The 115,032-nt window shown below is 52.8% G+C and overlaps 4 protein-coding genes across 6 annotated transcripts; 2 read left to right on the top strand and 2 right to left on the bottom strand.

Annotated features, from left to right (window-relative positions):
• The first annotated feature begins 6,918 nt into the window (after positions 1-6,918).
• LOC135891642 (growth/differentiation factor 11) lies at positions 6,919-16,867 on the top strand. The gene is made up of 2 exons (XM_065419252.1): positions 6,919-6,939; positions 16,487-16,867. Exons 1-2 carry the CDS (start codon positions 6,919-6,921, stop codon positions 16,865-16,867), a joined length of 402 nt encoding a protein of 133 aa, XP_065275324.1.
• Positions 16,868-35,849: 18,982 nt separating this feature from the next.
• SARNP (SAP domain containing ribonucleoprotein) lies at positions 35,850-93,168 on the bottom strand. Of its 2 annotated transcripts, XM_065419311.1 has the most exons (11): positions 93,089-93,168; positions 91,404-91,503; positions 90,742-90,788; positions 86,669-86,736; positions 83,217-83,268; positions 79,590-79,663; positions 78,536-78,564; positions 77,877-77,902; positions 76,384-76,452; positions 45,622-45,711; positions 35,850-38,344 (listed from the first exon to the last, which is right to left on the bottom strand). In XM_065419311.1, exons 1-11 carry the CDS (start codon positions 93,122-93,124, stop codon positions 38,303-38,305), a joined length of 633 nt encoding a protein of 210 aa, XP_065275383.1. In that variant the 5' UTR covers positions 93,125-93,168; the 3' UTR covers positions 35,850-38,302. The 2 variants fall into 2 exon arrangements, with proteins under 2 accessions (XP_065275383.1, XP_065275384.1); XM_065419312.1 differs by lacking the exon at positions 76,384-76,452.
• Positions 93,169-93,388: 220 nt separating this feature from the next.
• ORMDL2 (ORMDL sphingolipid biosynthesis regulator 2) lies at positions 93,389-96,640 on the top strand. Of its 2 annotated transcripts, none has more exons than XM_065419468.1 (4): positions 93,389-93,457; positions 94,601-94,775; positions 95,299-95,450; positions 96,134-96,640. In XM_065419468.1, exons 2-4 carry the CDS (start codon positions 94,602-94,604, stop codon positions 96,267-96,269), a joined length of 462 nt encoding a protein of 153 aa, XP_065275540.1. In that variant the 5' UTR covers positions 93,389-93,457; position 94,601; the 3' UTR covers positions 96,270-96,640. The 2 variants fall into 2 exon arrangements, with proteins under 2 accessions (XP_065275540.1, XP_065275541.1); XM_065419469.1 differs by lacking the exon at positions 93,389-93,457 and adding an exon at positions 93,671-93,720.
• Positions 96,641-100,989: 4,349 nt separating this feature from the next.
• On the bottom strand, positions 100,990-107,463 carry DNAJC14 (DnaJ heat shock protein family (Hsp40) member C14). The gene is made up of 6 exons (XM_065419589.1): positions 105,814-107,463; positions 104,391-104,497; positions 103,117-103,236; positions 102,601-102,761; positions 102,146-102,248; positions 100,990-101,331 (listed from the first exon to the last, which is right to left on the bottom strand). The coding sequence occupies exons 1-6, from the start codon at positions 107,461-107,463 to the stop codon at positions 101,097-101,099; spliced, it is 2,376 nt and encodes a 791-aa protein (XP_065275661.1). The 3' UTR covers positions 100,990-101,096.
• Between the last annotated feature and the right edge of the window lie 7,569 nt (positions 107,464-115,032).

Raw genomic sequence — 115,032 nt, 5'->3', positions numbered from 1 at the left:
CAGGGCTGGGCTATGGGGGCTGCGGTCGGGAGTGAGGGGCACTGGCAGAGCTGGGGGGAGCCCAGGGCTGGGCTATGGGGGCTGCGGGTCGGGAGTGAGGGGCACTGGCAGAGCTGGGGGGAACCCAGGGCTGGGCTATGGGGGCTGCGGGTCGGGAGTGAGGGGCACTGGCAGAGCTGGGGGGAACCCAGGGCTGGGCTATGGGGGCTGCGGGTCGGGAGTGAGGGGCACTGGCAGAGCTGGGGGGAGCCCAGGGCTGGGCTAGCAGGGGCCGCGGGTCGGGAGTGAGGGGCACGGGCAGCGCTGGGGGGAGCCCAGGGCTGGGCTAGCAGGGGCTGCGGGTCGGGAGTGAGGGGCACGGGCAGCGCTGGGGGGAACCCAGGGCTGGGCTATGGGGGCTGCGGGTCGGGAGTGAGGGGCACGGGCAGCGCTGGGGGGAGCCCAGGGCTGGGCTATGGGGGCTGCGGGTCGGGAGTGAGGGGCACGGGCAGCGCTGGGGGGAACCCAGGGCTGGGCTATGCGGGCTGCGGGTCGGGAGTGAGGGGCACCGGCAGAGCTGGGGGGGAACCCAGGGCTGGGCTATGGGGGCTGCGGGTCAGGAGTGAGGGGCACTGGCAGAGCTGGGGGAGGGGAACCCAGGGCTGGGCTATGGGGGCTGCGGGTCGGGAGTGAGGGGCACCGGCAGAGCTGGGGGAGGGGAACCCAGGGCTGGGCTATGGGGGCTGCGGGTCGGGGAGTGAGGGGCACCGGCAGAGCTGTGGGGGAGTCCAGGGCTGGGCTATGGGGGCTGCGGGTCGGGAGTGAGGGGCACGGGCAGCGCTGGGGGGAACCCAGGGCTGGGCTATGGGGGCTGCGGGTCGGGAGTGAGGGGCACGGGCAGCGCTGGGGGGAGCCCAGGGCTGGGCTATGGGGGCTGCGGGTCGGGAGTGAGGGGCACGGGCAGCGCTGGGGGGAACCCAGGGCTGGGCTATGCGGGCTGCGGGTCGGGAGTGAGGGGCACCGGCAGAGCTGGGGGGAACCCAGGGCTGGGCTATGGGGGCTGCGGGTCAGGAGTGAGGGGCACTGGCAGAGCTGGGGGAGGGGAACCCAGGGCTGGGCTATGGGGGCTGCGGGTCGGGAGTGAGGGGCACCGGCAGAGCTGGGGGAGGGGAACCCAGGGCTGGGCTATGGGGGCTGCGGGTCGGGAGTGAGGGGCACCGGCAGAGCTGTGGGGGAGTCCAGGGCTGGGCTATGGGGGCTGCGGGTCGGGAGTGAGGGGCACTGGCAGCGCTGGGGGGAACCCAGGACTGGGCTATGGGGCTGCGGGTCGGGAGTGAGGGGCACCGGCAGCGCTGGGGGGAACCCAGGGCTGGGCTATGGGGGCTGCGGGTCGGGCATGAGGGGCACGGGCAGCACTGGGGGAACCCAGGGCTGGGCTATGGGGGCTGCGGGTCGGGAGTGAGGGGCACTGGCAGAGTTGGGGGGGAGCACAGGATTGGGCTAGCAGGGGCTGCGGGTCGGGAGTGAGGGGCACCGGCAGCGCTGGGGGGAGCCCAGGGCTGGGCTATGGGGGCTGCGGGTCGGGAGTGAGGGGCACGGGCAGCACTGGGGGGAACCCAGGCTGGGAGAGCAGAGGCTGCGGGTCGGGAGTGAGGGGCACGGGCAGCACTGGGGGGAACCCAGGGCTGGGCTAGCAGGGGCTGCGGGTCGGGAGTGAGGGGCACGGGCAGCACTGGGGGGAACCCAGGGCTGGGCTATGGGGGCTGCGGGTCGGGAGTGAGGGGCACGGGCAGCGCTGGGGGGAACCCAGGGTTGGGCTATGGGGGCTGCGGGTCGGGAGTGAGGGGCACTGGCAGCGCTGGGGAGAACCCAGGGCTGGGCTATGGGGGCTGCGGGTCGGGAGTGAGGGGCACTGGCAGCACTGGGGGGAGCCCAGGGCTGGGCTATGGGGGCTGCGGGTCGGGAGTGAGGGGCACGGGCAGCACTGGGGGGAACCCAGGGCTGGGCTATGGGGGCTGCGGGTCGGGCATGAGGGGCACGGGCAGCCCTGGGGGGAACCCAGGGCTGGGAGAGCAGGGGCTGCGGGTCAGGAGTGAGGGGCACTGGCAGCGCTGGGGGGAACCCAGGGCTGGGCTATGGGGGCTGCGGGTCGGGAGTGAGGGGCACGGGCAGCGCTGGGGGGAACCCAGGGCTGGGACAGCAGCGGCTGCGGGTCGGGAGTGAGGGGCACTGGCAGAGCTGGGGGGAACCCAGGGCTGGGCTATGGGGGCTGCGGGTCGGGAGTGAGGGGCACTGGCAGCGCTGGGGGGAGCCCAGGGCTGGGCTATGGGGGCTGCGGGTCGGGAGTGAGGGGCACCGGCAGCACTGGGGGGAGCCCAGGGCTGGGACAGCAGGGGCTGCGGGTCGGGAGTGAGGGGCACTGGCAGAGCTGGGGGGAACCCAGGGCTGGGCTATGGGGGCTGCGGGTCGGGAGTGAGGGGCACTGGCAGCGCTGGGGGGAGCCCAGGGCTGGGCTATGGGGGCTGCGGGTCGGGAGTGAGGGGCACGGGCAGCACTGGGGGGAACCCAGGGCTGGGACAGCAGGGGCTGCGGGTCGGGAGTGAGGGGCACGGGCAGCACTGGGGGGAACCCAGGGCTGGGACAGCAGGGGCTGCGGGTCGGGAGTGAGGGGCACTGGCAGCGCTGGGGAGAACCAAGGGCTGGGCTAGCAGGGGCTGCGGGTCGGGAGTGAGGGGCACCGGCAGCACTGGGGGGAGCCCAGGGCTGGGCTATGGGGCTGCGGGTCGGGAGTGAGGGGCACGGGCAGCACTGGGGGGAACCCAGGGCTGGGCTATGGGGGCTGCGGGTCGGGCATGAGGGGCACGGGCAGCACTGGGGGGAACCCAGGGCTGGGCTATGGGGGCTGCGGGTCGGGAGTGAGGGGCACTGGCAGAGTTGGGGGGAACCCAGGGCTGGGCTATGGGGGCTGCGGGTCGGGAGTGAGGGGCACGGGCAGCACTGGGGGGAACCCAGGGCTGGGCTATGGGGGCTGCGGGTCGGGAGTGAGGGGCACGGGCAGCACTGGGGGGAGCCCAAGGCTGGGCTATGGGGGCTGCGGGTCGGGAGTGAGGGGCACGGGCAGCGCTGGGGGAGCCCAAGGCTGGGCTATGGGGGCTGCGGGTCGGGAGTGAGGGGCACGGGCAGCACTGGGGGGAACCCAGGGCTGGGCTATGGGGGCTGCGGGTCGGGAGTGAGGGGCACTGGCAGCGCTGGGGGGAGCCCAGGGCTGGGAGAGCAGGGGCTGCGGGTCGGGAGTGAGGGGCACTGGCAGAGCTGGGGGGAACCCAGGGCTGGGCTATGGGGGCTGCGGGTCGGGAGTGAGGGGCACTGGCAGCGCTGGGGGGAGCCCAGGGCTGGGCTATGGGGGCTGCGGGTCGGGAGTGAGGGGCACTGGCAGCGCTGGGGGGAACCCAGGGCTGGGCTATGGGGGCTGCGGGTCGGGAGTGAGGGGCACTGGCAGAGCTGGGGGGAACCCAGGGCTGGGCTATGGGGGCTGCGGGTCGGGAGTGAGGGGCACTGGCAGCGCTGGGGGGAACCCAGGACTGGGAGAGCAGAGGCTGCGGGTCAGGAGTGAGGGGCACGGGCAGCGCTGGGGGGAGCCCAGGGCTGGGCTATGGGGGCTGCGGGTCGGGAGTGAGGGGCACGGGCAGCACTGGGGGGAACCCAGGGCTGGGAGAGCAGGGGCTGCGGGTCGGGAGTGAGGGGCACTGGCAGCGCTGGGGGGGAGCCCAAGGCTGGGCTATGGGGGCTGCGGGTCGGGAGTGAGGGGCACGGGCAGCACTGGGGGGAACCCAGGGCTGGGAGAGCAGGGGCTGCGGGTCGGGAGTGAGGGGCACTGGCAGCGCTGGGGGGAGCCCAAGGCTGGGCTATGGGGGCTGCGGGTCGGGAGTGAGGGGCACGGGCAGCACTGGGGGGAGCCCAAGGCTGGGCTATGGGGGCTGCGGGTCGGGAGTGAGGGGCACTGGCAGCGCTGGGGGGAGCCCAGGGCTGGGAGAGCAGGGGCTGCGGGTCGGGAGTGAGGGGCACTGGCAGAGCTGGGGGGAACCCAGGGCTGGGCTATGGGGGCTGCGGGTCGGGATGTGAGGGGCACTGGCAGCGCTGGGGGGAGCCCAGGGCTGGGCTATGGGGGCTGCGGGTCGGGAGTGAGGGGCACGGGCAGCGCTGGGGGGAACCCAGGGCTGGGAGAGCAGGGGCCTGCGGGTCGGGAGTGAGGGGCACTGGCAGAGCTGGGGGGAACCCAGGGCTGGGCTATGGGGGCTGCGGTTCGGGAGTGAGGGGCACGGGCAGCGCTGGGGGGAGCCAAGGCTGGGCTATGGGGGGCTGCGGGTCGGGAGTGAGGGGCACGGGCAGCACTGGGGGGAGCCCAGGGCTGGGACAGCAGGTGCTGCGGGTCGGGAGTGAGGGGCACTGGCAGCGCTGGGGGGAACCCAGGACTGGGAGAGCAGGGGGCTGCGGGTCGGGAGTGAGGGGCACGGGCAGCGCTGGGGGGAACCCAGGGCTGGGCTATGGGGGCTGCGGGTCGGGAGTGAGGGGCACGGGCAGCGCTGGGGGGAACCCAGGACTGGGAGAGCAGGGGGCTGCGGGTCGGGAGTGAGGGGCACGGGCAGCGCTGGGGGGAGCCCAGGGCTGGGCTAGCAGGGGGCTGCGGGTCGGGAGTGAGGGGCACAGGCAGAGCTGGGGGGAGCCCAGGGCTGGGGTAGCAGGGGCTGCGGGTCGGGAGTGAGGGGCACGGGCAGCGCTGGGGGAAACCCAGGGCTGGGCTATGGGGGCTGCGGGTCGGGAGTGAGGGGCACTGGCAGAGCTGGGGGGAGCCCAGGGCTGGGCTATGGGGGCTGCGGGTCGGGAGTGAGGGGCACTGGCAGAGCTGGGGGGAACCCAGGGCTGGGCTATGGGGGCTGCGGGTCGGGAGTGAGGGGCACTGGCAGAGCTGGGGGGAACCCAGGGCTGGGCTATGGGGGCTGCGGGTCGGGAGTGAGGGGCACTGGCAGAGCTGGGGGGAGCCCAGGGCTGGGCTAGCAGGGGCCGCGGGTCGGGAGTGAGGGGCACGGGCAGCGCTGGGGGGAGCCCAGGGCTGGGCTAGCAGGGGCTGCGGGTCGGGAGTGAGGGGCACGGGCAGCGCTGGGGGGAACCCAGGGCTGGGCTATGGGGGCTGCGGGTCGGGAGTGAGGGGCACGGGCAGCGCTGGGGGGAGCCCAGGGCTGGGCTATGGGGGCTGCGGGTCGGGAGTGAGGGGCACGGGCAGCGCTGGGGGGAACCCAGGGCTGGGCTATGCGGGCTGCGGGTCGGGAGTGAGGGGCACCGGCAGAGCTGGGGGGAACCCAGGGCTGGGCTATGGGGGCTGCGGGTCAGGAGTGAGGGGCACTGGCAGAGCTGGGGGAGGGGAACCCAGGGCTGGGCTATGGGGGCTGCGGGTCGGGAGTGAGGGGCACCGGCAGAGCTGGGGGAGGGGAACCCAGGGCTGGGCTATGGGGGCTGCGGGTCGGGAGTGAGGGGCACCGGCAGAGCTGTGGGGGAGTCCAGGGCTGGGCTATGGGGGCTGCGGGTCGGGAGTGAGGGGCACGGGCAGCGCTGGGGGGAACCCAGGGCTGGGCTATGGGGGCTGCGGGTCGGGAGTGAGGGGCACGGGCAGCGCTGGGGGGAGCCCAGGGCTGGGCTATGGGGGCTGCGGGTCGGGAGTGAGGGGCACGGGCAGCGCTGGGGGGAACCCAGGGCTGGGCTATGCGGGCTGCGGGTCGGGAGTGAGGGGCACCGGCAGAGCTGGGGGGAACCCAGGGCTGGGCTATGGGGGCTGCGGGTCAGGAGTGAGGGGCACTGGCAGAGCTGGGGGAGGGGAACCCAGGGCTGGGCTATGGGGGCTGCGGGTCGGGAGTGAGGGGCACCGGCAGAGCTGGGGGAGGGGAACCCAGGGCTGGGCTATGGGGGCTGCGGGTCGGGAGTGAGGGGCACCGGCAGAGCTGTGGGGGAGTCCAGGGCTGGGCTATGGGGGCTGCGGGTCGGGAGTGAGGGGCACTGGCAGCGCTGGGGGGAACCCAGGACTGGGCTATGGGGGCTGCGGGTCGGGAGTGAGGGGCACCGGCAGCGCTGGGGGGAACCCAGGACTGGGCTATGGGGGCTGCGGGTCGGGAGTGAGGGGCACCGGCAGCGCTGGGGGGAACCCAGGGCTGGGCTAGCAGGGGCTGCGGGTCGGGAGTGAGGGGCACCGGCAGCGCTGGGGGGAACCCAGGGCTGGGCTATGGGGGCTGCGGGTCGGGAGTGAGGGGCACTGGCAGCGCTGGGGGAAGCTCAGGGCTGGGCTATGGGGGCTGTTGGTCGGGAGTGAGGGGCACTGGCAGCGCTGGGGGTGGGGAGCCCAGGGCTGGGCTATGGGGGCTGTGGGTCAGGAGTGAGGGGCACGGGCAGCACTGGGGGGAACCCAGGGCTGGGCTATGGGGGCTGCGGGTCGGGAGTGAGGGGCACGGGCAGCGCTGGGGGTGGGGAGCCCAGGGCTGGGCTATGGGGGCTGTGGGTCGGGAGTGAGGGGCACTGGCAGCGCTGGGGGTGGGGAGCCCAGGGCTGGGCTATGGGGGCTGTGGGTCGGGAGTGAGGGGCACTGGCAGCGCTGGGGGGAGCCCAGGGCTGGGCTATGGGGGCTGTGGGTCGGGAGTGAGGGGCACGGGCAGCACTGGGGGGAACCCAGGGCTGGGCTATGGGGGCTGTGAGTCCCAGAATGGCTGAAGCCTGATGGCTCTAGGGAGGCACACACCCGTTCCCCTCTGGGTTCACCACGCTCTCCCTGTGAAGGGGGATTTCTGAGCCCTGGGGAGCCAGGCTGACGTGGAGGGTGTGGCCTGTCCCCTTCTGATTCCCAGCCGCCCCAGAGCCTCTTTCCTCGCCGTCGAGCTCCCCAGCAGCAGGCATGGAATGGAGGCCACCGTGCTGCAGGTCAATCGATGGCTGCTGCTGGGGATGCTTCTTCCCATCAGTTTCACCTGCCAGCCTCAGTCTCTGCCTGTTCCTGGGCAGAAGGGAGAGGGGTTGTCGCCTTCTGCCCAGACCCACGGCCGCCTTCCCGTGGGAGATGCATCAGGTCACCTCAGACGATAGAGTCATAGACGATCAGGGTGGGAAGGGACCTCGGGGGTATCTAGTCCAACCCCCTGCTCAAAGCAGGACCAACCCCAACTAAATCATCCCAGCCAGGGCTTTGTCAAGCCGGGCCTTAAACACCTCTAAGGAAGGAGATTCCACCACCTCCCTAGGGAACCCATTCCAGCGCTTCACCACCTCCTAGTGACATAGTGTTTCCGAATATCCAGCCTAGACCTCCCCCACTGCAACTTGTTCTGTCATCTGCCACCATCTGTCTGTGCCCCCAGTGAGGAGATGGCTGGCTCCTGCCCGAGCCCGGCCTGTCTCTGAGTCCTTGGGCCAGTCGTAGCCGATGGGTCAGCCCCCTTTCCTAGTCTTCTAGTTGTCCTGCTGGCAGGGTTTATGGCTCCCCGGATTCAAATCATGCTGGAGCCCAATGCAGGGCCAGGCTGAACACTGGGGAGGAGGGAGGGACCCACTCAGCCTAGTGACACAGCGCTCAGCCCAGACCACGGCCTGCATTGCCTGGCACCCAGCTACAGGGTGAACCTCCCCCCCCCCATCAGGGGCCGGCAGAGGGCAGAGGAGGCTGGATTAGTAGATGAAATCAATGGATTAGCTAGAGATGGCTGGCTGGGTGGAGAGGTAGCTAGGGAAGGGTGATGGATACAGAAGGGTGGCTAGGTGGATGGAGGCTAGGGATGGCTGGGTGGACAGGTAGCTAGGGAAGGGTGATGGATACAGAAGGGTGGCTAGATGGATGGAGGCTAGGGAAGAGTGATGGATACAGAAGGGTGGCTAGGTGGATGGAGGCTAGGGATGGCTGGGTGGAGAGGTAGCTAGGGAAGAGTGATGGATACAGAAGGGTGGCTAGGTGGATGGAGGCTAGGGATGGCTGGGTGGAGAGGTAGCTAGGGAAGGGTGATGGATACAGAAGGGTGGCTAGGTGGATGGAGGCTAGGGATGGCTGGGTGGAGAGGTAGCTAGGGAAGAGTGATGGATACAGAAGGGTGGCTAGGTGGATGGAGGCTAGGGATGGCTGGGTGGAGAGGTAGCTAGGGAAGGGTGATGGATACAGAAGGGTGGCTAGGTGGATGGAGGCTAGGGATGGCTGGGTGGAGAGGTAGCTAGGGAAGGATGATGGATACAGAAGGGTGGCTAGGTGGATGGAGGCTAGGGATGGCTGGGTGGAGAGGTAGCTAGGGAAGGATGATGGATACAGAAGGGTGGCTAGGTGGATGGAGGCTAGGGATGGCTGGGTGGAGAGGTAGCTAGGGAAGGGTGATGGATACAGAAGGGTGGCTAGGTGGATGGAGGCTAGGGAAGAGTGATGGATACAGAAGGGTGGCTAGGTGGATGGAGGCTAGGGATGGCTGGGTGGAGAGGTAGCTAGGGAAGGATGATGGATACAGAAGGGTGGCTAGGTGGATGGAGGCTAGGGATGGCTGGGTGGAGAGGTAGCTAGGGAAGGGTGATGGATACAGAAGGGTGGCTAGGTGGATGGAGGCTAGGGAAGGCTGGGTGGACAGGTAGCTAGGGAAGGGTGATGGATACAGAAGGGTGGCTAGGTGGATGGAGGCTAGGGAAGGGTGATGGATACAGAAGGGTGGCTAGGTGGATGGAGGCTAGGGATGGCTGGGTGGAGAGGTAGCTAGGGAAGGGTGATGGATACAGAAGGGTGGCTAGGTGGATGGAGGCTAGGGATGGCTGGGTGGAGAGGTAGCTAGGGAAGGGTGATGGATACAGAAGGGTGGCTAGGTGGATGGAGGCTAGGGATGGCTGGGTGGACAGGTGGCTAGGGAAGGATGATGGATACAGAAGGGTGGCTAGGTGGATGGAGGCTAGGGATGGCTGGGTGGACAGGTAGCTAGGGAAGGATGATGGATACAGAAGGGTGGCTAGGTGGATGGAGGCTAGGGATGGCTGGGTGGAGAGGTAGCTAGGGAAGGATGATGGATACAGAAGGGTGGCTAGGTGGATGGAGGCTAGGGATGGCTGGGTGGAGAGGTAGCTAGGGAAGGGTGATGGATACAGAAGGGTGGCTAGGTGGATGGAGGCTAGGGAAGGCTGGGTGGACAGGTAGCTAGGGAAGGGTGATGGATACAGAAGGGTGGTTAGGTGGATGGAGGCTAGGGAAGGGTGATGGATACAGAAGGGTGGCTAGGTGGATGGAGGCTAGGGATGGCTGGGTGGAGAGGTAGCTAGGGAAGAGTGATGGATACAGAAGGGTGGCTAGGTGGATGGAGGCTAGGGATGGCTGGGTGGACAGGTAGCTAGGGAAGGGTGATGGATACAGAAGGGTGGCTAGGTGGATGGAGGCTAGGGAAGGCTGGGTGGAGAGGTAGCTAGGGAAGGATGATGGATACAGAAGGGTGGCTAGGTGGATGGAGGCTAGGGAAGAGTGATGGATACAGAAGGGTGGCTAGGTGGATGGAGGCTAGGGATGGCTGGGTGGAGAGGTAGCTAGGGAAGAGTGATGGATACAGAAGGGTGGCTAGGTGGATGGAGGCTAGGGAAGGCTGGGTGGACAGGTAGCTAGGGAAGGATGATGGATACAGAAGGGTGGCTAGGTGGATGGAGGCTAGGGAAGGCTGGGTGGACAGGTAGCTAGGGAAGGGTGATGGATACAGAAGGGTGGCTAGGTGGATGGAGGCTAGGGATGGCTGGGTGGAGAGGTAGCTAGGGAAGGGTGATGGATACAGAAGGGTGGCTAGGTGGATGGAGGCTAGGGAAGGCTGGGTGGAGAGGTAGCTAGGGAAGGGTGATGGATACAGAAGGGTGGCTAGGTGGATGGAGGCTAGGGATGGCTGGGTGGACAGGTAGCTAGGGAAGGATGATGGATACAGAAGGGTGGCTAGGTGGATGGAGGCTAGGGATGGCTGGGTGGAGAGGTAGCTAGGGAAGGGTGATGGATACAGAAGGGTGGCTAGGTGGATGGAGGCTAGGGAAGGCTGGGTGGAGAGGTAGCTAGGGAAGGGTGATGGATACAGAAGGGTGGCTAGGTGGATGGAGGCTAGGGATGGCTGGGTGGAGAGGTAGCTAGGGAAGAGTGATGGATACAGAAGGGTGGCTAGGTGGATGGAGGCTAGGGATGGCTGGGTGGACAGGTAGCTAGGGAAGGATGATGGATACAGAAGGGTGGCTAGGTGGATGGAGGCTAGGGAAGGCTGGGTGGACAGGTAGCTAGGGAAGGATGATGGATACAGAAGGGTGGCTAGGTGGATGGAGGCTAGGGATGGCTGGGTGGAGAGGTAGCTAGGGAAGGATGATGGATACAGAAGGGTGGCTGGGTGGAGAGGTAGCTAGGGAAGGATGATGGATACAGAAGGGTGGCTGGGTGGAGAGGTAGCTAGGGAAGGGTGATGGATACAGAAGGGTGGCTAGGTGGATGGAGGCTAGGGATGGCTGGGTGGACAGGTAGCTAGGGAAGGATGATGGATACAGAAGGGTGGCTAGGTGGATGGAGGCTAGGGATGGCTGGGTGGAGAGGTAGCTAGGGAAGGGTGATGGATACAGAAGGGTGGCTAGGTGGATAGAGGCTAGGGATGGCTGGGTGGAGAGGTAGCTAGGGAAGGGTGATGGATACAGAAGGGTGGCTAGGTGGATAGAGGCTAGGGATGGCTGGGTGGACAGGTAGCTAGGGAAGGATGATGGATACAGAAGGGTGGCTGGGTGGAGAGGTAGCTAGGGAAGGATGATGGATACAGAAGGGTGGCTAGGTGGATGGAGGCTAGGGATGGCTGGGTGGACAGGTAGCTAGGGAAGGATGATGGATACAGAAGGGTGGCTGGGTGGAGAGGTAGCTAGGGAAGGATGATGGATACAGAAGGGTGGCTAGGTGGATGGAGGCTAGGGATGGCTGGGTGGACAGGTAGCTAGGGAAGGGTGATGGATACAGAAGGGTGGCTAGGTGGATGGAGGCTAGGGATGGCTGGGTGGAGAGGTAGCTAGGGAAGGGTGATGGATACAGAAGGGTGGCTAGGTGGATGGAGGCTAGGGATGGCTGGGTGGAGAGGTAGCTAGGGAAGGGTGATGGATACAGAAGGGTGGCTAGGTGGATGGAGGCTAGGGATGGCTGGGTGGAGAGGTAGCTAGGGAAGGGTGATGGATACAGAAGGGTGGCTAGGTGGATGGAGGCTAGGGAAGAGTGATGGATACAGAAGGGTGGCTAGGTGGATGGAGGCTAGGGAAGGCTGGGTGGACAGGTAGCTAGGGAAGAGTGATGGATACAGAAGGGTGGCTAGGTGGATGGAGGCTAGGGAAGAGTGATGGATACAGAAGGGTGGCTAGGTGGATGGAGGCTAGGGAAGAGTGATGGATACAGAAGGGTGGCTAGGTGGATGGAGGCTAGGGATGGCTGGGTGGAGAGGTAGCTAGGGAAGGGTGATGGATACAGAAGGGTGGCTAGGTGGATGGAGGCTAGGGATGGCTGGGTGGACAGGTAGCTAGGGAAGGGTGATGGATACAGAAGGGTGGCTAGGTGGATGGAGGCTAGGGATGGCTGGGTGGAGAGGTAGCTAGGGAAGGGTGATGGATACAGAAGGGTGGCTAGGTGGATGGAGGCTAGGGATGGCTGGGTGGAGAGGTAGCTAGGGAAGGGTGATGGATACAGAAGGGTGGCTAGGTGGATGGAGGCTAGGGATGGCTGGGTGGAGAGGTAGCTAGGGAAGGGTGATGGATACAGAAGGGTGGCTAGGTGGATGGAGGCCAGGGAAGAGTGATGGATACAGAAGGGTGGCTAGGTGGATGGAGGCTAGGGAAGAGTGATGGATACAGAAGGGTGGCTAGGTGGATGGAGGCTAGGGAAGAGTGATGGATACAGAAGGGTGGCTAGGTGGATGGAGGCTAGGGAAGGGTGATGGATACAGAAGGGTGGCTAGGTGGATGGAGGCTAGGGATGGCTGGGTGGAGAGGTAGCTAGGGAAGAGTGATGGATACAGAAGGGTGGCTAGGTGGATGGAGGCTAGGGAAGGGTGATGGATACAGAAGGGTGGCTAGGTGGATGGAGGCTAGGGAAGGGTGATGGATACAGAAGGGTGGCTAGGTGGATGGAGGCTAGGGAAGGATGATGGATACAGAAGGGTGGCTAGGTGGATGGAGGCTAGGGATGGCTGGGTGGACAGGTAGCTAGGGAAGGGTGATGGATACAGAAGGGTGGCTAGGTGGATGGAGGCTAGGGAAGGGTGATGGATACAGAAGGGTGGCTAGGTGAATGGAGGCTAGGGAAGAGTGATGGATACAGAAGGGTGGCTAGGTGGATGGAGGCTAGGGATGGCTGGGTGGAGAGGTAGCTAGGGAAGGGTGATGGATACAGAAGGGTGGCTAGGTGGATGGAGGCTAGGGATGGCTGGGTGGACAGGTAGCTAGGGAAGGGTGATGGATACAGAAGGGTGGCTAGGTGGATGGAGGCTAGGGATGGCTGGGTGGAGAGGTAGCTAGGGAAGGGTGATGGATACAGAAGGGTGGCTAGGTGGATGGAGGCTAGGGATGGCTGGGTGGACAGGTAGCTAGGGAAGGGTGATGGATACAGAAGGGTGGCTAGGTGGATGGAGGCTAGGGAAGAGTGATGGATACAGAAGGGTGGCTGGGTGGATGGAGGCTAGGGAAGGGTGATGGATACAGAAGGGTGGCTAGGTGGATGGAGGCTTAGGGATGGCTGGGTGGAGAGGTAGCTAGGGAAGGGTGATGGATACAGAAGGGTGGCTAGGTGGATGGAGGCTAGGGAAGGATGATGGATACAGAAGGGTGGCTAGGTGGATGGAGGCTAGGGAAGAGTGATGGATACAGAAGGGTGGCTAGGTGGATGGAGGCTAGGGATGGCTGGGTGGAGAGGTAGCTAGGGAAGAGTGATGGATACAGAAGGGTGGCTAGGTGGATGGAGGCTAGGGATGGCTGGGTGGAGAGGTAGCTAGGGAAGGATGATGGATACAGAAGGGTGGCTAGGTGGATGGAGGCTAGGGAAGAGTGATGGATACAGAAGGGTGGCTAGGTGGATGGAGGCTAGGGAAGGCTGGGTGGACAGGTAGCTAGGGAAGGGTGATGGATACAGAAGGGTGGCTAGGTGGATGGAGGCTAGGGATGGCTGGGTGGAGAGGTAGCTAGGGAAGGATGATGGATACAGAAGGGTGGCTAGGTGGATGGAGGCTAGGGATGGCTGGGTGGACAGGTAGCTAGGGAAGGGTGATGGATACAGAAGGGTGGCTAGGTGGATGGAGGCTAGGGATGGCTGGGTGGAGAGGTAGCTAGGGAAGGATGATGGATACAGAAGGGTGGCTAGGTGGATGGAGGCTAGGGATGGCTGGGTGGACAGGTAGCTAGGGAAGGGTGATGGATACAGAAGGGTGGCTAGGTGGATGGAGGCTAGGGATGGCTGGGTGGAGAGGTAGCTAGGGAAGGATGATGGATACAGAAGGGTGGCTAGGTGGATGGAGGCTAGGGATGGCTGGGTGGACAGGTAGCTAGGGAAGGGTGATGGATACAGAAGGGTGGCTAGGTGGATGGAGGCTAGGGAAGGGTGATGGATACAGAAGGGTGGCTAGGTGGATGGAGGCTAGGGATGGCTGGGTGGAGAGGTAGCTAGGGAAGGGTGATGGATACAGAAGGGTGGCTAGGTGGATGGAGGCTAGGGAAGGCTGGGTGGACAGGTAGCTAGGGAAGGATGATGGATACAGAAGGCTGGCTAGGTGGATGGAGGCTAGGGATGGCTGGGTGGACAGGTAGCTAGGGAAGGGTGATGGATACAGAAGGGTGGCTAGGTGGATGGAGGCTAGGGATGGCTGGGTGGAGAGGTAGCTAGGGAAGGGTGATGGATACAGAAGGGTGGCTGGGTGGATGGAGGCTAGGGAAGGGTGATGGATACAGAAGGGTGGCTAGGTGGATGGAGGCTAGGGAAGGATGATGGATACAGAAGGGTGGCTAGGTGGATGGAGGCTAGGGAAGGGTGATGGATACAGAAGGGTGGCTAGGTGGATGGAGGCTAGGGAAGGCTGGGTGGACAGGTAGCTAGGGAAGGATGATGGATACAGAAGGGTGGCTAGGTGGATGGAGGCTAGGGAAGGATGATGGATACAGAAGGGTGGCTAGGTGGATGGAGGCTAGGGAAGAGTGATGGATACAGAAGGGTGGCTAGGTGGATGGAGGCTAGGGAAGGCTGGGTGGACAGGTAGCTAGGGAAGGATGATGGATACAGAAGGGTGGCTAGGTGGATGGAGGCTAGGGAAGGATGATGGATACAGAAGGGTGGCTAGGTGGATGGAGGCTAGGGAAGGCTGGGTGGACAGGTAGCTAGGGAAGGATGATGGATACAGAAGGGTGGCTAGGTGGATGGAGGCTAGGGAAGGCTGGGTGGACAGGTAGCTAGGGAAGGGTGATGGATACAGAAGGGTGGCTAGGTGGATGGAGGCTAGGGATGGCTGGGTGGAGAGGTAGCTAGGGAAGGATGATGGATACAGAAGGGTGGCTAGGTGGATGGAGGCTAGGGAAGAGTGATGGATACAGAAGGGTGGCTAGGTGGATGGAGGCTAGGGAAGGCTGGGTGGACAGGTAGCTAGGGAAGGGTGATGGATACAGAAGGGTGGCTAGGTGGATGGAGGCTAGGGATGGCTGGGTGGAGAGGTAGCTAGGGAAGGATGATGGATACAGAAGGGTGGCTAGGTGGATGGAGGCTAGGGATGGCTGGGTGGACAGGTAGCTAGGGAAGGGTGATGGATACAGAAGGGTGGCTAGGTGGATGGAGGCTAGGGATGGCTGGGTGGAGAGGTAGCTAGGGAAGGATGATGGATACAGAAGGGTGGCTAGGTGGATGGAGGCTAGGGATGGCTGGGTGGACAGGTAGCTAGGGAAGGGTGATGGATACAGAAGGGTGGCTAGGTGGATGGAGGCTAGGGATGGCTGGGTGGAGAGGTAGCTAGGGAAGGATGATGGATACAGAAGGGTGGCTAGGTGGATGGAGGCTAGGGATGGCTGGGTGGACAGGTAGCTAGGGAAGGGTGATGGATACAGAAGGGTGGCTAGGTGGATGGAGGCTAGGGATGGCTGGGTGGAGAGGTAGCTAGGGAAGGGTGATGGATACAGAAGGGTGGCTGGGTGGATGGAGGCTAGGGAAGGGTGATGGATACAGAAGGGTGGCTAGGTGGATGGAGGCTAGGGAAGGATGATGGATACAGAAGGGTGGCTAGGTGGATGGAGGCTAGGGAAGGGTGATGGATACAGAAGGGTGGCTAGGTGGATGGAGGCTAGGGAAGGCTGGGTGGACAGGTAGCTAGGGAAGGATGATGGATACAGAAGGGTCGCTAGGTGGATGGAGGCTAGGGAAGGATGATGGATACAGAAGGGTGGCTAGGTGGATGGAGGCTAGGGAAGAGTGATGGATACAGAAGGGTGGCTAGGTGGATGGAGGCTAGGGAAGGCTGGGTGGACAGGTAGCTAGGGAAGGATGATGGATACAGAAGGGTGGCTAGGTGGATGGAGGCTAGGGAAGGATGATGGATACAGAAGGGTGGCTAGGTGGATGGAGGCTAGGGAAGGCTGGGTGGACAGGTAGCTAGGGAAGGATGATGGATACAGAAGGGTGGCTAGGTGGATGGAGGCTAGGGAAGGCTGGGTGGACAGGTAGCTAGGGAATGGTGATGGATACAGAAGGGTGGCTGGGTGGATGGAGGCTAGGGAAGGGTGATGGATACAGAAGGGTGGCTAGGTGGATGGAGGCTAGGGATGGCTGGGTGGAGAGGTAGCTAGGGAAGGGTGATGGATACAGAAGGGTGGCTAGGTGGATGGAGGCTAGGGATGGCTGGGTGGAGAGGTAGCTAGGGAAGGGTGATGGATACAGAAGGGTGGCTAGGTGGATGGAGGCTAGGGAAGGATGATGGATACAGAAGGGTGGCTAGGTGGATGGAGGCTAGGGAAGAGTGATGGATACAGAAGGGTGGCTAGGTGGATGGAGGCTAGGGATGGCTGGGTGGACAGGTAGCTAGGGAAGGGTGATGGATACAGAAGGGTGGCTAGGTGGATGGAGGCTAGGGAAGAGTGATGGATACAGAAGGGTGGCTAGGTGGATGGAGGCTAGGGAAGGATGATGGATACAGAAGGGTGGCTAGGTGGATGGAGGCTAGGGATGGCTGGGTGGACAGGTAGCTAGGGAAGGATGATGGATACAGAAGGGTGGCTAGGTGGATGGAGGCTAGGGATGGCTGGGTGGACAGGTAGCTAGGGAAGGATGATGGATACAGAAGGGTGGCTGGGTGGATGGAGGCTAGGGATGGCTGGGTGGACAGGTAGCTAGGGAAGGTTGGGGAGGTAGAGGGAGCTGATGGGATGGCTCCCTGCAGCATGCTCCTCCTCCCCAAACGCTGGCCCTAGCTGCCCCGGAGCCAAGGCTCAGGTGTCTGCTCTCTCCCCCCAGCATCCCTTCATGGAGCTCCGCGTGCTGGAGAACAACAAGCGCTCGCGGCGCAACCTGGGGCTGGACTGCGACGAGCACTCCACCGAGTCCCGCTGCTGCCGCTACCCGCTGACTGTTGACTTTGAGGCCTTCGGCTGGGACTGGATTATTGCCCCCAAGCGGTACAAAGCCAACTACTGCTCGGGCCAGTGCGAGTACATGTTCATGCAGAAGTACCCGCATACCCACCTGGTGCAACAGGCCAACCCCCGGGGCTCGGCCGGGCCCTGCTGCACCCCCACCAAGATGTCCCCCATCAACATGCTTTACTTCAATGACAAACAGCAGATTATCTACGGGAAGATCCCGGGCATGGTGGTTGACAGATGCGGCTGCTCTTAAAACCCAGCCGGTGCTCCCCCAGCCCCGCTCCCGTGCTCCCGGCCAACCAGCAAGCATCATCTTTGCTTCCCCCCCTTTTTTTATAGATATAAAAAGAACGAACATTAAAATTCTTTTGTGAATGTCGGGGGAGGGGGGAGAGACAGAACCCTCCCAAGAAAAACGAACCAAACCCAAACTCTCCCGCGCTTCGCCATGCACTGTGCAATAAGCAAGCATCCCCACATGGGGGGGGCAGCCGGGGTACCTGCAAAGGCATTATTCCCCGCCCCCTCACCCCCACCCGGTCATCAGCCTCAACCACCAGCTGCGGCTCAGTCAGAGAGGTGTCTCTTACCGGGCTTTGGTTCTTGGAGGACTAGCCGGTCCCTGGGCGGCCTGGGAGCGAAATGGTTAACGCTGAGACGGCAGGACAGCGACTCTTCAACCGTTTACAAGCAGTGGAAGCTTTCTATGTGTTTAAGTTAAAAACAAAAAATCAAAACAATTGTATGGAGTTGGAGTGCTCACAGAAACACACAGGATATTTTGTACGGAGTGAGAGAAGAACCGAAGAACAAAGCGGCCTGGTAAAAAGGAAAGATACCCTGGATCACTGGCCTTTTCTTCCCAGTGGTTTTGTTTCGGGGGGACGGGAGAGGGGATTTCAGCTGCCTGCCCTTTGAGAGAGAGAATTCCCCTGGCAGGGCTCCAAAGAATGGATCGCTTGGCTCCCCGGACCCAGCCAGTGCGTGCTGCGGAGAGCTAGGGGGGACATGGAGGGCTGGGGCTGCATTGCTGATGTTGGAAAGTCTGATCCTGCTGGCCCAGCACAGGTTAAACTGCCTGATCTGACCCCACCACCTGGCCCAGAGCAGGTGCCGGGAGCCCAGATTATGGTCAGGCTCCCTGATCTCATTGTTCCTTGGCAATCTGCTCCAGAGCAAACTCACCCCAACCCCCGACACCCCTGTGCATCCTAACCCCCCATTACCCCTGCATACCCCAACCCCCCCATCCCAGCACGCCTTGTGCACCCTGAATGCGCCCATCCTGGCATCCCAGCACCTCTTGAACTCCCCACCACCCCATCTCAGCCCGAATCTTTCCATCCTGGCACCCCATCCCACCCATCCCACCATCCCCTGCACACCCCAAACTCCCTGATCCCATTGTAGGGATGACAGGCTCCAGCTCCTGTCTGGGCCCAGCTTTGATGCTAATATGGTGGGGGGGGGACCCTGGGAGTTTTTGCCTGCGAGAGGACTGCAGGAGCAGGTGAAGGAGTCCAGCAAGTCCCCTGCAGCCCCACTCCCACAGGGGGCCGTGCATGCCACTCGTGCTAGAATGCTGGCCGCACAGGGGCCCGGCCTGGGAGGAGACGGCTTCCCACGGTAACTTATTTATTTATTAATTATTCTCCTTGCGAGAATTCACAATTCGCCTGGCTACTACACTAGAAAAGCATGTGGCCTCCCACCTCACCTGGACAGAGCCGTGTGAATGGCTGTGGTTTTTAATGCACTTACATAAACCCTTTTCTTGCTGTCTTCGGAATCACCAAATAACCCCCTGCCCCACGTTAGGTCTGAGATTCTGGCCTAAACCCCACAGCCCTCCAGGGGTAGCCTGCCTGGGTTAGCAACAGACTGAGAGCCCACTAGCATAGGCAGAGGAAAGCCAGACGATCTGCCCCAAGCAGGTGAGCGAGGGATGGGGAATCCTGGCTCCTGGAAGCTCCATTTGCATTCCCAGCCAGGTGGAGGCCAGAACAGGAGCAGTGTCTCTGACTGCGGAAGTCTCTTGAAGGGCACTTGTGTAGACAAAGCATTAGGAACAGACTGGAGGGAACAATCCGGCCCTGGCCGTATGGGCTGTGGACCAGGTGGGATCCAGTTGAGCTGTTTGGAGGGACTAGGCAGGATCTCTCAGGGCTTTTCCATCACTGAGATCTGTGAAGAGAGTCACAGGGACGAACATGGCTCCATGTGCTTCCCTGATGAACCCCAACGGGCCGTGGAGCGGAGGCGCTTCCCCCTGCTGTCCCAATGCCCTGGCGAGAGCGGTTTGCCGGGTTCGGCCCAGGCCCCAATCTCTGTGGTGGTCTCGGTCTCCAGAAGCCATGGGAGCCAGGCAGGCAGCAGTGCGCAGAGCAGGAGGATCAGGGCTCTGGACGGAGGGTGTGCGAGGAGGAAATGAGCCCGGTTGTGCAGTCACTGTGTGGATCCCGACTGGCTCCTGGAATAGGGGCGGTTATGGAGAGATTTTCTGCTAGCTGGCTCAGGTAATCAGCCTGCCAATGATTTGCCTCTCGGTTGCTGCTTTGCATTCAGCCCAGGGACCAGACATGGTTCCCCCGACTGGGGGCCCCTGTGTGAAGTGAGTCAGGGAGTCCTAGTGGAAGAACCATCATTGCAATCGGGATTCACCAGCCTATGTGTTGGCACCAGAGAGCTCCTGGAGACGGAGCATCTCTAAGGTTGGCTGAAGGGGTGGCATAGGGCAAGCTCCCCGGTCTGTGGGTTCAGCCGGCCTGGCACTTCCATGGGCATTACCTTCTTGGTCAAAAAGTGGATCACTATTCAGGAAAACAGGAAGCTTCATCCCGCTGACCTGAGCGGAGCCTGGGGTTTGTTACTGGTGTGAGGCAGGATGGACACATATGGGTCGAGTTTATCTCTAAAGGAGGAAAACTTGGCCAGAAACCCTGGCCGTGGAGAATTTTGCTGATGCAGCACATTTGCTTCCCACTCTGCCCTCGCTGTTTGGATTATTACTAAGAACATTTGCACAAAAACAGGATCCTTGTTTCTTAAGAGTTCACTGGCTCCTGCTGCTTGGGGCTGCCCCCACCCCCGCCCGTGCCATCGGGAGGATGCAAACAGAATCCGTGGGTCGCCATCTCCGAGCTGTCATGGGGCAGCGTCCCCGGCGCCGAGCCGGCGGACCGCGGGGGAGTTGGATGATGTTCCACTGCAGATGTCAGACCAAGTCCCTGATGCCTCGTGGTCATTAAAACCCCTGGAGCACAACACTTCCCACGCTGGCTCGGCTGAGACCTGGCTCCTCAGCCTGCTGCCAGCTACGGAACTGTGTGAAGCTAAAAATACCTCAGCCCTTTCGCCCCGTTCCTTTGCCATGGACGCATCAGCTGTAGTGGGCCCAGGGCGAGGCCGGGCCTGCGACTGGGGAGGGAGCTGTCGGTGAGATGCTCCCTGTGCGAGTGGGGCCCACTGGAGGAAAAGGCCGGAGAGTCCCCGCCCCTAGCACTTATCTTAAGAGTCTGGCGTCCTGGCCAAATTCCAACGGGGCCTCTCTAAGCTCCTCTTGGGGGTCAGCTGGAGCCAACGCCGCCTTGCTTTCCTCTCCCGAGATACCGGATGCAGGTACTAGGGCAGAAAGGCTGCCAGGTATTCCCGCCTTTCCCCCGTGGCTGGGGCCTCCCTGGTTCTAGGTATACACCCTACAAAGCACTTAGGGGTGGGTCGGGATGAAAGAGGCTCTGGGAATAGATCCCTTGGATCCTGCTATCTGCCACTGCTGGAGAGATCAGTTCTGCTCCAGCTGAGCTACTGACTCTAGGGGAGCAGGATGGGCCGACAATACTTAGCACTTGTCTCAGGCTTTTTGTCCGTGGATCTCAAAGCGCTTTACAAAGGGGATGGCCCCGCTCGCCAGAGGGAGAAGTGAGGCGCAGAGCGAGGACGTCACCGTCCCAGCGTCGCACAAAGAGCCAATGGCAGGGCCAGGCGCAGACCGCAGATCTCATGGCTGCCTCACTCCTTAGCACTTATAGACTGTAGCGCTTTACATTTTCAAAGCACTGTACATAGATTAACTAACTTCTTCAGCCCATGATCTGGTTCTAGCCAGGCTGTTAACCTAGGCAATGAAAGGGATCAGGCTGAGCTCCTGCTAGAGAAAGGAAGGAAACACCAACCCTTTGCCACTTTGCGGTACCTTCAGTATTCCATCCGCCTGACTCTCATCCTCCTTGCCCATTAGCCCCCCACTGCTGGAGCAGGCGGAGCTTTCTGGCACACACCAGCCAACTTAGGTCTGCAGTTTGCGCTCTTGGCAGGACAAGAAAGTGTTTTCCGTTCACTGCCAAGGGAGGCCTGGGCAGGGCAGGGTCGGAAAGGAGATCGGAATATTGTCTGGTTTCAAGGAGGGGTCACTAAAGCAACAGGATGCCATGAACTCTGAGGACGCAGAGATCCTGTTTTCATGCTGAAGTCCTGAGCGACAGAGAGCCAGATCTTAGTCTCGTTAGAAGAAGAACCTGTCCCTCCGATGTGGCTGTGATCTGAAGTGGCACCATCTGCCTTGGCCTCCCTGTCCCCTGTCTCGACTGTGACACCCACACAGCCCCAGCCCAGCTGTGAAGGAGTCTGCCTCGCGCATCACCACAGCCACAACTGCCAGCTTCCGACCGTGGAGCAGAGAGAGAGGAAGGACCCAGTGGGGCGACAGGATCATAGGGTCAGCGAGTGGGCGGGGAGCCCCACACAGTACCTGGGTGGCTGCAGCGCTGTTCTCGTGAAGAGGCAGCGCTGGAATCGACACCTGCAAAGAACCTTCTGAGCCCCGGAGGCAGCAGCCGACCGAACCAGGAGCAGACGGGCCAATTCTCATGGTCCCTGCAGCCCACTGCTGCTTTATTGTGCCTGGGAATCATTTTCCCATCTGGCATCTGAAGCAGGGACAAGGAAACAGCCCCTGCTCCTCTGTCAAATCTGCTGCTGGGGACCTTCTAGTCTCTTCACACCTTAGCATGATGCTTCCCAGTCCAGGCATGGAGGGCAGCCCCAGTTTGGGGGTCCAAGAACACACCTCTTCCTCTTACCAACAGAGATACACTCTGCCCCTCTGGCTGGTGTCACTCTGGAAACGCAGGACTTGAGCAAAAAGGAACCGGAGCAGCTTTGTATCTAACCCCTCACCGTGATGCCTCAATCGGAAGGACCCAAGAGATATTACTACACCAGTGAGCATGTACTAAGGTATTCAGAATAGAACGGTCTGGGCTACATTGCTCTAGGAGTTAGCCCAGGTGACTGGGAGTCAAGGCACCTGGATTTCTTTCCTGCTGTTGTCCTTTTGGGGAGCTGCTTCCCCAGCTGTGCCTCAGTTCCCCCTGTGAAATGGGGCTCACCCCTGCCTCGCAGCCTGTGGGGAAATGGAGGTGTAAAAAGGGGAAGCGGCTGGCCCACTGTCACATGGGAAGTCAGGGACAGAGCCAGGAATTGCTGGCTCTGTGCTTCTCCCACAAGACCCTGCTCTAGGAACGCCCAAGTGCCATGAAGGCAGCATTTCAGGAGTGGTCATGCTCAAGGAAACAGCTCTAACAGTAACCTGGCAGGGCCCTGGTTTTATTCCCTCGCAATGATCCCGGTTCCTGTTTGCTCGTCTCATACGGGGAAGGTTCATTTTCTAGCCGCCACCGCCCGGGCTCTGGCTGCTTCCAGCATTGTCACTGAGAACGACGCTTCGGCGATCTGGAGTCGGTGGGTTATCCCGCTGCTGCTGCTCCCCTCACTCTCCTGGAGCTGGGCTGGCTCGCCAAGGGACAGCATTCAGCATCTAGGAGGCAAACCGCTCCCTTGCCAACATGCCTGGGGAACACTGCTTCCCAAGCCCAGCTGAGCTGTTCAGTACCTTTTCCCAGAACCCCTCTCTAAAGCGGCGCAGGTCAGCCTGGGATTGGACGATTGTTACATATTTGAATCCCCTCCAATTTTAAGATGGAGGTGTTCTTAGGTGACCTAAGCTATGGAACTGGGCCACATACTTGCCATCATGTGCCCCGTCGCCACGGGGGAGCAGAGGGAGGTAGCGTGAATGACGAGGCTATTTCTGACTAAGTTCAGTTTCCTGTTGGTGGCCTCACTCAGACATGGAGGGGGGAAATGTTAACCCAGAGATCAGAGATGGAAAAGACCAGTTAGATTTATGGGGGAAGGATTGTTCCCCACAGGACATTTCTAATGCTTCACCAAGGCTGTTTTGAAAGGCTTTGAACAATGGGCTATCCTAGCATAGCTCAGTTGTGTCTTGCTCACAGCAGCCAAGGGAGCTCTCGAGCAAGCTTCTAACTACAGCTGTGATCAGTCCTTCATGCTAACTACAGGCTCGGGAGGTGGGCTAGGAGAGAGAGAACATGACCAGGAACTTATTTGTGGCTACAGTAGCTGACAAGCCACCTAGATCGTCCCCATGAGAGATGAAGCCTAAAGAATCCTACACATCAGAGATGAAAAACAACCCTTAGGTCTCATCTATTCTGCCTCCTTCATTCCTTACAGCATATTTCCTAGTGCTTTCACCAGGCTGGTTTAAGTTCTCCCAGTCAATGGGAGACCCACCAGTGAGATGGTGGTGTTTGAATCAGGGAAGTTAGAAATGAGAACGGTGTAGTAGACCCTGCAGTCCATCTCCCTGCAAATACACAACCCCTTCCTAGATACACACATCTGCCAGGCAGGCCCCTTCTCTCCCTCTTAAACATGGAAGCTCTCACTGGCCGTTGGCTGGGGCATGGAGAAATTTGGGGAAATTTTTACAGCCAGGTGACACCAGAGATGAAAAGTCCTAACTCTGGCAATGGGGAACGTCACCCATGGCTGTTCTGTGTATTGTCCGGGGGAATCTGACTGGCTGAGGGCAGGCAGGTGTTGTTTCATGTGTGTTTGTACAGATCAGCCCTACGAGTATTTTATTATTATTTACTTTGTGTATGTTACTGTGCGTAATGTCTTAGCTTGTGTTTGTTTTTTTCAATGGGTATCTGAAGATGAAGAGAAGAGTTTACGAGGATGGCGGCTCAGGAAAGAAGCCATTGGTTGGGGTGGGGTTTTTTTTTTTTTAATCACGTGACCAAAAGGCCATTCATTGGTTGGGTTGTTTTTTCATTGTTGTTGTTGTTGTTTTAATCACATGACCAAACACAGCACTTGAACATCAAAAATAAATAAATAAAAATATTTTAAAAAGTAATAATAATAATAATAATAAAAAAAAATCAAAGAGTTCAGCGCTTTCCGCTCCAGTCCTGCACCTGTGACTCACTTGCCCTGGGCCTGAGCCAGCGATTCAGATGAGGTTCCACCATTACAGACGGGCACATGTGCTCCCATCACGAGGGACTCTTCTGGCAAGGATTGGCATTGGGTTTCCAGGCACTGGCCGCTGCACCAGGCAGGAACTTGTATTCCCAGGAAAGGGTTAGATTTGTTTCGTCAGCTGATTTCCAGGTCCAGAGGCTGCCACAGCAGGTGCCCATCAACAGGCTTCCTACAAGAATCCATGGAACATTTATTGACTTGACTGATGTATCCATCCACCCCCACTGGATAGTCTCATCCGGCTGCACTGCTCCCTCTCACTCAATCCATCTAGGAGGCGACAGGCAGCGCGAGCTGTGGGGCGCTCTGGAGGCTCAGAGGCAGTGGCAACAGGAGACTTGATTCTTCCCAAATTGCAGGAGCGAGGCAAAGCGTCTGACTCGAGAACGCTGAATGTTCACTGTAAAAATGTCTGTATTGAGAGACTTGGGCTAAGGTACCATTTGCACTATGGAAGGTTAAAGAAAATTTAAGAGACTAGTATGGGGTTTCCCTTTGTGACACACCAAGGGCTCGACAGGAGCTGCTTTTATGTCTGTGCTTTCTCTTCTTGTAATTGCTGTGCATAAGGATTAGTGCGTATGCGTCTTGATGTTTTTTCCTTGCTGCCAGAGGAGCTGGTTCCCTCTGCCCTGCTCTGTGTCCATGGAATCCCAGTGGTCAGAGGCGAGGCACTCGTGCCAGGATACTCGCCTGAATCCAGATGGCGGCTTGTAACTGCCTCACTGAGCTCCACTTGCAATGTGTGAAATTCCCCCGCTCTTGCATCTTCTACAGATCTTCTCTGACAAACTGGGACAATTCGGGGTTCCCCAGCACACAGTCCAGCCCTGCGATCCCCAGGTATCACTTGGGGCCAAGTAGAGGACTCTGCCCACGTGATAAGTGGCCCAGGAGCACGGGAAGAACCTGGGCTGCGCATTGGCGTCTCGCTGGAGAATAATCTGTGTTCCAGCCCATAAGAGACGGGCCCAGCTGCCCACTGCTTATGAAGAACTCCACAGCCCTTCCAGAAAGGGCAGGGAAGTAGTTGCTGTGTGTTAAGGAGCAACCTTGATTTTTTAAATAGTTTTACGAAGCCAGCGTGGGAAGGGAGCTGGGTCTAGTGGTTAAAGCTGGGAATCAGGATTCCTGACCTTGAGCAAAGGTTTGTGTTCCTCCTCAGTAGAACAAAGAGAATACCTACCTCAGAAGGGTTTTGTGAGGCTTCATTCCTGCGCGAGGCATTTTGAAATCCACAGGCGGCAGGCATTCTACAGCCACATACAACGCTGAGAACACGCATGTTGGGTGACGGGTTTTTTTGTATAACATATTTAAAAGGAAATGCCACCACTCCCTCACCTCCCAGATGGTCCAACAGAAATTAGTCTTAAACCAGAGAGCCCACTGCTCCAAGCAGCCACCTCTTCAGCTGCTGTTCAGTTGACTTTGAAGTTTAAAAAGCTTTAGTGTGTTTCACTTCTCCACCAAACAGACAGAAAAACGACCCTGCTGAGTGTCCCTGAGCTGAAGGCAACACTGGAACTACTCTCCAAGCTGAATCCACTGCTGGAGGTGGATTTAACAGCCTCTGGGAAAAACCAATATGGTTTCTTATATATCATGTGGTCCATGTTAAAACGTCCCTCTAGGAAACAAATTCCTTCCCCCCAGCAAACATTCCTGTTTAAAATTCTCACCAAGGGGGCAAATTTCACACAGACGCAATCAACTAAAGAACAACAAAAAACTCTGGTACATGAAAATGTAAGAAATAAAAAACCGGAGGAAGCTCACGTTTATGATGAGATGGGGCAGAACAGGAGGGATTTACAGCTTCTCTTTCATAAACCATTCTAGAAAAAGCTACAGGAAAGGGGGAAAAAATTAAATGACTTATTTCTCTTCCATGTTGTATAAACTAAGCTTTAGTCATTTGTATATATTATAACTGTTGCTTCTGTCCCAATTTCTTTCTTTCTTTCTTTCTTTTTTTAGACTTTTTTTGTACAATAAAAATTATATAGCCAAACAAAACAAAAAGGAAAAAAGGAAAAAAAATCTGCTGGCAAATGCATTTTCCTTTGGTGACTTTTCTTTGATGTCTTATGAGAGAGCCTAATGCAAGGACTAGAGCTCAGCAGTTCTGTTCCCCAGATTGCAACTAGTACATTTTAGAAACTCTCTGAGCTCGATTTATTTCCCATTTGGTTGATGGTATCTCTCTCGCTTGCTCTGCCTAGCCATAAACACCTGGGTTCCAGTGCCAGCTCTGGGAGGCAAGTTGGGTCTAGTGGATTAGAGGAGGGGGGCAGGGCCTAGGGATCAGGACTCCTGGGTTCCGTTCCCTGTATGACTTTGGGTCAGTCATTTCCCCTTTCTAAGTCTCAGTTTCCTTATCTGTCTTTACTCTCTGGGGGCGTTGGGGAGTTTAATTCCTGTTTGCAACATGCTTTGAGATCTTTACTTGGGAGGCTCGATACAGGCAAGTTATTCCTGGCTGGCGAAGGCCTGTGGGATTCTTTGGAACGAGACGTATTATAGACTATATGGGCCAGCGCATCGTAAATCATTCCTGATTTAGCAAAAAAGGAAACAGGCTTGTAAATATCCTGGGGGCAAGGCAAGGGCATCCAGCATCGCCTTGGCTCGAACAGGCACTTCAGCCATGGTCCAGTGACTTGGTGTGTGTGAGCTGATCCCCAGGGCTCTGTGGGGAACAGCCTACAGGATCGGGCCCTTGGCCTGCACCTCCCTCCATAGTGGGCTCTGGAAAGCTTCTGAGGTTTGCAGCTGAGTCTACTACACATCCTCAGAGCCTTCCAAACCCACATATGTTGGCGCATCCAATCCCTTCAGCTCTCCCCTGGCCATCTCCTCCCTCGAGAGCTTTTGGTTGGATTCAATGACCTGAGTTTTGACTGGCTCCGAAAATACGTTTCCTAATGTTTCTCCTTTTTTCCCCACACTCCCTGATGCTAACCATAAAACCAGTCCACCACGCGGGTGGAGGAGCTGCTGGGAGAAGAAGGGGCTACACTGGTATTGCTACGTGGGCAACACATTGCCCTCCGACTGACAGGAGTTAAACCAGTGCGACTTTCGCACGCGGACAAGCCCTTAGATGCTGTGCCTCAGTATCCCATCGGTACAACCGAGATGCCAGCACCGCCTCCCCTCACATGGGGGCAGATCAGTGCCACAGCCAGATGACCTCAGTAATACTGGACTCAGTTGGCTTTGCCCAGGATTACTCTCAGACCCGCCCAGCAGCAATCCAGCCCTGCACAGATGGCACCCACCCCTCAGGATGCCTGCAGAGTAGTCCAGGGGACGGACACCAGGCCGGGGTGGAATAGCAGGGCCCCGCGGGTTCTGGCCGCGCTGATTCTGCAGGGGGTAAATGGTGCCAGCAGTGGGCTTGGCACCTTGGTTAAACTGCTCTCTACATCGGCCCCCAGGGGTAGAGTTGCTGGCTCGGCTCTCATCGAACGTCGGCTCTCCCTGAGCACAGGCAAGGAAGGCGAGCCGTAGCTCCAGCAGCGCCCCCCAGCAGAGGGGCTCTCCAGAGATGGACAAGGGATATCCTTCCCCCTCCCCCAGGCCTGGCTAATGCAGACAAATGGGCAAGAGCTGGCATGAAGCCAACCATGCCCCCTGCACACACTGTGGGTTGTTAAGGGTCTTCCTTTGTACACCTTCCATGCCCCCCCCCCACCTAGTCCTCGCTGATACATCCCACACTTTGGGAACCCCTGTGCAAGGAGTGGAACCTGCATAGCCCCCCTCAGCCCACAGGCTCCAGCCACTGCCAGCTATGCCTGGTCTGTCGTGCAAAAAGCTCCAGCCCTTTTCTTTGGAAGCAGAGGGGGGCAGCGGAGAAACGGAGAGAAGAAAGCTCGCACAGCTTGGTCTGGGTGGGAGGCAGCACTCCGCCAGGGCAGAAAGGGTTAGAGCATCCTGGCCCTCCCCCAGGGCAGTTAAAGAATCCCACATGTTCTGAAGAGGCTGGTGATGTTTCGGGGGCTCCTGCTGGCTACTAACCCCAGGGGAAAAGCAGCTCCCCAAAACCACAAGGCAGAGCCTTTGGCCAACTGGGTCAGCAGGAACCGTCCGCTGCTCCCAGCCAAAGGGCGGCAGGTGGGCCTCTGCGTGAAATGAGTTTGGTGGGTCTCAGCCCAGCTCCTCCTGAAAACCACCATTCCCTCCTGGGCCACCTCAGCATAGGGGCCAAGGGCTGAGTGAGTCATGGAGCCTGAATGCCCCTCTCCTGCCCCAACCCCAGCCCCAGCGAAATAGGCAGGCTGGCAGGAGAGCATGTGACATTCACCCTGGCCCCAGGCTACAGCAATCAAAGGGCATCCAGGCCCACAGCTACCCAGCAGGCACCTTGCCTTGGCCGCACCTGTTTGGTGGTTCCCTGTCCCGTCTTTTAGCTAAAACTCACTGGCTGCCAGCTGCTCACTCACGCTTTCCTTGGGGCTGGAAGGAAAAAATGGGAGGACAGGCCCCAAATAGAAACCCCCTCCCAAGGGGCAGGGTTATGCTAATTCAGGCAGGCAGGGCTCTGGCCTTCCATGTGGGGCTCCGGGAGGGAGAGCAGCTTGTCTAACTTGGTTCTGGGCAGTCCCAGGTTGGTTAATGCAAGGGGTCTAACTTTTCCAAAGCCAGCAGTGATTCTAGGTACCCCATCTGAGGAAAGCTCAACAGGGCCCCATTGCCAGACAGTGCCTGGCACCCACCCAGTGAAAACTGAGCTCTTCGAAGAGGCCACAGGTTGGGCTCCCAGAATCACTTGTGAAAATGTAGGACACAGGGGATCTCCCTGCAGTAGGCAGCATGGTTCAGCGGACAGAACAGCAGGCTAAAAATCAGGAGACCCTGCATCAGGCCCCGGCTCTGCCATGTGACTGGGCAAGCCGGTCTCTTCAGGCCTCAGTCCCTGATACACACAGCCCTCTCGTACACCTAACATGGGGTGGTGCCGGGAGCTTTAATAACTGCTGGCCAACTGCTTCAGGATCTCCAGCTGAACAGGCGCTAGCCCAGGGCAATGGAGCCAAAGCAAAGCTGTCGACAAGAGGGACAGCGTGGTGGTTGGTGTGGCCAAAGCAGCTGCTCGTTGGCAAAGCCAAGTGACATTGATGGGCTGCAGTCACTGTAACGGTCCGAGTCAGGGCCTGAGCAGCGTTCTAGCCGTTGAACTCCGAGACCCACCGAGGCATGGGTCTAGGAAGGGTCCACACAGCATACCAGGCCTCATGCAGTATATAGAGCAATGCGGTTTGATACCTCTGCTAGGATGCCAAATGCCCTGGTGGATGACAAAGACATCCTCCCACCTACACACGGTGATCACGCCCCCACCCCCGGCTTCACACGGATGGCTGCTTCCTCCTCGTGCAGCTCAAACTTGTAAAGCTGAGATTTACAACTGGCCTGAAGTGCCAGAGGAAACCAGATCACGGCAGCTTTTATGGAGCCCTCATTAGGGGCTGGCAGGTATGCTGAGAATGTCACAGCTAATTACAGCTGTGAGTAGAGGGAGTGGGGGACCAAGGGGGCACACACACACACCCCGACATTAAACCAACCTGAGGCTGGCTGGGTCCTTGGCCTATAGACCAGTGAGCGCGTGTGCCACCAGGCTGGGGGAGGGCATGGAGCAGCAGAGGGATTTGCTAGCATCGCTGGTGGGACAAGGGGGAAGGACTCCGAAGGGGAACATTTGTGGGGCTGTGAGCAGCTTGGCTCAAGCCTGCGGTTGCCTGGTGTGAAACACATTGATGGGCTCAGTTGAGTTCTTTCTAGACAGGTGCATCCATACCACAAACCGTCCCCTAGCGCACTGCAGTTGGCACTAGCTGCCCCTCCTGTCCGGCCTCTGAAGATAAAACAAAGATTGAAGAGGAAGCAGAGACTGGGTGCTCCCAGCCTTGTCTGACAGCTACCAAGCTGGGGAGAAACATGAAACGCCCCCCTCGGGCTGTCACTCCAGCCTTCCCAGCAGCGCTACAGTCACGGCTGCAGTTGAGTTTTTGAAAGGTGCGAGCAGCTACTTTTCAGAGGTGCTGAGCCCGGCCAAGGTCTCGGGGAAGCCAGAGGGCAGGAGGGTGCCCAGGTCCCCAACAGACTCACCCCACTGCTGTACATTCTCAGACCAGTTGCTTTCAGAGGAAAATGGGAAAGTGAAAGGGGAATAGAGTTGTGTCTGGAGCATGAAGAGTCAGGAAAGTGACTTCCCACACCCCGGCGCTGCTCCCCCTCCCCCCCTGTACAGGGGTCTTGAGAGCCCTAGGTTCAGTTCCTGACTCTGCCACAGACTTCCTGGGTAACCTAGGCCAAATCACTTAGTTTGTGCCTCAGTTTCCCCACCTGTACAATGGGAATAACAGCCCTGTCCGGCCTCACAGAGGCATTGAGAATCAATGCATTAAAAGCTGAGAGGTACTCAGAGACACTGTGATGGGGGGTAGATAATCTCTGAGATACTCGTTAGCTGTGCAGCACCTGAGAGCCCCTGTAATGGACCATAACCCCATGGGACCACCTATACAGACACCTGGAAAAACAGCCAGACCCTGCCCTACCTGGTCCCCTATTACAGTAGCATCAGATCAGTACCTGAGCTAGATAAGTCTGGATTGCTCAAACACAAGGGCTCCAGCTGCAGGCTCTGTTGCATACCGGCAGGTAACTCCCCCCACTGTTATTAAAGGGTTTATAATATTACTGAACCCCCATCTCCAAGCTGCCACCTACTACACACCCGGAGGCAGACGGATGGTAGCAGCTGGAGCTCTAGCTGGAATCTAGATCTCTGGGTTCCACTCCTCCAGAGCGCCAGGGGGTGCATGGGGCTGGGCTAAGGGGTAGGGTAGGTCAGCCCACTTGTAACATTCCTGGTTGGGTTGGTTGGTTTGCTTCGAAGGACGATGTCAAAAGTTTAATGAGAGCTCGCTTTTGTTCTGGTCGCGTCTCCCCCAAGGCTGCTGGGAGCTGCGCCCCGCATCACCTGCTTTCCCCGGCCCTCAGCTGACCTAATTCAGAGACAGAGGGTGCAGGCACGCAGGGCAGACAAATTAGGACAGGGACAGAGCCAGTTACCTCCATCCTGGTGACCACCCACAGCCATGTCAGAGGGAGGGGGTGCAACCCCATGCCAGCCATGCCATAATCTGGCTCTCCTAACCTTCCCCCTCTGATGCCTAATAAGACTGTCCGCATGCAACATTCACAGTAATTATACCAGCAGGCAGGGAGCTTGGCTGGGATCCACCGATCCTGCTGACTCTGTAGCAGGAGACACCAGGGCTGCCTGTGAAGCAAGGACTGTAATGCCAGTGGCAGAGCGATCACGCTGGAGAGGTGGGCACAAGCCACTGCACCCCACCCCTGATAAAGCACACATGGGTCCCACAGTGCTGTACAGGGCAGCAGCCAGTCCACAGCTCAACAGATGGTTTGGGGCAATTGTCATCCAATGGGCCCAGCCTAAACGCAGCTGTGGGATGTCCCTTGGTTGTCCAAGGTCTCATAGGCACAGTCCACAGCCAGTAGACCCCACGGAACACAGGGTATCCGCCGTGGAAGGACAAAGGGCTGAGCTGACCCTGCTGGGGAGCAGTTCTAAGCCGATGGTTAGAGCCCTACACCACCTCCTCCTCAGGGACATCCCTGTCTTCTAAAGGTTAGAACAGAACCTGTCCTAACTGTTCATCCCCTATCGACCACGGCTTTATAAACCTCAGCCTACCATGCTGTAGGGCTAAGCTGCAGCTTCGCCCGTGGCGCTGGGACCAAAGCTCTGGAGAGCAGCCCAGGGAATCCATGCATAGGGGCACTGCCACCTGCCGCTGTATGTGCTTCTGAACCTTGCTTCACAGCTGGGAGAAGCTGTCCTTGATGGAGAAAGGCCAAGCAAAGCAGAGGGGCAGGTCACCCCGAGGCTGCCATGAGCAGGGCGGGAGCAGAATGGCACGCACACAACTGTGGAGAGAGAATAAAGGTCCTCACTCTATTCCCCGCTGAGTCTCTTCTTCCAAGGCACCTGGGATGAGATTGGGGGGGAAATCCCCCAGTTATTGAAAACATCTTCCCTTCTGAGACCCCTCGACAAGTCAATTACACTACACAGGAGCAACAGGGAACATCTAACATCTGACCCTCATCTCTGGGAGCTCCTGGCTCAGCAGAAGAGAAACAACAGGTTCTGTTGAGTCCCCCACTCCAGCCTTCTACCTGAGCGCAGGGACTGGGGGATTATCTGGCCTGTGCTATAAAGGAGGTCAGACTAGAGGACCATAGTGGTCCCACCTGGCCTTGTAATCTCTGAATTTATGACACGTCCATACAGCATCCAGTACACAGGGGCTCTGGCCTGGCTGAGGTCTGGGCACCAAGCTTCCAGTGCAGTAGTGCCAAGAGCAGATACAGTAGGACAGCAATGAGAAGTGTGATTGACAGCTGAGGGGCAAGGTGCCGGGGAGGAAGAGTTGATTGCAGGAGCTATCTGGGGAAGAGAGGACTGCCCAGCTCACTCACTTCTCTTCAGGCCTTTGCCAGACCATGTGCTTCCCAAAGCATGTCCTGACGGGTCATGACATGGCCAACCATGGCACACGCCCCTCCCTCCAGCTTCCAGCTTGAGTACATCTAGCAAACAGAGCTGCTGGGGGGAAGGAGTAACACACAGATGTGTACTTCAGAAAGGGGCAGGACTGAGGGAGCAACCATGGAGTTAGGTAATGTCCAGAGCCGTTCTTGCAAGGGAGGGGAGCTAGGATGCCTGAGTTCTGCTGCCAGCTCCGACACCAACTCCCTCTGGGTCAAGCCACTTCCGCTTTCGATGTGTTTCACAAAACCATCATGCAGCCCAAGTTTCCCCACAGACAGGGCCCAGAGGCCCCCTGAAATGTCTTGACACCAGCCACTCAAGAAATAGAGCTTGGAAGAGAAGCCAGGACTCCAGACTCACAGCCCCTGCCCCTATGCACTAGACATTACCGCTTCTGAAGATAGGATTAGAACCCAAGAGTCCTGACACCAAAGCCCCTGCTCTAAGCCTTGGTGTAGAGATACCAGGCTTCCTACTTTAACTACTCAGCAACATTCCTTCTGTCCTGAAAAATATTTGGGGTAGTGAAATTATATTCATTCTATAGAAAATCCATCCCTGGCCTTGGATTCTGGAGGCAATGTGGACTGGATCACCCAACAGGCCGCCCTGAGCTCCGATTTCTAGGGGAAAAGCACAGTTGATTCACGGCCCAAGCAAGCTGTGCAAATCAGAGTTTAACTAGTCCTGAACCCCTTGGATTAGCCAGAGACTCCAGGGATTGAGCCAATCGCAGCAGCAGCTCACCAAGTCCCAGTTGTTGCAAGATGGATATAGATATTTATTTTTTAAACAGTCCATTCAACTCCAAACGCAGGGAGGAGGGGAAGAGCGTGGTCAGAATTATAACTGTTAAGGTGCACAGAAGGGGCAGCACCTCAAGACACAGCAGTACAGAGCAGGATGGGCCCTTGCTGTGAAACTAACCAGCCCTTGAAGCAGTTGGGGGCAGGGGAAGAGGATAACCTGTAACCTAATCAATTTGAACATAACACAACTTCAAGCAAGGGGGTTTACCTACAGTCAGTTTCAAGGCGACTCCAGAAGAGATTTCAGTGCAGGCCTATAAGATATTTAAAACTGTGGGGAGGGGAAGGAAGGGACAGAAGAAATCTTAAAGTGTATTGCTCTGTATTAACCCCCTCCCCTCTCTCTCTCTGGCTCTGGTTTTGTTTCCTTATTTTTCTGAATTTAAACACAAGAAGTTTCCAACCCAGCCACAGACGACTCAGGGGCAGGAGGCCATTGGGGTGAAGGGGACAGCGCGAGCGGGAAGATGTGTTTGTGTTTCTTTGTGAAGGGGCACGCACACACACACACACACACACACACTGTGCCCATCTCTCTTCTCTCACCCCACCTCCTCCTTCCCTTCACATTGTGCGAGCCCAACCATTTCCCACCCCCACTCCTCCCGCCGCCCTGACCTATAGTCCCACTTGCGTTTTCAGCCCAAGCGTCTGCTCTGAAAAGTGACTTCATGCTGAATTTGGGCGCTGCGCGGCGTTACCAGCTCTCACGCTGCAAGCCCTGGCCCTCCTTTTCTTTCGCTCGCTTTCCCACACTTTCCCCCGCTCATTGTGTGCCCGCTGCTTTCTTTCTCCACCTATTCAGCCCAAATTAGTCACGAGCGGCTCCCAGCTCGGAGAGGAAAAATAAATTAGGTGGTGTTTTAAACCCAGTGTGATTAGAATGATTTCCCCCCCACCCCACGGAGGGGAAAGCCCAGCATTTAAAAGAAGCAGTGTCCTCTACAAAATAAACTCCCACCAAGCGGGAAAAAGCAGCAGAGGGGAGAGAGGGGGGAGGGGAGATCTCTACAGGCAGCGATGCCCTCTGTAGCACTGGCTGCTGGGGGCAGCTGCTGGACCAGGGCTGGGAATACAGAAAGTGCCTATATATAGGCAAAGGGAGAGAGTGATCGATAAAGGAGAAGCGAGGGAGTAGACCTGGGTTCGTTGCTATATTGCTCCCATGGCCAAAGGAAATTCATCCCGAACAAGGAGAGGGAGGTGAAATGGGGGAGCAAGAGACACTCAGGTAGTTTAGTTACTAGAGCACATGGAAGCGATCAATTTGAGGATGGGTGCAGGGGAGAGAATGCTGGGGGAGGGGAGGGGGGCAGAATATGCATTAGTGCCCCTAGAAAGTGAGGAATGATTTGGAATGGCAGAGAGAACGTGCAATGGAGGCACTGTCCATATCTGTAGTGATCCCATATGCCCAAGGGAAACTGAACAAGCTGTGCTCGTGTGGTTTCTAGAGGCAATAGGGGCTGGGTTCCAGGGGTCAGACAACGGGACGGCAAGACAGGATATCTTGCTTCTATTCCCAGCTCTGGGAAGAGAAAATATTGACTAGTTAGAACAGGAGACTGAAGTCAGGACTCTTGGGTTCTGTTTCTGGCTCAGAAAGGGGAGTGTAATCAAGTGGTCAGAGCACAAGCATGGAAATTGGAACTCCTGGGTTCTACGCCCAACTCTGCTGTACAACCTTAAGTGAGTCCCTTTACCGTACGTCAGCCTGTACAAAGGGGACTCCACTTACCTAACACCCAGGGGGATTAGGGATTTGAGTACCACCAGCAGCCCTCCCTGCAGTATTGTAAAACAGCTGATCATTTATACCACTCAGGTAGTATACGGAGAAGTACAGGAAGTGATCAGAAATAAAGAAGCCAAGGACACAAAAGGATATTTGCACTTGCCAAGCAGACCAAGGGCAATCCTAGAACTGAGAGCATCTGACTTCTTAGCACCAAATAATAAACAAAGGAGGCCTGGGCACTATATACACAGCACCCTGCATGTGCAAGATGCTTTACAGGACCTTTAAAAGCAGAGTCCCTACTCCAAAGGGCTTGCAAAGTTTAATGAGGTCAACAGGAAGCAAAGAGGAATTCTGTATCCAACAAACTATAGGGAAGAATTTAGGGAGGCAGAATGGGCTAAGAACTGGGGTTTGTCCGGGATGCCAGGGGTTAACAAAAAGCATCATGGGATCTTTCACGACTACAAGTGCTCAGGACCTCTGTGTTCATTTGAAGGCAAGGGGCACCGTACACCGTGGGAAGTCATTTAAACGAGGGCAGAATGGACCTAAATGATGTTTTCCTTGGGCCATGGGATTGACGTGCACGGGTGTAAACAACACCACACAATGCAGCGCCAGAGAGAGAGAGAGAGAGAGAGAATCAGACCTCAGCGATGTTTGGCTCTGTGCTAGCACTGCCCAACCCTGACACCACAGGAAAAGCACTGTTACATCACACACCAAATAGGCAGATACAGGTGTTGCCTTGAAGAAGCAGTTTTATTATGAAACCAAGAGTGAAATGCAGTGTTTGTCCTGGTACACTTCAAAACATTTCAAGCAAATAACCAGCAAAAAGCCATGAGCGGAATAGAAAATACATATTACAAAATCCGACATACGGAAAAAAAAACAGAATAAGGTTATTCCATTAAGTCTGGAAGGAGACAGGGGGCTTCGGTTCATTCTACCATTGACACCCCAAGCCACACACAATGCAACCTGGATCCTATAGTTGCGGGGCAAGCAAACCAACCTCCGATATTGCTTAGAATCACCTGGGGCATACAGCTGAGACATCAGCCTGCGTGCATCGGTGGTGCCGAGCACAAGCAATTTGAAGACCTCTACATTTAAAGAAAAATCTATTGCTTTTCAAGAGTCAGGCTGGCCCCTTTGCCCAGCCTACTGTACACATACAGCTGCTGTTCTCCACTGCGTGTGACCCGTGCAAACACATCTTTCCAGTAGAGGGTATGGTCAGGAGCAAGAATCCCTGGATGCAAATCTCTGAAGCACAGGCACATTTCAACCAAAATGGACATTTAAAAGCAAAGATCAATCAAGGGGAAATCTACCCAGCTGTTCTATTTTTCTGGGGACCTTGATATAAGTTTAAGGGTAAAAAAGTTACATAAGGTGTTAGACGCACAAGGAATACCTGTGTGTAAAAACCTATTAAGGAGACGAAGAAAGGCACCATACGTCTTCCCTCTCTACTGAATCACTGCTAACAACAGCTATTGGCCTCAGAGGCCTAGAGCAAAGCATGGGACAACAGCTCTCTGGTATTAGCTAACACTCTTGCTCCATCTACACAACTTAACATGGAGAACTGATTCCTACAGCTTCCTAAAAACAGAAGGTGCCGTTTGATAAGCTAACCAGACAAAAGGTGCATAATATTTGCAGCCATGCTGTGTTTCGCTCCTGTACTAAGCATGATGTTGCAGGGAAAATGGAGAAGTTAACGTGACAGGAGGGAAATTCGCTTCAGTCCCGATGCAGAACAGGTTCACTGCAACACCTTTTCAAACCACGTATTCCCAGGACAAGGTTGGTGCTGTCCCCCTTTGCAAGAGGTGAGGCAGGGAAGGCTGGTTTAAGACTGGGTGAGGTATTAACAAGTCTGACTGAGCTAGTCTGGATGTTAGATGAGGACAACACAAAATTCAACCTGGGAATAAAAACTGAGCAAAGGAATTTTTTTTGAAAGGCAAGAGAAATCTCTCACTAATCTTCCAGGAGATCTGACCATTTGTACTAAATGCCACAAGCCCCAGAACAGCCCTTAGAGGCCGGTGAAGTGGGTTTAATTTGTAAATGTTCTGGGATTCCTCTCTCCTTATTCCAAGGCTTTGGCCTTGATCTTCTGCCAATCACCAGCTGCTGCTCCAACCCATTCCCCACGAGACCACCCCCGGGGAGCAGAGGTAGCTGAGAAAGACCCTTTCACATACGGGGTGGTTTGTGAAGTTTAAAGCCTATCTGATACAAGAATTACTACGATGTTTTTTGGCCATCCCGTGCCATGTATTAGAAAGGCCCTGCCCTGGCCAGCGAGGCAGCAAACACGACGTCACAAGCTGGGAGGGGCAACCCAAGAAGAAGCAGATGATCCACAGCAGAACCTAAGTAGGGATGCAAGGTGCCCTTGAGCTGAAGAATGTTTTTAGCCAGGCTATTGGTGTGCGTGCCCTGATACTGCTGAACTTAAAGAGTGATTTCCTGGGGCTGAAGGAGGGAGAGGAGGGTTTCTTTGCCCAGGGCAGCCCAGAGAAATGGAGACAATAAAAATCAGCAACATTTAAATAAAAGGGCGGCTCCAGGAAGTTCCTGCTTTAAGTGGCATAACCTGTCTCTCAACCGAAGGGTGCAACTCCCTAAGACATAGCAGGGAGAGCAAACCTTTCTCCAACTTCATCCCCGAATGGCATTATCCTTTCCTCATCCTACATCTGATGATAATGGCCACTCCAGTTCTCCTTCCCCACTACCTAGGTTCAAACCTGCACCTTGTGTGGGCATTTACACCAGTCCACAATGGGTGTAAAACACTTCCAATTTGGATGTGGTGGCATTACACACCTGCTTTGCACTGCTGTAAATAACTACACAAGTGGCAGGGGAATGGCGAACTGGGCAATGGGATTTCACCCACCACAGATACAAGAAGAACATTTTTGCTCTTTGCTCTGTATATATATATTTTTTTTAAACTTCACAATTGAAAAAAATAAGCAGCACAACTGTACAGCTATCAGGGATTCTCTATTGGGTCCTGTGTGGGGAAGAGAGCCTACACTCCTTACTAGTGCTAGTGTGTGTGTGGCGGGGGAAGGCAAGGGGGGAGAGAGAGAGAGCGCGCACACACGTGAGCGTGCTCCCCGCCCAACAGGTAAAGCCTAAAATGGACAGACATCAGACAATCCCAAAGCGTTCTGCTCTTTTCCTCTTCTTTGCCTGCAAAAGGGATTGAAAGAAAAATCAAAACCAACATTCACAATTCAAACCCCACACACATTTGGATGAAGACTAAAAAAAACAAAAAAAAACCCACACCACACTTGATGGTATTAAATGACCCTAGTGCATGACTGACCCAGCCCTTGCCTGAATACGGGATCACAAGGTTAGTTCAAGAGTATTTGGTATCGATGCTTGGCAAGGCGCTAGAAGATTTTAGTCCAACAAACGGGGCTTGAAATCAAGTTGCAAAAGCATACAGTGCCCAAGATACAGTGCTGCTGAAGTCACTTCATCTCGCTGGCAACGTGCTACAAAAGGGAACAATGCCTACTTGAGAGGCCTGGAAACCCTTCCAGGCAATGGGGAGGTGGGAAATTTAAAAGGGCAAAGGGTTAACACTCTTCTATTCATGGAAAAGGTGAGAGGGACATACTAAACTGCATTAAATATTCTATTGCGTCTCTCAGATATGCCTTTAACTTGATACACGAGGGGCGTATAAATCTTAATTTTTAGCAGGATAAATAGCCAGGGGGCAACAGAAGCCCGAACCAAGAATCTCCAGGGGAAAGGTGCATTTGAGTGCACACAATACTAGTCAAAAGACCTTTTTGTTCCAGGCACAACCTATAAGTGACCTAGCGGAAAAACATGGAATCCTTCCCCCCCAGCCACCCCCTCTGCTCAGACTGAACAGGGGCCTGTTCTCCAGTGCTGCTTGCAGAAGGCTGGGAATGCCGTGCACCATTTCATTCCAGGGAAGCGTTTATCAAAAAGCTACAAAAACAAAACAGAAAAAGCCCCCAAATCCCACCTGAATTGCTGAGATCACTCTTCGGAGCCAAACAAAAAACCACTTCTTGTATGTCGAATCCAGAAGCCATCTGGTTAAGTAGCTTCTAAGACCCCAACAGCTCACCCTCCCGCAACCTTTGCCAATTGATTGTTAAAATTAAAATCCATATCCAGCACCCCTCTGTGGACAGTGATGGGGGCTCAGCTCTCACTGATTTATGCTAGAGTATTATTTATGCAGCACCAATAGTGTTCATGATACTCGACAACAGGAACGTAGGAACTGCCACAGGACCATCTAGCCTGGTCTCTGGTACCAGGTGCCGCACAGCAAGGCATAAACCCCCATAAATAAAATGGTGAGGCACTGTCTTGCAGAGCTTACAAATTAAAAATCAGACCAAAGAGCCAACAGCAGGACAGAGGTGTCAAATCAAAAGATGGAAGAGAGAAAAGCAAGGGGTGTGGTCAATTTCTTGATCCTTACTTGTTCCTTCCTTTTTATGTTGTGAAATTTACGATGAAAGGAGTGAAGCAGGTTTAAAGTTCAAGGGCTTCCTGGATAAAGGAAGTCATAAGGAGGGATGTGAATGGGAGGTAGTCTAGTAGGCCACTCAAGGCATAAAGGGAGCAGTGTGGAGGAAACTGGAGGAGAACGGTTGCTCCCAATTTTCTGCAGGCATCTGTATTAGGGCTTGTCTACACTACAAAATTAGGTCGGATTTATAGAAGCCGGATTTATAGAAGCCGGTTTTATGCAGCCGACTGTGTGTGTCCCCACATAAAATGCTCTAAGTGCATGAAGTCGGCGGACCGCGTCCACAGTACCGAGGCTAGCGTCGACTTCCGGCGCATTGCACTATGGGTACCTATGGGTACCTATCCCACAGTTCCCGGAGTCTCCGGCGCCCATTGGAATTATGGGTTGAGATCGCAATGCCCGAATGATGCAAAGCAGTGCCGCGGGGGGTTCTGGGTACATTGCGTCACGCACCTCCCCCGCCGTCACAGCAACGGCAGACAATAGATTCGCGCCTTTTTACCTGGGTTACCTGTGCAGACAACATACCACGCCAAGCATGGAGCCCGCTCAGCTCAGCTCACCGTCACCATATGTCTTCCGGGTGCCGGCAAACGTGTGACTGCATTGCTAAACAGCAGCAGCAGATTACTGCCTTTTGGCGGTAGACGGTGCAGCATGAGTAGTAGCCTTCATCGGCGCTCGGGATGCTGGTAGCTGTGGGGCTGGCAGCCGTAGGGCTGCATTGCACCAGCCCCTTGCCTTTTGGCAGTAGATAGTTTATTACGACTGGTAACCGTCCTGTCAGTATTGTCTGCTGAGCATCCAGAAGAGGCCGAGGGCAATCTGGGTGCTCAGCAGATCTGAAAGAAGAGCTTTCCTCAGGTCTGAAAGCAAGTAAATTTAGAGGTTGCCTGAAATGCTCATAGATTATTGTAGCCTGAGCGCCTTTACCGAGCCTTCTGGCTACTGTACAGCAGCAACCCCTTGCCTTTAACCGTCCTCGTTGGACAATGATGGTTACCAGTCGTAGTATACTATTTGCTGCCAAGTATTGTCTGCTAAGCACCCAGAAAAGGCCGAGGGCGATCTGGGTGCTGGCAGACATGTGGCTGGCACACGTGGGGCTACATTGCTACACAGCAGCAACCCCTTGCCTTTAACCGTCCTCGTTGGACAATGATGGTTACCAGTCGTAGTATACTATTTGCTGCCAAGTATTGGCTGCCAAGCACCCAGAAAATGCCGAGGGCTATCAGTCATGCTGCACTGTCGTCTTAAGATGTAAAAAATAGATTTGTGTTTTATTCATTTCCTTCCCCCCTCCCTCCGTCAAATCAACGGCCCGCTAAACCCAGGCTTAGGAGTTCAATCTCTGGGGGGGGGGGCATTCTGTGTGACAGTTGTTTGTATTTCTCCCTGATGCACAGCCACCTTTCTTGATTTTAATTCCCTGTACCTGTACGCCATGTCGTCAGTCGCCCGCCCCTCCCTCCCTCCCTCCCTCCCTCCCTTCTTCCCCTGGTCTTTAGATACTAGTTTCGCGCCTTTTTTCAGACCAGACGCCATAGCTAGCACTGGGATCATGGAGCCCGCTCAGATCACCGCGGCAATTATGAGCACTATGAACACCACGCGCATTGTCCTGGAGTATATGCAGAGCCTGGACATGCCAAAGCAAAACCAGGAGGACCAGCTGAGGAGGAGGAGGCGATTGCAGCGCGGCGACGATAGTGATGAGGAAATTGACATGGACCTCTCACAAGGCACAGGCCCCAGCAATGTGGAAATCATGGTGTTACTGGGGCAGGTTCATGCCATGGAACGCCGATTCTGGGCCCGGGAAACAAGCACAGACTGGTGGGACCGCATCGTGTTGCAGGTCTGGGACGATTCCCAGTGGCTGCGAAACTTTCGCATGCGTAAGGGCACTTTCATGGAACTTTGTGACTTGCTTTCCCCTGCCCTGAAGCGCCAGAATACCAAGATGAGAGCAGCCCTCACAGTTGAGAAGCGAGTGGCGATAGCCCTGTGGAAGCTTGCAACGCCAGACAGCTACCGGTCAGTCGGGAATCAATTTGGAGTGGGCAAATCTACTGTGGGGGCTGCTGTGATCCAAGTTGCCAGGGCAATGAGAGGCCTGGTGATATCAAGGGTAGTGACTCTGGGAAACGTGCAGGACATAGTGGATGGCTTTGCTGCAATGGGATTCCCAAACTGTGGTGGGGCGATAGACGGAACCCATATCCCTATCTTGGCACCGGCGCACCAAGCCACCGAGTACATAAACCGCAAGGGGTACTTTTCAATGCTGCTGCAAGCCCTGGTGGATCACAAGGGACGTTTCACCGACATCAACGTGGGCTGGCCGGGAAGGGTACATGATGCTCGCGTCTTCAGGCACTCTCTTCTGTTTCAAAAGCTGGAGGAAGGGACTTTCTTCCCGGACCAGAAAATAACCATTGGGGATGTTGAAATGCCTATCGTGATCCTTGGGGACCCAGCCTACCCCTTAATGCCATGGCTCATGAAGCCATACACAGGCAGCCTGGACAGGAGTCAGGACCTGTTCAACTACAGGCTGAGCAAGTGCCGAATGGTGGTGGAATGTGCATTTGGGCGTTTAAAAGCGCGCTGGCGCAGCTTACTGACTCGCTGTGACCTCAGCGAAAAGAATATCCCCATTGTTATTGCTACTTGCTGTGCGCTCCACAATATCTGTGAGAGTAAGGGGGAGACATTTATGGCGGGGTGGGAGGTAGAGGCAAATCGCCTGGCCGCTGATTACGCGCAGCCAGACACCAGGTCGGTTAGAGCAGCACAGCAGGGCGCGGTGCGCATCAGAGAGGCTTTGAAAACTAGTTTTGTGACTGGGCAGGATATGGTGTGAAACTTCTGTTTGTTTCTCCTTGATGAAATCGCAGCCCCCCCCCCCACGCACCCGGTTAACTCTACTACCCTGTAAACCAAGCACCCCAACCTCCCCTCCCCTCCCCTCTTCAAGCACCACTTGCAGAGGCAATAAAGTCATTGTTACTTCACATTCATGCATTCTTTATTAATTGAGCACACAACTAGGGGGATAATTGCAAAGGTAGCCCGGGATGGGTGGGGGAGGAGGGAAGGAAAAGGACACACTGCACTTTAAAACTTTAAAACTTATTGCTGTGGAAATCATCTAGGGTGGAGTGATTGGGTGGCCGGAGGCCCCCCCACCGTGTTCTTGGGCGTCTGGGTGAGGAGGCAATGGGACTTGGGGAGGAGGGCTGGTGGTTACAGAGGGGCTGTAGCGGCGGTCTCTGCTCCTGCTGTTGGTTACAGAGGGGCTGTAGCGGCGGTCTCTGCTCCTGCTGCCTTTCCTGCAGCTCAACCATACGCAGGAGCATATCACTTTGATGCTCCAGCAGCCGGAGCATCGACTCTTGCTTTCTGAGTACAAGCTGACGCCATTTCTCCTCTTCAGCCCGCGTTTCAGCACGCAACCTCTGCTCTTCAGCCCGCGACTTCTCCTCTTCAGCCCGCCACCTCTCCTCTCGCTCATATTGGGCTTTTTTAAAATCAGTCATTGACTGCCTCCACGCATTCTGCTGTGCTCTGTCAGCGTGGGAGGCAGTCTGTAGTTCAGTGAACATTTCGTCACGTGTCCTTCGCTTCCTTCTTCGAATATTCACTAGCCTCTGTGAAGGTGAAACATTTGCAGCTGGTGGAGGAGAAGGGAGAGTTGTTTAAAAAAGATACATTTTTTAGAACAATGGGTACACTCTTTCACGTTAGATTTTGCTGTTCACATCACACAGCACATGTGCTTTCGTTACAAGGTCGCATTTTTCCTCTTACATTGAGGGACTGCCGGTTTGGTGTGAGAGATCACTCACGCAGTGCCAGGCCACAGATTTCAGCTTGCAGGCAGCCATGGTAAGACACAGTCTTTGGGCTTTTTTAACCTTGTTAACAAGTGGGGATGGTTTAAAACAGTACTGCTCTCATTAACCATACCAAGCACCCGTTGGGTTGGCCATTTAAAATGGGTTTGCAATGTAAAAGGAGGGGCTGAGGTTTAAGGTTTAACATGCAGCACAAACCCAACTAACTCCCCTCCCCCACACACCCAATTCTCTGGGTTGGACACTTCACCCCTCCCCCCCACCGCGTGGTTAACAGCGGGGAATATTTCTGTTCAGCAGAGCAGGAAGGGGCACCTCTGAATGTCCCCTTAATAAAATCGCCCCATTTCAACCAGGTGACCGTGAATGATATCACTCTCCTGAGGATAACAAAGAGCGATAAGGAATGGATGTTGTCTGCATGCCAGCAAACACCGGGACCATACGCTGCCATGCTTTGTTATGCAATGATTCCAGACTACGTGCTACTGGCCTGGCGTGGTAAAGTGTCCTACCATGGCGGACGGGATAAGGCAGCCCTCCCCAGAAACCTTTTGCAAAGGCTTTGGGAGTACATGAAGGAGAGCTTTCTGGAGATGTCCCTGGAGGATTTCCGCTCCATCCCCATACACGTTAACAGACTTTTCCAGTAGCTGTACTGGCCGCGATTGCCAGGGCAAATTAATCATTAATCATTAAACACGCTTGTTTTTAAACCATGTGTAATATTTACAAAGGTACACTCACCAGAGGTCCCCTGTGTGCCCACAGGGTCTTGGGTGAGTTCGGGGGTTACTGGTTCCAGGTCCAGGGTGACAAACATATCCTGGCTGTTGGGGAAACTGGTTTCTCCGCTTCCTTGCTGCTGTGAGCTATCTATGATGTTCTCTCCATCCTCATCTTCCTCGTCCGCCGAACCCGATTCCCTGTCTCCAGAGAGGGACTGATAGCACACGCTTGGGCTACTGGTGGCTGCACCCCCTAGAATGGCATGCAGCTCCTCGTAGTAGCGGCATGTTTGCGGCTCAGCCCCGGACCTTCCGTTTGCGTCTCTGGCTTTGTGGTAGGCTTGCCTTAGCTCCTTAATTTTCACGCGGCACTGCTGTGCGTCCCTGTTATGGCCTCTGTCCTTCATGGCCTTGGAGATCTTTTCTAATGTTTTGCCATTTCTTTTACTGTTTCGGAGTTCGGCCAGCACTGCTTCATCTCCCCAGATGGCGATCAGATCCCGTACCTCCCGTTCGGTCCAGGCTGGAGCTCTTTTGCGATCCTGAGACTGGGACTGGGACTCCATCACGGTTACCTGTGCTGATGAGCTCTGCATGGTCACCTGTGCTCTCCACGCTGAGCAAACAGGAAATGAAATTCAAACGTTCGCGGGGCTTTTCCTGTCTACCTGGCCAGTGCATCTGAGATGAGAGTGCTGTCCAGAGCGGTCACAATGAAGCACTGTGGGATAGCTCCCGGAGGCCACTAATGTCGAATTCCGTCCTCACTACCCAATTCCGACCCCCATAAGGCCGATTTTATCGCTAATCCCCTCGTCGAGGTGGTGTAAAGAAACCGGTTTAAAGGGCCCTTTAAGTCGAAAGAAAGGGCTTCGTCGTGTAAACGTGTCCAGGCTTAAGTCGACTTAACGCAGCTAAAGTCGACCTAAACTCGTAGTGTAGACCAGGCCTTAGTTTGCAAGACTAAGAGCTGAGCCACATCAGCCAGTGCTGGCCAGATCTTGTAGTTTGGGCTGCTCCAAACCAGGCTGACAAGCTCCACTGGGGGGTTAGAATGCATGCAACCCAAAGAGGCAGATGCTCATCATCCACGTAAAGAAGAGAATTGATCTTTGCGGTATCATCATTGGGGTACCTGAAGGAAATGAATATAAGTACTTGCATGCGGACGAGTAGGATGAGATCCACTTGAGTAGCGAGATCTCATGTGTGCAAAGAGTTACAGTGCCATCTTCTGGGATATTCAACTCTCCTAACAAGTCAGCACGGAAAGTGTTCTCAGCTGCCCTCTCGCCCCCAAACTTCTTATCACGTGTCCCTCTGCTTGCAGGTTTAGCATTTTACCTCTGTGTCCTCTGTGGCTCCAGCCCCAGCCGAACTTGTTACAATGCCAAATCGCTCCTTCCTCTTCTTCAGCTTCTCATCATCTTCGCTCTGTGTGGAAAGAAGGTAGAAGATTTAGTTTGCCAGACAGGCGTAAAAGAATCATTTTAACAGTTGATAAGGTTCCTTTCCTTGCCCCCCAAATCTTCCTGCTTTTAGCTACACCACCAGCTGCTAGAAAAAAGAGAGTAGTTGCAAGATGATTTTGGGGTGCACATGAATTAGTGCACAGAACTGAACATACATGTTAGTAGGCATCATCATGCTGGCATGGTTAGGTGCCCCGTCCAGAAGGGATTTATTGAATAGATGCTAAAAAGAACCTCCGAGGAGCATTTATGATAAGTAGGTCCCCATGCAAAACCTGCTCTCCCTCCATGGTAATCAAGGAAAAGTGAAACCCATTTCTCTGGAGTACAGTGGTGAAATTCGTGGAGTTTGTGGGATTAATGGCTAAAGCTAAGTAACCTGTGACCTTGCACCTGCCTAACTTTGCAACGGCTCTATCCCCTCCACTTTAAATGTCTTTAACCTTTAACTGTCCACCTTAACAGGTCAAGTCAAAGAAGAGTCGACCACGATAGCTAGTGAGGCACGGTGCAGTGAGGTAGGGAGGAAAAGAGGAAGCCTTTATATTCCCAACGGAGTAAATGAAAGGCGCTGGATTGGCAGCCTTAGAAAGCGAGTCTCTGTTTAACCAAAGCAGTACACGTACCTGGGCAGTGGCAGTGTAAGCTTCCTGTCAGTGTGTCCCAATCATGACAGGGAGGGTCCCTTCCTAAGTTCTCCCTTAATGACCCCATTAAATCTTTGGCCTCGGTAATGGAACCCAAACTCATTTCACATAGGCCACTGAGCAGCAGACCAGGGTTGGATTTCAGTTAGGAACCTAGAGGTGAAAGCCTCTGTATCCCTATTACCAACCCAAGTGTAGGCCCAACATTGAGGATTTACAAGATCTCACATTAAAATCAAAATGTTTCCCTGATGAAATGCTCCAATGGAAATAGTTTTAAAAACTGCCCCGTAAAGTTTGCAACACGAAGAGAATTTGCAGAAAGTGAAGCTGGCTACTCCCTGCAGAATGATGGCATAAACACTCTTCAGCAGCTCTGGTGAAACTAGCAGCAAAAGGGAAGAACCCAATTCATTCTGATGAGCATCACCACCAACTAACACCAATCCACCTGCTGCATGTTTTTCCTCATTTGGAAATTAAGGAATGTGGTCGAACAACATGATAAAGAGGATGCACCCTCATAAGAACGCACGGATCGGGTCAGCCCAGTGGTCCATCTAGCCCAGTATCCGGTCTTCTGACAGTGGCCAGTGCCAGATGCTACAAAGGGAATCAACAGAACATGGCAATTCTGAGTGATCTATCCGGTCATCCAGTCCAGCTTCTCGCAGTTGGAGGTTTAGGGACACCCGGGGCATAAGGTTGTGTCCCTGCCCATCTTGGCTAATAGCCATTGATGAATCTATCCTCCATGATCTTCCTTCATTTTTTTTTTTAAACATAATTATACTTTTGGCATTCACAACATCCCCTGGCAACGAGTTCCACAGGCTGACTGTGCATTGTGTGAAGTAGTAGTTCAATTTGTTTGTTTTACAGCTGCTGCCTATTAATTTCACTGGGTGACCCTGGTTTGTGTGTTATGTGAAGGACTAAATAACACTTTATTCACTTTTTCCAAAGCATTCATGATGTTACGAACCTCTATCATCTCCCCCTCCATAGTCATCTCTTTTCCAAGCTGAACAGGCCCAGTTTTTTTAATCTTACACTTGATCCTGCAGTGAAACCATAATGCCATGTTTGCAACATCACATCTCTCTCTCTAGGAGCAGGCTAATGTCAGCCACAGGACTATGTGAATCATCCAACATAAACCAAGGGAACATTTTATACAACATAAGCGCCTGGGGAGTACATAGTTTCCCATGCCTGCCCCAGTGCAATAGGCCCTGAGCTTGAAGCGCTAGCTCCCCATTTGCCGTTAGAGACTTCATGGATCATGATGATGGTCTCAACTTTTATCAAGAGAACCCGCTGGCCCCTTCATAAGGGAGCGCTGATGTTACTGGAAAGTCTCACACAAGTTACCAAATAAGCTCTCTTTGTTGCTTCCAAGGAGGATTTTTATGGCCATATGGATTTATTTTATTATTATTATTTCCACCACTCAATTTCTTGCATTTTCTAATCCCCTATTTAGAGAGGTGCCCACTGGCCCGGAGGATGCTGCTATCTGTCAGCGGATCTTTTATAAGCCAAAGCAGAGTTTTTTCTGCAAGGCAGCATTCCAGTGCAATAGAACAATCCTAAAAATCCCTCCAAAGCTCAATCTAGACACAGTCTTAACATGGGCCCCAAGATCTTTGGTTCAGCCTCAAGAGGACATGTCAGTATATATCCTGTGTACATTTGCACAGTAGAGCAGGCAGATTAGCCAGCATAGATATTGGTTTTGCACATTTTAACTCCTACAGACTGATGTGACAAATAATCCATCCCACAAAGTACCCTAAACTCTCTCACTTACAACAGACCATGAGGCTCGGCTCTGTGGTTCTATTCTGTTAATGACGTTAATGTGAACTATGTACATGGGGTCACTAGGGATCTTTGAAAGGCACCTTCTGTTTGAAGCCTTCACAAAAAACAGACATCCCTTAAAACTGGGAATGTCCTAACTAGATTGTGGTTAATTCTCAGTTAAGGGTTTCTACACCCTTACCACTTACAAGCTTAAGGCTCTTTCCTGGGAATCGTTAGTAAGCAGAACTACCAATAAGTTGATGGCAGCCGCGGATGAAAGAGACCAGGGCTGTAATTTGCTGTAAAATTCTACAGCTGCTGCTTCTCCAGGATCTGCACAAGAGAGGTATCTCACAACCCTGTCAAGTGGTATTTTTCTAAACCATTAAATATGAAGGCACCTTTCCTTTGAATGATTTGCTGCAGTGCCCTTGGATTTGTTAGCCATGGTTCAATAAACCGCCCGGGTAGAATCGGGCTTGCTATCCAACGCTAGGGGCTCATTTCTGCAAGCATCAGAAAGGATGTCTCATGGAGCTCAACTCCATTCTTTTGCTGACATTCACTTTGCACACCAAACTGTTTTCACAGGGGATGCTTCAGATTAGGATATTTTACTTCACTCCCTGCTCCTTCAGCGAGAGCAGAGGGGCGGGCATGCATGCTCAGAGGAGTTCTTCTCTTGCTATGGACACAATACATTTGGCTACCGCTGGCAGGATGAGAGATCTGATTGACTAATGGTTTTCAGTCTAGCAAGAGGCAGTCTGATATACCACACAACTACCGCTATACTCATCATAGGGCTCTTGCCCCCCTTTTCTATTCCCTGCACTGGCCACCACTCCTCTCAAAAGCATTTCCATTTTGACATGACCATCTCAGCACTCACTCAGCTAGCTTCACAAATTCCATTTCAGTGATTTGCAGTCTGAATGGACGCAATTTTACTGACGTTTTGCAGAACCGTCACGTCCCTACATTTCTCGAGATTCTCCACAAAATCAGAGGCTTTTATCTCCACTGCCACTACCCACACAGATGCCTTGACTATCAGTAATAACCAAGGCCATCATTACCCTTTAAAAGCCTCAATGCATCCATTTTCAATGGATTTATTTCTAGCTTTGGCTATTTCAGTCCTCATTTAGCCAGTTTCGTCAACTCAGGCTGTCCAATTACCTTGCTACACTCCTATAATTTCTCCTCTGTCCCCTGTCACTAAGTATATTTCATGTCTTCCCCTCCAACACCATTTGTTACATTTCGTGACTGGGGAGAGCATGGTCTGACAGAAGCACTAAAAGGCATTCATTTGCAATCAGGTGAAGCCTGCAGAGCCATCCTTGTGATGACACAAATAAGAGATGAAACAAATCGAAACCATCACCAATACAGCGGGTGCCCGGAACTCCTCACTGGATGCACAACTTCCCACGTCCATTAGGCATCCTAAGTAAATGGGTATGAACTTCGTCATCATTTGCTTTACTAAAAAGGCACCCCATCAGAGCAAGAACCCAGGAGGCCCACTACCTACAGCTAATAGAAATCATATATTGCTAACAAGTAACTTCTAACCCGATTGCTCCATTTTAATAAACTGACGTGAGCCAGCCAAGCACAGGAAACAAACCGGACACTTAGAAAAAAAGATCCATTTAAATGCAAACTCGCAAACCAGACCTAATGACATCACCGGTGCTGTGGCCAATTTTCATGACAAAAGTGACACTTGACACCCCGTCAGCGAGCAGCTGGACAGCCTTCGTTATGTCAATACCTTACATAAATGACACCATAGCAACCGGCTCAGCATTATTAATTATGACATCTCCAAGTGTTGTGGCAACAGGGGCGACTGAAAAGTTTTAATTGAAAACTCAGCAATTTCTCATGAGTTTTGGCTCCATAGGCAGTCAAGGCCCAAACAGCGCATTCATTTCTTTCTGTGCACTTATGACACTTCACTGGAGTAATTATTGCTAAATACAACTGCTAACTTTTTCTTTTGTTCCAGGATCCCCTTAGCCCTTGAACACCCACAGATCTGCCATGTTTTTAGTCTTTAACTTCCCTTCCCAGAAAGCCTCTCGAGACCCTGACTATAAACAACAATCATTTAAAGGAAGCAGTGCAGTGTAGCAGCTCTGGCCTCCATCTGCCTGCTAGGGACTGGGTCTCTGTACTCACCATTACCACTACCTAGTTTCTTACATGATCCCCAGCGCGGGAGCATCACAGTGCCTCTCCGGGCATGGCTTGTTAGCACTCTGGGTTTGAAATGTCATTATTCCCATTTTACAGCTGGGGGACAGAGGGGTAGACAAATTAAGTGACCTTCCCAAGACACACAGAAAGTCTGTGGTAGAGCAGGGAACTGAACCCAGTTTTCCTGTGTCTCGATCCAGGAGGCCATCCTCTCTAAGGCTACGTCTACACTAGAAACTTCAAAGTGCTGCCGCGGGAGCGGCTTTGAAGTGCGAGCGTGGTCGCGCATGAGCGCTCTCTCCCGGCGCTCCTGGTAATCCACCTCCACGAGGGGAATAGCTCTGAGCGCTGGGAGCCTGTCCACACCAACGCTTTAAAGCGCTCAGACTTGCTGCGCTCAGGGGGTTGATTTTTCACCCCCCTGAACCAGCAAGTTAGAGCGCTATAAAACGTAAGTGTAGATAGACAAGCCCTTCGTGTGGGCATATCACCTCCTCCGTCCCTAGAAAGGCGGTTGTGAAGCTTAGAGTCTTTGGAACTACCAATGGTGGGCAGAATTATGTATCATTTGGGATCATGGGGGCTGCAAAAATCACTGTTTGGAGAAGTGTAATCTATATGCAAGCACTGATGCTGGTAGAGAAAATCCACTCCAATCTGCTCATTTAACCATGTACAACCATGCTCTTCGATTGCTACGGGTGACCAAAGTGTTGTTCGAACCCTGCTGGTGGGAGAATGGCCCAAATACAACTTCAGGAGAAACAGCAGCACTGTGTCTTTAAAAGGACACATGGGAGTGTCTCTTGGGGAACTGCACTGAGCTGCAGGTTTTTATTTATTTTTTCGGTAACCCCTCCACCCCCGATTGTGGCCCTGCAGGGAAAGAGTATAACAGTCTCACTAAATCAACACTGTTCTAATGATCTTGCTCACTTGACCCCCTAGCATGACAGTGTCAGATGCAAACACGCTTACAATAAACTTCACTCCATCTTTGGCTCCTCGCTGACAGGTTTTGATTCATGGGGTGCTGAAACCCATCTGAGGAAAATTACCTCTATCAAAACACTGCTATCTCTGCATTTATCAAGCCCTGGGGCCATGCTTGAGTGTACAAATGGGCACATGTGCATCTGCAGGAAAAGCTGACCTTTCCAGCAGCATCAGACAAATTTTAACCTTACTGTTACTAGGTTTGCTCCCTTTGCACTCACACTAGGAGAGATTTTTGGGGGGGGTGGGGGGAAGAGGGGGGCTTTCCGTGAAGGATTCGGCCTGAGAGTTAAAAACTTTTAAAGTGTAATGGGCATGGGGGAGTGTGCAGGATTTTAGACATGTGTAACTACACATTTCTACTGTGCTGTACCTAGCTGCAGCACTTTTGTTTCAATCTAGCCCTGTCCTGTCATTTTGAACGAAGTAAGTGGCTAACCTAGTCATCCCCAGGGCCACAAGCACACAGCTCACCTCAGTGCGATCGTCAATAATAATGTCACCACACCACACGGAGCTTCCTCAGGCTCTTTTCTAACCCATTCAAGATTTTGGCACTTTCCTTTATAAGTGGCAGCTTTCTACAGCCAGCAACTGAATGGTCAATGATTCTTCAAATCAGCCCTTAGGCCTGTAAGTTGTTCAACACTCTCCATGCCAAATGACTTCAATGGGAGTGGCTGGAGCTCAGCTGAGCTCCAGGCAGAATCAGGTCATTCATTTTGAAGGCGGGATTACTTCTATAGACGGAAGCACCTTGGGACAGGTGTCTCTTTTGGAACGTACCCACAGAGCATGCGGGCAGTGTCCAGTGAAAGGTTTTGATCAAACTGAAAGGACGACGACATTAACTGGACTGAGCTCTTCACCTGAAAAAGTGGTACTCGACAGTTGAACCAGAAGACTCTCGAGTGGTCACACCCCCAAACCAGCTTTAAAAGACCCTGTTTACTGCAGCCAGACAAATAGGCCAGGAGCAGCCTTTTCGTGAAGCAACACTGACACACAGTGGGGGCAGGTGGGCAAACCCAACATGTACATCCACTGAAGAGGTCCAACCAACACAGCTCCAGATTTTAAAAATGTCCGTGAGAATTAAATAATCCCAAGTTTATCTGGCCTTTATTTCATATCTAGTTTATTCCCAAAAGATAAATGGACCCTTTTAAAAATCAGATCATTCCCCTCGCCCCACAGGGTGGGCAGGTTGCCAGTTTCAGTGCTGGAAGGGTGAATGCCAAAATGCATTAAGTCTTGGTTTCCATGGTGCACGGAGCAGCTCTGGTACTAACCTCATCCCCGCAAGCAGAATTGGATTTTAACTTGGGAGGGGAGGGCGCAGCTGGTTACCTTTTTAAATGACACGCAAGAGCTCCCTGCAACAATGGCGGCACTCAGCTTTGCTCCAACAGGAGAAGCCCTGTTCTTTCTCCCATCTGAAGTGAGGCAGCTCCCAGCTGATCCCCGTCGTACAAGTGAAACCTCTTGGTGTCCTCTATGTTAGGGGCTGGGGGGGCCCAGATCAGCTGTAATGTCCCTAGTAATTACTAAGGCTATGGCTACATACAAGTGCTGCAACTACACCACTGCAGTAGACACACTTGCTACCGCAGTGGTCGGGGAGTTTCTGTCCCTGTGGTAAATCCACCCCCTCAAGAGGTGGCAGCTAGGTCAATGGAAGAATTCTTCCATCAAACTAGTTTTGTCGGGCTTCGGTCAGCTGAACGCCATCTTGGGGTGGAACTTTCCACCCCCTTGAGCAATGCAGCTAGGCTGACTTAAGTTTTAGGCGTAGACCAGTCCCAAGCTTTAGTGCTCAAATAGTGTTTCTCAACAGCCGTCCATGAGATCTGGTCCCTGGCACCAAAAGGGTTGAGAAACGCTGCTCTAACGAACAGCTCATTTCGACTGATGGGAGGACTCTGCACTGAGTCAATCACTGCAAACAAAGAAGGGGTGCTTCTGAAGGGACAGTAAGAGATGAGAACACGTACTAACACACATTTCTCCCCCTGGTTAGCCTTAGATACCCAGGAAGCCCAAGCAAGTGACATAGCAGCAGCTCCTAATCCTCAGTTGTTTAGATTTCATAGCAGTGGCCGGGGTGTAGGTGCTATGGAATGACACCTCGAGGCTACAGCGCAGGGCTCATTACAAATAATGAAGATAGACGGAAATGAATGGAGGACCAACCTCTCTCTTTAGTAGCAGCAGACAGGTGATGAGCATTGGGCTCGGGCTCAATACAGGAAACAGAAGTGGTAGGGAAGAGGCTACACTCTGAAGAACCTGCCAATACTCTAATCTCACCTTTGACAGCGGGCATCAGATCACAGATGATCAAAGTAGTGTGTAATCTTGGGGTCATGCTAGATTCACCACTAATCCTAGACCTTACAGACAAGAAACCATGGTACAATACCTCACACTGCTGAAAGCCAAGCCTCACAGTATTGTATGGGCAAAATGCCGTCTCCATAGATTAAGAGTCCCCTAGAGAAAAGGAGTCTGAATTTCCAGATCAACACTGGAGAGGAATTCTAATCACGAATGTAGAGATACAGACACAAACCTCCATAATCTCATCCTTGGAGCTTTCATTCTGAGAGAATGAAAGGGTGTGCATGCGCATGTATGTATAAAAATGGACCCTTCTGGTCATCTACTCTCCTGTATCTTGCTGCAGCATGACGGATGGCAGGATGAAAAGCAGAGCCCTGAGGCTTTCAGGCGATGGTAGATTAATGATGACATGGCCTTGACCTCCAAAAGGTAAAGGTTATGAAACACTCAAGGGTAACTGGGCTTCCAATTTCATACCCAGAGGGTGAATGACAGCAACTGATGGTTTTATTCTCAGAAACACTCCAATCCTGGGACGCACAGCTGTCACCCACCACCTTTTTGAAATTCATCTCAACGTATTTATACCTCCTGGCTCTTTTGCCTTGCAGACTCCATTCAAGAGCTTCCGAGTCCATTTGGAGTTGATAAACTAATGTACATCAGCAAATATTTAGCAGGGGCTGTGAAACAATTGGAAATCCCAGGGGTTTTATATAAGCATTCCTCATGTGGCTTACCTTTCAATTCGCATCCCCAGAATTGCTTTTCACAGAAATATCATTGTGCAAGACCTCAGCTTCATACTATATATACACACTGTAAACTATCTTAGAGGAACCACCAAGGAGCTGGTGGTTTTATAGACTCCACTTCCCCACCCCCATTCTGCTGCCCCCAAAAGACCTCCAAATGCCTGGTTGTTTTCAATCTGTCCCTTTCAACCCAAGTCAACACAGCACTTTAATCTCCAACCTCATGAAATGAAGGTAAATAAAATTTTGTAAGGTTCACCTCACTTCATGTCTTCATTCAACATTTGGAGCTAATTACAGGGAGACGTATGGCGAGATTGAGGCTCTCTCTTTCCAGTGGCTCAAAGTCTTGTTCAAAAGAGAGAGCATTCCCTCGGCCTAGCGTGGAATACGTTCACCTTTTCAACTCCATTTATACTAGATACCTACGAAAGGGTTATTCATGAAAGGCTTGTATCACGGCCTACTTATGAAAATACTCTGCTCTTTTGGATCACCTTTCCTCCCAGGCTCGGGGGGGGGGGGGGGAATTGTTTATAGACAGTAGTATAAGAGATGTACACTGAAGGGTCTCTCAGCACTTCACAAGCATTATTCAGTTGCATCCCACTGGGAAATGGGCATCATCCTCATTTTGCTAATGGTTCACTCAAGATTCCCCCAGCACCTCAGTGACAGAACACAGAAGTTCCAGCCCTAAGAACTGACCATCTGTGTTTCACTGATGCAACTTTAGCTGGCCTCTCGAAGTGTGGGGAGTTTACTGACCAAGCTCCTCTCTTGGAAGGTTCTCACACATTTTGCTGTCTTTAAGGACTAGGACTTTCACAGCATCAGCCTCTAGATCATGTAGGTCTGGAGTGATGCTTCATTTGCCAGCTAACATGGTCTATTAAAACATTTATAAACACTAGGGACAAATCAAAATGCATCTAAGCCAGTCGCTTTTAAGGGCAGCAACTCCTAGTACAGATTTCCGAATGCCAATACAACAAAGAGGCCAACTTGTTAAACTTATTGAGCCGGATTCTGATCTGACAGTGGTGTGAACTGAGAGCATCTCCATTCAAATCAGTGAAACGTAAATGCAGTACAGGCAAGATCAGTAGCAAGCCTCTATGCTGAGACAGCAACTTTGTAATTCACAGTAAGCAATTTTCTGCTATAATACATTAGTCGGGGGGGAAAAAGTGACTGTGGTGTTACCTTTAGCACCTCTCCCTTTCCCCACCTTCCTTCCAGTAAAAATCCAGGAAACAGATCAAGCAAGGGAAGGATGAAGGAATCTAGCTAACGTATTTTTTGGACGCTGGTTTTGGTAGAGGGCAAAAGTTACAACAGCTGGCAGTTCTGAGGTTTCTCTGTGTCAAGATACTGAGGCCTTAACAGTTAAAAGTTTATGCTCTCTCCAAATGGAATCAGCAGGGGAGGAAGACAAAAAAGTCACAGCCATGTGTTAAGAGTACACCTGCAACTCTCCCAGAAGTGGAATACTGAAGTTGAAAAGCATTCTTTGACCTAGACGTCAGAGGAAGAAAGACACACGTAAGGAATGCCACATGGCAGAGTGAAAAAGACACATCTCAGGTGCAGGGCAAGGCAAAGGGGTTAGGAAGCATCTTCACAGTCCCTTAAGAACAGCGTCCTAAACATCATCAAAGCATTTCAGCAGAGTTGTTTTTTAATTTACCAGCACAGACAGATTTTGACAAGCCCACAATGTACAGAATCTCTACCAATCTGTAGACACCAGAGGCTTTGCTTGACAAAAACATATTTAGGAGTTATGGTATTTATGGTAAACAAGAGGCCACCCCAAGTTAAAGCTACTTGGTGCAGGGAAAGTTTTCCCTTGAAGCGTCCAGCTGTTATTAAAAAGGAGCAATCGGGCGATTACTAAACACTATTTGAATTGCACATTAGCCCCAGATTTAAAAAAAAATAATCCATCCTATTCAAAACCAACAAGCGCAAAAACGGCAACACACCACAGCAATGTTAACCCTTCCTGTGCACTGAGACAGTTTACATCCACACACCTCTATTTATGGGAGGGCGAACTTTTTATTTGGGGAAGTGGATCATATTTCAACTGTATTTTATCAGCTGAGGCCAATATGACTCACCATTCTACCAACTAGCAATGTTAAAGTGGTGATAAATGTGGAATCAAACCACATTCCAAGGCACTGGAACTCCAGTGAATTTGAGGTGCAAGGAAAAACATCAGGGTGCATCCTTGCTCGTTGAAATGGACAGCACAGTCCCAGTGTGCTGAAAATGAGTGTGTAAAAGGGGACGTGTGGGATCCCCAGATTTATCCCCACTCCAGGATTTCAGATCAAACTGGCTCAGTTGACAAGTCAAATGAAGGTTCTTCTATCTGCAGGCCTCACACTTCCCCTGGGACCTGGAAATGCAACTGGGCTCTTTCCAACTGTGACCCCCAACGGTAAGTGATTTTGCAATCAGTACTGAGCTACAGATTTGGACAGAGGCCAAAGAGAATCCCCCTCACTCTCCCATAGCAGCATTGGGAGCTCATGCAGGGCTAAGCACCCCTAGATATCACAGTGACTGAATACGTCCATTCTATAGAATAGACAATACATGAAAATGTATCAATATCAAAGCGATTGGATCCAACTCAGTACATGGGGAGCAGAGATTGGGAGTAATCAGTGGCCATTAGACTTAAAGTCTATATATGGTCAAAATCTAAAAAGGCTATGGGAGAAAGAACAAATGGCAATACACAATACTACTTCAGAGTGTCACTTCATGACATAGATTCATTAGGACAGGCTTTGAACTAATCTATAAACCAGATTAAATGCAAGATTCCCAACACACACAAGCGAGAGCGTTAGCAATAGCTCTCAGAGTCGTTCATTCACCATTTTATACTCGGTTTCTCTTTTTGCAGAGTGGCAGAGACAAAGAATGGGTTGATTAACTCCCTTCCATGACCAACTTTGCTTGGCTGAATTCCCCTGTAGTCTGGTTAGCAGAGGCATTACTGGCGTTTAATTATTAAAGGTGAACGGAGAATTGAAAAATGTAGTTATTTGTATGACAGTACTGCTTAGTTCCCAACCAAGATCAGGGCCCCATTGTGCTGGGCACTGCCCAAACATGGAGCAAGAGACTGGCCTTGCATCAAAGAGCTAATAATCTTCAGAGATAAGACAGAGGGTGGGAGAAAGGAGTTCCAGTGTCCAGGGTACCAGCCTGGGACATGACGGAGACCAAGGCACTCAACTCCCTGCTCCGCCACCAATGACCCATTTCTCTGGGCCTCAATTTCATCTGTACAACGGTGCTAACAGCACTTCCCTACCTCACAGCGGTGCTGGAAGGGTAAATACAACAAAGATAAGGTGCTCCGATGCTACGGTAACGATGGCCGTAGATGTACATTAGGTGGATTATACTTTGCCGCTCAGGAAGAGGCAGGGATTAATCGACAGGCTCAAGGTAGCACAGGAAGTGTGTGGGAGAACTGGGAACTGAACCCAGATCTCCGGAGTCTTGGTCCAGAGCCAGAGCCACAAGACCGTCGCTCTGAACTCGGAAAGCAAGAATTTTATTATGCAAAGTTTATCCGTAGCCCTATTGAAAAGGCATGCAAGTACTGCAAATCTCGTCTATCATCAAGCAGACCGGATATCACCCATCGAATTAGTCCAGCTACTCTGGATGTTAGCTACTTCAAATGTCTTATCAAATACTCAGGAGCGTCTCTCTGGTCTGGAATAAGAAGGCAGTAGAAGTACACCCAGTAGAAAAGTAATATATATTTGTCCTTTTCTATTTGCTTCACGGCTTAAGGTTTCTGTGATGCCAACAAAAGCAGCCCCAAATTCAGGGAGATGGGCAGGTCAATGAAGGAGCAGACTTTTTGCAAATATTTTGTCAAGATCAAAATGTTGCTAGTTTTTAAATCTCCACATACATTTCTCAAGGATTTCAGATCACATGCAGAGAAAAATTTGCTGGCCAAACACATTTAAGACAGTTTAACCTCTAAACACTGTTCCTTCATTTCTGTTTGGATCTTAAGTGTTCCTTTTTCCAGAAGACATTGTACCTTTTTATTAGTGGGAATAGCCAGAGCAAGGAATAGATGTGTTAGGAATTTCCAAATTATTAGTAACAGAAGTCAGGTTAAATCCCAGACCTTAATGCAAATCACTTTTCCAACACCACCATCAAGCTCAGGAGTCTAAGCCCACCCACTCATACATTTAGTCCAAAAGACTTACTGCTTTTTGTTTTAAATAGAGTTAAAATACTCAGCAATATAAATCTACTATGTTTTGGCAAAAAACAGGTCAATCAGAATCCCCTTAAAGCTAAACTAATAATACATTTAAAAAACCATCTTATGCCTAGGGCAGTAGGGTTTTACACAGCCATTTCCTGTGGGACTCTCTTGTAGGAAAGCTGACATACATAAACAAAGGCATTACTCAGAGATGGGCCTGAACCTAAATCCAGATCCATCTGATGGCATTCTGATCTGGATCAATCCATTTTGCAGCTCTGAGCAAGCTCCAGTAATCACAGAACTTTTTAAATGCACTCTTATGATATCTCCTTGAATTGGGATGAGTTAGGAAAGCCTTTCCCCTTTATTAAATAACTAAATCAAAGCAGGCTTCCAATGAAGTGAGACTAAGCATTTTCCATAAGCTGAATTAGTTGGGATGATAATACTCTTAACAGCCTGATCCAAAGCCCCATGGGAGTCTTCCATTGATTTAATGTGTTTTGGATCAGTTACATTTAGCGAGGCTCCACAACGTTCTGCAAGACTGTGTTAAAAGGTAAACCCATCGAAGCAAAAGGGGTACTCCAATTCCAAATCGAATGCCATAGCAACTCACTGAAAGTGTATTCATTTGACTGCATGGTAGGTTTCCGAACTCACAGGACTCCCTCCGTAGTCAGTACTTTCAGAAAAATGTTGGAGAAGAAAAGTAATCCAACCAATGAGGGAAGGGAGTAAAATTACAGCAAGTAGCACTAGCAGAGATGTTTGACAGTTTGGTTAAGAGCAATGGAGAAAGCTTCTTAAATATCTTTATTTAAAAATTCAGAGGGTGGTAGTGCAAACAGAATTTTTATAGGCTTAAGACCTTTATTTAAGAAAGCCCTAGCAGTTCATGCTACTACCTCTCTCTCATTCACTCTTCATTTTATGTGGGTTGGGTTTTTTGGTTTAACTTTTGTCTTCCCTGGTGAGCAGGAGGGGTTAAAGAGAAACCTGACTTCGTTTCTCTCCCTCAAATTAGAATAGATCCTTGAAGGCTAAGAGCAAGAGCACAGTTTGCCATTCTCCCCCAGTCGCTCCTCCAAATTCCTGCAGCCAAGTGGTTCAACAGCCCCTGAATGGCACACATAATGACATCATTGATTGAACCATAATAGAAGGGAAAGGGGGAGTGGGGAAAAGATGTATTTGTGTTACAGACAAAAGATAAGTTCTGTTTCACAGCAGGGACAAACAAAGAACCAGATGACTGCACAGAGTGAGGTCACAGAGTCCCCCCCAGCATTGTCTTCCCTTTAAGCAACCCCTTCCCCACTCCCTAAAGGTTTGTTAGGGACGCAAATCCTTTTCAAATGGCACTGTGGATAAAGAAAAGATCAGGAGTCCTGCTGACCCCTCGCAGCTCCTCGTCATTTATTTTGAACATGACATCGTGTGTGTGTGTCAGCGTGTGCAAAGAGGTAACAGGAGGGGAAGAGACAAACACGAAGAAAGGAGTAACTGTAAACACTACATTACTACGAACATTAAAGCCGTTACAAAGGGGAAAGGCAAAGCAAAAGGACAACAAAATAATGGAACGTCCCCGTCGGAACCACTCAATTACCGTGTTTTTAGATTTCACCATTTCTTCCTCTCCCCTAGACTGGCAGCTGTTTGGGAAAGGAGCCTGCCACGAATCTGAAATTGGGAGCATACTCTGGGTATTGTGTTCATTAAGGGATGGCCAAACTGAAATATGCAAAACACCCTGAAGTCTGGAGGAGAGGAGTTGGTTCAGTCCATTTGAGAGAAGGCATTTGCATAGTTCAGATTCGGACTGAGAACACAGCAAAGGTTATGGACTGTTTCAATGCAGGGTTTCGGTTTGGCCTATGCCTAGCAGAAACACACCATGTGAAATTATTTAGAGTGCACTGTCTGGGGGTGGGGAGAGAGATGCAACCCTCCCCAAAAAGAGAACCACTCACAAGCCGGTAACCAAAACGAGGAGACAAACAGATGGTGTCACCAGTGTGACGAGAAACAAGACAGAGGGATTTTATAGTCCAGTGTCGAAAATCTGAAGAAGCGTGAGAAAGACACTGTAATATTATCAAGAGGGACTAAAAGATCTTCCATTAAAGAGGGAGGAAGAAAAATGCTCAAACTCAAGTAGGACAGTGGTTCTCCCCCCTCCCAATAGCACTCACTGGTCACATGGGCCTGGCTCTGCTGCCGCCTCCTCATTTCCAGCTTCTAAATTGTATCCAACAGCCACAAATACCCTCAGGTCTTTCCTGTTGCTATTGTTCTATATAAGCTGCTCAGTGCTGGAGTTGCCACAGGGATGTAACATGAATAGAAAAAGAGAAGTCCATGAGACCCTCTCTCTCAGGTCCATTTTACAGAAGAGTTTGAGAACCAGGAGAAAAGGAAAAACAACAAGAGTGGTATGGCACACAAGCTGCCAGCAACTCAGGCCTGGTCTACACTAGGCATTTATGTCGAATTTAGCGCCGTTACATCGAATTAACCCTGCACCCATCCACACCACGAAGCTATTTAGTTCGACATAGAGGTCTCTTAAATTCGACTTCTGTACTCCTCCCCAACGAGGGGAGTAGCGCTAAATTCGACATGGCCATGTCAAATTAGGCTAGGTGTGGATGGAAATCGACGCTAATAGCTCCGGGAGCTATCCCACAGTGCACCACTCTGTTGACGCTCTGGACAGCAGTCCGAGCTCGGATGCTCTGACCAGCCACACAGGAAAAGCCCCGGGAAAATTTGAATTCCTTTTCCTGTCTGGGCAGTTTGAATCTCATTTCCTGTTTGGACATCGTGGCGAGCTCAGCAGCACTGGCAACGATGCAGAGCTCTCCAGCAGAGATGGCCGTGCAATCTCAGAATAGAAAGAGGGCCCCAGCATGGACTGATCGGGAAGTCTTGGATCTCATCGCTGTGTGGGGCGATGAGTCCGTGCTTTCCGAGCTGCGCTCCAAAAGACTGAATGCAAAGATCTACGAGAAGATCTCTAAAGCCATGGCAGAGAGAGGATACAGCCGGGATGCAACGCAGTGCCACGTGAAAATCAAGGAGCTGAGACAAGGCTACCAGAAGACCAAAGTGGCAAACGGACGCTCCGGATCCCAGCCACAGACATCCCGTTTCTACGAGGCACTGCATTCCATCCTAGGTGCGGCCGCCACCACTACCCCACCACTGACCGTGGACTCTGAGGATGGGATATTGTCAACGGCCGGTTCCTCGGACATGTTAGCGGACGGGGAAGATGAGGAAGGAGATGAGGAGGACGAGGCAGTCGACAGCGCTTACAACGCTGATTTCCCCGACAGCCAGGATCTCTTCATCACCCTTACAGAGATCCCCTACCAACCGTCCCCAGCCGTTAACCCGGACACAGAATCAGGGGAAGGATCGTCCAGTAAGTGTTTTAAACATCTAAACATTTATTTTTAACAGAACAGGAATATTAACAACAACAACAACGGGTTTCTCATGATTAGTGTGCCCTAGGCGCTTAACGTTTCAGTCCTGGGCAGTGCAACTATTGAAAAAAAATCTAACAATGTCCGGTTTTGCATGATTGTTCTGCCCAAGCCGCTCTACTGTTTAGTCCCTGCCAGTGCAGCTACAGTAAAATGCGGTCTATATGTCCGGGGATAGAGCTGAAATCCTCAATGGACATCTCCATGAAGCTCTCCTGGAGGTAATTGGAAAGCCTTTGCATCAGGTTCCTGGGGAGAGCGGCCTTATTGGGTCCTCCGTAATAGCAGACATTTCCGCGCCAGGAGACAAGCAAGTACTCCGGGATCATTGCCCTGCAGAGCATGGCGGCATACGGCCCTGGTCTTTGCAGGCTTTCCCGAAGCATTCTTTGTTTTTCCGTGTCTGAGATCCTCATCAGGGTGATGTCGCTCATGGTGACCTACTTTGAATTAGGTAGGGGAATGTTAGTATTGGGACTGCTTGCCCGTTCCTTTACAGAACTGTAACCGGCGGTTTACAGCCACGCGGTGGAGGCGGGAGAGGGGCAGCATACAGGGATCTTTCCCTGGGACAGCCGCGAGGGGGTGGGACAGGGGCAGAGCTCATGCTTGCCGGATTGCTGGCAGCAGGGACTGGCATTGCTTTCAATGTGAAAGGAGGCCAGTGCTACTATTAAAGTTTTAAGCAGCCACAAGTCTACGGCTTACCATGTCGGCCTGCTACACAAATTCCGGTGTCTTGCCCCGCTTCTCTGATCTGCACTGCAAGACCCCAGGCACTGAATGTGAAGGCCGAAAATTCGACCTTGTCCTGAGTGCGCATGTGATAGGTGCTGTGCATGGTCTTCTTTACAGAGAAAGACTATGTTCTTTGTTCACAACTAAATTTATCTTTCTGAGGAATTCACTCCCTTTTTCCCATTCCCACAGCTGCGACTGTCTCCCAACCCAGCCTGGCATCACACTCCCAGAGGCTAGCGCAGATTAGGCGTAGGAAGAAGAGGACACGGGAGGACATGTTCTCGGAACTTATGGGCTGCTCCCGAGCCCAGGCAGCCCAGCAGACTCAGTGGAGGGAGAACTTGTCCCAAATGCACCATTCACACGTGGAACGGGAGGAGAGGTGGCGGCAGGAAGACCAGCAGGCGACTCAAACACTGCTTGGACTAATGAGGGAGCAAACGGACATGCTCCGGCGCCTTGTGGATGTTCTGCAGGACCGGAGGCAGGAGGACAGAGCCCCGCTGCAGTCTATCTGTAACCGCCCTCCCCCGCCACCAAGTCCCATACCCCCCCTCACCCAAAGTCCAAAGAAGGAGGGGCGGCAGAGTCCGTGAAAACTCTCACTCCACCCCTGCAGACTGCTCTACTACTAGAAGGCTCTCATTCCCCAAAATTTGACAAGTCCTTTCCTTCCTGCCTCACCCAAGCCCCCGTCCAAAGTTTCACCCCCCAGTTTCATGTGTAGTTGCTAATAAAAAATACGTTTCTGTTAATTACTGTTTCCATCATGTTCTTTAGAGGAGAGTCTGTCTGAAGTGGGGGAAGGGGGTTGGTGATTGGACAGAACAGTCACCTTTACCAGGGTACAGAGGCGGGGGCAGGTTCAGCAGCAGGGCACACACACATTGCAGTCACTAGTTACCCTGGTCATTCTGGGAGGTGGTTTTAGTGTTCTGTGGGGGGTGGGGGGTGCTCTGTGACTTTGTGGCGGGGGAGGGCAGTTACAGCTCTTATGCAGCGGTCCTTATCCTGGATCACAGAGCCACGCAGCAGGGGATCTGTAACCGTCCTCCCCCTGCCACAAAGTCACATAGCCCCCCCACACACACAGAGTCCCGAACAGGAGGGGTGGCAGGGTCCGTTGAAACCACCAGTCCACCACTGCGGAGCCTGTCATTCCTGGAGTTTGGAAGCGTCATTTGCATCACTACACTACACCCGCTCCCCACCACAGTCTGCGTCCCAGATTCAACACTTTCCCACGAAAACAGTAATAAAGAAAACGGTGTTCATTAACAAAATTCAAGTGATTTTATTTTTAAACGTGTGTTGGAAGGGGGGTAACGGGGTATGTAACTGGAGAGGATACTGAACATTTAGTGGGTAAAGTAACGGGGGCAGGTTCAGCTTCTCTGTACACAAACTGAAAAGTCACTGGTTACCCTGCTCACTCAGGAACCTAGCTTTCAAAGCCTCCCGGATGCACAGCACGTCCCGCTGGGCTCTTCTAATCGCCCGGCTGTCTGGCTGGGCGTAATCAGAAGTCAGGCTACTTGCCTCAACCTCCCACCCCGCCATAAAGGTCTCCCCCTTGCTCTCACAGAGATTGTGGAGTACACAGCAAGCTGCAATAACAATGGGGATATTGGTTTCGCTGAGATCACAGTGAGTCAGTAAGCTTCTCCATCTCCCCTTCAGACGGCCAAAAGCACACTCCACCACCATTCTGCACTTGCTCAGCCGGTAGTTGAAGAGTTCTTTTTCAGTGTCCAGGGCGCTGTATAGGGCTTCATAAGCCAGGGCATTAGCGGGTAGGCTGGGTCCCCGAGGATGACTATAGGCATCTCCACATCCCCAACAGTTATTTTGTGGTCCGGGAAGTAAATACCTTCCTGCAGCCATCTAAACAGACCAGAGTTCCTGAAAACACGAGCGTCATGAACCTTGCCCGGCCATCCGACGTTGATGTTTGTAAAACGTCCCCTATGGTCCACCAGTGCTTGCAGCACCATTGAAAAGTAGCCCTTTCGGTTGATGTACTGGCTGGCCTGGTGGTCCGGTCCCAGGATAGGGATGTGAGTTCCATCTATAGCCCCACCGCAGTTTGGGAATCCCATCGCGGCGAAGCCATCTATGATGGCCTGCGCGTTTCCCAGGGTCACTACCTTTGAGAGCAGTACCTCAACGATTGCGTTGGCCACTTGCATCACAACAACCCCCACGGTAGATTTGCCCACGCCAAAGTGGTTCGCGACTGACCGGTAGCTGTCTGGCGTTGCAAGCTTCCAGAGGGCTATGGCCACTCGCTTCTGGACAGTCAGGGCTGCTCGCATCCGGGTGTCATTGTGCTTCAGGGCAGGGGACAGCAACTCACAAAGTTCAAGGAAAGTCCCCTTCCGCATGCGAAAGTTTCGCAGCCACTGGGATTCATCCCAGACCTGCAGCACTATGCGGTCCCACCAGTCCGTGCTTGTTTCCCGGGCCCAGAATCGCCGTTCCACAACATCCACATGACCCATTGCCACCGTGATGTCCTCGGCGCTGGGTCCCGTGCTTTCTGACAGGTCTGTGCTACTCTCAGACTTCAGGCCCTCACCGCGGTGCCGTAGCCTCCTCGCCTGATTTATCTGCATCTGCCTCTGGGAAAGGTGGATGATAAGCTGCAAGGCGTTGACAACGGCCACAACTGCAGCGATGGTCGCAGCGGGCTCCATGCTCGCAGTGCTGTGGCGTCCGCGCTGTCACTGACCAGAAAAGTGCGCGAACTGATTTCCCGCCGGCGCTTTCAGGGAGGGAGGGCGGGAGTGACTGTTGGATGACGACAGTTACCCAAAACCACCCTCGACACATTTTTTTCCCCAGAAGGCATTGGGGGCTCGACCCAGAATTCCAATGGGCAGCGGGGACTGCGGGAACTGTGGGATAGCTGCCCACAGTGCACCGCTTCCAATGTCGACGCTTGCCCCGTTAGTGTGGACTCACAAAGTCGAATTACTGTCCTTAGTGTGGACGCACACGTTCGACTTTGCAATATCGATTCCACATATTCGATTTAAGTAAAATCGAACTACTCTCGTAGTGTAGACATACCCTCAGAAAAAGGCTAACCTACTAAACAGACACAAGGGGTAAAAATCCTAGTACCATTGGAAAGTCCTAGCCTAGACAGATACTTGGGCCTCAATGTCTGGATACCCCCAACTTGAGCCACCTCAAAGGGGCTGATTTCCAGACAGCAATTCCGGAAAGTGAGGTCCCTTTAGGGTTCTGGCCCCCTAGGTCTTGGAATTATGTTTAAATAGCATCTAACAAGTATGGGTTGAACTTGACACCATCCCTGCCTTGAAAGGTCACAATCCTACGCGGCCTAACGTGAATACATAAGAAGGGGTGGAATGAGCTCCCAGAAGAGATAAGAGTAAACTAGAGGCCCGTACATTTATTAAAGCCTTTGCCATAGAGACAGCAAAACCTTGGTAAGAAGAGGAGGGAGGACTCCTAGAACCTTGGAGAGGTGAAGAGTTCACTCACATACATGGAGAATGCCTTGAAGACTTTGCTTAGATACAAGTGATAGGCACTTCGGAAAAATCAAAATGTACATTGAAAGAGATGGTTGGTAGGTCAGAAACAAGAGGAAGCCTGCTTGGAAGAACTGGATTTGGAGGAAGGATCGAAGAAGATAGGGAAAATACTTGACACAGGGAAAACTGGTCAGAGCTTATAGGCAGCATGGAGATTGGAAAGTGCAGGCCACAGGATGGCCTGAAAACAGAGCTATGCAGAGCCTTGCCATTGTTAATTCAGCACCTGGGGTAATTTATAGATCTATGAAAGACGAGCAGCTTAAAATCTGAGTCAAGGAATGAGAGCATGAAGTTGATGTGGAAGAAAAGGAAGCCAGTGACAGGACTGGAGAGATGTGAGATGTGGTCAGAGCAGGCGGAAAATTACATTAGCCACAGAGCTTTGGATCTGATGGCGAGGGAAGGCCAGATGAGGAGATGGCAGCAGCTCAGAGAAGAGATGACCAAGATTACTGCAAAAGGACCCTCAAGGAGCCAACCAAAGAGGACACCAGGGCTGCAAAGGAAGGGGCTTGAGAATCTGGAGGGGTTTGCTCTGTCATCCAAAGACCACTTCCAACCACCCTTCCAATGTAGGTGCTGGTGACGGTCTGAATAATGGCTGCCTCCTCCTCTGGCCACCATGTTACAAGAAAAGAGCAAACTGGACAAAATCCATAGAGACAGAGTGACCTACACAACAGGTGGCTGAGTTTTAGCCTCCACTGGCAAATGACTTTTTAGGGGAATGCCAGGGAAGCGCCCTCATCTCTACCAAGCCAGCAGGAGAGAGAGTTCCCAGGAGATTTATAACCACATGGGGATGAGATTGGGATTCTGTGCTTGAAGGAGCATAGTCTCCAAAAATACCACCACCCTGAACAATTTGTTACAGGTAACACCTAAGGGCCCTACTACTTTGTGCAGTTAACTGCACTTGTATCTCATCAGCTTCACTGTTTCCCATTTATGTGGCTCATTCAACAAAGCAACAGGGGCAAGGAAAAACATTTAAAAGAACAGGAAAATGTGATTGTAAAGCCACAAGATCTGACAAAGACTCGGGAGGGAAGGTGTCATACCTGGAGCTGCTTTAAACTGTTTACATTAATTAGATTTCAAATTGATGATGTCCCTTTCAGAGAGCAACTTTTTACTGATTCCTATTTCTTTAAAATGCCCTGGCGATAGAATAGCCTCTTCAAAGGAGGTGAAAACTATTTAATTTTCACACACAGAGACAGAAAGGCAGGTTGGTGTCATTGCACCTTCTGCAAAGCATTCAGCATCCCTTAAGGAAATGCTACTTTTCTAAGTAGGTTTACAAAGATTTTTAACAAATACACAGATTTCCAATTTTTAAAAAAAACTCTACTTACATTTTTGCATTCAAAGGAAATTAAAAATCAAAATGCATCTTAGGATAAATTGTTATTTATTCAAAATGTAAATGAATTATATAAGTCCAGGATGAAACAGAAAAGTAACTTCATCCTAATATTTTATATTGGGGTCTCACTTTTAACCATCGGGGAAATAATGAATTCCATGCCGGAGCTCAACCTCACGCACTTAATCTTCAGGGGATATTCAGTCCTTTGTCAAACTTCTCCTGTTACATTTTGATTAACCATGGGCATGTTTTAAAATCTGGTTTTAGATGGAGTAGGGTGGGGGTGGGGAATCAGCAATTTTCAAACCTCCCTATAACTCCTTCAAAGAATAAGCCTATCTAAATTACAACAGATCTTCATCCACACCTCAAGCAGCAATTGTGCACAGGATTTTCAAAGGTGTCCAAGAGTGAAAGTCAATGGGAACTGGGCACTTTGGTGTCCTTCAAAAACCCCGCAACAGGAATGCTACAGACAGCAGGGAAAGGATTATTTTTCCTTCAGTGGAAGAACACTGTTCTCACAAAACAGAGACAGCAATGGCTCTTTATCCACACTTCCTCTACCTTAAGTTCAGATGTAGACTGCTGTATGCAGTGTTGACTAAGTAGACCATACAGATAATCTAAGTCAGCACAGGGAGATAGCTAGGTACCGGGAGTGGGATAACTTGAACACAACCATTACTAGTCAAGAATTCTTGCAATGGTGTTTACTTAGCACTCCAAAAAACCTGCTAGGTGCATTACAGAGCAACAATGTCAGGACAGTCTCTGTCACAAAAAGTTTACAATCCAGTAAAGGAATTCTACCCGATAGACAGACCTGCCCACCTTCAGTCGGTTCACATTTCCTATTATTTCATAAAGGCCCCTTTTATTCTGCTCTCGACAGAGGAATTAAACTGCATGCTTGCAGGCTCATAACAGCATCAAACCCACATTAGTCTAGCACAGCTTTAAGATGCTTTTGTCTCCACATCTAACAGTAATAAGTTATACTATAAACCTTGCTATAAACTAGAGGCTAAGACTGTGGACTTGAAAACAAACACCTCCAAACCAGGGCATTAGGAATAACCATGCTGGAAAACAGTGGTCAGGCTCAGTTTGGGCTGGGTAGCCATTTTTTAAACACCTGTTGGGTAGTTCAAACAATATGGAACTGAGAAATCTGCTTTGATAAGACCATCCTTACATAACCCATGTTATGGGAAGTGACACTTTAGAGCCTGATAAGACGGGAGGTTGCAGGGGCTCAGCACCTTAGGGTGAATGAACCAGGAAGCCAGTCTGGGCCTCTTGTTAAGGCAGCTGTCACCCAAAGCACATCTCCTCCAAACACCTGCTGACATGTTTTTTTTAAGGTCTCTGGTGGGAGCTCTTGGTAGTTTAGTTCATGTATCAACTACTCTGGGTAAAGCTGATTGGACAGTAGCTCATATAATCAATGGAGCACACACAGCCTTCACTCCCCCCCGCCAACTGGAGCTTTCAATGAGGTCCCTTCTTACAATCCCTATCCCTGGATTCTATTCCCTCCAGTTTGGAGCTCTTGAAAATCCTCCAGGGGATAAGCTGCTGGATTTCACAAACTTCCCTATTTGCTTTCAATGGGAGACACGTGAGGACTCATCACTTACCATAAATCTCCCTCTATGGTTCCACTATGTTCCAGCCAGGATACATGGGCTCAGGACCGGTGTGAAATTTACCAGGGGTACCACTGATCTACCTCTGTTTCCCCCAGCAAGTTGTAGTTCTCCCCTGTGCTCATTGCCAGTTTAATATACTGCTTCACTCCCTCCCCAAAGCCCTTTTGTGAGACTGCTATTTTTATGAGAAAAATCAGCTATAAGTATCTTTTTACTCTTTACATTCACCTTGCACCTAGGCACTTACTGGTTTCACTAAGCCCCACTAGGATTTGGGTTTCTTTCTCAGGCAAACCAGTACATTATCCATGTGTATGCTAGCTCTACTGAGTTATTCCTTCTCATGCCTACATCCTGAGCAGTGCTGCCCTGCCCTATTCTTAAGCAGCCCAGATCAGAGTGTGCATTTCTTTTTCAGCACACTATTAGTCTGCATGAGACAGCTTTCTCACTGGCCTTTGTCAAGAGGTGGTCTGGCACTGAACTTAGCAGCAAACCAATATGTGAAAATAGAAATTTCCCCCTCCCCACCATTCCTGAGTCCAGTTTCAAATCAGGTCTTTGTCACAGAAAGCTAATGATAACACAGACAGGGGCTACGATTAGGAAATACAATCATCTACGTATTGAGACCAAGGAGCCGAGGGGGCATGCAAGAGGGGAGAGACAGGAGTGTTAAGTAAAAGACTAGAAAGCATTCTTATTACAGGAGGGAAAACAAATCCATTTTTCACACTCACTGCCCTCCTTTAGCCGTGCAGCCTGTGCCATCAACGCAGCCATGAACAGGCCATTAGGTAGAGAAACTCCTTCTCCCAGCAACCCAGTGGGCGGGGGAGGAGGCAGTCTAGCTTACTGCACCCTTGTGTTAAAATCTCCAGGACTGGCAGCACTATTCTTCACCTTGTCACTTCCCATTACCCTAACCCAACAGGCCTGCACTCACAGCTACTCAAGTTAGAAAATGGGGAGGTCGGTTTTTAAGGGGACAGGGGAAGGAGGAGCAGCAAGGAGGACAAACATACCAGACTGCTAGATACTGTGATGCGTACATGTGTGTGACTCTCTCAGACACACACACAGTTGAACACTGAGTCATGTAGGTATTCTATCCAAGCTTTTTCTGAAACAAACATGGAAATTAAGGCTTCCAAATATTAGTGCATAGTATATATATGCTCAAAAAAATTCAGAGACAATCTGCAACTATTAAGTGTAGCCATAAGCCCTAATTTAGGAAGTGGTATCCCCACATTCATATTTTGCCTTATAGAGTGACCCATCTTAAGTCGAAGGCACAACTGGGTCCAAGGGACGACGTTTACTCAATGTCTACAACATGCAAGAGCTAACTACATAGACGCACTGCTGCACTGGCCGGGCTCTAGTGGCATCAGAAGATGTTGAGGGCCATTACTGGGCTCTCAGGCTATGTACAGAGATATTCCCTGATGCCTAGACACTGTAGATAGCAGAGGTTCCTTTTTTAATATCTGTAATGATGTAATATAAAGGGTTTTAGCAGCATGAATTTGGGACTCTTCCAAATCACTCTCAAACAATGAAGACAAGTTGTGCAGGTGAACCCAAATGAGGGCTCACAAGATTTCTATGCCACACCACACCAAAACACTTTACCTACCTACTGTGTGTTACAGCAAAAGATTTTTCAAATGTTTTAGAATTTTGTTTTGTTTTTTAAACGGAACTTTTTGTAATTCCCCGCACCTGTAAATCTCGATGCCTTAGTTACTGTTAGTCCAACTATACATAACACGGAGGGAAACAGAAAATCCTCTACAAATTACCCAGAGCAACTCTTTTTAAATACGTAAAAATAATAAGATTGAAACAGCCAGTATCACAGGAGTTTCAGATCTAGGAAAAAAATACTGTGCATCCCCCTGAAAATCTTTCCTTTCTAAAGGCAGAGCTCCAGTTTGTAGCCCCACCTTGTCACAAAGTACCAGATACCTTGTAGTGGTCTAGGATTGAACAGTGACCATGCTGAACCTCTGAGGAGAAAAACCTCTCTGTGGCAGGCTGATTTTTAAGAACTCCCAGCTGTAAGAAGCTGCTCAGACGTTTGGAATATTCAAAGCAGTCCAGGTGGGGAAGAGAAAGTAGGCAGAACACTGGGGAGGTGCTCAAAGGTGCAGGATATACACAAGTTATTATATGGATCCAAGCACCACAATGGTGCAGGGATGTGCTTATGTATGTACGTACGTATGTGTGCACGCACAGAGTGAATATACTCTCCCGTAGCACCTTTTATACAAACTGTACCACAAGGCACTACAGAGGGCAAAAACAATAGTGAAGGGAGGTGTGTTAAGAAGTAATTAAGAGGTGTGAAGAAGATAGAAGGGATGTTTTCAGGTGTCATCTGAGAGTCCCTTAAGACTACTCCAGATGCTGCAGAGGAGAAGGCTCCTGGGCCAACAGGGTTGTGATTGTGTGAAGGGATGGCCAGGAAGACCTTGCTTGCCTCTGCTCATGTTTTAGATCTAGGAGGCAACTGGAGAGTCCACAGAAAGTTTAAAAAACAAGACATATAACCGAGAATGGAGCCTGCTGTTAAAACAAGCCAAGAACCAGTCCTAATCTCTCTTGTACCAACTACAGAGCTCCAGAAGACTGAGCTTTGTGGATTTATAGCTGTCTCCATATGAGAGGTCTGGAGGAAGCTTCACATGATACCTAAACTGATGGAGGGTTTAGGAAGTCTCAGATTGAATACTGACGTGAAGTTCATGACCTTTCACCATCCTAGCTCAGCATAAGCCATTTGCAATTACCAGCAACATCACAGAGCACCAAGCTGGTCTTATTATATATTAAATATAAATCCCTAGTGGGTAGCTAGAAGGGGCTTCTTTTTCAGGGAGTTTTCTCCTTCCTGATCTGCCAACATAAGCATTTTTCCGCTTCTTTGGTGGTTAATATTTTCACATCCGGCGTTGGCGGGGGTGCTTGGAAAGACTGCAGGCAGGAAAAGGATTCCTCCTCAGCACGTTATTATAAGCTCGCTGGGAGCCAAACAATTAAGCCAATTGTTTTCTCTCTCTCATTTAGATATTTTGTACACACACAAACTTTCTGCTGGGCTCCTGACCCCGGCTCTCCCTCAATATCACATGAAATAATCAGCCTGCCAGCTCTGTCCACCTAATCTCAAACGATGAGTGCAATAATTCTCATCTGCCACCTGTAAAACAAATCCTTATTAAAGAGAATTAAGCCAGAGCAGTGACTGGTAGCCACGTTAATTTTTATTTAACTCTTCCTAGCCAGAAAGAGGACTTTCTCCACCAAAACGTGCAACCTGCCATCACTGCTGACTAATAACCAAGCTGGCATGTCTATGGAGCTCTCAAAGCACTGCACAGGCATTACCCAAGCGTCACAATAGCCATAGGAGATGGCCAGGTCCTCACTCCATTTTACAGATAGGGAAACAGACACAGAAAGGTGAAGCAATTTACCTGAGTGTCAGTGCCAAGAATGGACCCCAGAAGTCCTGCCTCCCAGTTTTCCCCACTCTAACCCCAGCTGACCATATCATCTCGAAGACATGTAGAATACATAGAATCGCTCTTCATTGCAACTGGCCTCTTCCAGCCTAACTCACTTGATGTCATCACAACCTGGTGTTTTGGACACCACAGTACTCTCTGTACCATGGACAACCATTCCCACATGTGGTATCACTGAGTAATGTGTGTACACACACACACACCCCTCATTGTGGTTAAAGAGACTTGGAGTCAAGACTCCTTTTTTCCATTCACAGCTCTGGGAGGGAGTGTTTCTAGTGCTTAGAGTAGGGAACTGGGATTCAGGACTCCTGGATTCGATTCGCAATACTGCCCCAATTTAGTGTATGACCTCGAAGCAGTCACTTCATCTCTCTGATCTCAACATCCATGGGGCTGAGGGTTAATCAGCCAACTGTCTGTAAGGCAGTTTGAGACCTCCACATTAAAGGAGAAACATAAAAGCCAATTACTTTGGTCATCTGCGCAGATAGGGAAAGGTATTTGATAATGCAATGCAGGGCATGGGGGGGGGCTTTGGGCTTTTATGTTATCCCTAGAGCTTTGACTTTCCATTTGGTGGCAACACTCTCAGCAGGAGACTTACGAGGCTATTTTATAGAAAAAAAGCAAACCAACGCCTTGGAGAAATGCTTCTGCATCACAAACTACCACGAAGCCTACCTATAAAACATGCAGCTATAACTCCGGCCCCCGGGGAGCCAAGAGCTCTCAGCGTTAGAGGGAGAGGGAAATTTACAAATGTGTGTATGGGGTAAGGAGGAGTCAAGGGATGGTAGCTTCAGGTCAGAGCGAGTGTGTTTTAACAGGAGACTTCACAAGAGAGGATGGGGGGGGTTAGTACTAGGGGGAGATAAACGCTTGCTTGGTTTTATTTTAAACATTAATTTGGTGGGCCTGTACCGCCAAGACACAAGCAAGCACCTGCCCTCTGTTCTGCCAAAATCAACCTTTCCCTGCTAGGACCCTTCTGAACTACTGGGGCCTTTCCTCCCCTTTAGGTGGAGCGGAAGAGGATTTTAAACTTGAAAGATTTCACCCTGGAGGGCTAGTCAGGGGGTTCAAAGCTACAGATGAGTTCTCAGCCACTAATGCAGCTCTCAGCAGGTCTGAAATCCCCCTTAAGCAATGATTCTCTCCCCCCCCGGCCCTCCCTTCTTCCAAACCAATCTGAATAGAAATGAAGTGTGGCTCCGTGGAGACAATGGTTTATTGTAAAGTTTTTGCTGCTAAGCAGGGTATAAAAACCTGCCACGGCACATGTAAACATTAGCAACTGCCAGGCTCCTCTGTAATGAAAAGCTATAAAGAACACCCAGGTGGGCAGCACAATACTACAGGCTAATTAAAGTAACCAATAATATTCCTCACAGGAATGTGAGCGTTCCGCTCAGTGGGAGAAGCCACTGCTAAGCCGATGAACTCAGCTTCCTGATAGAACAGAAACAAACAAACAAACGACATAGCACTGCAAAGGCTGCCGTTACTGCTGGACACCTTGCTTTGTAAAAGGCACAAGGACGGCATTTGGAAGTCAGGCAAACTGGATGCTAGACCTAACTCTGCCATGGATTTGTGACCTTGGGCATGTCGTTTCCCCACCCTGGTACGCCGCCATCTGTAGAAAGGGATCAGTTCATTAATGAACTTAGCCTGGCATTTGTGTTTGTAAAGCACTCCCTTCAGCTCAGGGGCAGCACTTGGCTGCTTTGGATCTCCAAGATTCTGGAGCAAAAAGAGTAAATCATTGAAGGCCCTCTCAGAAATGCTGACTTATTACAAAGCCCCAGATCTACTATTCCACCCAAAGCAAGCTGTAGCCATGAACGCTGACACGGATATATCCTTCCTGAAAAACGACAGTTCCTTGTGACAGGGTTAATGATGTTTGAGCAGCCTCTCACCCTGACCTGCCCTTCCACATATTCCAGCTTTAATGCACTTGCCTGATTCCTCCACCCCCAAAGGGATGTGTGGGGGAGGAACAGTGGTCTCCAACACCAGTTATTTTCTACATCACTGAACTTCCTGGCTCCACATTTGCAGAGCCTGGCATTTCACTCTGACTTGCTGAAGAAATGGATGCATTAAAATGTCCACGGTACAAACCCCATGGGAGAAGTGGGGGTTATATCTCAGTGGTGGAGGGAAGAGGACAAACCCATCCCCTTACGCTCTTTCAAAGAGAGAAGAAGGGTTTCCAAACCCCACTAGCACAGCCGTTGCAAATGGACAAGATTTTTCTTCACTTCCTGTCCTAAAGCATTGTGCAGTGTTGTTGTGCACTGGTAAATCATGGCTGCACTTCATCCCAGAGGAGGAGAAGGTTATTCCTGTGTGATGTTTTGTGATCCAAGCTGCTGTAAGAGGGTATTACTGATCCCTCTCTTTTCTATCTGTCTCCCTCAAACAGGACTAGATGGATCTCTTTTCCCCTGTCCATTTTAATCTCTCCTACTGCAGAACATTTTTACGCGGGGGATTATTGTACTGGCGACGATGCCTGTGCTCCCACGCTCTTCCTCTCCCTCCTGACATTTATATTGCCCTTCCCAGCTCACTCAACATCCTGTCACCAAAAAGATCCAGTCTCTCCAGGCAAGGTGGAATTGTGCTTCGTTCGCTGTATTTCCAAGCAGACGCGCGCAGTCAAATCCTGCACACATACACGAGTCTTTGAACCTGATGGCTAAGGGGACCTAGAGCTCTGTCCGGCATTTTCAATCATTTGATGAATTACAGTTTTGAGACACTTTTCAAACTGAGCTCTGGAGCCTCTCATCCCAGAGGAAGTCATTACCTTGGGGAAAAAGATCAGTTGTGAGGGCCGATCAGGTCTATCCACCTATACAACACAAGCCAAATGCCTGAAAACAATCCAGTTATAAAGCCTCCTCAACTGTCTCTCCTTCCCACTTGTAATATTTTATGAAGAGTTTATCTTGACAGCCCCTGGAAGGAAGCCCTCTATCCACCAGCAGTCAGGCTTCCTCAAAACCAACAAAATTACAGCCAAACAAAGAGAGGAAAGGACGGGGGTAAGGAAAACGACGCTGACAAGAGTCCTCTTGTGGCGTGGTGCATGGAGCGCTGTATCAGTGACAGAAGGTGAAAATCTCAGGAAGCAAGACAACTTAGAACTTTCACTATTCTGAGCACTGTGCTAATCTGTAGGTGCAGACAGTGTCCTAGAGGCCAATGCACCTTACCTTCTTGGAGACTGAAGAGACATTCAAACCAAATCTTTGAGCCCTTTCCTTTAATTTATCCATGTTTACCTACAAAGACACAGGAAACAGTTTAACGTTTAAGTCATTGTCACTTGAACTGTAAGATTAGGAAAACTAAAAGACCAACTGTGGTTGGGAGAGGGCAGCTCGTGAGAAGGGTCCCTGGATAGAGAGCGGCCCATTCTGATGGGTCTGTGGAAAACCTGGTCGAGCGAATGACACTCCTGTGAGCACTCCCTCTCTGTGCTAGGTCGGCAGACTCAGCAGCGACACCTGTCAGCTACAGAGGGGAAGAAAACAGTGCCCCAAATGAAGCAGCCAAGAACTTTCAGAGAGCTGTATTCTGCTCCCAAGTTTCATTAATGGGCATCTCTTAAAGCTCAAGTATTAGCCCAAAGGACAATGCTACAGATGGTGAATTCTCCCACTGAAGGACCAGCTCGTTCAACAGATTCCTCTTTTTTTTTTTTAAACTGTAAATCAAATGAACTTAGTACTCTTCCTTCAGCAGCCAGATACAATTAACACAATGGAAGGAAACTTACTGCCTCTCAGACAAACAACCAAACCAGCCATCTCTCTCCAACTCCTGTCGTTTTCAGTAACCACTGTTTCATTCTTACTCTTCAGGAACTACTAGGACACATCTAGTCAAGCCCCTGGCTTTGCCCAGGTCACAAGCAATAGGGTTTCCCTTGGGGGAAGTATCCCACAGTCTAATGAAGCCCAGTTTTGGCTTTCAGCGACAAGTCTTCTACAGTATGTGGTGCCATGGAAGAAAATGGGGTCCCTGACACTAGCCTACTTCTAAGCAGTATTTGCAAAACATCTTCCAAAAACACTCTGCACAAGAGAAACCGTGATTAGACCCAAAACTTGCTTAAATTAGCTTTCTGTTGCATTTTGCACCAATAATTCACCATGATCAAGCAGAAAGGTACTAAGCGGGCTGCCCAGTCTGCTCAGAACTCTCAGCTCTCCATGTATTTTAATACCTTACATTGCCAGTTGAAATCGGAGGTAGAATAGTGCACCATTTGGACATTAGAAAGGAAGGGTCATTTACTGTAGAAAAATAGCAGGCTGTACAGAATCTAGGTTCCTGGAGCAATGCATAAATCAATTCAAGCAAAAAGGGCAAAGACAGAACACCAGGCACACAAGTGGGAAGCTCGCATGCAATATTAATAAAATATTTGCCTTTATTCCTTCAGGCATTTAGTTCTAAAACCAGCTTATCCAGGAGTGCGGTCAGCTGAGAGAGGCAGCCAAATATTGCACAGAGGAGGGGGTCCTAGCAAACTTAATGCCCGTATAACCTTAAGCAACCTCATGCATATCCTACCTGGTTTGTTTTGGGGGTTTACTATTTACTCCTGGGGATGAAAACTTGTCTGAACAAGCTAAACACTTTTGGTATTGTGATTAAAGGGCATGATCAGCTATAATTATAAGCAATAAGCATTCCTTACCGTAGGCTTGCTGTCTGCAGACAGACCTGAGATTGGGGAAGGGGAGGACACAGTTAGTGATCAGAAATGGCAAGAACAGTTTTAAAACAGAGTTCTCTGACCCCCTTGGCAAAGATGTAGTTTAAGCAATTTCCACTGGATCATGATTGAACAGAACTAGCTGGGTATCCCTCATGTTCTAGCGAGCTAAACACAAGTGAGAGCCAGGAATTGAAGTCCATTTTAATCCTGGCTCTGACACTGTCTCGCTGCGCAACCTGAGAGATAAGTCACTTCATCCCTGATTCTGTTTCCCCATCTGTAAAAATACAGATGGGCTTCTTGTGAGGTAGCTGAGAGCTTTGACAATTAGGAGTGGTATTTTTAAAGGTAGCCCAGGTCCCACTGATTGCTCATGGCAGCTGGGCGCTGTACAAAAATCTAGCTGTTCGTGTCTACTGGACTAGGGTAGCTCGGAGCCACTCTGAAAAAGGACAAAGACAATGCATTTCCATTTCCTGTCCTGTGTTCTTCCAGCCCACTGATTCTGGTGATCTCTAGGGAAAGGGACACAAGCAGTTGGAAGCACACGAAGTCCCATTTGGCTTTTTCTGTATAGGAAGTGTTAAATATTTGCAGAAGGGTTAATTCTGCAGATTAGCTCTACTTGACTTGCTTACCTTTAGTTGAAGCTGTGGACATACCAAACCTGTAGAAAGTAAATAGAGTTTTGTCAGAGACTCAGAGCTGCAATATAAGGTAGGAAAGTGTCTGACTCGCCAAGCATAAGAGGTAGCAGGAGCGTTTCCTTCAAAAATTCTTCATGAGAGCACTTGAGACAAATTGGTCTTTGGGTGGGATTAACCGGCAACACTGGCTTCCAGTTAATGCTACTACTGTAGTGATCACTGCTGTATTTATTTTGAAAAATGGAAATCTCTCCTGAGCTAGCATCAGCACCATTGTTCCATACAAGCAGCTGCAAAGCCCCTCAATAACCACCTTTCCCTTTGTTATTCTACATCACGGGGAGTAGGCAGCATCGGTTTCCTGGTATTTTAGGATCAAGGTAAGTGACACAGATTACATACATGAAGCATGCTGTGCCGGAGCTAGCAAATCAGGTTTAAAAGTGTAGTCCAGGTGCTGAATACCAAACACTCGCCTCATCTTTTGAGCACCATCTTCCCCTGCCTTAGCCACCTGTGACACTCAGGAGGGCAGGCAGGCAATGTTACCTAGCAGTGAATGCCCAGGCTTCTGCTCTAGGACTCCCACCTTGCATTCTGAGCTCTGCCAATAATGACCCTAGCCAAGCCCCTTCCCAAGACTCAGTTTCCCCAGCTGTAAATGGTGATAAAAACCACGTCCCTCTCCGGGGGGCGGGGAGCAGTGTTGGGGCTGTGAGGTTTCAATTGTTAATACTTGACAAGTGCTTTGATGTGCTAGGACAAGAGATGCTTAGGCAAGCAACAAGGACTACAAAGTGGGCAAAGCCTTCCAGAAACTCAGGTAAGCAGCTTTCCGAAAGGCAATACAGTTAAGAAGCAGCCTTCACCTCCTCCTTACATGCACCTCAAAAATCCAGACACTTTCAATCCCCAACGCTGCCCCAGATCCCCACACACAGAGCTGTGGCGAGGATCCATATCAGTATAGCCTGTCAATGAGACAAGAGTCTAGGAGTTTTCCACCAATCAAAAAAGGGTGACAGTGCTCCAAGCAGAGACTTACCGAGCTGCTCGCGCCGCCTTCTTACTCTCCAAGCTCACGGGGACATTGAATCTCTCAGCCCGTTTCTGCATTCTCTGAAACAGGGAGAAGAAAAAGGACAAGACTTAATCTAGCCACACTGGCAGCCAGTTCAGGGGCACATCTCAAACCAGGGATGCCTGCATTCAATTCCCAAGAAAGCATTACCAAAGCGCTAGGAGGCCAAGAGCCCACTCTTAATTTGGGGCCTAGCATTTAAAGACAGAGATCAGAGTTCCTGGGCTCCATCCCCAGTTCTGCCAGAAACTCACCATGACTGAGCAAGTTTCACCACCTCTTTATGCCTCAGTTTCCCCTCCCCGCTTAAAACAGAGCTATTTCCCATCCTCATTGTGAGGACTGGAGATCCTTGGAGAGAAGGCACTACAGAAGGGAAAACCATACAAAAGGTGTGTAAAATTGTCACAAAATCATCTGAGATCTGCCTTAACAGATCATTAGAGCAGAGACCTGCAGCTGATCAGCTCTGCCCTCATCCCACAGCCAGTGGGAGAGAGTTGCTATTTACATGGTCTGTATCATGGCCATCCCTTAAACTTCGGGATACAGGCCTAGCAATGTAGCTCTCCTTTATTTCTATGGCAGTGATGAACAGCATAATAAAAATCTATCTAATCCTAGAGAAAGCTTTTCTCCCGTGAAGTCCTGGGCACCTGCAGCTCCCCAACTTTAAATCTGAGCAGAGGGTACTTATTAAACACCTGTATGGAAAGGGAATTGCCAAAGGAGAGACAGATTAGCACACTGACCCAGAGGCAAAAGGATGGACTTTTTTCTTTTTCAAATTAGTACAATACAAATCTGCTGCTGTGCAGAAGACTGGCATGCCAAGCCGGGGAGACAGAACCTTGCGCATCTCATCCGGGGAGAATCTTGTGCCAAAAGGCAAAGCAGCATCAGCCCTCGCACCGACTGCAAAGGGAGCAACTGTGACTTGCCCTCCGGCGGCAGGAAGAAACCAGGACATTATCCAGCCTCAGCTGATTTGCAAAAAAAGGCAAACAAGAATTTTTTTTTTTTTAAAGTGAAACAAAAAGGAGAAATACGCTTGAAAAGAAGGGTTCTTTCAAAAAAAGAGATTTGTTCCTTAAATCTTAGAACAAGTCTTTCTGCGGGTGACCAGCACAATTCACACAGCTGGCTCAGCCTTTCAAGTGGAGTTTATCACTTAGCAGTGAAAATACGATTAATGCTGAAATTCACCACAGGAAGGACCCAGTCTGCCATCCTTTCCCCACAGACCAAGATGCAGTCTGCCTTGGAAAGGAGCGAAGGATGGAAGTGTTGAAAGCACAGGGGTGCGTGTGTGGTCATACACACACATACTTATTTATAACCCTTTAAGTATTTTTATACTTAAAAGGAGGAAAGAAATTTGATCAGCCTTCAGTGCCTTATTATTATTATTATTATTTATACAAGACCATAAAAGTTGATTTGGTGCTTTACAGCTAAGAGCAACTGGGAATTTCTTAGTTACTCGGACTAAAAGTAGCTGCAGTAACCATTCCCTTGACTATTGTCAAGCATGGAACAAACTTCTATGTGAAAAGAGACTGAAAAGACGGACTGTTTACCTTCACGAAGAGAGCAATATGGGAGGGATGCAGTCAGAGGTATACAAAATCATGGTCTAGAGAAGTTAGACCAAGCTCTGCAACTCACCCTCTCCCATAGCACAAGAACAAGAGTGTGTTTAACGAAACAAAGGGAACATGTTTAAAATTGATAACGAAATATTTGTTCGTGCATTAGCCTGCTGAACTCATGGCCCCAAGGTAGAATTCAGGCCAAAAGCTTAGCGAGATTCAGAAAAGGATTGGCCATTTATATGAACAACAAGACTATCCAGAGTTGTTATAGCGAACACTATAACCACAGACAAGAGCTTTGGAAGGTCTATACACCCTCCTGCTTCTGGGTACACGCCAGCCTGAGTATTATGGGCTAGGAGGGGGCAGTTTATCTGCAGATTTTTGCACCTACCACTGAAAGGGCTAGTATTGGACACTGCTGGGGGTAGGATATTGGACTAGATGGAACAGTGGTCTGATCCAGGCAATTCTTATGTTCTTAACTACTTACTAAACCTTTGTAACACTAAGCTCCTTATGGTATTAAAACAGAATTTTAAAAAATGTGATTTACTTATGCTCTTACTTTACACTTGCATTTCATTCCGCTTGAACCAATGAGGCCCAGGAAGGTGAAATGACTTGCCCTAGAGGTCACATGGCAAGTCAGTGGCTGAGCTGGGACTAGAACCCAGGAGTCCTGGAAACGTCAGTGGGATGCCATTGTACACACATCTACTCCAGTAGGTGTCTACATACCTTGATTAAAAAGGTACATGAAACTAATTTACATAACAAAAATGTGTTTTCTTTGTGAATGGGTCTTGGCGGAGTTTGGAACTGAAAACAAGGCTGTAGGTATGATGTCAGCGAAGGCATTTAATGAGCTGTTTAAGCAGCTAATGACAAAGGCATCCCACAAAGAGTGGAAGACGACACTCCTTCGTGATTTGTTCTGGCTCCACCTCAGATCAATTTTTACGTATTTCTCTTCATTGCTCCCCCAGCTGAAGTCATAATCCTCCCTTTCAGACATCACCCCTGGTTGCTGTGGAGCTGTTCATGTCAAACAGAAGATTATAACTTCAAGGTGGTGGCTGAACAGCAAGGAGAGACCAATCGTGTTTTCATACCAACTCTTGAGTTATGGAGAACAAGAGAAAAAAAATCAAGACAGAAAAAAGCATTAGAGGAAGCAGAATGGGTTTTGGAGACTGAACAATTTTGCAGTTTCCACAGGGGACTGCATCAGTTGCTTCTGGTGTGTGTATTTTAAAGAAGACAATTAAGCATAAAAGAAGAGAGAGGATCATAAAAGGTAAAGATGAGAATCTGTTAACTGATCAGTTCATCCCAAACAGGATTATTCCCTACAGCGTATTCTCAGCAGGGCTCTATCTTCTCCAGTTTGACAGGTCTCGAGGAATCCAGGATATCAGCCTAACAGAGCTGGGAATGGCAGTTCAGTGATAGGGCTTTAGAGACATCAGGAACAAAGATGCAGCTTACATAGCCCATGTGATAATGGAGGTAGGCCTGTCTGAGTTCCTCTCTAGCAATCCCTTCAGCCAACTCACATCAGAGGACGCCATGGACTAAGTTCATCACTGACTGCAATACAGTTACAAGCTAGGGATGAATTTAGCTTGCTGCTGCGAGACAGGTGGCACTGATGCGTGGCTTGTGATGATTGCTGGCAAGAAGGAATAAAGTCGTAGAAATGAGACAGGAAGAAAGGAAAGTGACATACGCTGACAGACGATTGACAGGAGCAGACCTTAAAATCTGGTGTCAAAATGAAATGCACCAAGAGCTCGACATCTCTTAAAGACAATCTGCTGCCTAAAGCAACTCAGAATCACAATATAAAGCCCTAAAAAACCTAGCACGGTTTACAATGGAAACACGGATAAGAAACTTAAGGGAGGGATCCCCAAATGTGAAACACACACACACAGGTTAAACAGATACCCCTAAAAGGAGGGAAGGGATGGGGTGGCGACAGGAACCTTACCTCCATCTGTGGTATTTCTGATGTTATTTTCACCACTTTCTTTTCTGCATCCCTAGAAGATGGGGGGGGGGGAGGAAAGAGAATGGATCAGAGCCAGGAACCTACACTCACCAATCTAATTTCCAACCAGAGAATTCCTATTAGTTTAAAATAATATGTCCCAGTAGCAGATATACTGGGTTGCCTCCCTCCACCTCTGTAAGTATAACCAACACATCTCAACCATCACTGGGTTCATGGTCTACAGAACGAAAGCACCCTCAGCCAACACCCCTAGGACACCAACGCCTCTCCAGCCCCTTACAAGACAAGCCTCTGTAAGCGTGGCGCTAGGTACCAAAGAGAACATGAGGTATGGAAGTACAATCCTTACCCAAGGTTGGGGTAAGACAGAGAGGGAAGTACTCTCTTGGTGAGGCCACAGCTTGACAGTCAGGCCCCATGGGTCCTACCTAGTGTGACTAGTGGGGTGGGGGTGGGCTCTGGCAGTCAGGACTCCTAGATTCCATCAGGGGCTCTGACAGGAAGCGTGGCCTAGTTGCCAGAGAAGATCCATGGGGTCAAGAACTCTTGGGTTCTCCTCCCAGCTCTGTTACCAATGCAGCCTCGAGAGGGAAGAAGTCTCTCCAGCGCTGAGGAAAGTGTTGATGCTCCCCAAGTCACAGCGGGGAGGTGAGGATTAACCAGCGTGCACACAGCACTCTGAGAAGCTTGCTTGAAAGGTGATACAGAAATGCAAAGTATCACACGTCTTCCACACACCCAAGGATAACCTATCGCTATTTCCCAGAGGCTCTCAACAGTGATGTTCAGCTCCCATCAGAAGGCCAAAGCCTGGACTGTGTGCCCTGTAGAGCTTTATTCCTTTACAGCTATTCGTTTACAAAGGATTGCTCTGTTCTAGTTCACGGCACGGCCACCGGTTACTTTCACCAGGTCAGCACCAGCTTCCTCAGCTCTGGTGATATTTCAAATGCACGCTTCTTTAACAATGCACAGTTGGCTACAGTGAAGACCAGCAACGTGACCAAACAAATATAATGGAGTGGGCGTGCTCCAAAGTTTATGCTCTGAAAATAGGGCTGAGGTTTGAGGGAGAAAACAAAGGAGGAAAAGACAAAGTTCGGAAGTTCCCAGGGTAAAAGAAACAGCATCCTCCTCCCCCAAACAACTCCCATAAACCAGTGGGTCATAACCAGCCTCATTAAGGTCTCCCATTTAGAGAAATGTGCTGCCTTTGTTCCAGATTCCTGGACAGTTTTCCCATTTTATGCCCTGAAAGGTAGTAATGGTTTAATTACACTTTCACAGGAAGCAATTCTGAACAGGAACCAGGACTTGTTACTCTCCAGCCTCCACAGGAGCTACTTGTTTGGGACGCAGATAAAGGACGCCCCCTGCTGTCCAAAATTAAGTACTGAACTCAAATTAGCTTGAAGCAGTTCTATCTCCTTAGCAGACAGTTGTACATCAGAGAGTTTGGTTCTCTCTCATCTCTTTCATAGTAACAATTTAAGTACTGGTAAGGCGGCAATCATGCAGGCAAATACGCAGCTATGACACACTCAGCCAGAGCTCCCAGGCAGCCAAGGACATTAGAACCTGATTTATGGTTATGGGGGATGTGGGTTGGGACACGAGGAATTGTCCCTTTCTCCTTACAAGACCTTTATCTTACAGCTGGGCCAGTGTCTACAGCTGAGATGAAGGGGCCCCAGAACATGGTTTCACCTGAACTATATTACTCACATGCGCCCACAAGCTAATGTGCTGTGCTATACTCTCATTTCGATGCTCTAAAGAGCTCTTCATTCCCACTGCTGCAGCTTCCTTCAGGTACTCCCAACAGCCCAGGCGTGAGCATGAATGTAGGCAATTAAGGTGAAATTCACACTTACGCAGAGGGCCAGGACCAGGCCTATGCACCGCTTATGTGCTATCCTGATGGCTTAAGTGAGGCTTTGTTCTGACCCACAGCACAGGATTGAATGTCAAGAGGGCAACATTACCAAGCTCACGTTGACTACTTGAACACAGTAACTGGCAATGGAGGACAGCAAAGCACTGGCTGGAAACACCCTCCTGTCGCAAGAGGTGAGGGCTACACAGAGGACCGGGAGGAAAAGTCCTGAATGCCAATCGAAGCAGGGACAACGACTCCTGTTGTGGTCCTGGCCAAGTCACTTTACCTCTCTGCTCCCCAGTTTGCCATCTGACAGAAATAAGGGGGATAAATACTTCCTTGCCTGCCAAGGAGTGGTGAGGGTTAGCAGCAAAGGGCTTTGCAGAGAAAAGCATCACCAGTGTTGCAGGTATTTGCTACCAGTAATGCACTGGGGTTTAACCTCCACCATTCACATGCGTCTGACGAAGTGGGTATTCACCCACGAAAGCTCATGCTCCAATACGTCTGTTAGTCTATAAGGTGCCACAGGACTCTGTTACTTTTTACAGATCCAGACTAACACGGCTACCCCTCTGATACGCCACCATTCAGTTCATCTGAAAGAGGGTCTCTCTTTGCACAGACATGATGCATCTTCTCAGAGCCAAACAAAACCAAAAACCGCAGGCTAATTTCTTATTTCCCTTCTGGCACTAAACCCTGTGCTTCTATATCTGCAGTAACTGCTAAATCACGCCCCCGGCATCCAGCAAACAACTGTCTGTGGATTAATAAGGAAACTCAACTCAGAGCTATAGAAGCAAATGCTTAGGAACCACAATGAAAGGAAAAAAGCATGGAAAGAGACATCCTGTGCTGTGACTTGCTGGCATGATGCAAAAGTGAGGAGACTAATTTACTAGTCTCATCCTCTTCCATCCGACTCCACGTCACTGCGGGTCACCTGAGCGAATGGCAAATATACAGCATAGACACTGTCACAAGAGAAGGAAGAGGACAACTAGGCCAACTGACTGGAAATCAGATGAATATTTCACATTTCTATAGTATCTTTCATCCCCAAATCCTTCACAAACTATACACAGCTCCCCTGAAATGCAGCCCCCTCTGAGGTGGACTGCAGTAGCCAGTCCAACAGCAAGGTGAGGCCAAGGACACCAGGCCAGAATTCTGCCCTCACAGAAGGTGTCAGGGACGTTTGGTGACCACACAGGGCAGACAGGGCCTTGCTTTTCAAAGTTTCCTCCAAAAGATCTACAGACTAAACTGCTTGGAAGTCAGTTTATCTGCCAGGGACGAATGAGGGGCAGAGCCTACCCTGCTGGGATGTGAACCTGTGATTCCAGGCAGTCCAAGGTATTGCACACCTGATGTTTATTCCACTAGGCCCCCTCCACACACACACACAACTATGATACTTGTCTTTGTAGATTTCAACTCCTTTGAAGCAGGTGCTATGGAACTAGTGAGTGCTCATACAGGGCTACTGTCTCCACACCCAGACATACGCCCCTCAGTTACAACCGTGCATTCCCCAGAAACGTACACATCAGCTGATTTTTCAGGAGGTTCTTCCTCTTTAGCAGGAGGCTCTACCGGTTTCTGTTCTTCTTCCTGCAATTCAATTAGTTGAGAAAGTGGGTGAGGTTAATACTCCAGTCAACTGAATGGAAGGAAGAGGCATTGGAGGGGAACACTGTCAACACTTACAGATTTTGATTGTTTAAAAACATCTACCCAGAGCTCTAGGTGCTTGGAAACAAGTTTTTTCCACATTACATATAGAATTCAAATGGAGAAATGTCCCCAATCAGTGCACCCTTCTCCCCCTGAATCTCTGCACATCAGATCTCACTTTCCCTTTCCACCCAGTCCCTGGGAAAAGAGACAGGCTTTGCAACGTCTACTGAAGGTCAACCATCTCGGACTCTGGCAAACCAAGGAGAAAATTAACCTGAGAGCCCCATGTCCCCAAACCTATCTGATTTTAAACCAGAGGGCTGTCAGCTGCAACATCTCATCAGCTGCCCCTAGTAACACCTGAGGAAAGAGTCTCTCTAAAGGTTAAGAGGCCCAACAGTGAACCTATCTACCCAGTTTAATGTACTTTAAGACTCCTCCTGATGCAGAAAGAAAGAGACAGAAATCGCTGGGCTGCCATCCCACATGGACATTCTGCAATCTCACTGCTGTCCTCTCCTCAGAGTACTCAGAGGACAGCACAAACTGCTTCCCCAGAAGTCTGTGCGGCCTGGCCAATAAGCACCTCGCGGTGGGATAACGGTCTGTTGCAAAAGCCTTGTTAGTATTTATTAGAGGGGGCTGCAGTCTAGTCATCAGAGCCCAGGGCCAGACTGCTGACCTTCCGTAGACGTTGCAAAGCCGGACTCTAGCTTTGGTTCTGAAACCGTCTTCCTTAGTGATCGAGGCAAGTCACTTTACCTCTACCTCACCTTCCTCATCTGTAAAAACAGTGATAATACTACAGACAACCCTACTGTATGGAGGGTGCTGTGAGGATAAATACATTGGGAAACAGCTGAAAGCTTTACATAAAAGGCAATACTTAGCGCTTACCCCATAATGTAGTCACTATAGCCATCTGTATTTATCATACAGTGTTAATATAAACGCCTGGATTTTATATTCTGGGTATTTATTTTGCAAATTATACGGCTGTCAAGCAATTAAAAAAATTAATCGTGATTAATTGCGCTGTTAAACAATAGAATACTATTTATATAAATATTTTTGGATGTTTTCCACATTTTCAAATATATTGATTTCAGTTACAACACAGAATACAAAGTGTGCAGTACTCACTTTATATTTATTTTGTATTATAAATATTTGCACTGTAAAAATAAAAAATGGTATTTTTCAATTCACTTAATACAAGTATTGTAGTGCAATCTCTATCATGAAAGTTGAACTTACAAATGTAGAATTATGTACAAAAAATAACTGCATTCAAAAACAAAACAATGGAAAACTTTAGAGCCTACAAGTCCACTCAGTCCTACTTCTTGTTCAGCCAATCGCTCAGACAAACAAGTTTGTTTACATTTGCAGGAGATAATGCTGCCCACTTCTTGTTTACGTCACCTGAAAGCGAGAACAGGCATTTGCATGGCACTGTTGTAGCCGGCGTTGCCACATGCACTAAATATTCATATGCCTCTTCATGCTTCAACCACCATTCCAGAGGACATGCGTCCATGATGATGACGGGTTCTGCTCAATAACGATCCAAAACAGTGCAGACCAACGCATGTTCATTTTCATCATGAGAGTCAGATGCCACCAGCAGAAGGTTGATTTTCTTTTTTGGTGGTTCAGGTTCTGTCGTTTCCGCATCGCAGTGTTGCTCTTTTAAGACTTCTGAAAGCATGCTCCACACCCCATCCCAATCAGATTTTGGAAGGCACTTCAGATTCTTAAACCTTGGGTCAAGTGCTGTAGTTATCTTTAGAAATCTCACATTGGTACCTTCTTTGCATTTTGTCAAATCTGCAGTGCAAGTGTTCTTAAAATGAACAACATGTGCTGGGTCATCATCCGAGACGACTATAACATGAAATATATGGCAGAATGCAGGTAAAAAGCAGAGCAGGAGACTTACAATTCTCCCCCAAGGAGTTCAGTCACAAATTTAATTAACACATTATTTAACAAGCGTCATCAGCATGGACATGTTTAGCATATATGGCACGTAAATACCGTACCTTGCAATGCCAGCTACAAAAGTGCCATCCGAACGTCTGTTCTCACTTTCGGGTGACATTGTAAATTAGAAGTGGGCAGCATTATCTCCCGTAAATGTAAACAAACTTGTTTCTCTTAGCGATTGGCTGAACAAGAAGTAGGACCGAGTGGATTTGCAGGCTCTAAAGTTTTACATTGTTTTGGTTTTGAGTGCAGTTACATAACCAACAACAACAAAAAAAATCTACATTTGTAAGTTGCGCTTTAACAATAAAGAGATTGCAATACGGTATTTGTATGAGGTGAATTGAAAAATACTATTTATTTTGTTTATCATTTTTACAGTGCAAATATTTGTAATAATAATAATATAAAGCGAGTACTGTACACTTTGTATTCTCTATTGCAATTGAAATCAATATATTTCAAAAAAGTAGAAAAACATCAAAAATATTTATTAAATTTCAATTGGTATTCTATTGTTTAACAGTGCGATTAAAACTGCGATTAACCATGATTAATTTTTTTAATCGCGATTAATTTTTTTGAGTGAACGATATAAGGGGCTAAGATTTACCCTGGCTTCTCCATACAGCAGTATTTTGGGACAAGATTCTGCAACACTGAAGACCACTCACATGAGTAAAGTTTCGTACGTGTTTGCAGGATTAGAGCTTTTCTTCCAACTGAATTTATAGTATTAAGAGTAACAAAAATTCTATAGACACTGAAAACAAAGTGCAACAACAAACAACTAAATCGCAATGTATTTAAAAACACAGACATGGGGCCAAATCTAGAGATTACATACAAAGATGCAACTTTGGACTTCAGCAGAGATACACCTGGATATGTCAGGTCCGAATTTAACCTAGATGTCATTGGCAAAAAATTTTTTGGCTCTACTTTTCCTCTGGGCTTGTGGGTAAACTCAAGGACCTTATTATTTATGCTGGGTCTTTTTATGAAGTCTTAGCAGGTTTCGTAAGTGTTAGGATAAAGGATTTATTTTATGTATATCTATTTGTGGGTTATATTTGTTTTGACAAGGCTAATACTTAATAAAAAAACCCACATTTTCTGAGGACATAGGAAACGTGCTTGGGATGAGAACATTCTCAAGTTTACAATATCCTACCTTCTCACAGCGAGGTAGCTGGCAAAGAGAGCATACACAACATGTATGATCCAAACCCAGCACATTTGGGGGTAGATAAAAATACCTAAAGAGACTAGTTTTCCTAACACTAACTGGTCCCCCCAGGGTTGAGCTCTTTGTTCTCTCTCGGAGTGCAAGTCCTTCGTTTTGAGGCTCACTTCTTCAGGCAATCTGGCTATGCCCGTGTCCACTCACTTTTACAGCACTATGTAAAAACACAAAAACCAGGTGCTTTTCTTAAGCACAATATTTTCCAGTTGATAAGATCTGCTCTTCAGTGAGTGAGGCCTAAAACTAACTCAGTTTACTTCATACTTAGGGTTACTATTAAAAGAGTCCAATTCTGTAATGTAAGCCACATACCAAGATTATGCAGTCCCCAAGAAACCCCATTAGTAACAATGTCAAATACACTACAGGTTTCAGAGTAGCAGCCGTGTTAGTCTGTATCCGCAAAAAGAGCAGGAGTACTTGTGGCACATATGTTTCACTCTATATGCATCCGAAGAAGTGGGTTGTAGCCCACGAAAGCTTATGCTCTAATAAATTTGTTAGTCTCTAAGGTGCCACAAGAACTCCTGTTCTTTTTGCGGATACACTACAGTTCATTCACAGTGGAGTTCCCCACGATTGCGACAGTGATTGACATGATATAGAGTAATTAATCTGTACATTGACATCAGGCAAACTGGTACACAGCTACACCTACAAATAGATTGAAAGTATGATAATCTGCTCACAGTAATAGGATTTACCTCTGTTTCTTCTCCCAAAACATCTTCTTCATTTGCTTCTTCTTCAGCTAAAAGAATTTTTTAAAAATCCACAGATTAGAGAGAGATTAACTCCTAGAAGGCTGATGTTCTCCACACTAATAAGTAAGTGAATGTTGTAAAGATTCTATTCGGGTTCTTACATCAGGCCCATCACCACAATATGTAAGCATATACTCTAGGAATTGTTTTGGAGAAGCTCTGTGGCCTGTGTTACACAAAATGTATACACAGACACTTCATAAATTTGGGGTTTTTTAGGGGGTGGGAATTGGGATCGAAAAAGAAAAGAATACACCTTGAATTACTCAATATTACAGTCACTCTCCATACATAGACCTGGATGGGAGCGCCACATGAGGAACACCTGATTAATTGGGCCTATCACCAAGAAAATCCTGAGGACTGTCTCATCAGGGAGATTCTCAGAGGCTACAGCCACAGGACAGCTCTTATTCCAAGAGTCTCACAGCAAGCCCATGTAATGGGGACTGTTCACAACAGCTAGAATCTATAAAAAGGAACCAATTGGGGAGAGTTCAAAATTCCTGTAAAAACAAAGAGGCCACAGCTGGACCCTGAGTCGACCTTGCTAGAGGGACCCTCGAACTGCAAAGCTTGCTCCAGCCCAACATATTACTCACCGTGTTCATCAAGGTAGGCCTGGAGTCTGTTTATGAGATCCTGTTTGTTTCCTTTCACCTCCAGGCCACGGGCGAGACATTCTTGTTTCAGTTCAGCAAGCTGCGTACCAGAAGAGACTTCCCATTAGCATACTTAATTCATTCAAGTTTGCAAAGAACAGGAGGAACACCACCAAAGCAAAAGGATCAAAACAAGCAAATAATGAGCAGACCAGATAAACCAAGGGCATTGGCACTGACAAAAGAAAAGGCAATAAGTCTAGTGGTTAGAGCTGGGGGGGGACCAGGAGTCACGACTGCTGGGATTTGAGAGGAGTGTGTTCTAGTGGTTAGAGCAGGGACGGGGAGGGGTCAGGATTCCTTGAAACTACCCTCAACTGTGCCAATGATTTACTGATGCCTTGGACAAGTCAGTTCATCTCCCTATGATCGGTTTCCCCCCAAATCTAATAAATAAAAATATGTGCCTCTCTATTTAACTGTTTCAAAGACATTAAGATGAAAGGTCCTTCTGTATGACACCATAGTCATGTTATTGAAACCACAGAAGTTAGAGACAAAAGAGCCATTAGATTATCTGGGCCCAATTCAAGATTATCCCCTAATGAACTCTTTCTAGTGTTCTGCCCAGGCTAATTTTAAGAGTCCTAAATACAGGCTTCAATCACAATCCTCACAAGATTATATTACAGTCAAACGTCATCTTGCTATCGAAGTTTCTTCCCCTGTAGAATTCTGAGATGCTTGTTTATTAGCATCATACAGGTTTGGTGATATTTCTTACTAAGACAAAGACTAGAGGACATGCTGAGAAAACCCAAAATGTTGATTATTCTGGGTAGGTTAATATATGTACCTGGTGTGCAATGACTGATATTTGGCTACCCTGTAATCAGGTCCTATCCTTATTCTTTTGCTTCAGTAAAAGTAATGCACATTTAAGCATTGCCCGCACTACGGTGTGAAAGCAACAGCATCACACACTAACACGTGGAGGAACTCACCACCACAAACTAAAAGATGGACCACTTTTGAAGCCCAAATATACTCTGGAAATCCCCTATTTTGGGGACGAGGCAGCCAGTGACCGCAGCTGCCCCCTTTGCCCGGGGTGGAGGGGTTTCTCAGCAGTATTTGAAGTGGCTGCCCTGCCCCCAGGTTTGGAAGATTACTACTCGCCCGGGGTTTTGTGAGTGTCTCCTGATTTTCTCCCCGCGTGACTCTCTCCCGAGCACCTTATTTCACAAGCACCGAGGGGGGGGGGGAGGGGGGCTCGCAGCGCGTCCCCATGGGCAGGAAAGCGCTCGGGGGCAGCCCCATTTCATTGCTCAAAACACAGGCCCCGTAGCGGGGGCACCGCCGGTCGCGCAGGCCTCACCCGCTCTCCCCACCGCCCCAGCGGGATGCCGGGCAGCCCAGGGGACGGAGGAAGGCCCCGGAGCTGTGGCGGCCCAGCCCCCCGGGATACCCCCAGGGCGGGAGCCGGGGCAGGGCCACACGTGCTGCTGGCGGGAGCGGAGCGCTCGGAGGCGGCGAGGCTCGGGCGGCCCGGGGGGGTCTCGGCCTCTCCCGCAGGCGGGGGTCAGGCTCCCCGGCTGCCCCGCGGTGAGACAGACCGGGGGCCAGGCCCCACCCGCTATGAGGGGGAGGGAGGCGGGGCCCCGCGGCGCGCCCCTCTCCGTTACCTTCAGCTTGTGGAGCTCCACGGTCTCCGCCGCCATCTTGTCGCCTCCTCAGGTCGCTCCCGCCTGGCCCCGCCCACCCCGAGCGCCCGCCGCCCAATGACCCGCGCTCTTCCTGAGCGGGCGCTCAACCCGCCCCTCAATATCGCGCCTTCCTACTGGCCCAGCGGCACCCGGCCCTGCGGCTTCCTATTGGTAGCCACAGAGGGAGGGGCGGGGACAGAGGTGAGCGACGACGACGCTGGCCAATAGGTGCGCAGGAGACGGAGGTGGGCAGCCAATAGCGGGCGGCAGCGGGGGTGGGGCGCAGGCAGGGGCACTTCCTGGAGACGAGCCGGGGGAGCGGTGTGGAGGTTCCGCACCAGCCGCCAGGTGGGTGAGGCTGGGGGGGGGTCGGTTATAGGGGCCCGAGGGCTCTGAAGGGGGAAGGAAGGTGGGGAGGAGCAGCTATAGCCGCCTGCCGGCGGGGGGCTATGTAGGAGGAGGGGCACCGATGGGGGCGGGGCGGTCCGTGGTGGGCGGGGCACCGATGGGGGCGGGGCGGTCCGTGGTGGGCGGGGCACCGGTAGGTTCCGGCAAGAGGCCAGGCCTGGGCCCCATTTCTAACTGGGAGGCGGTGCCCAACCCCTAGAGAGGTACTAGCGGCTGGAGCTGTGGCTCAGGAGACCTGGGTTCTGTTCCCGGCTCTCCCCTTGGCCTGCTCGGTGGCCTTGAGCGAGTCATTTCCTCGCTCCGTGCCTCAGTTTCCCCATGGGTAGAATGGAGAGCATGATACTGCCCTTCTTTGTAAAGAGCTTTGAGATCCACTGATGAAAAGTGAGATTTAAAGAGCTAGGTGGTGGTGGTATTATTCTACTGGAAGGGGTGACGCGGCCATATAAGGGCTGAGAGGTGGAGGGAGACATATGGGATGCAGGATGAGCTGTAGGTATTGGGGGGTGGGGCCATAAAGATGGGGAGAAACTAAAACCTGAATTACAGAGCAAAAGCAACTCCTAGGGTCCCTGCAATTTCAGCTTTGCTTGCGGGATTTCCAGAATCACTAACAAGTGCCATCCAGTGGATGAGAGTGGGGGATGGGGGGAGGGGGCTGGGAGTCAGGATGCCTGGGTTCTATTCCCCAGCTCCGGGCAAGGAGTGGGGTGTAGTTGCTAGAGGAGGCAGCTATGCCTGGGTCCCACTTCTCATTGCCGCTACCTCCGTTTGTGGCTGTGGGCAGGTCGTTTCCCCTCTCTGTGACTTGATGTTCTGCCCGTAAGATGGGGATACAGAGACCTTACCAACCCGCCTGGGGGCTGTGATGATTCATGCATTAATGTTTATAAAGCATCTGGGGACTCTTGGCTGCAAGATGTTGCAGAAGGACAAAGTATTAGAAAGAAACCTGGAATGGGCATGTGCCGAAAGCCGTGATCCCAAGGAAGGATGGTGTCAGGCACGTGGCGGAATCAGAAAACCTCGTTGTTTCAGATGAGTAACGTTGGACTCTTCTCCTACACCCCGTCTCTCATTCAGGATGAACGTCGGGGTGGCCCACAGCGAGGTGAATCCCAACACACGGGTGCTGAACAGCCGTGGCATCTGGCTGGCCTACGTGATCTCGGTGGGAGTTCTCCATATCATTCTCCTCAGCATCCCGTTCTTCAGCATTCCCGTGGTCTGGACCCTCACTAATGTTATACACAACCTGGTGAGTCAAATCTCAGCCTCCCGGCTCGTTTTCCTGCACTGCTAGAAAGAGCGGGATTCGCCTCGGCTCTTCGGGCCCTGGCGGAGCTGGGATGAGGCCCAGTCCCTCCCTGCTGGGTCAGCACTCAGAGAGATGTAGCTATAGAGGGTGCTGTATTTGGGAAAGCTTAAGGTGATAGAGGAAGTACTTTCCTGACCCCCGCTGATGATCAGCTCTGGCCTGACACATGACATTTCGTTATCCTTTTCCTAGTTTAGGAGCAAGAACTCCTGAGTTCTGTTTCCAGCTGCCACTCTCTTAGGCAAGTCACTTTTCCTAGGGAGAACTTACCTGCCCAGCCAGCCCTTTTCTAAACCCAGACGTGGTCTTTGACTCTGGCCTCCCTAACAATGAGTTCCACAGCTCCACTGCACTCTAGCTTTGTGTCCTGGCTGAGCCCTGCCCCCCATTGTGTTAATGATACAACAGCATAAGGACCCAGGCCCTCTCCTCACCTCCTCCCTTCTCCCCCTGGGAATGGCAGGTGATGTACTGGTTTCTCCACACTGTGAAAGGGACCCCGTTTGAGACGCCGGACCAGGGCAAGGATCGCCTGCTCACGCACTGGGAGCAGATCGACTATGGGACGCAGTGCACCTCCTCCCGCAAGTTCCTCAGCATCTCACCAGTGGTTCTGTGAGTGGCCGGTCCTGCTGCGGCAGGCCAGCTGTAGAGCGGCCAGTGGTGGTTCATTCCCAGGACCTGCCTGCTCTGCAGGGGGCCTCTGGTAGCAGGGCTTCAAACCTGCCCAGAGCTGCAGCTCCCAGGCACTCAGTGGGGCTCACGGCAGTTCCCATCCTCTCCAGTGCCCCTGCGTAGCCCAGGGAGACGACAAGCACATTATGCCAGGCTCCAGCTTTAGCTGAGCAGGCGTGAGTGGCTCAGGGAGAAGATGGGTTTGCTGTAGTCTGCGTGAAGCCGTACTGGGCACTAGCCTACGCTGGGCCTTCCCCTACGCAGGGAAAGCCACCTCGGCTATAGAGTACGTCGCTTTTCAATGGAACTGGCCAGAGCCCTGCATGCCTTGGCAAGGTGGCTGCCCTCTGAGTATTGCAACTGGAGGGCACAAGCTCTCGGGCCTGAAACAAACCAGTGGGCATCAGGCTAGTCCTTGAAGGCTTGTGCCCCGAGCAGCATGGGCTCTGGTGACTGAACTCCGCCTGTGCCGGGGAAATAGTTCTGCATGAGGTTCATTGGCTGGGATGTTTGCATGACCACCTCTGCTGTCAATCCAGCCTCAGAAATAGCTTTCATGTGCCGTCGCCCCAGCCGGGGACTGGATGGCCACAGAACTAACCCTGCCTCTGTCTCTCTTCCAGTTACCTCCTCACCAGCTTTTATACCAAATACGACCCTGCACATTTTATAATCAACACGACGTCCCTCCTCAGCGTCCTCCTCCCCAAGCTGCCCCAGTTCCATGGCGTGCGCGTCTTTGGCATCAACAAATACTAAGAGTCAGTGCTGCCGAGCCGGCTGCGAGGGAAGAGGGGCCCATCCCAACAAGGAGTAACGAACCCAGCGTGAAGGTGCTGTCCTGACTGTGAACTAGGCCACTGCTTGAGCCACTTGGAGGGATTATTTTGCAAGGGGATTAAGTTACTCTCCCTAATAATCATCGGTATTTGGGCTTTATCTTTTGTTTGGGTGGAGAGAGCTGTGAGGAGGGAGGGGGTCTAAGTGTCACACGAGCTACCCTGTTAGCTGTCTACCGCTCATGTAACTGCGAGAGGGGAGAACTGCTGCCCAGCAGGGGGGAAATGGCCAGTCTGTGCATCCTCCCCATCCTTGTGTTTTATAAACTTCTACCGTAATAAAGACGTTTTAGAGACAACAGTGGTGTTCTTGCAAGGGGGCCCTAGGCTTAGAGGAATCAGCCAGGGGTGACGGTAAAGAGCAGAAGATATTCACTCAGGGGAGAGGATGTGGAGTGGATCCCACAACCCACTGCTCGTTCCGCAGAAGAGAGAGGCTTCTTCAAATCATATTTTAATTTAACAAAAGTGATAAGAAAGAGTTACACAATCATCTTAAAAACTTCTGTGCTCAGCCCTCAAGCCAAAGGAGATGAACCGTGCCTACGCCCGACATCAAACACTCACATGGCAATACAGGTCAGGAAGAGTGATTGATTGTCCAAGACTTATTTTTTTGCAAAACGTATTTAAGCATCTTAAGGCAGCTCTGCCCCGCAGCAGCCCAAGCAGATGCGCTTCCAGCCAATCCGCTTCCCCAAACCTCCAGGAGCGCAGAGAAGCTGCAGAGGCACATCGACAGGTGCTCAGAGGCAGGGGAGAGAGGGAACATGCCTGTAACTCGGGTTCTGGCTCCCCCGCTGTGAACTGAGTTAGGCAGCCCTGGCAGGAGAGCCACAGAAGCCACGCAAGCTCAGGGGAGAAAAGAACAGAGCAAGCTGGCAGGTGAGAGCAGGGAGGGGTCCTTGGGCGTGGCTGCTCTCCTGTGCATGCTCAGCTCAAAGCCGGTGAGCCTGTGGCTTTCAGTGTACAGGGAGGCCCCAGCGAAAGAGAGGCGCTGGCATCTGCCAAAGGCAAGCTTTGCTGTACTCGCTCATGATGAAAAGACAAGCTAAAGAGGCTGGCAGCCCAGCAGTCGACAAACTCCCCCTTAAACATGAAGGGGTACGGAGCAGCACCGTGGCTGTGGCAGCTGCCCAAGAGGAGCCAACAAGAAGCCACGAGCATACAGACCAAGAGGACATCACCATTCTGGAGCTGCCTCATTTCCTGCCCCATGTGCTGGCAGCTAGAACATTACTGGAGGAGTTGTTCCCTCCTGGTATATTTCCAAGGCCCCTTAATGCCCATTTTGGGGTCACCGAGGCACTACCAGCCAAGGTGTCCTTTGCAGTGAGAACTAGAGAGAGCAAATCCCCAGCAGCCCTGGTTCTCCATGTGTGAGAGCTCAAGGTGGATCTCCATTGGGAAGAGCTTCCAGGTGAGGAGAGATTAAAAATGACTGGGACAGCTCAGTTTGGAAAAGAGATGGGGGGAGGGGGCAATATGACAGGTCGATAAAGTCATGAATGGTGTGAAGAAAGTGACTAGGGAAGTGTTATTTACCCCTTCTCATAACAAACCAACCAGGCATCACCCAATGAAATTAATAGGCAGCAGGTTTAAAACCAACAATGGAGCCCACAATGCACAGTCAACTTGTGGAACTCCTTGCCAGGGGATGTGGTGAAGGCCAAAACTATAACTGGGTTCAAAAAAAGAATTAGTTAAGTTCACAGGGGAGAGGTCCATCAATGGCTGTTAGCCAAGATGGGCAGAGACACAGCCCCATGCTCTGGGTGTCCTTAACCTCTGACTGCCAGATGCTGGAATTGGAAGACAGGCTGGATCTCTCAACGATTGCCCTGTTCTGTTCACTCCCTCAGAAGCACTTGACACCTGCCACTATCTGAAGCCAGGACACTGGGCTAGCGGGACCATTGGTCTGACCCAGTATGGCCGTTCTTATGATTAGCTCCCTTATGATTAGATCACTTGGATGCACGGCTTTACATTGTCCATTCATCCATTATGCACCAGTGACTGTGATTGGCCCCGTGTTAAAACACTGCTTCCGCCTCCCACCAACTTCAAACCTAGAGCTAACGGCTGCCTGCTCAGCTCAAGGCAAACTGAGCCCAGGAGCGAGGGGATAGGGTGCCAGATGTGGGCCGCCTCTCACAGCCCAGGTAAAGCCCTGGCAGAAACAGTCCAAGCTGCCCCCCCGCCTCAGAGGGAGCACAGCTTGCACCTCCTCAGGGGTCCGGTCAGACCCTGCGGTCCTGCATACAATCGTGCTGCCCTCTCAGGGGACCCCACATTTGCACCCACTGTAGCTGGAATTTTTAGGGACATGGATGCACGTCTGCAAGGAACCAGCTCAAGACCCTTGATTCATTTCACATAAGGCCCCCCCAATAGCCATCTGATGCTGAGACTCACTCCCAGCTCAGCTGCCCTTAGAACCAGGTAGCCAGAGGCAAAGAGCGCTGCAGCCCTGGTCCCCGCGGCGTTCAGTCCTGCTGCCCACAGTTCACTCTGGGAAGAGGAATCCGGGTTTGCAGGTAAGTGACACCTGGGGGAGAAAGAGTCTGACGGAGAAGCCAGCTAAGTGGTTCCCATCACACCCTTCACCTAAGGAAAAGAGGCTCAAATAACAAAGCTAGAGGAAGGCTGAGCTGGGAGGGTTTGTTTTAAAGAGCTTCGTCTCATCATTAGAAGGAAGGTGATGAGGAAATACCTGACCTCACCCCTCCTGTCCAGGGCAGCCAGGCCAGGCGTTAGTTAACAGACAAAGGCAGCGCAAACGAAGATTCAGTGTGTCCTGAGGTACTTCTTCCACTAGCCCAAAATCCAGCTTTAGCGGGGGCCAGGCCGCCTGCTAGTTATGTCCCCCTTTTTCACACCTGCAGTGGGGTCTAGACACAAGTTGGGTGTGAAGAGAACACTCTTATGTAATCCTACTGGGGTTTATTTTGCAGGGGGATAGGGAATTGTTCAATATACACTCACCAGTTTAATCCTAAAGCAGAGCTTTCTGCTCACCCCCACACCATTGTTTGTGTAGGCCCTACCCTAAATCCAATTCGTTTTGGAAATTCAGCAGTGGAATGCCCAAAACAACCTGACAAGTAAAAGGAGTTATTTCCTGGCACAACTTAAAAATCAGCTTTACTCCAGCTGGGGTCAAAGTATCTCAGCAGCAGCTCTCTGAGCTGGGTGCGTGTTAGCGACCGGCAGAGCAAACCTAAGGAGGTTACAGAAAGTGCCAACAGAAAGCCGAGGTGGAATACACGGAACGGAGTGACGCTGCCCTGGGAAGGGGGGGAAGCACTCCCCCATCTGCTCTCAGGGACTGAGCTATAGTTATCGCAGGGGGTATGCACATAATCGAGATATGTACAAAGAGGAACCAGCTGTTAAAACCCAAGACCAATCCTTCAGGGAGAGGCTGGACAGTTACAGACCCGTCTAACCGCCGGGAGCACAGGAGCTTGCAGGGCCCAGCGGAAGCAGACCAGGTTGGGGCTGGGCTTACAAACTTGACCTTGCTCCTTTGGAAAGTCTGGTCCTCATGTGTGCGAGCGGCTGGCACCGGCCAGCATCCCTGTGAACAGTAAATTCAATACTGGCTGCACAGATCAGGAGACTTGTGAAGACAACATCTCACAACTGAGCTCCCAGATAAACCTGCTGAGGAACCGCTGTCCCGCGTCTCAGGCCCGTGGCAGAGCCCAGCTGGCAGGAAAGCAGGGCCGAGGGGAAATCAGCAACAAAAATCAGATGGGGGATAAGCATGAAGCTAGGGGCCAGCATGTGCTACCAGCGCAGTGGGAAGGGAGCACCCCCCCATGCCTCATTTCATCTCTGGGGAAAAAGGCTTCCCCACGCGCTCCGCTGAGAGCGCAGACAGATGCACTGGCTACAGCAGCAGGTATGGAGAACACTCTGCAAGAGTTAGACAAGGGACTCAGTCTTGGCTCCCAGGGCCAAGGCCAGGCTGCTCCCTGGGAGCATTCTCCAGGCAGCGGTGAGCTGAGCAAGCTGCCCTCCAGCACCGGGGGGGGTTAACGCTTGGCATGGCTCTTCTGGGGGTGATGAGTTGCGGGGACGGGCGGGGTCAATCCGACCTGCTGCAGAAGCTTTAGGAGGCCAAATCGCAACTCAGTGCTATGGGATGCTGCTCAGTCACTGTGTCTGACGGATTACAGCTCCCCCCAGCTCTCAGAGGGCTGAGAGACACAGACTTCAATGGGCAGGGGAGTGAAGGGGAGCTGCCCATGAGAAGGGGAGGCAGGTGGATGGAAGGGACATGGCTGCCTCCCAATGGATCCCAGGTGTGGCCTTCATGGAAATGAAACATCCCCTGATTTTTAAAGTAACCCTGAAGAGATTCCATGGCTCTGTTCAGCTTCCCCCACCCCACACCACCCCAGCAGAGAGACCCTTCCCCATACACTGGGCTGGTGTCTCCAGGGATCCTGCAGGGCACCCCCCGCTGGAGTTCTTTGGTATCACTGGGGCTGGTTCTTTACGCTAGAAGTTAACGGCGTCAGCTGGAAATTCCCCGAACGCCTGGTTGCTTTTAAATATCTAAAGAAAAAAAAATAGATTCTTCTTCTTGTAAAGAGCCCTTTAGTGTCCGACCTAGCGCCTGGGTCGCGCCCAGCTGCCTGCTGGAATGTCCACCGGAGCTTCGTCTCCTGCCAGTGCTTGTGGCCTCCTGCCAGGCCGAGTTCAAAGCGGCCCCCACCGGCCACGCCGCTCCTCAGCGCTGGAAGGGACGGCGCACTTTCTTCCGCCTTTTCTGCTTCGAGTCCCCTTTTGGGGCTGCACTCTCGGTCTTCGGGGCTGGAGCAGAAGCAGAAGGAGCTGCTGCCCGGGGGGGTTGGGGTGGGCTGAAGAAGCCCCCGTTGGGCATCTGCCCTGGGGTCCCCTGAAATACGCGGTTGAAGAAGTCCTGCAGGTCTGCAGCCGAGGTAGGGCTGCCTTCAGAGGCGGTTCTGGGGGAAAACAAGAGACGGCCCTTACACATGCAGTTGGGTGTGGAGGTTTGGCAAGGGCTAGTGGGTTAGAGCCGGGGGGTCGGCACTCAGGACTCCTGGGTTCTGTCCCCACCTCAGGGTGGTAAGTGGTTTGCTGGGGCTCCTGGGTTCTATTCCCAGCTCGGTCAGGGACTCTCAAAGCAGGCCACTCCCGGTCTCCTCGCCAGGGAGAGCAGCCACACAGCGAGGGAGAGGTGAGGCTAAGGGGCCCGATCCTGCCAGGGGCTCAGTGACCTGCCCTTCTGTTAACTTCAGAAGCATTGGATGGCACTTGGCAGGGGGCTCAGGGATCACTGCGCTCCCGTGACCATTCCACCCAGTGGGGGAGGCAGCTGGAACTCCAGGCAGCTAGAGACAGGACAGGTTGACAGAGCGACAGAGGACGGATCACAGGCCGGCGTTGGTTTAAACATGTCTGTGAGGACCGGGGGGGGGGGGGGTGTCCTCCAACAGCCACAGAAAGGGGGAGTTTTATCTGTACAGAATAACCTGTCCTCAGTCCGCATGGTTTAAAGCCGCAGCGCAGTACTCTGCCACAAGGGGGCACTGCTCAAGGGCCCAGCACTAGCACGATTAGGAAAGGGGGGAGCTATGCTGACCCCATCTAGGAGACGTACTCAGCTCCCTTCGGGCCGCTGATGGGGGATGCCAGAGGGAACTCATGGCTAGCCACAGCTCCCCCAGAAGTGCTCAAGTCTGAGATTTGACCCATCCCCACCCACTCAGACCAAGGCGAGAGCACGAGGGAACCAGAACAGCATCCAGTACCAACCTCTGGCGTCCACCCGAGCCAGAGCTCCTCGATCCAAACGATATGTGATACGGGACGCGGTGGGTGTCGGGAGAGATTCCAACCCGCTGGCAGCCGGCCCACTCTGCAGACAGACAGGCAGGACACACCATCAGCCGGCGGGAAGCCGCCTTAGCTCAGCGCAGGAAGCAACCGCCGCCATCACCCCTCCCAGCCTCCGGAGCGCAGGAGTAATGACACAGCTCAGGGAAAGCAGGAGGCAGCCGCACCCCCACCAAGGGCTGGCGTCCTCCTCTCCAGCTGGGCTAGGGATCCCGAGGGGGAGGCGTGCTAGGCCCTGACCCATCAGGAGCAGAGGAAGGTTTAAACACAGGTTAATCAGCCTGGGGTAACTGCTATTCAGGGGGCTGGCAAACAACTGGGCAGTTTCACGGTCTAGTCAGGCAGCATGTCCTGGCCCCACTGACACCCCCTACCTGTGATGTCATAGACTTTCCCATCCATCAGGGCGAAGTAGGTGATTTTCAGCCCCAGCATGCTCGATTCGGCCCAGAAGTCTCCCTCCTCGGCAGGGTGCAACTTGCCGCACTCCGCGCAGTAGCGAGCGCTGAGCGGATCTCGGTCCATCTCGAACCTCCTAGAGCAGGAGGGAGATTTTCAAACGCCGGTAGAGCAGGGCCAGCTTTGCCATGTCACGTCCCAGAGGGACGCGTCCTCCCTCCCACAGCACCCCAAATTCCCAGAATGCTCTGGGACAACCGCACCAGAGAACACTTGTGCTGAAGGAAGAAGCGCAGCTAACTGGGAAAGCCAGGACATGAGTCCACCAGCTGCAGGATCGTCTGGCTGATCCATTCCGGCCACCAGGCAGGGCCAGGCCCGCTCCTGAACCCCAGGCCCCATGGAGGGGTAACGCTCTGTGCCCCAGGAGGAGGCAGGGCACCAGGCCTGCAAGCAAGAGGTTAAAGCAGTCACCGAAGGCCAGCACCTACTTGTGCTTCCCCTGGCACTTGCTGCACATCATGGTGTTCATGGCCTCTTTCAGGTCTTCCCGCAGCTTGGTGAGGAACTCATTCATGGATTTGGTCAGCTCGCTCTCTGCCATCCGCTTGCTGCAATCACAACGGCATGGGGATGAGTCACGCCCCAGGTGGGACTGGCACAGCACAGCCTCTGCATCCAGCAGTCAGCGCACGCCCTTCCCTGCTGGGCTCAGCCCTCGTCGGCAGCAGGGCCGGCTTTGCACGAGGTTCTTGCCGCAGCCAGCGTGGGGGCACACATCCTTACCTCTTCCCCAGGCCATCGCTGGCCGAGACGTGGCGGCAGAAGCCCGGCACTAGATCAGCACTTGGGAGGCCGCCGGGCCGGGCAGCCGGGCCTGGAGAGCCTCCGCTTTGTTCCATCAGCCCGGGTCTGACGCCGCACCGCACCACTCGCACCAGCCTGTGCACCAAGGTGCTTCGAGCGTGGTAAGCCCTCCTCCCCTCCCCACCCATTTGCTCCCGTCACCTGTGGCGGCTCCTCGCTAACCCAGGCAGTAAGCGCTCTAGGACAGGGACTGTCTGTAGGACACATTTGTACAGCTCCTAGCACAACAGCGCCCACACCCTGACCTGGGCCACCGGGCCCGACCGTAACATTGATCACAGGTGAGAAGAGAAGAAGAGCCGGAGGGATTTCACTTATAATCGGACGCCTGAAATTCCCACGTGCCAGTTCTCTGACAGGGGACCGGAGTCTGTCTAAGAGCGACTTCTAAAGGGGATTTAAGTACAGGAGGTTTCTCGGTTAAACCCCTCGTGCTCTGCCTTTGCTCTCATGACCAACAGCTCATCAAAAGCCCTTAGTGCCTCGCTCAGAAATTCCTGGCTGTGTCCTCCCAGCAGAGCACAGGAGGTTCACCCACACTCGGGCCTGAAAGCAACGTCTCGCAGTGGCGAGTACTGGAAGAGGACCGGTCCCACTCAAGACACCCGTCTGAAGGCGCCATCCTTGCTCCCCCAGTCAGCTGGGGAAGCAGAAGTCCCAGGGCAGGCCTGAAGCCAGAGCACCGACTTCGGTGGGCAGCTCAGATCAGCAAGTCGCGGTGGGACTGATTAGCACAGCCCAAGATCCCAGCCCACTTTCCTCCCTGTCGCCTGTCCCTCGAGCACATAGAGGTGGGACGGAGGAGGCCATGTTCTCTAACCCGCCACCAGCGACCGCAGGCGCCCCTCCATCCCTCGCCTGGCCTGCCTTAGGGGGCAGGAAGGGGCCCCCCACTCACATCTCGTACTCTTTCCTCTTCTCCGGGTTGCTCACGATGTCCCAGGCGGCTCGCAGCACCTTGAAGGCTTCCTCCGCCCGCGGATGCTTGTTCTTGTCAGGGTGAACCTGCGAAGCAAGACACGGAAACCTGAGAACACCTTCGGCGCGGACCTCGTCTGGGGCGAGGGGTCTGGCCGGGATGGAGCCCCCTCCAGGGGCAGGACAGCACAGCCAGATGGGTCGGGGGGGGGGGGGGAGAAAGAAGGAGGGGGTGCTACATGTCCTCAGACGAGGCCAACTGGTCCACTCTGGTCTGGCTGGGGCCAGGCTACCGAGCTGGCGAGCCTCAGCCCCCGCCTGCCGCTTCTGGGGTCCCGACCCCTGACTGGCAGCTCCTCGCCTTCCTTCTCAGGCAGCACAAGCAGAGCAGCAAAGGCAGGAGGGCTCCCCATCCCGGCCAGCACAAAAAAGGGGGTGCCCAGCTGATGAGCTGGGGCAGAAGGGATGGCCAGCACCAAGGGGAGCCTCAAAGCCATCAAGCGCTCCCAGCGCGGCCCCCGCCGCGACTCCATGGTGCTCGCATGGTGACTCCAACTGACAAAGCTGCGTCAGGACGGGCCGCCACCACCCCGAGGTGTCAGGGCTCGGAGAGCGCCCCAAGGTGCTGCTGCCCTGGCCTGCCAGGGTGCAATCACCAGGCTCCACCTGCCCCCGACAGGTCCCCATGTCTCCCTAGAGCTCAGCTTGTTCTGCCAGTCCCTCCTCACCCCAGCCGGGACAGTCAGAGCACAGCTGATGGCGCGGAGTGGTTCCTCCGAACAAGGGGCACAGTGGAGGAGACGGATCCCCTTGGGGCCGGGAAGCACGCGAAGGCTGCCCCGGGCCGTGACTCTTTAGAAGAGCCCAGGAAAACAGGAAGCACATGGGGCAAAATGTCAAGCAGAATTTTCACTTTATAAAGGACGTGGAAAGCCCAGCGTCCCCTGCTGAGATACCAGGCAGCACCGGGCACTAGAGTCAGCCAGCTGCTCGGCCCTGCAGCCCGTGGCAGTCTCAGCACAAGCTTAACTCGGGAGCTGCTGCCGGTGCCGCCAGCGATTAACACAGATTCCCCACGCCACTGGCAAGGCCTTGCGGTGGACCCGCCAAAGCAAGGGATTCACAGGAAGGAATCTGGGTCTCACCCCAGCTCTGAAACAGAAACGTTACGTGGCCTTTGGACAAGTCACCCTAACTGTGTGGGTCTCAGTTTACTCATCTGTAATATGGGGGCAGGGGGTTAAGCATATTGAGCCTCAGTGGGGAGAGGCTAGAGAAGAGTGACTCACTCTCCCCCCGTAAGAGGACAATGCAGCTCGAATGGAGTTCCTGCCTCATGCCCCCCAGGTGCTCGGGTGCCATGGGGCTGGGTGCGATGTCCGTCCGTCCCCCGCCACACTCACCAGCACAGCCAGCTGACGATAGGCCTTCTTCAGCTCCGTGTCTGAAGCAGTCACCTCCAGCCCCAGTACCTGAAAGGGGTTCAGCTCTTCCTCAGGCACGTCGGCCAGGGCCAGCAGCCGTGCCACCTCCTGGCTGGGCTGGTAGCGCCCCCCTGGGCCAGGATCAGGGCCAGCCACAGCCTCTCCCAGCCCATCGGTCCTTAGCCCTTTGGCTGCCCCAAGCAGCCCTCTCCACTTTTGCAGCAAGTGTGACACGTACTTGCAAGTCCTGGTTTCTTGGACGAGAGCCCACGTTCTGTGGAGGAAGGGGGAGTCCAGGAGCAAGAGGAGCCGGGCCACGCGGCTGGTTCTGCCCAGCTTAGCTGCCCCAGCAAGGAGCAGGGACTTGGAGACTCGCCAGCACAGCCGCAGGCTGCCCAGGAGCAGCATGAGCACCAGGAAGAGCAGGGCACCCAGCATCTTGAGCAGCCGCCACAGCCGGTTCCCCCCAGAACCCAGCCACCGGGCCGCCTTCCCCGAGCTGCTCCTGGCCCGCTGGCTCCACGTCCTCATGCTGCCTTGGGCTGAGGCCCGGTCCCAGGCGTCGAGCTGACAGCAGGAGTAGAGGAGCCTCCCACCAGCTTCCACGTACTCGCCACACTCATGGGTGATGACCAGCACCAGCTTGATGAGCTTCTTGAAACAGGAGACGCAGACCCAGGCCAGCTCTTCCAGCTGCTTGGGGACCTCCGCTTTTAGGTGGCGCCGCCGGTCCACATGGCTCCTCTTCCTGGCCTGCTTGTGCTTCCCGCCAGCTGGTGCAGATCTCCCCTCCCGCTTGGCATTCTCCTTCCCCTCCTCCTTGTCCTTCGTGCCAGAGCGGTGCCTCTGGCGTCTCCCATTCTTCCTGCCGCCGAGCACCCTGCCAGAGTCCGAAGGGTCCTCGCTGGCCTTGGACACTCCGTCATCTTCCTCATCTTCCTCCTGGCCCTGCAGCGATGGGGCCGAATCAGGAGCAAAGGCTTCGTCCTCGGCTCCAGGGGACTCCGAAGCCCAGCGCTGGCAGGTGATGCTACACGAGCAGTTCCCCTTTTCCAAATAAGTCCTGGAGGGATCCAAACTCTCCCCCCAACAACTACAGGAACGTTCGTAACTGGACAGACAGGAGCCAGGGGCACTGGACTCAGTAAAGTGCAAGCCATCCTCTTCGAGCAACCCCATTGGTACTCGGTCACAGCTTCCATTCCAACCAACACCCTCCCCTGCGGTGCAGGCAGGCCTCTGCCCACCGCCTTCTGGAAAGCCCTGATGGGGAGAACGGGCGGCCTCCTCCACCTTACCTAGCCTCTCGGCTGCTGGCTCAGCTAGCAATGTCCCAGCAGCAGCTGGCCCGTGAGCCTCCATGGGTTCCAAGCCTTCGGTGGCTCCGTGGAGTAGTTTCGGCCAGCTCTGGCTCGGAGACGTACGCTCGGGGCCTTCAGGACTGCAGCATTCTTGGAAGAAGTGGCAGCCGCTAGGCCCAGTGCTTCCCGGATCCCCAAAACTTGAGAACAAGGGTCTGTTATCCACACAAGGGCTGGCCCCTGGTGCACCCCTGCCCTCGGAGAGCTCGCCACTCCAGCAGCAGGAACTAGCTGGTTTGGCTTCACACATCCCTCCTCCTCCAGACATCTGCTTCTCCACTGCCTCACCCCCAAAGCCGTCCTGGAGCAGCAAGGGTTAAGTTACAGCTGTCATTTTGTAGCCTTTATCCTGCAAATTAAAAACAAAAAAAAATAAAATCAAAGTCGTCAAAACCAGGCTCAAGGCCAAGATACGTAGTGTGAGGGCTCGAAGGGTAGCCCTGGCCGGGAATCGAGAGTGGTCTCCGAGGCTCATTCTCAAACCCACAGTCCAGGCGACTGGACCTACCTTCTGACACACTGAGAGCAGAGCGGACTGGGGGCCCCTCGAAGGGGAGACAGAGCTTTCCCCACCTCAACGCATTCGTAGACAGCAGCAGCAACCACCCAACAGCTGCTTGCGGAGGAGCCACTGAGATCGGCAGACGGTCGCAGTCCGGATCCCAGGTATTCAGCTCTCAAAGCTCTACCCCCACAAGTGCCAGCGAACTCCCCTCTCACCCCACAGCAGTCGTGGGAAGCTGCCGCTCGTGCTGGCCGTGGCCGTACAGAACTTCCTCGCACGCGGCTTTCACCAGCACTTGAAGAGAAATCCACTGGCCATCGCTTAAGTCACCAGGTTTCCTGCCCTGGCTCCAGGAATCCGAAGTGACCCTCTGGGAAGCTGTTCCCTCGCCCGACAGGTGTCACTACAAAGCCTGTGGGGAGAACAGATAGTAAAGCGCCGTCACTTGACTCCGGATTAGGAAGAGCCCACACGGCATGGCAGAGTCTCAGCGAGCCCCCGCTCACCACTGAACAAGCTTTAGCTCCTAGCTTGGATTTAACCCTGAAATCCTGGCCCAAATCTGGACGAGGGACTCACGCGCCTCTCACGCCCTCGCCCAATGGGGGGCGGCAGCTCGGCCCCAGCCGGTTCCTAGCGAGCCGCTCGCCCCAGCATCGGGCTCCAGCCGCTTCCCCTCCCGACTGACTCAGTTTCCCGTTTCGCCAGCGGCAGTGACAAGCCCTGAGCCCGGCCCAGCGCGGGGGGGCTGGCGAAGCGGCGGGACGGAGCAGGGGCCTGGCTCCCAGGACAACGCGGGAACCGGCCCTGCCCCGCTGCCGGGGGTCAGACAGACCCAGCGCCCCCCCCCCCGAGCACGGGGGGCATCGTCCCCCACTTCTCTGACACGAGGCCTCCGGGACCCCCCACGTGCCCCCGGGGAGCGCCCGCGTCTGCCCCCCCCGGGCGGGACCTGGGGGCAGCGACCCCCCCCCCCCCGGGTACCGCCGTGAAACGGGGGCTCAGCCCGGGGGGGGCAGGGGCAGGCTACCAGGTGGGGGGAGGGGAACTCACCTGCTCCCGGTGCCCGGGGGGGGGTTTCCTCCTCCGCCTCTTGCCCCCCCGGGTCCCCGTCTCTCTCCACTTCCGCCTTCCGCCCGCCGTGACCGCGGCAGCTTCCACTTCCGGGGGAGAGGGCGGGGCTGCCGAGCGTCTCGCCCTCCCGGCCCCTTAAAGGGCCAGCGCCCCAGAAACCCTCCGCCATGTACTGAGCGCGTCAGGCCTCAGCCTGGGGCTACGGCAGCGGGTTTGAACCCCAGCTTGGCCCCGGGCCCTATCCCCCCCCAAGCCAGCCAGTTCCCCCCCCAGGGCCAGATCACCCCACGCCCTAAGCCAGCCAGTCCCCCCCCACCCCAACGCTGCATCCCCCTTGGCGCTACCCAGCCCCCTCCCCAGCAGCCTCCGCAGAAAAAGAATCAAAAGAGACGGAGCCGGGACTTCTGGGATCTATTCCCGCTCTGCCCTGGCCGGCTGGGTGACCTTGGGCAGGTCACGACCCCACTCAGTGCCTCAGTTTCCCCATCTGTAAAATGGGGATAATGACTTTGTAACACACCACGAGACCCCCTGGTGAGCAGAGCTCAGTGGGGCTAGTGTTACTGTTAGTGTTACACTCTGTGGGGGCAGAGGCGATCTCCTTGTTCTGGGTCTGTGCCGCACCTGGCACAAGGGGGCCCGGCTACCAGTGCCTGACCGGCACGCCCACCACACAGATAGGACGTAAAACAGCTGGCTGAGAAAAACTCTCCGCTCCCCAGGTGTTTCTGCTTGGAGATTCCCAGAGGAGAAGTATCAGCCCTTTCTCCAGCAGAGAGCAACGTGTTCCTTCGAACCCGCTCCAGCCTGCTGGCAGGGAGGCAGCACCCCCTGCTATTTCGGTTGGCTCAGAGTGGCCACCTTGATGCGAAGCAGATCTGCACCTGGGTGGCATTCCGAGCCTGGGCGCTGGGACTAGGAGTGGTTGGGGGCTGCCACGCCCCCCCGGCTTGAAGTGGTTTCCATCATCTGCAGGGTTTACAGTTTGGTTCAGTGGTTCTCAGCCCCCCCCATACACATTGTTCCAACCCCCCCTGATTCCGAGTGCAACTCCCAAGCGACTGTCGTTGGAGCCCGTAACTCGGGGAGGCAGAGACGGCACTTGGGAGAGTCCCGGAGACTTCGCAGCTGGATCACGGGCAAAACAACCTGATGCAGAGGAAGGAGCAGCCGTCCACACACACACCCACACACAGGTGGGGCCAAACTTCTCCCTGGTGTAACTCCACTGGGGCCAACTGAGTTGCACCGGGTATGAATTTGGCCCATGAGCCCCCACAGGTTCAGACCAGGGCCTTCCAGTCTCCCAACTGCCCCTTTCCTCCAACACTTCGGGACTTTCCTTCCCAGCCCCTGAAAAGATAAAGGCCAGATCCTGACCTTGGCTGTCCCGTTGTAAATCCACAGTATCTCCATTGGAGCCGATCCGGATTTACACCCATGTAAACAGGACCAGGCACTAGCCCTACAATTGGATGTAGAGAGGGGGACCGAGCCTTTGGGCTGGCTCATACCTCCTGGGTCAATCCCCTCCAGAGAAGTGAACCCTGGAGACAATGAGTCCTTTCCCATCATGTGACCTTAAGTAACCAACCTCAATTCCCATTGTTTCCACTGGATACAGTCTTCTTCCTTTCTACCCTAATGTGCATCACACTGCTGCCTGCTGTTAAACAGGCGGAGTGCTCCACCCCCAGAGACAGCTGCATTTCCCTGCTGGGTAACTGATCCCTGTTCATTGTTACTGTGCCCTGATATACAACTACCATGCTCCACCCCAGAGACAGCTGCATTTCCCTCTTAGGTAACTGATCCTTGTTCATTGTTACTGTGCCCTGGTATACAACTACCACGCTTCACCCCAGAGACAGCTGCATTTCCCTGCTGGGTAACTGAACCTTGTTCATTGTTACTGTGCCCTGGTATACAACTACCATGCTCCACCCCAGAGACAGCTGCATTTCCCTCTTAGGTAACTGATCCTTGTTCATTGTTACTGTGCCCTGGTATACAACTACCATGCTCCACCCCAGAGACAGCTGCATTTCCCTCTTAGGTAACTGATCCTTTTTCATTGTTACTGTGCCCTGGTATACAACTACCATGCTCCACCCCAGAGACAGCTGCATTTCAGTGTTGGACAGCTGAACCCTGTGAAGTGTTGCTCTCCTGGGTGAGGCGCTTACCAGGTGTACTTTGGGCTCCCCCCATGAAAGGAGCTAAAGGAAAGGAAGATGGTATCAGAGGTTCTTTGTGGTTCCTTAGCACTGGGGCAGGCAGCCCGCAGGCCAAATCCGGAGTGCCAGGCACTTGTGAACACACCCCACCGTCTTTTCATTTACTTATCATCGTTATTGTTATTTTTGTTTTATTTTCTCTGGAGTCTGGACCTTGGCCGAGAAATTTGGACCTTGAAAAAAAGATAATTGGCTCCCCTGGTCTTAGCAGCTTCTTTCCAAGGGTAGCGACTGGCTTCCCCAGCGGTAACTCCTGCTCTGCTCTGCCCTCTGCCGGGGGGGGGGGGGGCTGCTGTGCCCCCGTTCTCCAGCCCAGGAGAGTGGGGCACTGGGGCTGCGACTAGATGAGGCAGCAACTCAGTAGCAGAGCCTGGCCCTCGCCACTCGAGAAAGAATCTGACTTCTAGAACTGGGCATAGGATGCTGGGAGTCCCTGGTTCCCAGTCCCATGGACCAACCCACTAAGCCCCACTCCCCTCCCAGAGCTGGGGAGAGAACCCAGGCGTCCTGCTCCAAGCCCCCTGCTCTGACCCACTAAGCCCCACTCCCCCTCCCAGAGCTGGGGATAGGACCCCAGGAGTCCTGCTCCAAGTCCCCCTGCACTAACCGCCCCCTGTGGTGGCCAGAGGACTTTGCTGACCCTGTTGCTAGCATGTGCTGCCCCGCCTGGGGCCCTGCCAGCTCAATGCGGGAGGATGCTGCCCATCACTATGAAGGTGGGGCAGGCGTTGGGAGGCCCCTACGGCTGCCCCAGCCCCCTCTGCCAGGCGGTGCCCGCTGCCTGGCTCTGGCTGACGCAGCGGCTGTGGGGCTCGGCTGGCTGATCATGTGCCTCGTTCCCTCGACCTCGGCACTGGGGAGACACAAAGCTCCCTCTGTCTCCAGTGTCGGGGCCTGAGAGCTTCTACTGTGCCATGGAGGAAGGAGGGGGGCGGGTGTGGGGGGAGGGGATGCTGTTCTGCATTGTTCCAAGACACGGCGTCCCACCATGGCCTCTCCGCTCCCCCAAGGGCTGGGGCGTGAGAGACAGCGAGACCTAGGACTGCGATAGTCCCAAGGTCTGGGCAGTCCAGGCTCCTGGGTTCTATTCCCAGCATCCCCATTCTGTGCCTCAGTTTCCCCCCAGGTAACATAGGAAAAATGACATTGACATGCCTCTCTCGGTCCTGATCCAGCCCTGGGCTCCCCCAACCTCACCCCCTGCAACAGCTCTGCCAGTGCCCCTCACTCCCGACCCACAGCCTCTGCTAGCCCAATCCTGGGCTCCCACCCCCAGTTCTGCCAGTGCCCCTCACTCCCGACCCGCAGCCTCTGCTAGCCCAATCCTGGGCTCCCACCCCCAGCTCTGCCAGTGCCCCCTCACTCCCGACCCACAGCCCCCTGCTAGCCCAGCCCTGGGCTCCCCCCCCCCCCGGGCCGGAGATCTGCAATGCACCTCACTCCTGATCCACTCAGAGCCAAACAGACAGTCTCTTCACATCCTGGCTGCAAACCTGCAATCCTGGGGGGAGGGCAGGGCTGGGTGCACTGGCCGAGGGATCGGGCTCTGGAGTGGGGGGGAGCGAGGCGGGTGGGCAGCCTGCTTGGGGGAAGCCCAGGGCCATGGGGCCCCAGGCCTGGTGGCTGTGCCACATGCTGGGCAAGGCTCCGGACCCCTGCCCCCCTAGGCATGGCTAACAGGATTAGCTCTGGGCAGCTGGTGCTTTCGTGTTTCTGCCCCTCTCGCATGCTGGGGGGGAGGGGCACCCCATGCCAGCCCCACACTTCACTAGTGGGCAAGGGGGCTGCCTGGCCTAGCTCCCGTGTTCCCGCAGCCCCCCTGCACTCCCTGCCCCTCATCCCAGGCTTGGAGGGCTGGTCGGGCGGGGTCCTGGTCCTTTCCCGGGCCCTGCCCCCCTCAAGGAGCGCTCTCTAACTCCAAAGGAGGCAGGGGCCCATGGGGGCGACTAGGGAGCCATTTTCAGGGGGAACCCAGGAGTCCGGGGGATCCCATAAGGAGGAAGAGGAGATCCAGCCGCTCCCCAGGCCTGGATGGCAAAGAGACTCCTGGCGTCCTCTGTCCCGCTGATGCCAGCTCGCGCCCCGCTGGCCCTGTGGGAGTCTGGCACCCGCGCAGGCGGGGAGGCCGGGTCAGGGCTGGCCCCAGTTGGCTGGGGAGAGGGTGAGAAAATCCGGCTGCCAAGAGCCAGGCGTTGGCGCAGCTCAGGCTCCCACGGGCTCCTGGCTCCTGTGAATGGGCCGGGTGCCCCTCTGCAGCTCCCCCCTGGCACCGGCCCCCGGGCGGAGGAGGGCACCGGGACAGCGGGGGGGGGGGGGGGGATGGGCAGGCTAGGGACACACAGACCAGGGAGTAACCTTCCCTCTGGGCAAAGGAGGCGGGGAGCAGGATCTGGGGGGGCACCCAGGTGGGTTGGGGGGTGTGGGAGGATGGGCACTCCCCAAACATGTTGGGGGGTGTGGGGGGGATGGGCAGCCCCCAGGGTGGTGCAGGGGCATGGGACGTGCCCTGGGACTGGGACCTATGGCCCAGGGACGCTAAGGGCCCCCCCCCAGGCCAGGCCGGGGGGAGAGCCGGTCTCCCCGGGGCTCGGTGGTTGCTGGGGCAGGTTCCGGTGACTGTTTGGTTGTTGCTGGCGCCATCTGTCCCCCACAGCTGAAGCTGGGTCAGAGCAGACTGCAATGGGGGGAGGGGTGTCTGGGAGCCAGGACGCCTGGGTTCTACCCTCAGCTGGGGGGGGCTGGGAGCCAGGACGCCTGGGTTCTATTGCTCGGTGCTCTTGTTCCCATTACGGCCCAGGCCCTGGGAAGGAGCAGCGGGGCTGCCTGACCCCTCGAGGCCCCTCCCCTCCCCGCAGGACAGAGGGGGCCCCCTCTGCTGCAGCCCAGCTGGCGTCTGGCCGGTTGCTGGGACGCTGGCGTGGCTTCAGGCACCTGCTTGGGCAGGCGGCCAGCGCCCCGCGAGCCGCCAGGGAGAGGCAGGGCTGCCTGGGCTGCCCAGGGAACAGGGCCAGGGCCGCTCTGCATTCCAGGGAGCGATGCTGAAAGGGGCCGGCTCCACCTGCAGCAAAACCAGATCAGTCACCGCTCCGTGTAGTGTAGACACGGCCAGGACCCAGGAGTTCTGGCACCAGCGTCCCCTGCGCTAGCCACTCGACCCCACGGCCCTAGCCAGGCTAGAACCCAGGAGCCCCCAAAGCACCGTGTCCTCGGAGCAGAGGACAGGCAGCAGGGCTGGGAACCGGAGTCCCCGGCTTGGCCACGGGGGAAGTGACATGGCTCTGGACGGCCTGGGCTAAGGCCCCGTCCGTGGGATGCCGGCTCAGACCGCGGGGGCCTTGGTCCGGGCGACAGACCTGGAGACCCAGAGCGCTGGAATCGGGGTATCAGCGAGCAGAGCCCAGGGCCCGCGCTCGACTCCCTGTCCTGCCCCAGGGCCCCGCGGGGTGCCAGGCCTGGCCCAGGGGCCGTGGGGCCAGCACCGGGTTAGTGCAAAATGGGCCCTGCCCCGAGGCTTTTTACAGTCCTGCCCAAGGGGAACCCAGACCAGACTCCAGCCCAGCAGACCCGCCGTGGGGCTGGGGATCCGGGCAGTACCCTAGGGGTCCGGCGGGCACCCTGGAGCCCTGGGGAGGGGCGCGGGCCCCTGGCCCCCACAGCTCGCCCCCGTTCCCGGCCAGACCCACCAGCCCTTCTCCGCCCGGAGCTGGAAGGAACCAAACCCCGCATCCAGGCGGGGGGGGGGGGGCGGGCGCCGCAACAGTGGCCCCTCCCTGCCGCTCTCCCAGGACCCGGGGGGGCTCGGCCCCCCTGGCCCCCCCGGCCCCGCCCCCCAGCCACCCCTGCCCGGCCACGCGGGTTGCGGCGCCCGCGGCTGATGTCAGCCCGCAGCTGGGGCCGGACGGGGCCGGGGCGGAGCGGAGCGGGCCGGGCTGGGATGCGCCGCTAGCCCCGGAGCGCGGGGCCCTTCCCGGCCAGCCCGGCCGGCGGTGAGTGCTGCGGGGCCGGGGCCGGGCCGGGCCGG

Source organism: Emys orbicularis, chromosome 19, assembly GCF_028017835.1.
Source record: "Emys orbicularis isolate rEmyOrb1 chromosome 19, rEmyOrb1.hap1, whole genome shotgun sequence".
Lineage (NCBI taxonomy): Eukaryota > Metazoa > Chordata > Testudines > Emydidae > Emys > Emys orbicularis.
Note: the sequence above shows the minus strand (reverse complement) of the source record. Positions and strands in the feature narration are given on the sequence as shown.

Bases quoted from the DNA above. Each gene is read 5' to 3' on its own strand.
- ORMDL2 (XM_065419468.1), top strand. From the start codon at position 94,602: ATGAACGTCGGGGTGGCCCACAGCGAGGTGAATCCCAACACACGGGTG. The intron at 94,776-95,298 runs GTGAGTCAAATC...TGGGAATGGCAG, and splicing joins CTAATGTTATACACAACCTG to GTGATGTACTGGTTTCTCCA. The intron at 95,451-96,133 runs GTGAGTGGCCGG...TCTCTCTTCCAG, and splicing joins AGCATCTCACCAGTGGTTCT to TTACCTCCTCACCAGCTTTT.
- SARNP (XM_065419311.1), bottom strand. From the start codon at position 93,124: ATGGCGGCGGAGACCGTGGAGCTCCACAAGCTGAAG. The intron at 91,504-93,088 runs GTAACGGAGAGG...TCTGGTACGCAG, and splicing joins TGGAGCTCCACAAGCTGAAG to CTTGCTGAACTGAAACAAGA. The intron at 79,664-83,216 runs GTAAGGTTCCTG...TCCCTGTTTCAG, and splicing joins CAGAAATACCACAGATGGAG to AGAATGCAGAAACGGGCTGA.
- LOC135891642 (XM_065419252.1), top strand. From the start codon at position 6,919: ATGGAGGCCACCGTGCTGCAG. The intron at 6,940-16,486 runs GTCAATCGATGG...CTCTCCCCCCAG, and splicing joins TGGAGGCCACCGTGCTGCAG to CATCCCTTCATGGAGCTCCG.
- DNAJC14 (XM_065419589.1), bottom strand. From the start codon at position 107,463: ATGTCTGGAGGAGGAGGGATGTGTGAAGCCAAACCAGCTAGTTCCTGC. The intron at 104,498-105,813 runs GTGAGTGTGGCG...CTTGCTTCGCAG, and splicing joins ATCGTCAGCTGGCTGTGCTG to GTTCACCCTGACAAGAACAA. The intron at 102,762-103,116 runs GTAGGTGCTGGC...CTCCTGCTCTAG, and splicing joins AAGTGCCAGGGGAAGCACAA to GAGGTTCGAGATGGACCGAG.